The sequence below is a fragment of the Micropterus salmoides genome, unplaced genomic scaffold (assembly GCF_014851395.1).
Source record: "Micropterus salmoides isolate LMB-PRFRI ecotype aquatic unplaced genomic scaffold, ASM1485139v1 Ms_hic_scaffold_10, whole genome shotgun sequence".
NCBI lineage: Eukaryota > Metazoa > Chordata > Actinopteri > Centrarchiformes > Centrarchidae > Micropterus > Micropterus salmoides.
In genome coordinates this window covers 16812998-16955461 of record NW_024040041.1, presented here as the reverse complement: position 1 = coordinate 16955461, position 142464 = coordinate 16812998, and the positions used below count along the sequence as shown (strand labels likewise).

The 142464-nt window shown below is 41.3% G+C and overlaps 9 protein-coding genes across 11 annotated transcripts in view; 7 read left to right on the top strand and 2 right to left on the bottom strand.

Moving 5' to 3' along the window:
* Nucleotides 1–8475: 8475 nt before the first annotated feature.
* Nucleotides 8476–19887, top strand: nptx2a (neuronal pentraxin 2a). Of its 2 annotated transcripts, none has more exons than XM_038699799.1 (5): nucleotides 8476–9397; nucleotides 11132–11375; nucleotides 13114–13358; nucleotides 16776–16955; nucleotides 17551–19887. In XM_038699799.1, the coding sequence occupies exons 1-5, from the start codon at nucleotides 8948–8950 to the stop codon at nucleotides 17776–17778; spliced, it is 1347 nt and encodes a 448-aa protein (XP_038555727.1). In that variant the 5' UTR covers nucleotides 8476–8947; the 3' UTR covers nucleotides 17779–19887. The 2 variants fall into 2 exon arrangements, with proteins under 2 accessions (XP_038555727.1, XP_038555719.1); XM_038699791.1 differs by having other exon boundaries at nucleotides 8477–9397; nucleotides 11129–11375.
* An 11165-nt stretch (nucleotides 19888–31052) lies between these two features.
* baiap2l1b (BAR/IMD domain containing adaptor protein 2 like 1b) lies at nucleotides 31053–64779 on the top strand. The gene is made up of 14 exons (XM_038699536.1): nucleotides 31053–31384; nucleotides 34087–34162; nucleotides 34490–34576; nucleotides 42282–42343; nucleotides 43760–43831; nucleotides 44645–44779; nucleotides 52492–52644; nucleotides 52944–53099; nucleotides 53633–53747; nucleotides 54275–54491; nucleotides 56888–56950; nucleotides 58035–58251; nucleotides 63731–63777; nucleotides 63866–64779. The coding sequence occupies exons 1-14, from the start codon at nucleotides 31334–31336 to the stop codon at nucleotides 63936–63938; spliced, it is 1524 nt and encodes a 507-aa protein (XP_038555464.1). The 5' UTR covers nucleotides 31053–31333; the 3' UTR covers nucleotides 63939–64779.
* Nucleotides 64780–64923: 144 nt separating this feature from the next.
* On the bottom strand, nucleotides 64924–70131 carry bri3 (brain protein I3). The gene is made up of 3 exons (XM_038699546.1): nucleotides 69551–70131; nucleotides 68198–68306; nucleotides 64924–66306 (listed from the first exon to the last, which is right to left on the bottom strand). Exons 1-3 carry the CDS (start codon nucleotides 69699–69701, stop codon nucleotides 66174–66176), a joined length of 393 nt encoding a protein of 130 aa, XP_038555474.1. The 5' UTR covers nucleotides 69702–70131; the 3' UTR covers nucleotides 64924–66173.
* Nucleotides 70132–72249: 2118 nt separating this feature from the next.
* Nucleotides 72250–84985, top strand: tecpr1b (tectonin beta-propeller repeat containing 1b). 2 transcript variants are annotated; one of them, XM_038699525.1, is made up of 26 exons: nucleotides 72250–72402; nucleotides 72600–72699; nucleotides 74002–74234; nucleotides 74322–74504; nucleotides 74647–74769; nucleotides 74865–74987; nucleotides 75542–75716; nucleotides 75987–76087; nucleotides 76190–76291; nucleotides 77461–77585; nucleotides 77688–78301; nucleotides 78541–78653; nucleotides 78767–78922; nucleotides 79089–79238; nucleotides 79366–79523; nucleotides 79750–79877; nucleotides 80373–80466; nucleotides 80589–80685; nucleotides 80776–80855; nucleotides 80945–81001; nucleotides 81090–81264; nucleotides 82156–82291; nucleotides 82427–82519; nucleotides 82622–82728; nucleotides 82947–83066; nucleotides 83941–84985. In XM_038699525.1, the coding sequence occupies exons 3-26, from the start codon at nucleotides 74010–74012 to the stop codon at nucleotides 84079–84081; spliced, it is 3576 nt and encodes a 1191-aa protein (XP_038555453.1). In that variant the 5' UTR covers nucleotides 72250–72402; nucleotides 72600–72699; nucleotides 74002–74009; the 3' UTR covers nucleotides 84082–84985. The 2 variants fall into 2 exon arrangements, with proteins under 2 accessions (XP_038555453.1, XP_038555445.1); XM_038699517.1 differs by having other exon boundaries at nucleotides 72264–72402; nucleotides 72597–72699; nucleotides 83941–84081.
* Nucleotides 84986–85958: 973 nt separating this feature from the next.
* On the bottom strand, nucleotides 85959–121660 carry lmtk2 (lemur tyrosine kinase 2). The gene is made up of 14 exons (XM_038699507.1): nucleotides 121130–121660; nucleotides 110131–110261; nucleotides 109780–109933; nucleotides 108986–109062; nucleotides 106804–106922; nucleotides 106378–106465; nucleotides 100656–100786; nucleotides 97351–97435; nucleotides 96061–96182; nucleotides 93322–93471; nucleotides 90136–93208; nucleotides 89070–89202; nucleotides 88732–88986; nucleotides 85959–88143 (listed from the first exon to the last, which is right to left on the bottom strand). The coding sequence occupies exons 1-14, from the start codon at nucleotides 121230–121232 to the stop codon at nucleotides 88115–88117; spliced, it is 4650 nt and encodes a 1549-aa protein (XP_038555435.1). The 5' UTR covers nucleotides 121233–121660; the 3' UTR covers nucleotides 85959–88114.
* A 200-nt stretch (nucleotides 121661–121860) lies between these two features.
* On the top strand, nucleotides 121861–126642 carry LOC119888771 (parvalbumin beta-like). The gene is made up of 5 exons (XM_038699496.1): nucleotides 121861–123155; nucleotides 123715–123791; nucleotides 124744–124876; nucleotides 125159–125268; nucleotides 125512–126642. Exons 2-5 carry the CDS (start codon nucleotides 123731–123733, stop codon nucleotides 125532–125534), a joined length of 327 nt encoding a protein of 108 aa, XP_038555424.1. The 5' UTR covers nucleotides 121861–123155; nucleotides 123715–123730; the 3' UTR covers nucleotides 125535–126642.
* Nucleotides 126643–128429: 1787 nt separating this feature from the next.
* LOC119888766 (parvalbumin beta-like) lies at nucleotides 128430–130775 on the top strand. The gene is made up of 5 exons (XM_038699482.1): nucleotides 128430–128509; nucleotides 129307–129377; nucleotides 129633–129765; nucleotides 130156–130265; nucleotides 130481–130775. Exons 2-5 carry the CDS (start codon nucleotides 129317–129319, stop codon nucleotides 130504–130506), a joined length of 330 nt encoding a protein of 109 aa, XP_038555410.1. The 5' UTR covers nucleotides 128430–128509; nucleotides 129307–129316; the 3' UTR covers nucleotides 130507–130775.
* A 1602-nt stretch (nucleotides 130776–132377) lies between these two features.
* On the top strand, nucleotides 132378–134304 carry LOC119888760 (parvalbumin beta-like). The gene is made up of 5 exons (XM_038699469.1): nucleotides 132378–132534; nucleotides 133037–133103; nucleotides 133236–133368; nucleotides 133806–133915; nucleotides 134002–134304. Exons 2-5 carry the CDS (start codon nucleotides 133043–133045, stop codon nucleotides 134025–134027), a joined length of 330 nt encoding a protein of 109 aa, XP_038555397.1. The 5' UTR covers nucleotides 132378–132534; nucleotides 133037–133042; the 3' UTR covers nucleotides 134028–134304.
* A 5877-nt stretch (nucleotides 134305–140181) lies between these two features.
* pvalb8 (parvalbumin 8) overlaps nucleotides 140182–142464 on the top strand; it is a 2731-nt gene continuing 448 nt past the window's right edge. Inside the window, exons 1-4 of the mRNA XM_038737509.1 lie at nucleotides 140182–140437; nucleotides 140748–140815; nucleotides 141366–141498; nucleotides 142069–142178. Of these exons, the coding sequence (XP_038593437.1) occupies nucleotides 140755–140815; nucleotides 141366–141498; nucleotides 142069–142178 (304 nt within the window). The 5' untranslated portion in view covers nucleotides 140182–140437; nucleotides 140748–140754. The remainder of the gene's footprint in view (nucleotides 140438–140747; nucleotides 140816–141365; nucleotides 141499–142068; nucleotides 142179–142464) is intronic.

The window sequence follows — 142464 nt, the reverse complement described above, 5'->3', positions numbered from 1 at the left end:
CTTTAAAGGTGAGCGCTTCAAGAGTGTGACAGACAGAGATTAAGTTCTTTTCAATTTGAACCGGATGATTCTTTTGACTGCCTCTGTTCAATGCCACACTCAACATCAAAGGAATTGGCGGGCTTTTGAACAAAGTCAATCAGACCTTCTTTTTTTTTTATGGAAGGCAGCTGTCCTACATGCAGCGTGATAGCTGCATAAAAGGCCAATAATGATCCTCATGTTGAAATAATTCGAATCTAATTTCACTTGCGTGTCACGCAATTGGAGGGGGCAAAGATTACTGTTTGTTTTCTATGCCGTATCCTCCTACACTAATTCATTTCAAAGGCTAATCATGAGTTGGGCACATGTCTGTGTTACAAAACCTTACTTCAATAAGAGCAAAAGCACTACAGAGTTTTTACGATGCCTGAAATAATGTGGAGTCTACAATGTGTGGGCACAAGCCACCATGTGGCCATTCAAGGTGCAAGGTAGTTTTAATTTATCATTTTACATAACAAGATTAAGTTGTAGTTCCCTTTATGGTACTCACAAAGAACAAATGTTATATACATTTGTACAACATGAATTTGAGGAGTCTCACAGCCTGGGGAGAAGCTGCTCTGTAATCTGGTGATATGACAGCAGTTCTTCTGCATTCTCTTGCCAGATGGCAGTTGGGTGAACAGACTGTGGCTGGGGTGGTACTGTCTTTTGGTATCCTTTGGTTTCTGCTCAGATAACTCTCAAATATCACTGATGCTCAGTAGATGAGTACCAGTGATCTGCTTCGCAGTTTTAATTGCCCGCTGCTCCGGTCCTGGGTCGTGCACATGTAATGCCAGTTAGTGGTGTTTCCAGTCAGGATGCTTTCTATCTATCTTTCAGCTCAGACTATAAGGTGAATATACTATTTAGTAAGCACTTTTTTAATACGTGCATCTCACAACTCCAACTTGAGTCAGCCACATAACTAAAAACACCTGTGTGGGTATGCAGGCCCTTAATCTATAAATGCATCACACTTTGAACAAATTGGAAATTCTAAAAAAGTACAAGTACAAAAGTACAAGTACCTCAAAATTGTACTTAAGTACAGTTCTTGAGTAAATGTACAAGGGCCATTCCAGAATTGGCGGACAATTTAGGTATCAACACTTTTGAAAAATCAACCCTTTATTTTGTCATTTACTGTTATGTATATAAGAAAAACAGGTAATACACCATAAAATAAATTGATTTGTCCAGCTCAGGCATCAAAGGTCCACTATTTATTAGATGTTTTATTTGTTGTGTGCTATGCTTGGCGCAACCCTGTTACAAATACTATATGAGACTTTACTTATCTTACTAAATCTATCTTGCCCAACTTTTAAATAGGTACAAGTTTTGTTTTATTAATTTCATTATTTATTTTCAAATATTTACTGCAATACATTATGCATTTAATTATTCAAACAATTCAAAAGACAACAGGTTAAACTCTTGTGAGCAGAGAAAAATAATTAAAGATTATTATAATAAAAATTATATGGTAAGAGGGTTGAAATTAGAGGGTTGTGCAAAGTAACAGGGTTGAATGGATTCATTACTTTTGATTGTAGAACACCGTATAAATGTGACAGATAAATACTCAGAATCACAGGAATGTTGTTTAAGTAAGGTTTTATTTAGCTTTCCAGTAAAGAATCAACAGGATGAATAGGACTGCAAACTGGATCTGATCAAATATTCAATGAACAAACATAGAAGAGTCATATTAAAGTAGGCAGACAACCTGGCATTAAAATTAATGAGTTATCAAAAAAAGTCATGAACTGATCAATATTTAAGAAAGTTGATTTGTTCAGATGTTGTTCACGTGGCTGGACAGACTATCACTTCTCTGATGGCCATGTGACTCAATAATCCCATCCAGGTAGTTGATGCAACCTTAACCTGCTATGGTCACCTGGTGGCAATAAAACAACAACAAAATATGGTAATATAATAAAACTTGTAGATGTTACTCTAATTACAGTAACAGGGTTGCAAAACAATGCTAATTTTAGCTTTTTCTCAGGAATAGATGCTTGATATGGAATGAAGTGTTACACTCAAGGTCAAGGACAGACTTAGTTATATAAATAAAAAGACAACTTTAAAATAAATGTTTGTTATTCTGATAGTATGAGTAAAAGGGTTGCGTTGGTTAGAGTGACACACTCAATCATGGCTGAAAAGATTGGAAAAATAGAATAGAGGACTTACCTTTGGGTTACCCATGGTGGTAAGCAAATGACTTGTCAATTCCACTGTATCATGTGATTCACTGTTTTTTCTCTTCCTCTGACAGGCTAAATGGGTTTCGGTAACAAGGTTGCACACATGTTGTGGGACACAACTTCTGTGCATAAATACCATTATTTAAAATATATTGATGATTTCAAAAAATGTTTGAACAATTATAAGGGACATATATCTAAAAAAGTAGATTTAAAACTTATTTTAACTGTTAAAGAAGGTGGGACAAGAGAAAAATGCCATTTTAGGTGGTGCTGGAAAGCTATTTTGTATTATAAATTATATTTTGAGCCACTTTTTCTACAACTATATTTACATTTCATCTCAGGACAAGTATGATTCACACAACAAGTGCATGTTTTAGTATTTTGCACATGCATTATTTGAAATTTAATGGGTGGGACAGAAAATGTCCTCCAATTCTGGAATGACCCACAGTTGATTTCTACCACTGAATAGAGAAAATGCTTACAGGGAGACAATATACAATATCACGCAAAGGGTGCTTTGGATATACTGTATATCATAGCAAGTAAACTATGCTGCAAGTGTAGCAAAACAGTTGTCTTTAATGTCAGTTTTTCCTCCTTCTATGACCATACTTACACTATGATTTACGCCTCTTAATACTGTATGTATTCCACGTTAACTTTATATATTATGTACACTGTATTATCATGTAATTGTATATATTGTATTGTACAACTGTATTTAATGTAATGTGGCAATACTGAGCCATGAGCATTCTTTCCATTTGCAATGTTGAATTTCTGAGCACTTCAGAAAAGTTTCTTGAAAGCATATTTATGGAAATACAAAATATTTAAATGGTGCAGTGACTGCAGATAACACATTCTGAGAGAATTTTCAAGAACCGTAATCTATTATTATTCAAAGCTTTTGTATATGAGAATGTTCCATTTTGCTTTTTTTGCTTCCTATTCATAATAATTCATTAGAATGAAGCCACATCATTACACATGGATATGATGGAGCTTTTGGTTGAGTTTTAGGACTTTGAATGAGAGTAAGTCTGACACTTTTTACACATTCTGTGGATGTGTTGATAGTGATTGCAAGTTTAGGATAGTGTGTGTGTGTGTGTGTGTATTTCTTTCTTTCATGCTTTTATTTGATATTGTTGCTCTTGTTGCTGTGTGTGTGTGTGTGTGTGTGTGTGTGTTTGCGTGTGTGTGTGCATACACATTGTCCAGAAACGTGACTGAAGTGTAATAAGATATTACCGTATTAATAAATCTGACTCACAGATTTCACATTTATTATGTGCTTCTATGACTTTTGTCTTGCTTGCATTCAAACGCATATGTTCATGAGTACTGCATGTGGCCATGTATAAAAGTGGGTGTGTGCTGTCCTTGCTTGTGGGGAGTTGTTCGGACCACTGGCAGCTCTGACGGACTCTGATTCACAGGACCGTTGGCCACATAATGCTGCTGAGCAGGTAGCCAGCAGCAGGTGGTGGCACGCATGGAGGGAAGAGAAACGGAGGGATGGTGAGGACACAGGAAGAGATGCTCACCATTGGATACTGTGACTAGCTGAGTGATCAAACGGCCGTGGGACTGTGTCATGTGAGGTGAGTGTGGCTCCAGTCAGAGGCGCTGAGTGTTCAGCATCCACTGCACTCCCATCACACTTAAGAGGTGGAACTCTAAAGTAGTGAAATACCACAATAGTGAGTAAGAACATGTACACAGGATGATCTCTAAGTCATAACATGCTTGTTAGTAAGATGTCAGACACGTGAAGTATTGACCCTGACCCTTAAAATTGTTAATTTATCCAAAAGCATTGATTAATCACTGTTAGTAACTGGTGTTGAGAGCTGCTAAGGCCCAGATAGTGCCATTACATCACCTTGTATGGTATGTAGGTTAATTTCAATGTAAATTTGTGCTCTGATATGCATTTACATACTATATCCAGCAGTTGCATATTCATCTAATCTCATATTCATCAAATAATTCGCTGCGATGTCTAATGAGGAAGGCACACACCTATCACATCACCTGTTCTACAGTAGGAGTACAGTACAAATTTAAAATAAATGTTTTCACACAATGGCTGTGTAATAGATATTCCTGAAATTAAACATAATTTTTAAAACAGTTTTTTTTTTGGATTGTATCATATTGAGATGAGTTTCTAACAATTACACTCACAATACAATGCAAAACCCAGGAAAGAGTAGTAAGGAAAGGTAGTACACACATTTAGTATTTATTTCAGTGTTACTGTATTGCATTTCATTACAGCAGAGAGCAATGTTTCTGTTATTATTTTTCTGGACACTGGACAATCAGTGCCCATGTTTTTATTTCCCTGTGTAAAGTCCCAAGAAAAGCAACCTACGTCTGAAATATATTACTTTAGATGGGAAATTCAACTTAGGATAAGAGTTCAATCCCTGCTGACTTCTTAACCCTCGCTGAAGGCGATTAAAAAAGCAAAGTTACTTCACCCCAGCGCTCACCAGTTGCAACATGAAAGGGAAATAACTTTATCCCATCAACTTTGAAGTGGAAGTTGTCATCTCTGCTCAGTCTTCAGTACTCCCTCTTCACCTCTGCCAGCTCTTCTCTTGCTGAGGTGGTGGGAGGGATCAGGAAGGAGATAAGGTTGCCATGGTGATTGCAGGTGCCTTCTCCCAGGGGACCTGTCATATTAGAAACTGCCTTCCATAGCAGTGACTTCACCGGCCGTTCTCCGCCAGTCACTGCGTGTGCATTGTATGCTGAGTGTGCATTAATGGCAACTGACATTTAGCTCTCAGGCCCTGCCAACAGATAGAGGATGGCGGCTGTGGCGGGGGGCACGGTAATACCGCACAACATGTTAAGAGAGCGTCCTGCATGAGCTATCACTATCCCATGGCTTCAGATTTTTAGGGAAACAACTTGAGGAAATAAAGATTGATGAGGCAGTTTTGGAGGGAAAAAAGATGTCTCAGTGCTTGACAACAGTGTTGTCAAGCACTAATAATCTGAACTGAGCCAATGTCACGGCTTTGAAGTTATTCACATTCTACAATTCTTAGCAGGTGTCTGACAAACGCCTGCTACCTTGCCTTAGTTTGACAAAACATGAAGGGAGCCCAAAACAAATCCTGGTGTGATACTGTCTGTCATTGGGAAAGAGGCTTCATCTACCAGTGACAAGCGTTTGCCTGCAGATTTCTAAATATATAGAAACGATAACGTCAAAATAACCTTGCACACGAAAAAGCACAGCAATACTGTGTACTTGGCAGCTGAAAGAACCCCCCCCCACCCCACCCAAATATTGTTCTTTCTCTCTTTGGGTTATTTTGAGAAGAGATCCCATCCTGAGAAGGCTTTGAGATCATAGTTTTCTTCGAAGGTTTGACATGTTTCCACATTAAATAGGATATTGGGGTGAGATTTGTGTCAGGGGGGATTGGATTTGAATACTGGAAAATGTTTGTCTCATAGAACAGTTTTTAGATACTCTGCCTCTCTTTTTGGGTGGATACATTTGTCCCACTTGGACTGAAACTGACACTGAGAAATTGAAACAAACATAACTCATTAAGTGGGCCTGCCATTTTTTTCACTTGTTCATCTGAAACTGTTATCTAATCATTATAGAATAACCTCCTACCAGCCAGATTAAAGCACACACCAAGGATTATACTTAGTATTATTTGGCCAAGGTCACAAGTATTACTTGCCACAAACTGAACCACAATTAAACAAGAATTTACAGCAACTTTTCCTGGCTTCATAATCAGCAATGAACAAAGTGGCCATTTAAAAAAAGAATAATTACAGCAGCACTATGCCCTGTCAGCCTGACAGAAGGAATGTATGTTACTCACTGGGTCTGCAAGTTTCAAAAAAAGTAGAAAATTAATAGAAAAGTAAAATAACAAAGAAAAAGAAAGGGATATCCTTAAATGAGATCAACCTAGGCCACAGAGAGACCTCCATAATGCAGAGTGTACTGACTATAGAATTAACACTTAAGAGAAAGACATTCTTTTATGCTTTATATTATTTATTAGCAGGAAATTCAAATAGCAAAGTCAGAGCCAATGATTTTATTCAGCATGACCTCAGTGCCATTCAGCATTAACCATCATATTTTCGCAGCAAAAAGTGGGTTTAGATATAGTGGCAAGAAAAAGTATGTGAACCTTTTGTATTTTCATGGTTTTCTGAATAAATTTGTCATAAATGTGATGTGATCTTCATCTAAGTCAAGGGCACTGACCAATAAAATGAATAAAATAAATTCTGATCCCTCTTGTCTTTATTGAGAACAACCAAAAACACCTCATAGTGCTTGTGGAAGAAGTATGTGAACCCTTGAGTTAAAGACCTCAAAAAAGCTAATTGGAGTCAGGTTTTAACACACCTGGAGTCTTGTTAAGAAAATGAGTGTGGAGGTGTGGACTACAGCTACTTGGACTTGTAAAAACCCCTCAAACTTTTGGAGTTTGCTCTGCACAAGAAGCACACGCTTATGTGAGTCATTCCTCACCAAAAAGCGCTTACAGAGGCGCCACTATCAAGAACTGTTGATTTACATGAAACTGGCAAAGGTTACAAAGTGATTTCAAAGACTTTAGATATTCACCAGTGGAGACACTTTGGGACTGTTGCTACTCTAACCAGAAGTGGGCGCCCAGTCAAAATGACACCAAGAGCACAACAAAGACTCATCAGTGAGGTAAAGAACAACCCCGAATGACAATGCCAAAGATTTGAAGGCATCATTGGAACTGGCTAACATCTCTGTTCGTGAGTCTTCAATACGTAAAACATTGAGCAAGCAGGGTATCTACGGCAGGATACCATGAAGGACGCCACTGCTTACTAAAAAGAACATTGCTGCATGCCTTGCAAAAGAGCACATTGACACTCCACAGTGGTATTGGCAAAATGTTTTGGGCCTGCTTTGCTGCATCAGGGCCTGGCCAGCTTGCAATCATTGAGGGGAAGATGAACTCAGACAATTATTCAGGATAATGGGAGAATGTTTGCAAGTCAGCTGAAACTGTGTAGAAGTTGGGTGATGCAACAGGACAACGACCCAAAACAGACAACAGATTGGCTTCAGAAAAACAAAATCCGCTTTTTGGAGTGGGCAAGTCAGAGCCCGACCTCAACCCAATAGATACTATGGAATGACTTGAGAGAGCAATACACGAGACGTCCAAAGAATATGACAGAGCTAAAGCAGTTCTTCCAGGAAGAATGGGATAAAATTCCTCCCGAATGATGTGCAGGTCTGATCCAGTTACAGGAAGCACCTGGTTGAGGTTAGTGCTGCTGGGGGGTCAACCAATTATTAATAAGGGTTCACTTACTTTTTCAACTGCCATGTTGAATGATAAATAAAGACATGAGCGATCACAATTTATTTTGTTTATTTTAGACAAGTTTTTATTTGTCAATACCCTTGATGACTTAGATGAAGATCAAATCACATTTTAGGACAAAATTATGCAGAAAACCATAAAATTCCAAAAGGTTCACATACTTTTTCTTGCCACTGTATCAATCTGCTCAGCAACATGTCTGAAAGTCAAAGACTAGGTGCAAATGAAAGTCTTTTTATGCACAGATCAGTGTGTGTGAATGAGAGATGGCAATGTGGTGGCTGGTTTTTAATTCAAGTCACACCATGAAATTTCCCATTTGAACTGCGGATGTACAAATCATTAAAGTTTGACCTTAGACCAAGTGTGCCTTGTTGGAAGGGGGGGGGGGACCTTTAGTTCAAACAGAATCAGACTCCCCGGGGCTTGGAGAGTGCAACATTTCCCCAATGCAGGATCCAGACAGCTGTTGAGTTATCAATCGGTACTCAAAACACCACATTGTGAAATCACGGGTTGTTTGGTGCTTACATTCACAAGGGCCACATTATTTGCAGCAGCTACACGGAGCTGAAACAGTCCTTAGATGGCTCCTACCATACATCTAAAATAGGCAACAGCTGAAACCCCTTATGGGTTTCTTAATGTGTTTCTGTTTGACATCTTTAAGCTTCAGCGCATTTAAGTAGGTTGTCAAAAGTCAATGAGACGAACACATAGCATGACTTGGATCCACTGGGATTCAGTGATGACGTGGGCTGAAGCTGAATAACCGGAGCGCACAGATGATGAGCGGAAGCGTCAGTGCACATCCCCGTAATAATCTGGCTGAGCAGCGTCGCTGTCTTTTCAGCACCACTCACTGACAATCCAACCAACCGGAGAGGCGAGACAGGCAAAACTGACTTCTCTGCAACCTTCTGTGGATATTCTTTCTTTCTCTACATCCACAAATCCTTACAACTTTTTTTTTTCCAGTAAAGGAGCTTCTGGTTTTTATTCTACCGAGTTTCCACCCGCTGAAAGTAAGAATTTAGTTTCATTTTTCAAATAGGACCATGTGGTTGTTGGATGTATGATTTTGATATATTTTTTTCATTGCGGATTTTCGTATGTTTTTTTTCCCACGGTTACACTCTAAGTTTGGTCTTTTCATTACGCTTTGGAAGTCTAGAAAAATGCCCGCAACCACTTGAATGAATGAGTTATTGAAATAAGTTCGATTATTTTACGGTAGTTTTCACACGTTCAGTCAGTAATTTAAGAGCCTTTGTTTTCTTTTAATACGTGGAATTATATGTGTATCTAGTCGCGATGTTCACTTTAGTGGTGGGACTTTTGTACCTGGTCAGTGGATGCACGGTGCGAAGCCAGGATGCTACAGGTAGCCGCTTCGTTTGTAACGCAATTCCCCCGGGCGCAGAGCCGGGCTGCGCGTACGGTCCTACTGGGAACCGTGTCCAGAGCAGCAGCCCCGTGGAGGACGAGCTACGGAACACGATAATCCAGCTCCGGGAGACCATCCTGCAGCAGAAGGAGACCATCGTGAGCCAGCAGGGGACCATCAAGGAGCTCAACTCCAAGCTGGCGCGCTGCGAGGCGGCAGCCGACGAGTCGTCACAGAGCAAGCCCCGGGGTCAGGGCTCCAGGCGGAAGGAGTACGGCAAAAACACCATGGGGGACCTGCCCCGGGACCCCAGCGAGACCATAGATCAACTGGGCAAGACCATGCAGAGTCTCAAGGGTCGGCTGGAGAACTTGGAGGTAAGATGGCACAAACGTGCAGCTCCTGCGTAAACTTGCCAGAAATATGACTTTTGTTTAGTTTCCTCGCCAAATAAACATTATTAATTAGCCCACTTACATTAATGAGCATCAACATAGCCAACTGCAGTATTGTGTTTTGTTATCAGAGCTGCTTGCACCTTAGCAATGTCTTTCAGCATAGCCCATCACCAGCAATATGCCTGACTAATACGCGTCTGATTATAGGCTACTCCGCGCTGCAGGAGACCTCTCAGTAGAATCGTCAGAGATCAGAGAGTCACGTAATCGGCATGTCAAGTCAACACGTTTGTGATCATTAAGAGATATCTCTAATGGCGAAACAAGCTGCATGAGAGTCATCAATAAGACATGAGCAACAAAAAAATCGTCATAAGGGGTAACCATGCATGCATGTGGTGCAGGGATTTGAAATGCAACCGTAAATAATTCATCAGTGTGCGCGCGCGCGCGCGCGTTTATTGACACATTGTCATGTGACTAACTAATCATGGCAGCTGATGAAATTAATTTCCGCAGAGTTTACGTGCATCGGAACACTGAAATTTTAATTTTCATCAAACGCTCAATGTTCAGTCGTTCTTATTCCTGTTGACCTGCGAGCTTTGCATCTCAAGCAGCCCTCTGTTCAGTTCCAGGAGAGCTCCCCCCCCCTGCTGTGTGCATTTATTCCACAAGGCTCAGAGATCACAGCTGATATTGAGGTCACCTGCAGTGCTTTATATACAGTGGAAGGTTGATGTAAGTCAGGGCTTTATCTCTTATGTCATATCAACAGTGTAGTACATTTATTTCACTATCTGACACAGCCCTGATAAACAATGTTGTGATTGTTTATTTAAATTTTAAAAAAGTTATTTTTATAAACAGTGTACTGCATTGCTGATCCATCCATCTCTCTATTCCCTTCTCACCTCTCCCCCTCTCCTCAATTGGAAACATCAATCTCCAAAGAGAGATGTGAGGATACATATTATTTTCCATTTTAATCACATATCTTTTGATCTGCATCTGCTTAACAAAATGATTATTGCAAGACTGGTATGGCTGATGGCATATGGCTCCCTGGAGCAGGACCTCTCTCACTAAGCAAAGCCATCAGCATACCTCTACAGCTGCATTCAGGACCTTGCAATTGCTTCAGTGCCAGATTACCAGGGAATCTCTTGCATGAGCTTTTTCACATGGTTGGATTTTGTCAGGAAAGATTATTCAAACTCTGTGTCACAAAGTCAAACAACATCAACACGGCTTTAGAAATGAACATCTGCGGGCATTTTTGCTGCAATGTGATAGCACCAACTACAAGCGTGGGCCTGTGTAATTGTGCGAGCACGCCCGGTGTGAACTCTGGGTAGCGTCACACATAAGGCCTATTTTTAATACCCGGAGCAGCCATGGGTGTTGGCAGGTCACCAATCAAAGTCCGCCACAGGGACACGCTGTCTTCATTTTGATATCGCTGTATCAAAAACAATGGAGATAAAAGGATATCAGACCTAAAATGCAGATAAGATCAGTCATCTACTGCAAATCTAGGTCTTTATGGGGAATGAATGCCTGTTTGAGTGCACAGGATTAACTGGATTAATGTCTTTGTCATTGTTTGTATGTTTCACTTCTATCTGCCCCAACACTATCTATCTATCTATCTATCTATCTATCCTGGTTTCTGCTGTTCCCTGCAATCTTTCCCACTCTGCCTCCCAGCAGCAGAGTTTGCGGCTCCCCAGCACAAATGTGTCAGCTGGAGGTGTCTCGGCACTGACTCCCCTGCCACCAGAGCTGCGGGAGCTGCTGCGACAGCGTCTGGGGGCGCTGGAGACCCAGCTCCTCCGGAAGGTGGCTGAGCTGGAGGAGGAGAAGAGCCAGCTCTACAATGAAACAGCGGCCCACCGCCAACGTACCGAGAGCACTCTCAATTCCCTCCTGGAGAGGATCACCGAGCTTGAGAAAAGTAAGTGTTTAAACAAAGGGTGCTGTGGAATGTCGGCTTTTTGTTGTTTTGTTTTTTTTGCCAGATTTAACACTAATTAGTCAATCCCTGTGCAAATTTCTGATGATGCAAGTAAAAACCTCACAACATAGTTTGTTCTCAGAGCCATTCTCGGAGCAGCTCCTGGTCTTGGAAATAAGGCTTGGAAAGCAACACTGAATGCTTAATTAGTTTAAGAAATATTGGAGGGATGTCCACACTCCGGGGTATCACTTTGATGGTAGACGTCAAACATACACACAAATATATCTCTGCCAAAAGGAAAAATATTTTAGAAGATTATCTCACTTCTCACTGGACACTTCCTGTAGGCACATGTCTCCCAAGGCACCGTCGATTCAGTCAGTGGGTGTTTGAGGATACAAAGTTTAATCAAAGTTAATTGCTCAGATTTACAGTAGGCATACACACATGTTCAAAATAATTAGTCAACACAATAGAGCCATAATAAATACTACCTTTGTGAGCATTATTAAGTTTCATTTACATCATGGTGGTGCCAGAGAGGAGTTGATTCAATTCTACAGTCACTTTTGAGGCTGGAGTTGATGGTGTTGTTTTGTCAGCTGGAAATGTGAGGCTTTTTCTACCAATGATAGCCCTACAATGAATTTATAACATGTCCTAGTTATCTCCTTGCTCTGGGCATACAATAAAGAATACTGGGATAAAGTCCAGCACCCCATGATCCTCAGAAGCTTGAGCTTTTGGAGGAGCAGTATGAATGAGGAGCTCAGAGGTAGTGGCATGACATGATGCTCTTCCTTTCTCTTCCTTTGTGTGGAGTTCTGCGAAAAGTGGTTTGACTGTGCATGGACAAACCCTGCTTCCAACATGAGCCTCTAATGTAAATCTTTCATTCAGTGTTGCAGCTGCAACGCATAGCCAGAGAAATTGAAGTTTTGAACAGTAGCTCAGCCTCAAATGCTCTGCTCAGCACAGATGAAAGTGTGGTTCACTCCCTTTAAAATATGCAATATATTTCCTTGGTGCAAACCCACTGCAAAGACATACAGTATGCGTATGTGTGTCAGTTTCTCTCTGTGTCTGTCATTCTGTCATGATCATTCATGATCTTCATAGCATCCATGTTTACTCCATTTATGGAGTATGGACTTGCGCCTCATCCAATTTCATCCACCTGTGCCTCTCTAATCCAATCACATGCTCATACGTATGTAAGCCAGTCTAACCACTTTCTCTCCCGTTTCTCAGTTCTCACATCCTCACATCATTTAGGAGCTGTGATGAGTCTAGACTGAAATATTTCAACAACTATTGAATGGATTGCCGTGCCGTTTGCCATATAGTTCCCCAGAAGATCAATTCTTCTGACTTTTGTGATTCTCAGGCTTTTCCTCAAACAAAACCAATGATAAATTAGCCAGCTAAAAGGCACCTGTTTTTTCACTGATGTGATATTAGAAGCAGCTGGCCAGCCTTTACCATCACTCTAGTCAAATTTTGCTTTGCTTTATGTTTACTTTGCTGGCCAACAAGCTTCTTACTTCCCGGTATTCTTTATTGTAAGCCCTGAGCAGGGAGATAGTTATGTTAAATGTAACTGCCCATCCATGTATCTGTTTGTGTCACCACGAGTCAAACACTTCCTACTACAAGCTTCAACATCATCATCAGAAGATGAAGACGATACACAAGAAGAACATTTTAACCCTATGTCCTCATTATCTGTCAACAGGTAATAATGCCTTCAAGTCACCCGAGGATTTCAAGGTGTCCCTCCCTCTTCGTACGAACTACCTGTATGGACGCATCAAAAAGAGTCTCCCAGAAATGTACGCCTTCACTGTGTGCATGTGGCTCAAGTCCAGCGCCAGTCCCGGCATAGGAACCCCGTTCTCTTACGGTGTGCCCGGCCAGGCCAACGAGATAGTCCTCATCGAATGGGGGAACAATCCCATTGAACTACTAGTTAATGATAAGGTAAGTCCTTAATGAGAAGCTGGAGCCTTGCTTAATTATTTATTGATAGAAAGAAGAGCAACTCTGATTCTCTCGCTCTGCCTTGAGTTGATGAAGAAGGAAGATGCACTTGAGTAAAAGCTCAGGATCATTTATTATTTGCCTGGCAACAATGATGGTGGTAAACGTAGCTCAGCAATGACGCTAGTTAAATGCAAAGAACGCATGAATATGTTCGTGTTGGTCTGTTTTGTGGTGTGAAACAAGCAGATAGCTGCTGTATGTACATGTGAGCGCTATACTGATACAGCTGAGATTCACTGACCATCAGCTCTGAATATTTAATTCAGCACCTTATAAACATTTAATATCATTGACCCACATTCCAGAGTACACAGACCCGAGAATAACAGTAATTCATTAGAGAAATTAAGCTGCCATGTGTGCTCATTTGAAGGCCTACGCTTCTTTGCTTTCCATAGACACTGTTTTGTTGCTGCACAGTCACATGCTGTGAACATTCAGTCAACTTACAGGATGTCACTTAACTCAACAGAAAAAAAGAGTGGTAGAAACATATGTGAATGTTTTATAGCAATAGTCTTACAAGGAAAATAATTGTAACTGTTACGTCAATGTAAGCTGTAGAATTTTCATTTCCTGATGGCACAGTTGCTTCTGCAGCACTGTAATGTTGGATTTGGTGGATGTTTTTTGGCAAAATGTTGTCGCACTGGAGAGGATCACACAACCACCCCACCCCGAATGTTAGAATCAGAATCAGAATGAGGTTTATTGCCAGGTACATTTTCACATACGAGGTATGAATTGGTTCTTACATTGGTACACATGAACACAAATATAGAAATGTAAATATAAAAAAGTAAAGAGATCAAAAATGTACAATGATACAAAATAATACAATAATACTAATAAAAGAAATGCTTTTAAAAATGAACAGGAAATTTAACAAGGACTGTGCAAAAATTCCAAGGATGAGTAATATGAACAATGTCTTGTTTACATTGGACGTTATTGGCACAGACAGGTCTCCTCCCAGCTTTCCCTTCACCATGCATTATACATGTGTTCAAGTCAGACAGATGAGAGAAAGATGGTGGGAGAAAGGGGTGAGTATGAGAGAGAAAAAGAGCAAGAGTTAGGAAATAGAAAAGCTGCAGAGCTTTGGCTGTGACAGAGTGCGGAGAAGAGAGAGGGGGAAAGAACGAAAGATCAGAAGATGCCAGGAAAAAAGGAAGCTAGAAACGGAGTAAGAAAGCAACAGAGAAAAAGTGAGCAAGATGGAGGAGAGTGAGACAAGACTTGTGACTATGATTACCATATGTGCTGCAGCACATCCATGTGTTGAACTTATTCCCAGTGATAACAGGGTCCAGTGGGTCACATTGTTTATGCTGTTAATTTGGCTGCATACTGAAAGGGAAGCAGAAAGCTGCCTCGACAGTTTTAAAAAGTGCAACGTTGTCTGCGTTTTGCATTTGTGGTTGGCTGTGCTGAGATTGCTAGTGTTAGAAAGTCTTCATCAGGATAGTCAGTCTGTTTGCTCAGGAAAATCATTGATATCGCATGATTTTTTTTCTCCATCGTTCAAATCAAGTAAAACATGCTCACGGCATCTCCGTGGCTGCCAGGACTTTAATCTGTAATGGATTCAACTGGTCTTGTACAACATTAAAAAATGAGTTATTTTGGCATGTCCATCCATCCATCGTCAACCGCTTATCCTGCGTACAGGGTCACGGGGGGCTGGAGCCAATCCCAGCTGACATCGGGCGAAAGGCGGGGTACACACTGGACAGGTCGCCAGTCCATCGCAGTATTTTCGCATGTGTGCTTGTGTAATCCAATGCTCACAAGTTTGGTGTTAGCTCACATGTATGATGTCAATTTGGCGTTGACATCATGCATGTGAGCTAATTCTTTACAACTTTTATCATTCTTGCTTGGAAGCAGATGCTACACTGACTTTGTTTCTTCTTATGTGACCTTCCAAAAACATTTTTCACTTATCTCGAGAGTCTGCAGCATTTTGAAGCTGAAGAACAATATGTCCTTTGTAGTGTTGTAGTACTCGAGACCGGTCTTGGTCTCGAGACCAGTCTTAAGACCACTTTGTGGTGGTCGTGGTCTCGTCTCGGACTCGACCGCATTTGTACTCATTCTTGAGGACTCTGAATTTTATGTCAAGACCATAACTTTGGGAATGTCAGTAAATTGCTTTTGCATTGTCTGATTTATCCTATCCTTAACATCCTAACTTTGATTGGATGTAAAACGGATTGCTTCAAATGCAACCAAGAACCCTAATTAAAAATGTGTTGTTACCTTTAACAGCTGTCACCCATCCCTGCGATGGTAAGCGTGGAAAAGGAGTGTTGACTAAAGGTGCTTACGTTGATTTCAGCGTTTTAATGGGAATGTGGATCTTTCAGATCAATTTGAGAAGTACCTGTGATCTCGTTCCACATTTTATTGTGTGTCATGTAATGTGGGGAACTGGTCTTGTCTCGGTCTCAGCCCCTAAAAGTCCTGGTCTTGTCTCAGTCTCGATAAACTCTGGTTTTGGTCTTGACTTGGTCTCGATTTGGGAGGTTTTGATTATAACACCAGTACTTTGTGATAAGTAAAATAGAGATGAGTCATGTATTAATTGTAGTGTATGCCCTGTGGACATGGTGTTTTGTGGACATGAAACTGTGTGCAAATCATCATGGCTGTCATGTATTAAGTGCTGCAGAACGTGTGACAAGAATTTATTTTTCCTTTCAACATCCTAAATCTTTAAACAGTTGGTGAAGCTCAGACTAACCCAAATCAGTTATTCTACTGGTATTCCCTGTAGTCCCAGTGGCATTAAGATGCCAACTGGCATCCTCAACCAGGTCAATTGCCTCTGTAATTGCTTGTATTTTATTTTCAGTGGCTCTTCTATCTTTTCAGGTTTACATGTATCTGAAGTTGTATCTGCAACAAGATATGAGTGTGAAGTCATTCTGTAGGCTCATGAGATGAAGGCTAATGAGTTACACACTCATAATCTTATGTATCTATCTAGTATTCTCAGGGGACTATGATGTCATTGTTTTTCTTTGATGTATGAACAAAGCACAAATGCGTAAGAGGACACTGTTTTGCTGTTAGCTAGCCGACTGCTTTGAAGGATGTTCTATCCCTTGATGCCACCTGGGTAATCTAAATTTTATATGTCGCACTGGCTCATCTGGAGAATTCTCTGTAGAGGGCTGTCTCTTTGAAGCCCTAACCCTTCTAATTGCTCTCCTTGTTTCTAACGTGCCGCAATTAATCTCAATCCTCTCCTGAGTCATCTCACCCCCTTTGTACTCCGTCCTATCCTTGCTTCTTGCTTTTTGGCCTGCCCCTCGTGACACTCACCCTTTGCCCTCAACTTCTGACCAGGTGGCCCAGCTCCCTCTGTCAGTGAGTGACGGGCGCTGGCACCACATCTGCATCACCTGGACAACTAGAGACGGTTTCTGGGAGGCTTACCAGGATGGCGAGCGTCTAGGCACAGGGGACAACCTGGCCCCCTGGCACCCAATTAAACCTGGAGGGGTTATCATCCTGGGCCAGGAGCAGGTGAGAAGCTTAGGTGGTGGTGTTTGCGTGCATGTGTGTGTGCATGTGTGTGTTTTTCCTTGCATGGCAGAAAGATCCTTGTGTATTCTCCCCTGAGCTAAGTGCCGGAGGCACAGAGCAGGGAGCAGGGGAGAGGAGGCAGAGAGGCTCCTCTCACGCCATCGTGGCCCTTTCAGTATTACCTCATTCGTCTATCTCTAAACTGCACCTTTACGCCCTTGGGAGTTCCATTAGCAGGTTATTCTAGCATTTAGCTCCATGACAGCACCATGCATATACTTATGAAATGTACTGTGATGTGTAAATAGTGTCCACAGAGAGCCATTAACTCATACTGCATTAGTTTGGAGCCAAAGGAGGGCTGTGCTGTTTTATGTTTCAGTCATTCACACAAGGTGAGATTGCTGCTTGTTGCATGGTATTGGAGATTTCACAACTCAAAAGATATTTTAAAGAGGCAGCACACTGAAAAATATTCAGTCGTTTGGCAGTTTGATGAAAATCAAACAGAATTGATTCATTTTAAATAGAGTATGTTTACATCTCCTTCACAAGTTAACTCCAACAAACTTTCCTCTTCTGTTTCTCCATGAAGGACATAGTCGGAGGCCGCTTTGACGCCACGCAGGCTTTTGTGGGCGAGCTGAGCCAGTTCAACATGTGGGACCGAGTACTGCGGCCTGTGGACATCATGGGTCTGGCCAACTGCTCGGCTTACATGCCGGGCAACGTGGTCCCTTGGATTGACGCTAATGTGGAAGTGTTTGGTGGTGCGAGTAAAACTGCTCTGGAGATCTGTGAAGATCGCGCTTTTGATTCCTAAAGGATCTGATGTGAGGAAATCCAGTATACTAGCCACCAGGATTGAGCAGCTATGTATTTGGACTGTTTGATGCCTCAGTCAAATCCCGAAGGAAAGGGTATCAGTGCAACATTTTTACATATTTATATGCTCTGACTGCGCAAAGACTCAGTGTTTATTGCACTCAGATTCACATGTTGATGTGTCCACTCAATTTAAACCCTGAGGAGATTACAGGAGACTTCAAATAAGTCTGCTCATGTGAAGAAGATATGCTGTTGCATCAGTCTACTGTAATGATATGACCTACTGTCATTCTGTGTTTTCTCTTCAGTAGATCAGCTTTCACTTGACTCCTCTTGATAAAAGCTCTTTTTGGTTGCATTCCTTATACTGACAATGCTGTACTGTATTCGTGGTGAATGTGAGCTCAAACAGGCTTTGATGTGCTATGGAACACTATTCCTGAGTTACATGGTAGAGTACTACATGCTGCGAGCCTCCTCGCTGTTTGAAGAGCAATGAGGCGCCGAGCGAGGAGCACAGTGAAATGAAGTGGATGCTCATGAGCACACAATAAAGGAAAAACCCTCGCTGTTGATAATTTTAATACGTCCCATTGTGGCAGAAGGTCTAAATATTATGCATGAGTCTGAGCAGTGAGTGGAAGTCAGTTCAGAAGTGACAGTGCATGCTTTCTGTCAATACGCAGAGTGTATGTGGTGCGTCCAAACAAGCCAATGCAGCGTGCTGACAACATTACATAAGACTGTGTGTGTGTGTGTGTGTGTGTTCATGCGCGTATGGTTTGTCTTGCGTGTAAAAAGACCAGAGATTATGAGGGAGGGAGGACATTTTCATTCTTGTAAATCTATGCTTAATACCTCTCTGCCCCTTGAGCAGCTGCCATATCCCAAACAGCTTTATGGATGGACTGGCTCTGCTCAGGTTAATAGAGATGTTGGACAGCTGCTCAAGACTGGCGTCTCAACAGAGCTGCGCGTGCCCAGTGATGGGCAGGGGCTGGGCTTGACCTTCAAGGACGATCCTTAATTCCTTATCTGGGTAGTAATTATCTGTGTTCATTAATGAGTGTGGCGGCGAGAAGCCACTGGTCCGCTGGTGTTTTTCAAAGCTAAGTGTGTCATAATCGATAAAATTTTCAGAAGTAGAGGGGATGTCAAATGAGAGCAGCACTCTCTGGACACTGTGAATGCCGCTGTCAGATAGACTTTGGTTTTAATTGCCTCTCACTAAACAAGAAAAATAGTTTTGCTCCATGGACATAATATATATATTTTTTAATTTAGGGGATCAATGGATTTTGGCACCGCTTAGTGAATGCAACTGACGCTTTTTGCAGCTTAATTTATGTTAGTCCTTAATGTTGTGGTGGAAATTTATTTCATTGCTGTTTGTTTTTGATAAACAGTAAAATACTGGTATCTAACCTGGTGCTGGAGCCTTACAAGGAAACAATGTCAAAGAGGCAACAAAGACATTAACTTTGGCATCAACCTCCAGAGTTTCTTTTTTTCCTCCTTGTGGAATTTCCTTACTGAGTAGACACTAGTACAAAAGCCATTAAAAAGCTTCTGTCCATGTTAGGAAAACAATGCAGTTGAATATAGAATAGAAAAAAATAGATGCAGATATAATGCAGTAGGTTACTGGACAGCGCAGAATGTTATAAAAGTTAACATTGTAAGGACTTGTTGGATATGTCACCAACATATAATCCTCTTTTTCAGTGTCTTTGTTAACAATGTTTCAATGTAAAATCAAAAGACGTCTATCCTGTAGAAAGTGTTTTTTTTCTTGTGTTTTCTGCTCATGATTTTTGTCCATTAGCAGCACATTATGTAAAAAAAAAGGAAGTACTTTGAAATGCTTTGTTTATATGGTGAATGGCCTTTTGTGAGAACCATATGTGCTTTTGCCTGTGGACAATTCAAACTTTTCTTCAGCTTTTAAAGCACTAGCAGCACAGACGATGAGAGACACAGAAAAAGAAAAAAAATGTGTTTGCTATCATTGTTTCAAAGTCACTTTGGTGTGCAGTGCCCATTGAAGTTTCTGCCATGTGGTTGAATGTCCTTTTGCACCCAATAAAAGAGTGAACAAGTTCCAGAGGTGTGGCAATAAAAGCGGCAACTCAATAATGTGACAGAATATCTAAACAGCTGTTTGAACAGTTGAAGCATGTTTGATTAAAATATAATTACACTGCATTAGTGATGATGTCAGGGTGGAGTGTAACCCTGCTAAGGTCATGCACTGTTCTTCATTTATGTTTCTTAATAAGAAAACCATACTTTGATGGAGTTTAACAAAGCTTACTATTTTGACATTTCTGGTCATGTATGTGTATGTTTGTCCAGGTGGTATAGCCATATCATTTGTAGGACTAGCCACAATGCACATGGAAGGATACATCCTCTCATCTGGGCAATGTGATGTTGTCAACAGTGGAGAAATCCTCTAGACTGGCAGACGTCCAGGTGGGAATGACAAAATCTGCCCATACGGATTATGGGAGCTGCTACAATGTAGGACACTGTGAGCTTTCTTCCTTAACGCTTTGTGTTGATGCTACTGCCAGTGTGTTGGTGGTGATGCACCAGGGGGCTCCTGTTTTTTAATAGAACAACAATCTGAGGCCTCCACCAGACAATGTGAAATGTGTGTGTGTGTGTCATGTTTTTTTTTTAGCATATTCTGTACTTCTAATGTTCACTGAATTGCATTCACTGCACATCCCAATGCACTCAAATGTGAAGAACAAATTCATTATTAAAGAAAACATTTCAACTTGCATTTAAATAAATGATAAATAGTTTGTGTAAAAGGCATTGTAGATTCTTTCAAGAGCTCTGACTAACAAACGGCTACTGCAGATTTAATGACAACAGGTAATACATGGTTTCTCATCAAAGCTTGTCTGCACTCAGGTGCAAGAAGAAAAAGACAGATTATACATCTGAAAAAATCACATTTTTCATTTTTGTCACAGCTAGACAGCTCTTAAGGACATTAGTTCCATGATTGCTGCTACTAAGTTGGTGCAAGGTGTGGTACTACACAAAAGGCCTAAGTCCCAAACATATTTAACCATCATATCATCAAAATGCAAAAGAAGAAGAAGAACAACGCTGTGTGTTGGAAGAAGAGGTGCATAAGACTAATTATCTTTCACAAGGTGCTTCATCTATCTACTGAAACCTAACTGAGAGGGGAATTGAACTGAAAAGCATCATCTTTGGGTGTTACAGACATCATCTGTCTCTCTGACAGTGGTATGATTCAACAGGATAAACAAGGAATGTGTGTGTGTGTGTGTGTGTGGGTGTGTGACAAAAACAACACTTAGTTGGTGTGTTGGGTCTGAAGAGTAGATCTGTTCCAGTTATTGAGTTTTATCCTGCTGCGGTGGAGTTTGAAAGGGAGATTTCCGGCCAGTGAAATCCTGGAGGCTTCGAGGAGAAATGATCTCAGCAGCTGCTGCAGATGTAATGATAGCGGTAAGAACAAATTACCAATTCAGTGGTGTTGCCAATTTCTCCATTTCTCCATTACACATGACTCGATAGAGTGACAGCAAGTAATCATCTGGCTTTTCCAACATTGCCCAAGGTTGTGTTAAAGTGTGTGGAAAGCCCATATTTAAAATCAAATCACAGTGAGTGTGTTTGATTGTCACTGGATACATGCGCAGATCCTGCAGAGTGTGGAGGAGATGGATGTGGGAAAGAGGGTAGAGCCAGGTTCCATTCTGCTCCTAGCACCCTCTCCCGCACATGGGATCCCCATGGAGCCCTGAAGAACAAGCACTGTAAAGACTGTGAGAAAAACAAGTTTCAGAATTGAGACTACAGAGGAGTCCTTTGGCGTAGTAATTAAAGCCTGATGGAAGAAAAGCCAGTGGAAGATGGTAAGGCTCTCTGAGGCATTTGAAAACTAGTGATTTCTTGGACGTCACAGACTATTAGTGAGACACGCAAACCCCCTTCAGCTTGTATCACTGCCTTTATAAAAGTATGCATCAAAAATGTTATATTCTGTTCCCATCTCTGGTTCTGTCTGGCAGCCATTTTTGAATTCTTTAAGTCCTCTCACGTTTTGTCTCTGTTTGGTTATTCAAGACAATATGTTGCCTTCTCTAAAATTGTTTATTATTATTGTTTGATCCATATTAATACAGTAATATTCACTCATTTTAGAGGGATAGGCAACACACGTTTTATATTCTTTTGGGGAGGTGGTTAAATATGTCTGCTCATGTCTTGCTTTTTCACACCATTTTACTTATTTATGCTCAGTTAGCCAAGGAGAGCATCTTAAATGTTGTTTTGGGGGAATGAGAAAAAAAGAGCAAAGACAGAGATGACGTGAGGGAGGGATGAACAAATTAATCAGCATTAATCCGCACAGGAGAGGAAACAGCTGCTGTATGTCAGTTTGTAATGCCACCTCTCTGAAGATCAAAGAGCTTGTGGATGCTAGATGAAGATATTCATTCATCTTTATTCTGTAGCATTGTAGTCTTTTCATGCTCAGATTACACAGCTCCATAGACTCACTGCCACACTCTTCTTCTAAATTTCCGACAGTGATATAATGTGTTCCTACTCAGACCATTTACATTTATAACAATATCTTGGATTTCTGCAGAAGAAACTATATGATGACAATAGGCTGTAATATATCACTTTCTGCCTGCAAAACGAAGAGATCTTAAATCTCTCCCACAATCTCTTTAAATAAGGCTTTCTAGCACCAGTGTGGACTGTAAATGTAACACAGCCCTGTCTATCTGTCTTGCAACAAGCAGTAAAGCTCTGTAGCTACAAATATGTCATTGTGCCACTGAAGGTATTGTTTTTTCCAGAGCATAGTTCCACTGCAACAAATAAAGATGTTCACTGAAAAATGGCTTTTGTCTGTCTCTCTTTTCTTGTCTGCAACAAAACGTACAGGGAAATGTGTGACCCTGGTGGGTCACCGCACAGTTTCATGGTTATAAAAAATCCTTGAATAGTGTGTCTTGTAAAAGATGGAGCTGTAAACCAGCATATTTTATATTTATCTTTTATATTTGGATGTCTGTGGATGAAATCCATTTAACAATGGATAGTAATGGTTCTACATTTTGGTAAATATAATTCTTTGCGTTCTTGCCAAGAGTTAGCTATGACGATCAATACCACTTTCATGATTGTATGCTAAACATGAAGCAACTGCCGGCAGCAGGTTAGAATAACTTAGCACAAAAACTGGAAACAGCGGGAAACAGCTAGCCTGGCTCTGTCCATATGTAACTTAAAGGTAAGGCCAAAGAAAACAAATGTTCATATGGCTTACATCTTACACATTGTGGTTTTACGGGGGATAATGTGCCACTGAGCTTCATTTTTACAGTACATACTCAATCTTGTCAAATAACTCTTGGAAAGAAACTTATTAAGCCTGTTTTTTTAAAAATGTCCTTTAAACTATACACAAATACATTAAGTTGTAAGTAATAATTATCGTTGGTAATTGTTATTTATGTATTATTAATTCACATGGCAATTTATTGGAATGGAAATTTTAGGTCTCTCCCAAATTCACATTGCCACATGCCTTGATGCTCCTACCATAAACAGATAAAAAAAAAAATATTAACACCAGTGAGAATCAGTTATTTCCTAGTTGTTGGTGGAAAAATGAAGAACAAGAAGTGATCTGAGATGAGCACATGACGAAAATAAAACTCACCTTATTTCCAGCCCAGTTACTCAAGATAAAAATGCGTGCGTTAAACAAATCAGTTCTTCTTGACTGGAGATTAAACACAGAAAGTCATCACTTTATTATCTGATGTTGATTCATGGGACAGACTCCCAATGTCACCCCATAATAAACTAGACATGTGACTCGTCATGATCCTTTTATCTTGGTGGAATCTAATCAGATGGCGGAGGCTCGCCTTCCCCCAGAGGAGCCGTGGATAAGTATATTATCTAGATCATTCCACCGCTGCTAACGAAATCACCACCAGCCAACATTTCCTACCCAGGAGATGAACCCACCCTCTCTTCAGCTAACTCACACAGCATGTGCGCACACATATGCACACTCTTGCAGGTGTGATTAAGCCCTGCACTGAACTGGCATTAGCAGATCATGTGACTTTTGTCATGAAAGGGATCTGGGGACATAAAACCATTTATTTGTGGACATAAATCCATGCAGGCCCTATTTATAGAGGCTGCTTACTATTTATGAGTATGAACTTCCTGTTCCCACTGGCTGAAAGTAAACCCAACCTGCTTTGGATCAAGCAACAACCTCTGGTTTATTACTTTACTCTGAAAAAAAGACAGACAAGAGGCTTTGAAACAGATGGGGTAGCATGTTTCAGTGAATGGTCTGAAAACAAACAATAGTTTTTTTCTTGATGTCTGAGCTTTTGACACTGAGGGAGCACACAGGATCAATAGAGTAACTGAAAGCATGAAAAATAAGCATCTGTCTGTCTGAGAGTAGTGTGAGAGGAATCGTTATCATGCGATAAGAGTGAGGCAGCCGAGATCAACAGCCTTACCGCCAAGGTCAGTATCAACACATTACACATATGCTGCTCCTGCAGACTCCACGTGGCTGAGAGGATGCTGGGTAAAGTTGAAGCAGATGTGTCTTAATGTATGCTCGACAGAGGAAAAGTAGACAGTTTATCATGTCAAATGTGTTTCTGTTCATGCTGTTTAAACACTGGGCGGGTGGATGGATTGGATTAGTCAGTGATTTGTGTCACTCTGAGATTTTCAGAAAGCTGGAACTCTGTATTTGCTGAAACTAAACTTTGAGCCATGCACAGACATCCAGCTAATGAGAGTTTTCTGCAGACAAGCATGCCGCACAAAATAGGGCGCATACACTGAATCAAATGAGAAGAATTATTGCAAAATTTGATCATGTCATAGACTTGTTGTATTTTACTCAATTCAATTCTTGGTAAGGATGCATCATGAATAGCAGATGACACCATTAGATAATCAAGTAGTGCATATATTCTGTAAGGAAGACAGTGAAATGCTATTGATATGCACAGTCGGAAGAGATTTAGAGGCAGGCGGGCGCCTGGCTCCGGCTTGGTTTGTGCCAAGATGCCCATCGCTCAGCTGAGTTACAGTGGCCATGATTGATCACAACTAGAGTTAAGACTGACTCATTGTGCCAAAGCCCCGCAAGAGTTTCAAGGTTGTTCACATTAACAGCAGTAAATTTTGCATAATTGATATCAGGCTTGTACCAGACAAGCCATCCCTCACAAGGCTGTAGACAACGAAAGCCATCCTTTTCCTCACTAATAGCATTTTCAGCTCCGGATGTAATCCAGCTGGATATAAATATGGACATGTGGTTTATGTACTTTAGAAGTTTGGACCAAAACTTGTTATGGATGTCTTTTTAAGGCTCTGAGACAGCTTGTTAAAGTCGGTAATTCTGCTTTTTAATTGTGCATCTCTTCCTTGAAAGATCTGTTTCAGTCTGTGGTTTTAAAAAATAAAGTTTGTGTTACAAACCCTTGAATTTCTCATATGCTCTTATTGGATTTACGGACTACAGCCACATGATACGATGCTCAAAGGACATTGAATTATTTCCACTACCTTCCACAGCACTGACCAGCACCCTTTAAGAAGAGTTCAAAGCCTGTGTAAATATGTACCCCTTCAAGGGTGACTTACACATCCATGTTTAATCAGCTACAGACACGCACACACAAACACGCACCATTAAACATCCTTTATCTTCCCTGTGCCAAATCTTTATTCTGTCTATAGGATGATGCTGCTGAACAATGAATTAGACATGGTGGCTACTTCTCGACTTGAGATTATGTGGGAGCAGCACAGGTTACACCTCGCCAAGACACATGGTTAATTCATCTCTACTTGACAGATGTCCTTAGGGACATTGATACAAGCAGAATGTGCTACTCACATCATAAATAAAGTAAATTCAACATATCAGGTTCACGTATAAATGCACAAGAATATGTTTTTCATTTAGCTGCCCATGCCCTATGTGCTGTATTTGGAGAGGAAAAGTGCCACGCATTTAATAATATTACATAAACAGTGCAAAGCTTCTCTTGCCTGACACAAGGCACAGTCAGATGGCAAGGCATAGATACATTGGGATTAGGAAAGTGTAATTAACCCAGATACAAACCTTGAGTATTTAGGGAAGACGAAGTGATGACAGTGACAGCAATTAGTGCATGTGTGCGTGTTTCTGCGTGCGTATTTGCGTGCAAAGAGCCTTCAAACACACTGAATCAAGGTCCCCAAGCACAGAGAAAATGACAGCTCTTGTCTCATTCAGACAACAGTTGTGGGCGAGATGTCTCAGTGCCGCATTACGAGCGTTTGCAGCTTTGAGATGTTTGGTGTGATCAAAAAATGTCTGGATTCTGAGGAGAGTTTTGCTTAAACACAATGATTATGGGATCAGTGTTCATGTTAATGCCTGCTGCCACCAGGCATGGCAGTGAGTTTTCAAAACAGCAACTGTCTGTGAATCCAAACCCCGCATGAGGCTCCAGGCAGCTGTGTGGAGCATTCCATTCAGGCTCATTCTCCGATTGTTTCTTCTGACGACAGAAGTTCAAATCCGCCCCTGATTCACGGCCCGTTTGATGTTTAATATTATTCATTACTATTTAGTGCATTTCCTTCATGACTTTGCTGATTACAGCCATATATTTAAGCAAACTGCCTCCAGATTTCCATTTCCAGCTCAGAACAGAATGAACCTCAGATTTGTCCAGATTCCAGTCGTAAAAAATCAACAGTAAAACGTTCAGTGGCTTCTAACAAAGGCATATAAAACCAGCTCTCTGATGGATAAAAAGACCCGTTATTGTAGATAGAGGGATCATGGCTGCTCTGTTTGCTGTTTCTTAATGTTTTGTGGGGTCACTGAAGCATGGAGAGCTCATACGTAGGCTACATGGCAGGAGGACTTCAGCTTTAACCAACACGGTTGATCCAGGGGGATGCGACGCCTGACATCTACAGTGTTATTAAATTTTCACACACTGCTGACCGCAATATCATCAAGAGCAAACACTCACTGCTGTGTACCCTTGGGTGTCTGTTTACTTGTGTGTGTGTGTGTGTGTGTGTGTGTGTGTGTGTGTGTGTGCACGGTTCTGTGTTGTGAGATACAGTCATAGTCCAGAGAAACTATTTCCCACTCCAATACTGGATGTGCTTTCCTGATTTATTGAACCCATTTACAAGGTTAACACAAAACCGACTCTTGGTCCTGGGAATGTTTAGTTTTTAAATTGTCTAAGCTCACCTTTAAAAGAGTATGTTATTGTACTTGAGTGAAAAATAAAATGCCAAAAAGGGGTGTACCTTACACAAGAACCTTCCTGTTACTTGAATACTTTGTAACTTTGTACTCTGTGAGCAAGCCACACATCAACCTGCCTTTCTCAGTATAATGTTGAGAATACCTGAACAAATGACTCAGCGGTTTTGGGAAGCAGCACTTGCTCCTCATAAGAATAAAAAAATCAGACCTTTGTTCTTATGACTTTAGAATAAGAATGAGTTTAGAAATATTCTTCTACCGCGGTGGAATGATGAAATGGACATTTGGTCTGTCTGCAGAAGCTTTAAATCCAAGTGAAACTAATTTCACCCTATTTTCACATGTGAAGTTTTTCTCTTACTCAAGTACTTCCAGCCTCCTCCAGGCACCGGCACATCATCTATTTAAGTTTTATTTTAGACTGAGATTTGTGTCTGCCTCAACTTGGCAAAATGTTGCAGGGAATAATTTGGGTGCAATGCAGACCAAAAGCTGCTAAAATCACAGTTTCTGTATCTATCATGATGAGAAGCTCAAAGCTCAGAGCCTGGTGTTTTCTGATGATGCGTACCATGAACACTGTGATGCTGAAGAAGACCGCTTGTGTAATGGATATTTTGTAGCTCCTGTGTCACTTAAGCTCTCGATATATGTCATTAAATGTGCCATTGTGTGCAGTCTCTCTTACTCCTGATCCAGTTGTTCTGTTGAAGCACAGCTTTGCATTACAAGGGGGAAAATAAACTTTTATGGTGAAGCTATGAGAATTAGTTGTTTGGCATTTGGTCTTTAGTTTGCCAATAGATATAAGCTAGATTTATGATCTAGCTTGGTGAAAGTAATGAGCTCGAGCATCGCAGCTCAGTCAGAAAATAATAGTCTTCCTGCACACTGCGCCCTGGTGTTGGTCAAAATGGATGAGGAGTTTTGTATCTTCTCTGTCCTTGGTTTTTTTCTGCATCCTACTGCACTATTTTAGGAACAGTATGAATGACGTCAATTAAAAAAAATGAAATCAAGAGTTTCAGAGATGGAGGGCTAAAATAAACGCATTTGCAGATTACTTTTTCACACGGCAACTGCTGATTAGACTTACGAGGTTGTAAACTGCGTAATCAGGTACCATCTTCAAGGTCGAAAAGCAAATTCTTGAGCCGTCTCCATTGTCCAACCACCGTTTCTATGAAAAAATATGGCATGTCTGAAAAGGAGATGGCCTTGCTAGCCCAGCAAAGGCAGGCTGTATTTTGAATGTCTTGGTGGACTTAGCTGTTCCATCACAACGATCAGAGGCTGTCCTTGAGAGGATGTGCACAACAGAGACAATGAATGAGAGGTCACAAATAGCTTGCAGAACTTCAGCAGATGTTATGCAGACACAATGTTTCATATACTTTAGTTTTACCACTCCTCTGTAGACTGTAGACTGCAGGTATAGGAACATACTGTACAATGCTTTTATTTTGTGCTCCAACGTGTTTAAGCTGCTGTAAATAACATCCATTTCTTCATAGCAGTTGACAGTTTGAAAGGCTTTATTAGTGGTTAACTGGTCTACGCAATCAATGGTTGAGTCAAATGGGGGATGATGGGAGACTGGGTTATTAACTCTATTTCATAGCAGCACACTCTGATGTCTGAGTTCAACATTGCTGTATGTTTAAAAACAGATTTTTCTGATTTGACAGGTCGACTTTGGATAAAGTAGAAGTACAATGTCGAAAATTCTCTGACTATGTGAAGAAAAGTATGAGCACTGAAGACTGGATGTATAATCACTGCTCAAAACAAGACTATTGTCTCATAATTCTAACTATAATCTTTAAGTAGCTGTTCAACTTCATCCAGTTGTTTTCACTTAAAAGTTGTTTAATTTTTTCTCACTCTGCAATGTAATGGAAAATATGTTGAATATTTTCTTTGAAATATAGTGAGCTTTCACGCATGAAGCTCATTCAATAGAAAGTAGAAACGTATTATTACCTCACACATGTCCTTGAGCACAGAGAAGTTAGTGAAAGCTTGAAGTTACTTTTCAGCCCTGCAGATACGTGAAGGCCTGATTATAATTGACCCTCATGTTGCTTTATTTAGCATGATATTCCTTTAGTATTGATTCCTGCCTACAGAAACATAACTCAGTGGGAGGCTGACAAGACGGCTGTGATGCCACCGTAGATACCACCAAGTGAGCGATAAACAGAGTATCATTCACATAGTGGCTTTGGAGACTAATTACGTTGTATGTGTCACCTTACAGCCCTTTGAGGGCCGTAAGCAGTGGTATGTGTTCAGAGCCTGAGGGCACAATCTCATTTTACATTCAGCTCCTTTTGTAACTCCCCATGGCGCTGGGAGCTTTCCATGGTTTTAACATCAAATGACATTTACAAAGCAACGGCACGGCTTATTTGTCCTCAGAATTGATACTCTAATATTTGCCATTGCTTTGTTTGATTTGTTGGCAAGATGTCCAAATACTGCAGGAGGTGTAGAGCCTTCTAGGTTGGGGTGATCTTTCAGTGATTGTGTCAGCCTGACAGAAAATATAAAATTCAAAATACTACTGAATACTGAGACATGGAAAAAAACAAAAACAAAGCTCATGATAGTAATCATTAATAAATACATGCCTGTAGTTTATGTAAATTGTGTTGTCTCAAAGGTTATGAAACTTCTCTCAGCTTGAAAGATAATCAGCTGACCATGAGGGACATCTAGTGGTAAATCATGAAACTTTCTGTCATTTCAAAGATGTAGATCCCACTTGTCACTTCTAATGTCAGAAATACATAAACTGTTTTGCACTGTGTATAATAATAGAAATGGAAATTAATCCTGTAAACCAAAGCATATTACTGCCTGGTTTACCTTGTTTAAGGCATTAAGTGGGACTAGAGCTACTTCTGCACGTCAATGATTCTTTCATTTTTTCAATCACTGCATGGCTAGCCTATACAGTTTCTTAGTTCTGTGAGATCGTGTAGGTACGTGCTGCTCGGTAGGAAAAGGCTGACTGTCCAAAGGAACTTTTCCTATTAGATATTTTACAGTCACCACTAGAAGTAGCTCTGGTAGTTACTAAAGAAGGTTATAACTTACAGGCTATCTTTCATGTAGTTTATCCCCTACACTTCACCTTAGTTAGTTCCATAAACACACGAGAGTGTGCGCAGTGGATGGTGTGATGTGCTGTGTGTGTTATCATTGTATTATGAGTAAGTTGCCTCCAGGGAGCGCCCGTCTCCAGTGTTCAGTCTATTGGTCTATTGTCCACCTTTTCTACCTGCCGGCAGCAAGCGTCAAGCCAGGCTGAAATTTCTAGGACAATACTTGAACAAGGCCTTCAAAATAAACGCATAAAAGAGAAACAAAGACTTCGAGAGTAAAAAATATTACATTAAATCTTCTGTTGAGTCATACGAAGTGAAACCGACAACCACGAATACATACAACGTTGTATTAAAGTAACTGAAATTATTGAAGGATGAAAGAAAATTCATTTTAAGGATGTCATTTAGCCTAAAACTACGGCTAACAGTAGTTTAGTGGTGGTAAAAGATTCACAGCAGTTGTAGATTGATTTCTTTTGGGCCAAAACACATTTAAAAAACTTAATCAAAACAGGTAGGCTACCAGTCAAGGCTTTAATGACACCTGAAGACGTTAAAAGGTCCACGTGTTCAGGTGTCACACTGGTAGGAATACTTTGTGTTTGGGTTTCCTCAAAAGGTTGCCACACATTGTAATGACACAAGACTTTTTAAATTTCGTTAATTAATCGTTAGGTTTACTTTGAAAGCAGCCAACCGGAAAAAAACGCTTTATTCTTTGACTCCGGCCAGCTTGACAGCTGTCCACCTTTCCCTACCTCCGCAGGCCTCCTCCCCCTCTCTGAACTAACCACCTACAACAAGTTTGACAGCTCAGCTTTTTTTGTGTTCACACGCAGAGCAGCGGCAGCAGCAGGCAGCTGGACTCCCCTCTTCTGGGCTTACTTTTATCTCTTCCCCTCAGTTTTATCGTTTTTTGTTGGCATGTGTGTGTCTCGCGTCTCCTGCTGGTTATGAGGAATTTCATGTTTCCGTAGATTTGGTCACTTTCCCCCTCTCTTGGACCTTTTTTTTGTTGTTGGCGTTGTTGTAGTTTATCGTTTTTAAATTATTTTGTCTTTGTCGGCGGTTGCGAGGGATCTAAGTTAAACATGTCGAGGAACACGGAGGAGGTGTACAAGCTAACTGAAACTACATACAAGGTGGGTGTGCAAACAACAGGTGAAACAGTTACAGCCACTGTAGCTCAACTATCCAGCGACTGTTTACCTGAAGAACATGCAACAGGTGTTTTTAATTAGCCTCAGTGTATATGAGGAGCCAAGCTAGCTGAATAAGGTTCACTAATTTTACAGGCAAACATGGAGTGAAGGGTAAACTCAACCTGGAATCAGTTTGTCTTCTTCTTTGGCTGATAATATAGCAGAATATTATGATAATATAGTAGGCTATGTATTAAAAATAAGTGTCAATATTGTAAAACAAGTTACTTTTAACATTTAAGTAGGATCTTAGGGTGCTCTTTGGGGATCCCTGGGCTGGGTTATTAGTATAACCTCTTCTTCATTTACCTCTTGATCAGTAAAATGCCCAGAGTACAGACAGACTGCAGTTTAATGCTGCAGTTTTACTTGGGATTCAGACTTCCTGTGAGCCAGTAACTGACTATTAATGAGTTTGGATCAGTGGTTTTGAAGAAAATTGCCCCACCCTAGGAGTGCCATTTCCTCATTAAAGAGCTGCCTTGGTTGATCAGCATCATTTGAATTGCTCTTTAGTGTAATCTGGCATCTGTGCCATCCAGTAATTAACTTGAATTTATCTTCTAAAGAAAAGAAAGCTCTCTGGGTGCTTTGAAAGTGAATTGCTGTTGGACAGTGGGGAAAGTGTCCTTCAGAACAACTTTAATAAATATTCACTTGCTCCATATTAAGAATTAAGGGCTTGTGTGTGAATGTGTCTTCATCGGCGTTAAAAGAGAAATTGAATCAATGAAAAATACAAAATATACCTAGTAAGAGTGAGCCACACTCCGATTCACCAAATAAATTACCACGCTGTATCGCCAGGTCTGCATGCTGCACTCCACAGGTGGCAAAGTGAAGGGGAGTATGTATGAAGAGGCTGGAGGGGAAGAGAGGAAACACATTTAGCTTTCTTGAACAACTTTTATCCACTGGCTTCCTCCTGGGACAGCCCCCACAGCTCCTTGATGTGATGAAATGCAGGAAAAAGACTCCAGGTTTAATAATTTAGCTGGCTGCATGTGTTGTGTGGTAAGATTATACAGCAAGGTAGCCATTACCTCTGGCTCCTGGGGGAGGATGGTGGTGACCCCAAACAACCGTTATTATATTGGCCTTTAAAAATTGGGAGAGGATCTCATGACACTTCCTGGCTTATGGTTGCTTAGACTCGGAGCTACTGACATCACTGTGGAATTTGTTTGTCTCACCTTATTATCGACGATTTAGAGGCCCGAATTAGAAGGAACAACCTGTGACTTTGAGGTTTCCCCGAAGGTTGCGAAGACAGGGACGCTCTTGAATTTCTGGAGAAATGCCGAAACTGACTGTCCAAAAGGGCTCGTCATTGAATGGGCACATCGATACTCTGGCTGTGCATCAAGTTGGCAGGCCAGCGAGGGATATCATTGCCATCAAGTTCCTGTGTTTTTGAGATGTCTGAGAGCCAACGCTCAGTGAGAGAGAAGCAGGATATCAGCAGAAGGAGCCATAAAATTGGGATTATTCCTGACTATACCAGAGCGGTGGAGATGCAGAGGCAAAAGTTTAGGTAATGCAAAACAAAGCTCCACAAGCGACGTGTGAAATTCACTCTGGTGTACCAGGCTACTCAAAAAAATCAAAGGATCAGATCAGTTTGACAAGGCTCTGCACAGTATCAGCAAGCTGTGACCACAAGTACTGCACCGCTTTCTGATAGACAGGCACTTCAACTAAGGATGGAGTCCAGGGACTTCCATCCCTGCATTTTTATCCACTGTCAACTCCTTTTCTAGATTCTCGGGACACAAAATGAATTGGTCTGAGTATGAAATTCTTGCCCTAACAACCAAAACCTTATTCCAACCAGGCAACTTTAGGTGGTCGGATCAGGATTTTGAGTATATCGGAGCAAAAATAGAGAAATTTAAACTAGACAAAGGGAGAGAAACCAATGGCTTAGCCCCATTCCATGTACACACAAGCGCCTACACACACACATGCATTTTCTCATTTAGTCCCATTGCAACAGAGCCTCTTTTCTACCCTTATGTTATGTTTGTGTGTATTCCTATACAATTCAAAATTTTTTCTAAATCGGTCAGCCTCCTATCTGTAGCTTATGTGTCATTTATTGACCTAAGATCTGAGTCAGAGGTGGGTGATGACCGCTGAGCTAGAAGTGCTAAGGCAAAGACATGATATGGATGTTCGTTCCAATCTGTGCCATTGATCAAGGAATGTTAAGAATGAGGACCGGCAGACTGGCTATGTAAAAAAACAAATTAGGGTGTTGGGAAAATCTTTTCTTCTAATGTCTTCATTGTTTAATTGGTTTTGTTTCCTCTCCTTCTTGTACTTGCATTCTTTCTTTTCGTGTGGCAGTAAATATTTTTCATTCTTCAGTCTTGTGCTGTTTTCCACGTAACATGTAAGACTGCTTGCAGGGCATGCAGGTGAATTTGTGCCTTAAGGTCACAAGTCGTAGTTAATAAATTGTCAATAGGGTTTTACATGACTGTGTGCATTTCATTCTTCCCCACCTTATTCACATCTGTTTTTACTCAGTTTACTGGACAATCACTCACCTGATAACCCTGAAGTGTTTCAACAGCATAACAATTTAAAACCTTGAATGAAATAACTAAATGTCTCTCCTTTTGTCTCCACCCACCCAGAGTGTTATGGATCACTTCAACCCAGGACTGAGGAATCTGGTCAACCTGGGCAAGAACTATGAGAAATCAGTGGCTGGTGAGCAATTTTACTAAACGAATTAACATTTACAGTAAATTAGAATTTAGAAAAACAGATGCTTGTGATGAGGAGGTTAAAGGATGGCTGGGAGAGTAAAAGCTTTTACTGCTGAGCTGGTGTCCTTTATTTGTTCACTCCATTGTAAGTCTTAGAACCAAGGCTCATTAAACATATTTGGTGTTTTGCCTTACAGGTTTTGTTTGAATAGAATTGAACTTTTTTTGTTTTGCAAAGGTATACAGGCCAAATTATAGTACCTTTTAGATATTATTTAAGGTGTTGTTCAGTGGACAAATATTAATGATCATTTCATCATTTTCCCAGCAATGACCCTGGCGGGAAAGTTGTATTTTGATGCAATGTCTAAGATTGGGGAGAGTGCTGCAGTGTCTCCCGTCTCCAGAGAATTAGGTAAGTTTCCGTGTTGCCCTGTCCTCTGGCTCTCTACTGGGATAAACTGGGGGGAATTTGCATAGTGCAGAGAAGGTTCCTGCTTTCCTGAAGTAGTTGTTTATCTCACTTTGGTCTCCAAAACATTTATTGTTGGTTTTCAGGGCTGCATATAAACAGTATATATCTGTAATCAATATAAGTAGAGGAAATTTAGGGAAGACATTTTCTGGATAATTTCTTCTACATCCTGGCCATCAGACATCAACAGTTTCTCATTGTACTATTTATAATAAATTATGTTATATAATTTTTTAATTGTAGTGGTTTATTGCAGTTTTATAGAAAATTTATTCAAGGAAAATATCAATACAGTAAACGGTAATAAATGCAAGATAAAGCAAGGTAACATAAATACCTCCAGTCACTGGCTTAATATTCTGCCAGCCTGAGCTCATGATGCAAATAAGTCCATCTACAAAAAGTCCTGATGGCCAAACCAGTTCACCTTCAACCTGGACAGAGAAATGTGTAGTGAGTCTCATAAAGAATATAATTTGATAAACAGTGCTGAATCCATGTGAATCCTTAAATGTAGCCTACAACATATGAAAACCAACTCCAGTTATTTTATTAGAAGTGCTTGTGGCGTGGCTCTTCAGTTAAAGGCATTGCTGCTGAATTTTGAGCTAATTGGTGTCCTGTTTTGAAGAAAGAAGGTAAACGAAAACAATAAGTACAAGCATGTACTGTCGGATGTTCTCATTATCATTGAGATGCACAAGCCAGGGAGCACTGCAGCCTGGCAGCAGTTACACTTTGATTAATGCCAGCATGATGCTTGTGATGCATGTACTACTGTGCGCCTGCTAAGCTTAGACATATACCGTGGCTGGGTTTGTTTGGTTCACTGTTTGTTTCTAGCCATCTCCCCAGGCGTCCGTTCCCACAAGCTCATTTGCAGTCCAAAGATGTCTAGCGTCCTAACTCTTTGTCACTAGTGGCATACTTTGATTTAACCGCTGTATGTCTCTCAGCTCCCCTGCTGATTAGCAGCAAAACTGCTAATTAAATTCAGCAGCACAATGGGAAGTGCCACCTGGTGTCAATTTCCTGGCACACTTAAAGTAATACTGTGCCCAAAAAATGAAACATTCAGTGTAGACTTGAAGGTTGGCTGGAAAAGTTTGTAATTTTCTCATAAATGAAGCGCTCAAATGAATTCATGTCCATAACAGTGTGATTATAAATCCACATCTCAGCTTTCCATCTGTTCAGCATGTCGGAAACAGTCATTGTTTTTGTTGCAAAGAATGGAGTGTTTGGACAACTGTGAAGGGACAATGCTGCAGGAGAAATTTCAGTGGATTTGTGGTACTTTTTCAACCACGGTCAAAACTTCTCAGCCAACAGCCAGCTTTGTCGAAGACTTTATATGTGTCTACTGTATTTTAGTCTGTAATCTTCCCTCATTTAGACTGACATATATTATTATAGACGTTTACTAACTGGTTTGTCATCTGTTATAAAATATACTCAGTGTGCCGGTGATGCACTTTCAGTATCTAAAAGGCAAACTGGCCTGTCATCTATTTAAGGGATGACAAGGGCTTAAGACTGCTGGATGTTCACCTAAAAATGTGTTGTTGGTTCCTGCTGTAAAAGGGCCTTAATTAGAGCATTTTACAGTAAACCAGGTCCTCTTACGGTGAGCACAGCTTGGAATATGCTTCCTGTAATAGGAAGTGAAGAGGAAATGAGGGGAGGGACACAAACAAACTGCTGATTATTATCATTGTCCATTTAAGTAATTAAAAAAGTCCCCCTTTTTTTTTTTTACCCAATAATCATCTGATAGTCACCATAAGATAAGATGACAGATGAATTCCCCTTTTTTGAAAAATGATAAATCCTACACATGATGTAGACACTCCATTAGCATTACAAAACAGTTTTTAAATGGTAAAGTCATAATGTCCCAGCTGAGTCGCACTCACCCCTGACCTGTGGACTCCAGCACCCATTAATCTCTGTATGAGACAGATGGACAGAAACAGGGAGAGGCACTCTGGTCTTATGACATATCAGTTAGTCTGAGTCATTATGGGAGATTATGTAGTGCAGGGGTGATTAAATACACACTACAAACAGTCATCTAAACTAATGAACCGGGCCCGTAAACCCAAATGCATTGTAACTGGAATCTGCACCACACAACCCCATAACCAGCCAGGATGTCCAGCCGCTTAAAGAATAATAAGGACACAGAAATTCTCCTTAGAATCGTGAGGTGTTTCACAAAGAATAAGGAAGTCTCCGCATCTTGTTTCTCAGCCTGCTAGTGGACGTAGTGAAGCTGCCCCGTCAGAAACCTGAGCTTCAGTGACTCATTGCCAGCCAGAAACCAGATACTCTCGAGAGGCAGTGGAGGACTGGAGCACCTCGTCCTCCTACCTTCTCCCTTTTAATTCCTTTGGTCCCTCTCCCTCCTCCTCCTCTTCCCCTGCCAGAGTTCAGATGTCAACAGTTGTTTCATTCATGCACTCTGGTATCTGACCTGTTTCCTTTTTTGGTCAGATCGGGATATATAGACACCATACGTTTGAGCCTTCCTGTGTTCAGCCTGTATATCTTATAATTGTATTTGAAGTCTTACTGATGCTGGAAACTAAAACATGTTGTTGGTTACCTCTGAGAATTTTGACAAGGACCCTGCAACTGCTGCCACAAAATCTGAAGAGTACTTAAAGATATAATACGTAACTTTTCTGGATTAAATGTTTAAAAACGAGTAGTTGTGTGCTTTATACAAAATGTTTCTATTTTATTCAAGGTAACGTTATGTTTCATGTGGTTGCCTGACAATGGCGTCATATACCTTTTGCCCATATGTCAGCGTTGTGGTTGTCTGGCAGAAGCTGTCATAAAATGACTGTTTATCTAGTGTTAAGCCACATTTATTAGATGCACTTTTTAGATCTTGGCCTTTTTTAACTATATATTCTAACCGGATGAAGGGTTTTAGGTGTCTGCCGAACACTGATTTTTAGCATGCAGCTGACTGCAGTAAAGGCAATTGTGGTGAAGACAACTCCCATTGTACCATGCTACTTCAGTGTCATCAAACTAGGTCTTTTGTTACTGTCTTGATGTGAGAAAATGACATACTGTGCATTTAACACACTGTGAAACACTATGACAGTGCAGCATTGTGTTATCCGCAGGCAACTTAAACTCATCCAATCTTGTCCTTTTACCGCGCGCGCACACGCGCGCACACGCACACACACACACACGCACACACACGTGTCCTTTTGATGGTCCTGGCCTGTTCAAATGGCATCAGGCCCACTTTACATAATCCAAACATGTTTGCATGGTGTGTCAGGTGGCTCTCTCCGATGCCAGGATTATTTTGCCCACAGTCAAAAACTGTGGAAGAACTGTGGGCCGCTTTGCATGCTACCAGCAAAATGTTGTTTTCAAAATCAGCTCAAAGTAGGGAGGAGTTATATATTTTTTTTCTCCCTTTTCTATTTTTTGCACACATTCAGTTCTGTTTATTTCACTCTCAGACTATATTTTACTTTGTGTTCTACTTTATCTCTGTTCCAAGGTAGCCACAGAGCTCACTGCACAAGAATGGAGCTTGATAACATTTTTGTAATGTTAATATCTGTTGCAATCAAATGATCATTGTTCATAGTATGCATTTTTATGATGACACAGCTTATTTTCTGCCTTTCTGCAAACACACACACTTGCGTGATTGGCAGTTCACCAGAGGCAAGGTAGAACTGATTTAGAGTTGGGTGTGCGATTCTAATCCAATACACGCCCTTTTTGTCAAATTCAGTGAATATCTTCTCATGGTCTGCTGTCTGTCTGCTCAGTGTGTGCTCTGAAAAATAATCTGGTGTTTGTACTCAGCCCTGGCTCTGTAAATGGGAAACAAACAAAAAGTGGCTCAGGCCGAGCCACACAACGTTATTCCAGCTGTGTGAAAGGTAACGTTAAATGACTTGCCCACACATTCAGCTTACTTTCTAGTTTGCCAAGACATGCTGCTGTTTTGATGTTAGCCAGCAGAGATGGGAGTATCGCTGTCCGGAGCAGGTGTGCCGGCTCCAGGACGGTCTCATCCTCTCTGCATGTTAGCTTTGCAGCAGTAACTTTAGCGATAGTTTGCTAACCCACAACACAGATAATGTTGGTTACGTTTCTTGCTGTGTCGTTGTTCGCTCAATATCATGGTGTTGGTTATGGTGTTGGATTTCTCTAAAATTGCATTTTCCAATTCTTTTAAATCAGTGGTGGTGTTCAAACAGCAGATACTGTCAGGTAAACTAGAGTGTACTAAGGACAAGCATGCATTTTCTGTAGGTGCTGTCTTCCATGTAACATGGCAGTGTAGAAACAAAGATAGCGACTGTTTGGCACTATGTCTGAGTGAAACTACATTATTGATGATCTTCTCTAATCTAAAACCTTCTTGCAGTTTCACATTTACCTACTGTATGACTGATTTAAGTCTAAAGCTACTGCATTGTCAGATGCTACTTTTTGTATTTGAGTAACAGCTGTCACCCCTATAATAGTAAATGTAAAAGTGCTCCACAAAGCATGGTGTGTCCAGACATGACTTCAGACCCATTTACAGGCTGGGTAAACATGACTGTAGGCAGCCCATCTGTTTTGTGTAGGTTTATCTCGGTTTAGTGTTGTTAGCTAATGGCGGTGGTTTGCTTCTGCTGTTCCACATCATGACACACTTTTGCCCTCATACCTTGCTTGACTGAGAACACTTGTTGCCCAGCAATGTTTGGTACAGACTGTGACAACAGTAAATAAATGAGTGTGAATTGCTGGGAAAAGGCTGCTGATTCCCGTGACTGTTACTGTAGCTAAGACTGGTGTGTGCAATCGGTAACATGACACATTTGCATTGATTTGAGATGTAGTCACATGTTTATGACTCACAACTTTTATGTCCTTCAAATAAACCAGTTTGTCAGGTATTTGAGTCTATACCACACCCGCTGACGTTTTTAAGATTACGCAGTCCTTATTGGAAGATAAAGGAGACTTTAAGATCAGATGTATCAGATATTCAGTTTTGGCCATTTCAGTGCCTAGGTCACTTTTACCTCAGGGTCCCTCTGAGAAATTCTTATTCTTTGCCATGATGAGCCTCTGCCCTCCTTTTTTTTTTTTTTTTTTTTTTTCCTCCTAATCCAGCACTCTAACACACTCTTTATCCTTTTATAGTTTTATTTATTTATTTATTTTTTCAATACTTACTGTACCTTTTCTACTATGCACATCCTCCATAATTTCTCCCCTCTCCTCCCATCCTATCCCAGCTGGTGCTCCCCCCTCAGTCCCGTTTCTCCCACTATGTCAAAGGGCACTTTAACTGGGATGATCCATTGGTCTTTATCTGTCGAGCTGAGTGAAAGAGCAAGTCTTTCCCTAAGGCAAGGTGGGGCAGTCAAGGTGTAAAAAGACAAAGTGGGGAAGGGCAGTGTTTACATACTGACGAACGTACAGGTCATAGTGATGTGTCAGACTGGCAGCCTGTTGAAAGCGTCGAAAGGGTTTTTGCGTGGTAAATTTGTACACGTCTGAATGCTGTGGAGAAATCTGAGAGAATTCCTGTCAAAGCACAAGGGCACCTTTTATTCATCTTTAAAAACTCACTTCCTTTGAGGTTTGCATAGACGGCATCCTTTTCACATTTGTTGTAATATTGTTCAACAGCATCTACAAACCTTAACAGATAGGGAAATATTGAATGAAAGTATTATTCACCGAGCCAACATGGTGCCCTCTGTGATGGCCCAAGTCATACATTTGTTATGGACAAATTAGCTGTTAGTGTGCGCTGCTGTCCAGAAAATCTTGTTTTTAAAACATATCTCAAGGTTACATCACTATTAACACCCCAGTGTTCAGTACAGCTGTACTTGCTGGCTACTGAAGAATGTTTTTTGTTGTGACATCTACTCACTGTACACGGAAAATGAATGCCTAAGGGAAAAGCTCCGTGTGGGAAAAAGTCATAACATGCAGTGTCCAAGTTTCCATACTGATGATTTGCATCCTGCTATTATGCCCAACACAACAAATGAATCTGTGGTAGACAGATAGTCTGCAACCTATCACGCATCCTACATCTATGCTGCAAACAGAGACAACGTACCCAACATAATCCGTACACTTTCTATGATTTTAATTATAGTTGGAATAGAAATTTATATTAAGCGTGTCTCTTGGAGGACTGTGTCCAAAAATTATTTTCTGTTTTTATAAGATTTAAATTTTTTTTAAAACAGCCTGAAGTTGTAGTTCAGCTGCTGTAGGTCTGCTGATTCTCCATCTGTATTTCTCTTTTTGCTTCTTGAGAAAAGTGACCCTCCGTCTGTCTTTAGACAATTTTTCAGAATCGTTGGCCCACACACATCTTTGCAAGCACACACATTGTTCTTTATGTCTACCAGTAATCTGAGGGGTGTTAAAATAGTTTTTTTTGATCAATGAACCTCACCAACAAAACACACATGGGAGTGTAAATACACAAAGCAGAGGCCTTTTCAGTCTGTGAGCAACGCTATCGGAGAGGGAGGAGGCAGTAGCTCACTCCGGGGGGACTTGGGAACCGGAAGGTGGCCGGTCCAGCATTGTTCATAGTACGGCGTGTGCACTGGTAGCTCGAGAGGTGCTAATTCACTTCCTGGGCACTGCCGACCTGCCCTTAAGCAAGGCACTGAAGGCCTAACTGCCCAAAGCACCTGACTATGTGGTCTGTCTGACATCACTCCATACTTTAATGCATATGTATAGGTTCTGTTTGTGCATATATGTTGGGTGTGTGTGTGGTGTGGGGTGTGTGTGTGTGTGTGTGTGTGTAAAAATTGAATTGAAGTTTGTATTACCCCAAAAGGGAAAAAAATATATAATAATATCTTCTTCTTCTGCAGGCCACAGACAATATGTTAGAAAAAGACACAAGGCCATCTGGCTGCTGTGTCACTGCTCTTAGTGCTACATAATGCTGCAAAAGTCTGAGAAAAGTGTTTGGCAACTATAATGAAATTTTTAGCTTTTCTTAGAACAAGCTTTATAGTGAGCTATATTCATGGGGCTGCGAAATGGTCTGTTATTTTAATGATCACTTTTAAATCACTGATTGCGTGCTGTGTAATGTAGCGGGGAGGTCAATAGGAAATTTAATTACACTTTTCCACATAATTTTGCTCTGTAATCCTAATTTGATTGCATTTGTGAGCAACGTGCAAAGACAGAAGGTTATAATTTGTGGCTGCCTGCCATCTGAGCTCTTTTTGATTAGCCAAGCAGTAGGTGGCCTGGTTTTTCTGGTCCAAGCAAATGGGTTTATTTTCCTTTCAACTCAGTGAAGGGAATTGTTTGTAACATAATCTGTAGCTGGGGACATTTCATGGGTTTTGATGTTCCAAATGATGCGCATCACTTCTCAGACATGCGTTCATTCATATACAGTGTAGCGTTTATATTGTCGTCATTATCATTGTTCGCTATTGTCAAGTGTTGCGCAATAGCTTTAGATAAAATCATATTTTCTGTTTTAAAAAAAAGGACTAAACAATTAGATTTAGAATCTAACCTACTAGAATTAGTCTTCTGACATTAATCTGTACACTTTTCTTTCTCCCCCTCTCTCTCTTCTCCTCTGTCTGTGTGGCAGGTGTAGTGCTGATGGAAATTTCAGAGGTCCACAGGAAGGTTCATCTTGAGCTGGAAGAAAATGTGAGTGCTAGATATGTTTTTGCACTTGCATACATGCTTCCCCGAAGATTCTTGTGTAAATTGCGTTGCCTCACCCAGATTCACTTTGTCCAGAACTGTCACACACTCAACCTGTTGCTCAGAATATTTCCATTCAACTGCAAGTGAAGACACAGTTCGCTAAACGACATTTAATTGTTGCCGGCACATTTCTCTCTCCTCCTCCTACTTTTTGATAGACAGACACTATCAGAGGGAGGATAGGAGAATCTTCCCTCCGAGACAAGCAAAATAAAAAAGTGGGTAGATGAGGAAGGGAAACAACAGGTTTGGGTTGTAGGAGCACCTGTTGGTTTATTTCCCTGCTGAGAGCAGGGCAGGTCTCAACATGCCCTGGGATAACACCAGCTGGAGTACAGCCTCATTTAGGCTGTTAGCATGCTAACACCAAAGTGGATCTTGAATTAATTATTCTTTTCATTATTAAATAATCTTTTAATTATCTTTTCAATTTATTTAATAATTGTTTAGTATGTAAAATTATAGAAATTAAGGAAAGATGTACCTTAGAAGAGCCCAAAGTGTCATCGTTTATTTGACAAAAGAAGAGAAAAAACTCCCAACGGATTCAGTTTGTGATGACCTCAGGTAGAATCAGCAAAATCTCACTTTGCAGAAGCTGGAACATACAAATGTTTGGTATTTTCATTTGATAAATAACTAATTGTTGTTTAATTTTCTGTCCATCCACTAATCAAATTGACTACAATCATTGGAAACATTTATGTTGTCACATAGAACTTTTAGATCTTTACAGGGTATCACTATTTATTTATTTTTTTCTTAATGTTGCATAAGCTTTGTGCTTGGGAAAATAAAGTTGAACTTTGGGGCCTCTGACACATTGTTGCTAACATCATTAGTGGGTGGGTTGACTTATTAATGGACTTCAGTTGGTGAGTCACAGCTTCAAGTCAGGTCAGAGAAAATGATGGAAGAAAACCTTTCGCGGACTTGGATGAGGTTGTGTGTGTGCGATAAGGTCATCTGTGTGTCTTCAATAATGAGGTCTTCCAATTCATTGGTCCGCCAATGTGGGCGCCGCCGCTGCATCGCAACAATGATGCGGTGATGAGCACACTTCGACACCCTCACACTAATGAGAGGGAGCTGGAGAGAAAGAGAGAAATTGAGAGAAGTCAGTGGTTATTCCCACGCTTTGTTTCTGACTCATTCATAAGCGCAACCTTGGCTCTCACCCCCGCACACATGTACCGATGATCACTCTAAATGATCACTTTCAATTTCTCTCTTTGAGACTTACAGCATGTCCCTGTTTTCCGCTGACAAACTGTAGCACTCTATCCTCCCAAGTTTGTAATCATCAGTGTGTCTTCTTCCCATCTCCTGCCTCTGGTCCCTCCTCCTCCCCCAAAGTTCAAGAGGTTCCACAGGGAGATAATAGCCGAGCTGGAGAGAAAGACTGACATGGATGTCAAATACATGACAGTGAGTAGTTTCTGTGTGTGCACTTGCACAACACTGTGCATGCACATTGCCATATGAAAGTATGTTTTTGTTCTCATCATCGGTTTGTTGCCTGGTACATGTTTATTAGTCGCTTACAGGGAATTATTGGAAACCGCACACAGACATGTCTGTAAGCTAAAGACTATTTGATAATCGACAGTTGTGATCATGAACAAAACGAGCAAGTAGATGGATGGAAACTGATCACTCAATGACAGGAGGATTTCATTTACACTCAAACACTTGAAGTGTAATCTAATTCTTTGCAGCAATTCAGTGCTATAATTTTCTATCATTATGACTGCAGTCATGGCAAATAAATGTATGTCCTAATGGGAGTTCCTGCTGCAACAAAACACAGAAGGAAAACTTATTTTTTCCAGCAATCAAAGCGGTTGTTGTTGTGTGTTGTGTTTTTTTTTTTGTTTGTTTGTTTGTTAACTAATTTCACATTGGAATCAGTGATGGTTAATGCTTTTAACTTAATCATAATAAAGTTTTTACTGCTGAATGGCAAATTTAGCCAGGACATCATTACATCAAATCAGTGTATTGATAAAATGTCAGTTACGGCAAGTGAAATAAAAGTAATAATATGTGTTTCAGAAATAGTCCAAACACTAAAATAAATGCATGGGTTAGACAACTGTGGGGAAAAAAATTTTCATCACTGAGCCGGTTATTCTAAAAGAGCAAACTCACTCTTGATTTCAGCTGCCTTGGTAGCTACATGGTTCTGGCAAACATCAGATTTCTGTTCCAGCATTCACAGGGATCTTTCCTCTGCTCCAGGCCACATTTAAGAGGTACCAGATGGAGCACAAGATGAAGCAGGACTCACTGGAGAGATCCCAGTCAGACTTGAAGAAGCTGAGGAGAAAGAGCCAAGGCAAGAACGCCGGCAAGTACGAGAACAAGGAGAGCGAGGTGAGATGGACACAACTAAAGACACGTGACACATCATACATGGATGCTCTGTCTTTTATACACACAGACGGAGAGAGAGAGAGAGAGAGAAATGCATTGACATAATTACACAGACACAATCGTTCACAAAACTTGATGCCTGAGACACACCATGTGAAAGCCGGTGTAACAGTCGTTTGATTTGATCGAGCCCCATTGATTTGCCAAAAGGGTTCCCTGATCTCTGAACAGTGACTGGCCCTGGCTCTACAGATAAACAAATCAGTTTTGCTCCACATTTCACTGAAATATGTGTATATATGTGAGTGTGTAGCACTTGTCATTTGTGATCCATAAAACAGCATTTGAGACTCATAGCGGCGGATTCAAGCAGCTATCGACTTGTAAGTGTATCGAAAAAAAGTGTACCTCTATTGCATGAATTTATATACTGATTTGCACATGTGCAAATTTTGTCCGTAACGTCACGTTTTTGATACAAATGTGTGAATGTGTTTTGCACATGGGAAAGAAAACAAAGACTACAAGTTTGAAACTCCAAAAGTATTTTTAAGATTTACTTCAAATTTACACATTTGTAACTATTTTGTACAGCTACAAATTCCACTGTCACAGGGGCTCAGTTGTTTTGTTCCAATAATACCATCATAGCTTGGGACAGTGTGTGAAGTGTCTGGTCTGTGCAGTCATACGTCTCTGTTTGGTGTTGTCTGCTCTACAAATATACCAGCAATGCAATCCTCTCTTGCTCCACCTGTATGCTCACTGATACAAGGGTCCACACCCATGCAAAATCAATCAACTATACAAGGACGAATGTTCACATTTGACCAGAGTTGCTAGTTATAAAATACTGTATTAATCCATGTGGACTATTGAGACGTATGTTTGTTTCAAGGTACTGCAAGCAACATTCACTGCCACTAAATGTCGCACAACAGAACCAACATCTCGGAACAAAACAAATGGGCCCTACAGCCTGCCAGACTCCATTGAGGAAAAAGTAATTTTACCTTGCAGATCATCAAACTTTCATTCAAACTGGACAGAAACAAAAATAAAATTCATCAAAACAATCTTTCTCAGTATTTTTACAGTTCCAACAAACATCAACTCTGGTTTGGTCACTTAAACCCTTAATTCACCAAAATATTCTGGCTTATACGCCTCAGCCACGCAACACGTGATGTGATCTTCAACGCAATACACACCACGTGCCACACACCTCTCCACACATAGGCCATAATAATACAAAAATACAGAGAGTATTGTTACAATCAAAGTTTGTTTAGGACACCCCATCTGGCACGTGCAATGGTCATGCAGTGAATAGTGACTATTCTTTCTGACCAATCAGTAGTCTGCAGTGTTGACACATCACCTTTTGGTATCATCACAGCTCGCTTTGAACCTTGACGAGAAAAAACCTACTTGGTACCAGATTTGCCCAATGGAAAACAAAGGTGAGTTGAGTTGAGCTGGTACCACTTGGATGGAAAGGGGACATAAGAGTCTGACAACATTATGGTAATGATCCCTACATAGACCTTTTTGTTAAACAGTGAGATATTTTGGTTATTATGTAACTGCTATTGCTCACCACCAGACTCCGGTGGAAAAAAAACAATTTAACCTTGCAGATTATTGTTTAATATATTTAATTTTATTGCTCCTACAATCACCAAATTCAGTTTGGTCGAAATCAATCCTTAATTCACTGCACTGAGATGAGAAAAGAAACAGCTGTTGTCTTGCTCTCCTCACAGAAGGTTTTCACACACAGCCAGACCGGCTGTATAAACAGAACAGTGAAGCTTGGAGTACAACACAGGCGTGTGTGACGTTATTCTCTAAGGACGTTGTTACTCCACTATGTCTTTACACAGCTAATAGTTGTCGGCTGCTATATTAATGTAATGTTTAGAATCTCATATACAGAACCTTTAACGCAGAGTTAGCCAGTTCAACATCACTCTTTACTTTCTTTTCATACCCTGTTTATAGCAAATATCATTCATGGTCCAGTGCTGGAAAATGAGTTACTGATTTCATCACGGTTACCTGAGGTGGTTTACCCAAGTGCATACAATTAATCAGTGTTCTTACACGGTGCCACCGCACTCTAAAGCAGATGATACACGGGGCAACTTTTTGAGCAATGTTGCTGGGCAATGTTGCTGTTGGCAAGACCGACTATGTTTTGAATGGACAGCGGCGGGGTGGGCAGGTGGCGGAGTGGTGGGGGAAGGGGATTATTAATCTTTACTCATTACCACTGATGGCAACATTGCCCAGCACCATTGCTCTAAAAGTTGCTGTGTGTATCATCAGCTTAACAGTGACTCTACAGAAGGAAAATTTAGAGTTTAATCTCAAAGCTGCAACCCTGAGAGCACAGCAGTCTCAGATCTTACATAATCTTCCTGCCGTCAATCCAGTCAGGCTGCCTGTTTGCTTGGGTGTGTGTGTGTGTGTGTGTGTGTGTGTGTGTGAATGTTTAAGGGTTTGTGTATTCTGTCTACAACCTGCCTGGCAAAGTCAAAGAGAGAGCAGTTATATCACGAATATGTAGGTTTGTTGCAGCTTTAACTTTCTATGAGGACTTTGATTTTTCAATTCAGCTTTCAATTCGGTTTTGTTTATTTATCATAACGCAAAGAAAACTACTTGATAGAAACAAAAAGTAGTGGCCAGAAATTCACTTTCTCCAGTTATGTAAACTTGAATTCCAGCATGTTAACATGCTGTAAACCAGAGCTGAAGAAAATAATTAGGGCCCGAGCATAAAACATGCGAAATACCTATTGGAACTGAAGGATTTTTTTTTCTTCTGCAAAGTAATCTAATTTTAAACATAATTCAAAAACACATTTCAATCATCATTTCAATTCAGGCGGGGTGAAAAATTTCGTATTTTATGGGTCTCGCACATGGCTGTGGCAAAATGGCTTGGTAGCGCCCCCTACAGAGCAACTCCCGGCCGAAGTTTCACCTACATGTACGAAATTTCTGTGGTACGTGTATCATATTCAGACGTACAAAAAAGTGTCTTCGAGCGATTCCCCACACCCAACAGGAAGTTGGCCATTTTGGATTTAATGTAATTTTTGGTGATTTACACACTTCACACTTTAACAAACTCCTCCTAGGGAATTAATTAGATCGACTTAAAATTTTCGCTGTGTACTCTAAACCCACTGACAAAAGTTGAGAGAGAGAAACTGAAAGCATTCTTATTCCTTTCTCCATTGTATCTCTGCCACTCCTTCACCTTCTTCTGTTTCCTCTTTCCTTTTGTTTTCACTCGCCACTGTACTCCTATATCTGATTTAATGTCAGGTATGAGGATTTAGACACCCGACAGACACAGAGACGGGCGGGCAAACAGACAGGGTGTCAGGGTTTAGACGCAGGAGTTTACAGCAGCGGATGATTCACCATACATCCTAGACACTTCGAAAACTAGAGAAAGATCAGTCAGTGAGCAGAGCTGGGATTTAATAAAAAAATAAAAAAATAAATAAAAACCTGATCTGACTGTCAAACAACTTTTAAAAGTTTAGTGTCTGTACACAAGATTAACAAAGATTGAGATATGTATCAAGGCTCTTGCGTGTCAAAGAGGGAAAAGTGTGATTTATTTTTGGAAGAAATGTGTAGTGTGTTTTGTTTGTTTATTTTTCTCCTTTGTCTTATCTCTCTGTTGCCAACCCTTGCTCTTACTTACCTATAGTTCTCAGAATAAACAGAGGTTGTCCATAGCAACAAGCTTGCTGCAGTGTAGACAGATGTAAAATGATTAAGGGGGGGTGTGTGTGTGTGTGTGTGTGTGTGTGTGTGTGTGTGTGTGTGTGTGTGTGTGTGTGTGTGTGTGTGTGTGTGTGTGTGTGTGTGTGTGTCAAAATAGGATTTCACACTCCCCCTTTTTCCCCTCTCATCCACTTGTTAGAAGAAATTATGCCACCCACTTCTACAGTTCTGGAAAAGGTGTTGACACTCTCTCTTTCTCGGTCTCTCCTTTTTAATTATTTTCCATTCAAATGATCTTTACTGGCCTGAAATGCTACAGTATTTCTTACTAAAACAAAACACAAGAAAGGATAAATAGAATTAAAAGTACTTTAAATGCATGTGATACATCATAAATAATTCCAAGGGTAGTAATGAAATTATAATTACCCTGTAGAACATCTCAGTTAGCTAAATGAATGCAAATGATGAATACGTGTTTGGAGATCTGGAGCCCGATCCATAAAACTCTGTAGTGTCACAACTAAAACTGTGAGTTATAAATCTGCACATATGCATAGTTCTGTTGTTGTTATTGTGGAACTGGGCACAGTTCACCATAAGTGGATCATGTAGAAATGCCCTTAAACACATGCTTGCATATCGATACTTGTGCCCGCTCCATCTCTCATTAGACCTGCCAATGAGAAGAACGGCAAAGAAGTGATATCTCAACTAGAGCTCAACTGATATGGGATTTTTAAGACTGATACAGATTCTAATAATTGAGAATTTAAATTTGCATTTATCTGCTGTTAATAAACAGCAATACCGATTTAGCTCATATCTGGCGATAATATCGACGCACCAATTTATCGGTCAGGTTCTAAATTTAGCCATTATTATTAAATGTCAGAAAGATGATCAGTGATTGATTTAGAGAGCTCAATTTGCAACATACTTTACAAACTGCTTCATAATTCAGGATGCAATTAAAAGAGCATTAACAGAAAAACGCTGGCTCCAATGTACGTAAAAACAATGATAAAATTGTTCACTCATTAGCAATTTAAATTAAGTTTATGAATGTGCCTCTGACATTTTACAGAACGCAGTGTAGGCTACAAAAATGATAACACAATTGGCAAACAACCTAAACAATGTTTTACTGTAAGGGTAACGCCTCTCACCATATCCACCTTATCATATCATGTGTGGGAAATGGTGTATACTTGCTTGTGTATCTAGCGCATCTAACACTTATTTTCATTGTTGATTAATCTGTTGATTATTTTACTCAATTAATCAATTAGTTGTTTGGACTACAAAATGTCCCATGAGTTTACCCAAAGCACAAAGTGACTTCCTCAAATGTTTTAAAAAATCACATTTAAGAAGCTGGAATCAGAGAATTTTGCTTTTTTTTCCCCCCTCTAAAGAATTACTCACAGATTAATTGAGTATCATTAGCTGGCGACCAAACCTTTCCCCACCCCCACGTCCTTGTGAAAACAAATTCTGCAAATGTTTATTGCACATTGACGATTGATATAAAGTTAGTTTGTATCAGAAATACCACTGTTTTTTCATACACACAATAGAGTCAAATGCTTTCTGCAAGTCATCGAAGCAAGAGTATACTTTAGATTCGTTTTTAAATAACATTAGTTTCAGTTAAAGTTTGCAGTATGTGACTGGTCTATTGTACGAATTTCACCCCGGTCTAACTTTGGTGTTATACATTTTGTTTTTATAGATACTTAGTATTCGTGAGTTGATTTTACTACAGTCAAACTTGCTCTTGTATAGCAGGTTGAGATTATGGGATGTCAAGGTGAATGCAAACACCTGGGACAGCGAGGTCACTGGAAAAAACAGATGCAGGAAAAGAGATATAAAGGGAGAGCAACTGGGCAGTAATGTGGAGAGTGCTGTTTCTGCTGTAATGTGTGTAGGTGTGTATGTCTGCATCATACATTTGCATCTGCTTGTTTGCTGACATGTAGCCACAAAGGTAAGCCTGTTATCATAATGTTTGGTGTTGAGCAAGAGATCATCAACCATAAATTGATGTGTTCATGTAAGGACATCCTAGCATTGGAGAGACACAGATTCTCATTCGGGCAAGCAGACAGACAGCACTGTTTGGACGGTTTGCGCTTGAGGGGAAAAATGAATTAACCAGTGGTGGATTAGACTTGGACTGGAAAATCAAATAAATAGATATATATGATTGTAGATATTAAAGAGATCACTACCTTGGTAGATTAGCAAAGTCTTTATCATCCCATGGTATATACCATTACTGCACTTATTTTGTGTTGTTTGTTATCCTCTCTGACTGTTTTTATAGAAATAAAACACCCAGAGGAACAGTTACACAAACATTTTGATTAAGTAATTAACTCTGAAGTTAATGATCTTATTTATTTTTACACCCTTATGTGACACTAAAATTAATTTGGTTGAACTTCAGAACATTCTCCTTCTAAATGTCTACCGCATATCATACACAATATGTTTCTGGGTATAGGTTAACAGAGTAGATCTGAACTTTCCACACACAAAAAAGCACTTAACCCACCACAGCTTCCTGGTAAATAAAGCCCTCAGAAAAGGACCGTTGTAAGAGCTGAATAGAGAGGGTGTGTGCCATTGTATAAACAACCGTTACAGGCGTGTCAAATCCAGCTAGTGGGATAAGAATTACTCTTTGGATCTCAAGTGTAGCTCTGACAAGGTGTCGGGGATAAAAGACAACGTTAAAGAAGCCTTACGTGAACGATTGGTTTCACCATACAAACACGCCTCTAGGGGCCTGGCAACAATCCTAAGTTAATACTACATTTAAAGATCAATGTGTAAGAATTTTAGAGAGTGTGAAGAAGTACAAGCATACACCTTCTGAATTTAAGTTTCTCTCTTTCACCAAACTAAGACCAGCTTAATTGCCTTTTTAATTCATCATAAAAGACACTTCATTCAAACTTTACAGAAACTAAATAAAACTGACCAAAACCTTTTTGTGGTTAGTTTTCCACAGTTTTTTAACAATTGCCAGCTCTGGTTTGGTTGAAATAAACCCTTAATTCACAGAGTAGATATTTTGGCTCAACACGCTGTCACTGCCTCTCTGATGGCCGACCTTACTCTCGCTCTTCCTCTTGATGCCACCGTGTCTTCATAGTCCTGGTCTAACTAATGGCAGTTAGCAGTAGTTATGGCCTGATATGTGAAATGCTGCCCACTTTTTTCTGGAATATGAATTCAACAGGTGGAGAGTAGTCTCAATTCTTACACATTGTACCCGTTTTTATTTTTTTATACAATACATTATGGTTACTACTTTTTTCTGAAACCGTTATCTGTTTAGTTCACTCATATTTACATTTTATCATCTGAAATGTGTCTGTATGAAGCTTACATTCATTCATGTAAACAACATAATTTCAAATAAACAAAGATAATAAAAATGATCAAATAAGTTTAAAAAAAAGTTCATAGTCATAGATTAAGTGACTTCAGAAAGACACTTTCATATACATGCACAAGGGCACACACTAGTGTAAGATTCTTTCAGTAGCCTTTTGACATTTTTATAATCCCAGGTTTTCAGTGTAGATAAGATCCCCCTCCCTACAACTGCTGCGCCCTGACCCCCCTTTTCCTCCTGTTGCACTATCCTTTCACTAAACACTAAATGCAATCTGTCAAAACAGTAACCCCTGGTCTGGCCCCTGCAAGAGAGAGATTAGGATATTGAGAAAGGAGCCCTACTCCTTAATATCATTTGTTCTTGTTGGGGTTTGGGTACTGATTGGCAGTGAGAGCGACTAGATGGCTGCAACCCATGTGGCCGGGAAGATAAGACAAGATGATCTATTTTAGTTTGTTGGACAGTGGATAACAAAAGGCAAACCAATCCATTTAAATAGGATTCTTTTGTTATTATAATGTATAATGTTGTTATGTTTTTTTGTCAGTGCCTGGAAACGTTGACAAGCCGTCAGATGGACATGCAGTTGTTCATTGCAGACGGCTGTAAGGAGGCGCTGCTGGAGGAGAAGAGACGCTTTTGTTTCCTGGTGGACAAACACTGCTTGTTCTCCTACCAGATCGCCTCCTTCCATGACAAGGTACAAGACACTCCTTCTACTCGTTATGTTAGAATTTAAGTTGCAACGGTGGTGAAAAGCTATGTCACCAAGATTTTTAACTGTTCGGATCTTGAAGTACATCAGATTATACCTTACGGAGAAAACCTTCAACAAATATACTCAAATCAAAACACCAGCCAGAATAACTTATTCTAAAACCCACAATCTCAGGAATCTCAATGCATAGTGTTACCATAGTGATGAACATTCTTCTGCACTGTTTCTACTGATTACTCATGTGTTCTTTAAATATCTTTTCTTATGTGCCTGCTGAACAGGCCAGGGACATACTGACGGAAAAGCTGAGCAGCTGGCAGGACCAGTGCAACGATGCCACCGACATGCCCGAGAGCGTCTTGACGATGATCGAGCAACTGCGCACGGCCGTCCCCGTCACACCTCTGCCCTCTCCCTCCCCGTCACGGCACAGTGTGGTATGAGCAGAGGGATAAAGGGACTATTAAAGACGTGTTCACGAACTAGATATGTTGCTGCCTTGTATCAAAGTGCATTTTTTCTTTTGTGTGGTAGAACACGGTATCTGATCTGAAAGATGATGTGATTAGATTTAAGAGTACCTGACTGTACAGGTTTGCATATTAATGAAGCGTGAATATTAGTATGCTGAAGTACAATTATTATTTTATTTTTTTTTAACAAGATTATGTATGCATTAATTACATTTATTAAGCAAAATGTAGTTTAATATTCACATAAATGTTACCCCTTATCTTCTCTCATGACTACTGCAACAATAATAAGTGGAAATGGCTTTTTTTTAGATCTTACACTATGTTGGATCATGCACTATATTCATGCATCTTGCTAAATATGCTTTATAGATTTATGTTTAGATTTTGATGAGGCCAAAATACTATCCCCAGCTGTATTGGTGACTCAGTCTAATAATATACTTATAATAATCAACAGTGCTGGCCTAACATTATCATTAATGTTCTTGTGGCAGAACATCTCTGCTCCTCCGGCCCCACCTCTGAAGGCTCAGACCAGTCCTCTGGTTAGCATGTTCACCCAGGAGAACAGCACCCCCAGTGTAACCACCACTACCAACAACATCCCAGGTATTATTGCATGGAATATGGCATTGTTTTTTTTTATTTGGCACCTCCCTCTGTGACTTTGCGGCTTCCTCTGGCCTGAAAAAGTAGTATCTACTTAACTTGGGTTTGGTTGTGTCACTTTTTTCTTTGCAGTTTCACTGCCCATTCATTGCTATAAAAATCAGGAATTTCAGGAAGAAATGGTTGTATCAAATGTTTATTATAAATGATTGTTAGTTTGTAGCCATGCTAGTGGCAATGTAAGTCTGTCGTTTGGTCTGGTTATCAACAATCATTAAATGGGTTGCCATGAAATATGCTATTCAAGGTCCCTACAGGATACAATAAATTCTGATGACTGACTTTTCCTTTGGCACCACCATGAGGCTGACATTTTGGTTTATATTGAGTTGGATTGCCATTCTATCGACTATGATCCGCTAAACTTTCATCTAGCGGCTAGATAGCTAGACTTTATTTAAGTACAGAGAGAGCCGTTAGAATGGTTTCACTCTTCATCTTTACCTTTCTTCCTTCCTCCCTTCTAGACCACGGGAACAGCGAGGAGAACAATCTTGCCAGGTCTGTGTCTGTCGCCACAGGCCTCAACAATATAGTGAATAGGCCACGTGTGCGCACCGTTTTCCCCCACGCCGCCGGCAACAACAGCACACTGCTTAGCTTTGACGAGGGAGACATCATCATCCTCCTCATCCCCGACGAGAGAGACGGGTGGATGTACGGCGAACTGGAGAAGAATGGAAAGTGAGTGGAATCGCACATGTTCCTTTTGTCTAGAACAAATATGTGTTACTAAAGACTAAAATTCCACAAATTTGTGAAGGCATGGGCACTCGCTGTGCTGTACATAAGGACACACATGTGCATACGCTCACAATTAATGTATACCTCATTAACCTTATATTTCAATGACTATTAACAATATATTATTCTGTTTTATGTGTGAATTTATTATAATCACCACCAACCTAATCAAGGCCTTATTACCATGTTTGTCATGCATCCTTCTACCGTTCAGATGATTGATATGAGTTGGACTGCACTGTCCTAACTGGCCAGATGGTCTCTTGCCTGATTGTTATGCTAACCACGTACACGCAAGCACACAGCTCTAGGCTTGCAGAGTGCTGCCTGAGCTGGAACACTCGCTGATAAGGAAATCAAAGTAAAGTATGGCCTGAGGGTGGGATGTACGATAGCGGACTGGAGCGAGGCAGAGAGTGAAGTTTAGAGTACCACCTGCTCTCACACAGACAGGCACCAGGTCCGCTCTCCCCAGGTCTCTGATGTGTAGGGATTTGATCTGAAGCCCTTGGAAGTGTGTTTTTGAATTTGAAATTACCTGACAAATATATCCAAAGAACTGATCAAGGGCAGAAAGGAATCATTTCTGAGTGGCTTTCAAAATTGAAGCTGCCGCAAAGTAAAACTTTGGTCTTGCTGCCTCACCGCTGTGAGCGAGGCGAGCTAGAGTGCCTAAAGGCTAAAGTGTATATCATCATGTTTATCAGAGCATAGCACCTGACAAGATAGACTGTGTGTCCTGCAGGTTTGGCTTTGATGCATTTGAGTCTCTGGCTGAGTTTCTCCCTTTGTCTGATATCATCTTTGAAAGAGTATCCCGGCAACGCATGCCTGGCAACACCTAGGCTGATTCAGATACCCACACACACTATTGATGAGGAATAAATGTCAGCAAGACAGAGATACATTGAATCACAATGAGCTGCTAATAAATACTAACCCATCGCAACATTTGACCAATAATCTGACTTGGAGACTTTATTATTATCATGGTCACTTTCCCTAAACAGATTTAATCCCACGTCTTATTATTGAAACAGGCTTGTTACAGTTTTGCTTGCCTCTCCGGGGAAAGTCGGTGAGGTAGCGTGAACACCCCTGGCTAGCATTACAAGTGAGCTCTCCTTGAACAAGGTTTTTATTAATGCCAAGTTGTAGGAGTGAACCTGTTCAATGGCCATCAGAAACATTAGTGAAAGAATCCTTCCCCAAATAAATAAAAGCTCTTATTAATATGAGTGTGACTGAGTGAGGAGTACTTTTTTATCGCAGGTACACGAAGGAAACGCCTGTTCTCCAGGCCAAATGTGTAAATATTAACATTTATCCACATGGAGAAGCTGACCAGCTACACGCTGATTACATACATTCTTGTACCATAAGAGCACACAGTCCTTGGTCTGAGCTAGCTCTTTCTCACTTTTTCTAAACCTTTTCATTCTATCCTTTTTAAATGCTTTTTTCAAGCAGAAATAAAAAAAATATTTAATCAAATAAAGGTGAGAAATCATTGGAGCAAAGTCCCCTTAATTTAATTTAATCATTCGACTAGCTTCATCACGTCGTTCTTGCTATGTTTTTCAACTCCATAATGAAGTCAAGTTTATTTTGATATGTGTGTGGGCAAGAAGAAATGGCTATTTGAATTCCCTTGCTGAGGTCACTAGAAACCTTGTTTGTGAAATCTGACTGAGACACTGACTTTTTTTTTTAAACCGATGGCAAAGATTCATTCAAGATCCAAGCAAACACTCTAGTTGTGTGTCAGCAGGTCTGAGATAAGACCTTGAACACAAGACCTTAGAAAAGATGGAAAAGAATCACTCTCCAACCAATAGGGAAGAATTGTTTAAGATTTAATCCATCAAAATAAAGGGAAAGGGCATTTGAAATGAATCAGAAGGAGCTTTATTGCCAAGTGTTTTACACATACAAGGAATTTGCTTTGGTGATAAGGTGCTACACGCAGACAAACATACAGATGACATAAATAGATGTAGAAATATATCTACATGGCATCCGTTCATCAGCATGTGTTTTCTGTAATGAATTCCAGCATTTTGCTACCATAGTTACTGTAAGCATACATCCACACAGCATATACAATAGAGAAAACTGTAATATCTCTTTGGTATCTCAATAATGCGGGGACAAAAAAGAAGCCCATCTGTCTTTCTGTGTCTTCTGGTTAAGAGACGGAGGAAGCAACTGAGTTGAGGACCGACCCACTTATTTCGAGAAACTTTCAGATTCCCGTTCAATGAGAGCTGATGCGGAGGCCTCTGATGTAATCATCTCTAACCTGGCTTCTCTCTCTTTTGTCGCTGTTTTTGCAGGAGGGGCTGGTTCCCTTCATCTTACTGCCGTGCATTCTCCGAACCTCTCGTGAATAACAACGGGTAAGGAGACTCCACGTTCCAGCCAACACACACACACACACACAGCAGGTTTCATGTTGCAGCCAGCTGTATTGTTGGCAGTGTTTGCTCTAGTTACGCCTGTTAATAGTGATAACCTTTCTAATCCTATGAGGGACTCTCCCAGCCTTTGATTCCTGTTGTGCTGGAGTCACATTCTGCTTTCAATCTTTCTCAATAATTTAGCCAAATTAAACCTTTTCTGTATGTGTTGTTACGTGACATAACTCATGATTCATTTAATTATCTTTTGCTCATATAAATATTATGAAATGAATCTAAAATTGGATATTTCAGACAAGCTCAGCAAAATATCAGGAAACAGGATGTTGTGTGCTGATGAATAGATTTTGCTGCTGACGAGAGAGAGAGAGAGAGAGGGAAGGTTCAGAGAGTTTTCTTCAAAGAGACTAATCCCTGTTGGATTCATTTATTAGCTCTTAATGTGCTCCACCTCCCACAGAGAGGCTGCCAGCCAACTGCTGCAAGTCATGGAAACAGGAAGCTTAAGCTATAACCAGTGCCAGGGGACACAACAAGACACATGTACATCCTTGTCCTTTTGTCCTGATGAGGACCCTCCACTGACCATATTTAATCTGTACCACATCAGGCCTATAAACCTAACATCTACTTTAAGATTAACTTTAATCAAATTCAGTAAACCTAAACCCAAGATAAGGCCCTCAAACAGCCCTCCAAGATAGAAATACAGGAGCACACACACATGCCAAGACACTCAAGTCCTGTAATTAGTTTGATTAAGTGACCTTTTCTCTTCCCCTCTTTTACCGTCTCCCTTCTTCACTCCGCTCCTCCAGGCTGCATGTCGAAGTGTCCTTGGGCAAAATACTGAACCCCGAATTGCCCCTGGTGGCTGTTCCACTACTGTATGAATGTGTGTGAATGGTGAATGCGATGTAGTGTAAAAGCGCTTTGAGAGGTCGAAAAGATTAGAAAGGCGCTATACAAATACAGAACATTTACAATTTATATCTTTTCTTTCATATATCTGCGTCCCCTCATCTCTCACATCTTCCCTCCTCTTCCTCCTGCTGCTCTACAGTGTGTCTGCTGCCCCCGCCCGCAGTAAAAGTGTGGTCAACCTCCACCACCAGGACTCAGAGACGGACGAGGCGACCATGGTGCTCCCCCCTGCGGACTACTGTGACACCCCGCAACGCAACGCCATCAACAACAAAATCTTGTCCACCAGCACCGTCACCACACATAACAACCACCAGCACTCCCCCACACCCTCTGCAGCCTCTGATCTCCACACGGTCAGTCAGTGGGCTGGCGATTTGGTTAATGTACATGCATCTCACATTTTCTCAGTTTTGGCAAGAGTTTAAGCCAAGTGTTAAATGCTTCAGTAAGCCTAGTACAGTTAATCCCTGCCTTTAAATATGATTGTTCTGAGAAATGTAATTGTAATCGGCCCAGTTGACCTTCCGTCAAGCCCTGCCGTAATGTTGTGATAGGACACTCACCTGATACCTGCTATAGCATGGCTACTGTACCCTGCAGCCTTATCCTGACTGCTGATGACTGTGTGTGTTTGTGTGCGTGCAGGTGGTGTCAGATGAGCTTTGTATGTCTTGGAAACCTGACCACACTGATACACTCTGTGTCAGCTGACATACAGTGGGGGGAAAAAAGTATTTGACCCATTGCTGATTTTGCAAGTTTGCCCACTTACAAAGAATGCAACAATCTACAATTTTAATCATATGTACATTCTAACAGTGAAAGACAGAATCCCAAAGAAAATTCCAGAAAATCACATCATATGAATTTATAAAAATTGATAACCATCTGATGAGGAAAAACAAGTATATGATCCCCTGGACAAACAGCATGTTAATATTTTGTAGAAAAGCCATTATTGGCCAGCACAGATGTCAAACGGTTTTTACAGTTGGTGACAAGGTTTTTGCACATTTCGGCAGGGATGTTGGCCCACTCCTCCCTGCAGACAGCCTCCAAATCATTCAGGTTCCGAGGTTGTCGCCTGGCAACTCGAATTTTAAGCTCCCTCCAAAGATTTTCAATTGGATTCAGGTCTGGAGACTGGCTAGGCCACTCCAGAACCTTGATGTGCTTCTTCTTCAGCCACTCTTTTGTTGCTTTGGCGGTGTGCTTAGGGTCGTTGTCGTGCTGAAACACCCATCCTCGACCCATCTTCAGCTCTCTCACTGAGGGAAGGAGATGTTGGTCCAGAATTCCACGATACATGGCCCCGTCCATCCTCCCCTCAATACGATGGAGTTGTCCCGTCCCCTTGGCTGAAAAGCACCCCCAAAGCATGATGTTGCCACCACCATGCTTGACGGTGGAGATGGTGTTCTTTGGGTTGTACTCGGTGTTCTTTGCCCTCCAAACACGACGAGTTGCGTTGAGGCCAAAAAGTTCTATTTTGGTCTCATCTGACCACATCACCTTCTTCCAGGCCTCTTCTGAGTCGTCCAGGTGGTGAATGGCGAACTTCATGCGGGCCTGTACATGTTTCTTCTTGAGCAGGGTGACCTTGCGTGCGCTGCAGGATTTCAATCATGATGGCGTAGTGTGTTACCAACCGTTTCTTTTGTAACTGTGGTCCCAGCTGCCTTCAGTTGATTCATCAGTTCCCCCCTTGTGGTTTTAGGATGATTCCTCACCGTTCGCATGATCAGGGACACCCCACGAGGCGAGATCTTGTGTGGAGGCCCAGACCGAGGGAGGTTGGCGGTGGTGTGGTGCTTCTTCCATTTCCTGATAACTGCACCGACAGTTGATCTTTTCTCTCCAAGTTGCTTTCCATTCTCTTGTAGCCCATCCCAGCCTTGTGCAGATCAACAATCTTGTCCCTGATGTCCGTAGAAAGCTCTTTGGTCTTTCCCATGGTGGTGATGTTGGATGCTGGTTGTTTGGGTGTTGACAGGTGTCTTTTATACAGGTAACGAGGTGAGGCAGGTGTATTTGATGTAGATAATTGGTTGGGATTGGGGCTGTGTCTTAAAGAAAGACTAACTGGCTTGTAGGAGCCAGAATACTTGCTGTTTGGTAGGGGGTCATATACTTGTTTTTCCTCATCAGATGTTTATCAATTTTTATAAATTCATATGATGTGATTTTCTGGAATTTTCTTTGGGATTCTGTCTTTCACTGTTAGAATGTACATATGATTAAAATTGTAGATTGTTGCATTCTTTGTAAGCGGGCAAACCTGCAAAATCAGCAAGGGGTCAAATACTTTTTTCCCCCACTGTACATAATAAAAAAAAATCTATTATAGGGACTCAGGGGCAGTTTAAAACTGAGTGTGAGTAGGTAAAACTTCTAAGGCATGTGTGATATCTCAGACATTCTTGGTATTTTCATTCTCTGCATGTACAAACAATACTGATTTAAGCCTATTTTCTTGATACTTGGCTTTAGTCTAATATTTATTTGCAAGATCAGCACACTGTCTTGTAGACAAAAACTGTAATACTACAAATCAAATATTTTGAGAAGCAGAGATTGTCCTGCTCAGCATGAGGCAGAGGTGGTACAAAATGTTGGAGTATGGCTCATTAACTAAGATATTGCTGACTTTCGTTATGTGAGGTTTAGGTTGCTCAAACTGCAGAAGACACATTGATTAAGCACTTTACCTGTTTAAAAACCTCCATCAGGTGCATTGGGAACTTTAAATTGTTAAACTTTCAGCTCTATGTAGGGTATCCAAAAATCACCATAAAAGCCACCTTAGATGATGATGGACAGAGAAACTCTGTTTTTGTGGGAAAAAATGTTTTAGATTAGCGCCAGCTTTACTCCAAGTTTTTCTCTCCCAAATTGCTGTCAGAGGACTCTGTTCATCCTCACATGTTTGTAGGAGATGAATACAGAAGCTGAGCCAGGGTACAGCTGTAAAGAAGATCACCTTTGATACAATAATCCCCAGTGTACTGATAACAAGTCTCTGGGAGTCTCTTCTCCAGTAAGCGGCAGTAACATTGGGATAGAGCAGAGTCAGCCTGAAGTCTCCTCACATAAAGATGAATCAAGCGTTCTGTATTTCAGCAGATGGTTTTGAATATGTTGATCATTCCCCAACATAGAATTATTATCATTATATAGCATTATTGTTTCAGCCAACTCCCATACCAACATGGCTATAGCCATTACTCTTTGAATGTTCTGCCTTTTGCATACGATGCAAAGCATCAGCCAAAGTTGCGGTTTTCCTCTACGAAGGCATTTGTACAACATCAACATCACACAGACGCTGCTATTCTGGTCTATATGGATACACCTACAAGTGGAGTCCATTGACCCCTGAATGTTCCCTGAAAGATCAAAGGTTTAAGTGATGCACTGTACGTGCCATTGATTTACTAAAGTTTGCTAGAACCTTCACTTAACATATGGACTTAAGTGTCAAACTGGAAATGGTCAATATACAGTATGTCATTCTAGGTCTCATGTTTTAAACTTTGTTGTAACGCTTTTATTTATATATAATACTATTATTGCACCTGTCAAACTGTATTATGTACATGGACAGCCTAGGCAGACACAATTACAACAGAATACAAAAACAGTGACGTTACACACACGCACGCACACACGCACAGCCAATGTGGCTATTCTGGTCAGGTAGGTTGTGATGTTTGACCCAGATAGAGGTTTAGAGGTCAGATGGCAAATAGAGATATGTTTCTCTTTCCTGCTTCTACAGTATCCATTATTTACCACTCATTTGGTCCACAGCCACATTGCAGACATGCAGCTGTAGGGCCAGGGATTACCATACGCTCGTGTGTGCATCTCCACTGCCATGCCTGTCAGTCCACATCCAGCCTGCATCTCTCTACTACTAACATTATAGAGCATTTCCACTCTGGTCGAACCTGATGCCCACCTTTCCTCCCTGTCTTCATTCTTTGTTTCACTCATTGCCGTTTGTTTATCTCCACATCTCTACATTTGTCTCTCCATCTTCAATGCATTCCTCTTTCTCTTTGTCCCTTCCTCCGTTTCCTGGGTAAATACAGGTCACTAACAGGGACGTTTATCCTTTGTTCAATCCTAGAAACATACACAACCCCTTGCTTTAACTTTATTGAAAGATCCCACACAGATCCCAGAAGAAACATGCATGCAGCGAAATGTCTTCCACTCTTACAGTAGACTATAATACTATAAAATGTATGTTTAGCTCAGTGTATGTGGGTGGCTGAGGTTGTGTGTTGGTGTGTGCGCATGCGTGTTGGATTAGTAAACAACTTGTGGCTGCAACATTCACGAACATTATTGTATAATATATCGTATGATGTGTGTGCTGCATCAGTTTATTGCGCTGATCAGGAAATAAACTGAATGAATACGGGCAAGTGGAAAAGCCTGGAACCCTCACTGGTTTGGTGCTTTGTGTTAAGGAAACAATAATGACTCTCGGGAATGAATATGTTTAGAAGATGGAGAGAGGGAGTGAGAGTTATCTGAGAGCCTGAGATCTTCGGTGCCAAGACTGAAACACTCCCGGGGGGGGGGGGGGGGTCTCATCAGTCACTCTATACACGTCTGACCTCTTGTGGACTCTGTGCAGTACTGCAGGTTGAAAACAGGAGGACAGTGGGGCTGCCAGGAAGATCAACAATTTATCTTCAGCACTTAAGCGGGTAGACAGTTCACAAAACAGTGGCTGTGTCAGCAAACACACCCTATCTAGTCATTCACTACTCCCTATATAATAGACACTATCATAGAAGTAAATTGAGATTTCTGACATGTACCTTTTGTGTGAGTATTCACATGCGTGTTTTCATTCAACTGTGGAATATTTTGATGTCAAATAGAGCTGGACAGTAAATGTCATTAATGACACTAAATGGTAAATAGGGAGTGATGTAGGATAGCTCCACACTTGTTGACTTCAGTTTGTGTGTGGGTGTGGGTGTGTGTGTCTTTTGCAGGTAGACTTCCTCCTTCCATTTCTCACTTCAGTCACATATTTGTTATCTGTACATGGTCTCCAAGGTGTAACCAGGACCCAGAAAGTACTTTCCCTCGACTGTCCATTCGGCAGTGTGTCCAATCCTTCAGCAAAATGTGTGTGTGTGTGTGTGTGTGTGTGTGTGTACTGTACATCAAGGTTATTCAATTACAAATTAAATTGTGCCAGATTAAAAAAACAGGAAATATAGAGATTTTCAGCAGCCTATTTAAAAACTTTTTTAACCTTTTGATAATGACCAATTTTAAACAAATGCAAATGAATGTAGTACAAAACAGATAATAAACAAGTGCTTGCCACTCCAGGCAGGATTAAACTAAACTGACAGTTTTACCTTTCAGGGTTGACAGATATATGTTCAGTAGAGTATGTCCCTACTTGTGACTGTCTGACTTTTTGAAAGATAAGAATGTGTTGCTACGTAAACATGCTTCCTGATCGGTACTGTGTATGTGCAACTCTCTGCTGAGATGAGTATGAAACAAAATGGCTCACTCGTTAGCTACTTCCATACACTATATTTGTAGTTTACTTATTTTTTCATATCAGATTTATGTATGCTGGGGTTGCTTCTGGGCTGGATGTGGCCCACAGACCACTAATTCAATAGACCGGCTGTACATCTATCATGTAAATGCACAAAACGCAGTAGAAAAGGGGATGATTTGAGTTATTCATTCAGCAAATGTGTCATGGTTATGTATGTAACGACAAATTGTGTTACAGTGAGTGTGGGCCTTGTCACTCAGGTGATCGTGAATCTGTTTTCTCCTCAGGCTGTCCAGGCTAATGGCATCTCAAGACCTGCGCCCGCTTACCTCGCGTAAGTCACATTAGAACATGAATGAGATGATCTGCCTTTCTCTTACCCAAACATGCACTCATCACTCATCTCTGCTGCGTTTTCACAGGGGAGGGAACCCATTTGCCACAGTCAAGCTACGCCCAACTGTCACCAACGACCGCTCCGCACCGGTCATCTGATCTGCCCACATTTTTGCACATCCTCCATTCCCAGGACCTCCAGCAACACATTCTCCTGGTTTGGATAAAACAAAACTTGGCCAGTACTGAGGGAGGGGGGGGAAGCCTTTTGAATCCAGGATCCTCTCACTGTTGCAAACTCTCCTATGGAAGTATTTTGGAACAGTTTTATCCACAGAACAGATGATCATGTATTTAAGATAGATATATTTTCCATGTGTATATTTTTGTCCTGTTTGTGGTGGTGATATTTAAATGACCACATTCTTACCTGCACTCGAGAATTGGATGAATAAAAATGACAATACTGCAATGTATTTATACTGTTGATGTTGCTTATTAATCATCACAATGACTGTTGCCATTTCTTTTCTGTTGCCATAGGACAGTAGAATGTACTGTAGAGGACATATGCATTTCACCTTCAGGTCCTTATTAAAATGTTGCATCTCACTGTTGATATTTAAAAATGACTGTCAAATGCTGTCACGAGTTTTAAAAGAGATGCATCCAAAAAGGCACACAAGTGATCTTGAACCTGAAGTCCCTCTTGTATATGCAGTTGTACAACAGATGTTATAAATATTGTCCTTTGCCATCTAACTTAACTTTTTGTAGAGCTAGACAATCTTGAAGACAGGACTTATGCCTTAATGACACATACATACCTACTGTAAAAATATCATGCAGCTGTTGCATTCTTATGGACATGAGTGGTGACAATCTCATCTTAACATTGACGGTTATTTCTGCTTTAATCTTTACACATGCCCCCCCCCCCCTCTCTCATTGCACCCGTAATAGAATTTGCTCTATAAAAAATAAAAATGTATTTCTTCAACTTGTTTAGTTTGTTATCATGCACAGGTTATCTACACAGTCAGTTTGAATGTTCGGAATGCAAACTGTATATTTTAGTGCATCTACAAGAGTAATGTTCACCTATTTGAAAAAGATCGAAAAATAAATAAAGCAGTCAACAACATAATTAGCATTCACTTTTAATTACAGTAACTCATATAAAAAGTAAGAACCTCAATCATAAGAGCGTGCGTAGTGTGTTTTCTAAAGCAAGAAGATTTTTTTTTTTTAATCCTGTCCACCAAGTTATCTTTCTTCTGCCTTGGACAGTTAGAAAACATGTTTCTGCGATGGAAGACGTTGACATGGAGATACTGCAGACACAGGGACATGGACGTTCTCATTGATTGTCTGGTTGGGAGTAATGGGGCAGGGTGACTTGTCACAGAGTAGAGTACTAAGATAAAAATCCAAGAGATTATACACATTGAGAGATTTCTTCAGCTTTTACTCTCAGGAGGCTTTCTTGAAGTGAAACTCCACATATCAAAGGAGCAGTGTTCACTTTCCTATTAAAGTTTTCCTCTTAGAAGTAGGTACAAGTCCGAAGTCAAACAGTGATTGAGGTTGTAAAGTCGAGGGCATTTCAGATTGTATGTACCTGAGGTCTGCATTGGCCCTGGAAAAGCACAACCCAGCAGAAGAATCAAACAAACGGTGAGTGCAAATATGGCCCCAAGAAATAATAATCAAAAACAAACAAAGTGGTGCAGGCTTCCTGTCCAAAGCAAGTCCATCGCTTCAGCCAGCACAGTTCATGTCCAAGGATCATTACATGTCGTATTTTAAACATGTACGTGTTTTTCCATGTGTTTCACACTGAGCCCCCCACCCTCCCAAGAAAAGGGGTTTCTGGAAAAAAAAAAATACATCAGTGATCTATGAGGATGCTGTGGTGGGTACAATTTTGCTAAGCACAATGTTAAACACAAAAAGGTATACAGTGAGCCAGCAAAGACAAAAAAGGAAGAAAAAATCCTATAGAACTACATGTTCATTCTGGCTTGACGAAACAAGAAGGAATCTGCTCAGTTGCTTGGATGACTGAGCGAAATCTACAGGCGAAATCATGACTGATGGAATCTCTGACCACTCAGCATGTAGTGAAGGCACTGACAACAGCTGGCCACTTACATATGCTAGAATATATCTTCAACTAGCAGATAAACACACTGAGACTACGAATTCCTCTAATAAAAACTCATCATAATTTATGGTAATATCACTTGATCATTTGATGTACATTATGTAATGGCAACAGCAATGTGCAATATTAAGAAAAGATAACAAAATAAAAAGACAAAAATGCTGGATTATGTGTATGTGTGTATGCACAAGATCACGAGCAGGTGCACTAGTCGTGGTTTGGTCCCTCTAGCCAAAGGTGGCGCCGCAGTTGGGACATCTTCTCTGACGCAGTGCGAAGCAGAAAAGGAGACCCAGGGGGAAGAAGAAGATGGCACATAGGATCCCCAGGCAGGTGAAGTCATCCTCTAGGACACCAACTCTGCAACACAGAGAAACCAGAAATCAGAAACCATTAGAAAGGAACACATACCGAGAAAAACTTTTGATAACTAAACAGGCCTACCAGGTACAGTTTTTTTTTTTTTAAACAAGTGTTAAAGTTCCATGTTGGAAACATCCACAAGAGATGCAAAATGAACACAGAGCTGCAAAACATCCCCAAGAGACGCAATATGACCACAAAGAGACACAAAAAAGAGATGCAAAGAAGAAACCATGAGACACACCATTATGGGTCCAGCAAGTCCCTGGCTGTAGGCCATTTGGCATTACAAATAGAAGCTATTCAATGATATAGTTTCATATCAGAATAACTTGTTTATTCATTTATTACACTGAATAAACAATATAACTATTACTAATGTACAGTTAACTATTGCCAAGAACACATTTTACAAGTGCGCCCCACCTCTTTAAGACTACCAGACCTCTAACTTTACAATATCTTAAATGTACATAGTGTGCAAGATGTAAGGGTTGCTGAGCTTATGGTGATTGCAAAAAAAGTACGATCTAGACAGGGTTTTTGCCTCGTGTGGAAAAAATAAAATAATAATAATAATAATCTGTCAAATAAAAGAACCAAATAATTGTCAGAACATGAACCAACTCGTCTTGAAGGCATCTCAGGTGTCTCAGAGCAGCTTTAATCCAGAGTCCCGTAAACAAAGTGCTAACCATGGTCTTGTGACTGCACCACACCGACCAGCAGCATGGCCAGCAAATCTGCTGCAGGCCTAGCTCCTAAAGAGACAGGAAATGAAACGCCACTTTGGGAAGCACTTACTGGTACTGCTTTTAAAGAGTGTCCCATGGCTATGGATTTTTGGAGTGTAAATTAAATAGAAATAATCTTAATTACAGTGAAAATATTAGACACTGCTGTGATGAACTGGGTTTCATATTATTCTAGTTAGCTATTCTACCTAAAATATAATTTGCTTAACTGGCATTGTAAACAAACAGTGATTGGTCTGCTGATGTTGGAAGTATTTGTATTTACACAACTTATTTGTACACTGGTGCCAGGAACTGTGGCTTTCATTGAGCAAGTAACCATGGTCATGATGCAAATGCTAAGTGTACGAGCCTCTCTCAACACTTCTGTTTCACATGCTGTAGACAAACACAATATATACTGGTGCGGGTGTGTAAGTCTATAGGGTACTTTTAGAAATACAGCTTTGTAGAGCAAAACATTTAAATTAAATACATGAATTCATCACTGCAGTCTCAGCTAATTAGTCAAGTCAGTCAACAGTCATCCTTATTTAAAACTGATTTCATATTACAGTTTGAGAGACTGAGAATCATGAAATGAATTGCATGAATTACAAAGCAAGCACATAAATAACCAAAACCCAACAGTTCATTCACAGGTGAGAAGAAACAATCCTGCGGCACTGCTGTGAAATGAAAGCTACATAACCCGGTTCTTCAAGTTCCTGGAATGGAGATACAGTATATCGGGAGTAAATCTGATTTCCAGTTGGTGCGCTTGTGAATTGCATCCTGCAGCTACCTTGGGCCCCATGTGGCATGACCTGCTCCGTCACATGTTTGAGGCTGAAATCATCTGACTGACAGGATGTTGACTCATGCACAGTGAAACCTAAAACTAACCTAAAGCCATGACCGCTTAACAACAGGTCACACTGTAGGCCTGACTAGGAACAATGAAAACACATACAGATAGCAAACGTGTTTAAACACAAAGACACACAGACAGAAGGGGATGGTTTCAGCCTCAAAAAAGGAACTGTGCACAGATTCAGAGAAGCAGCTTAGTCACAGTGAACATGGGACACTCCTCTTTAAGCATGTGCTAATCTAGAGACCGGAGAAATCAAAGTGTTCTGATGTGTCCTCACCTGCAGGCAGGGCAGCCTCCCACCACCACTACAGAGGGTTGGATGATGGTGTAAGTCCCAGCATAGGGCTGCTGGGCAATGGCAGGGCCCATTTGGGCTGACGGGTATCCTGTGGTTGACAGAAGGTGATGGCATACTTGTTATATAAATAATATTTAATAATTAGAAAGTTACATACCACATTTTGAGTTTTATTCAGGGGATTTTAGCATGAATGTGACCATGCACACTCAGCAGTGACACATACTCACAGCCAAAGGCCGCACTTATCAGTGTGAACAGGTTCAGATAGTACTTCAATAGATAGTTAACAGAACACAAGCTAATGAACTTCTATAAGCACTGACACAATGAAAGAACCTATTGTGCCATTTCAAATTCAAGTTAATAGAGCTTTAGTCCAGCAGTGCTGAGGATGGATATATATTCAGGATAGCTTGATATGGGCAATGAGAGGGATCAGCGTCATGCCTTTCAATAATAAAGCTCAGATCTACCAAAAAGCAAATCTTATAATGAGGTTGCCATAAATAAAAGCCTGGAGAAAGTCAAAGAACAGGTTATGACCGAGTCAAAGCTGATTAGAGTGTGAACGTGTTGCGAGTGTTTTTGGAGGGACACACTGTCAGGCCACATTGATTTTATTTTTTTTTATTTTTTTTTCTCACCACTGCAGTGATTTTTAAGTCACCTGGTGAACTTTGATACCATAATCCACACCTGCCTTCTCAGAAATGTTTACCAACACGTTTCTGTCTCCTTGTGAGAGAGACTAAAACTCGAACAGAACACAGTAGTTTTATAAGAGTTGCAACAGGCTAGTTTCCAGAATGAAAATGACACGCAAACTTCCTGCCCACGGTCAGATGACATCACATTTACAGCAGACCTGTACTGTACAAGGCCAGGGGCTAAAGCACAACAAAGCAGCGTGCGCAATGCCAAAATTTCAACATTAATATTTCCCAGTCTGTTGCTTCGTACAAAAACACCGACTGGGTGATTTGCTGATACTAAATAATCTGACTATAAACTTTACTTGTAATCTGTGGTAACTGGTGGTCAATATGAATAACAGACAATGCTACTGACATACCGCGCATGCGCAACACTGTAGCACCTGATAAACGAAACTAATGACTCCGTCAAGGTATTTCAACTTCAAAAAATCTCAGGCACGCTGTTCCAAAATTTACCCTCTGACTTCCTGACGCTCCCAGAAACAAAGCGAACTAGAATATTATATTTCTTTTAAACGAAGACGGAAGTGGGCAGAGACCTCACTTCCCGTCTGGCTACTTTCTGGTGGACGGGAGGACCGTGTAAGTGTGCGACATGAACGGGGCTACTTGCCTTGGACATCAGGGTACGGGTACGGCGGCGGGGCCGGCTGGGGGATGGCCCCATAGCCGTGCGGCTGCTGCTGCGGGCCGCACTCATAAGCCCCGGGGACGGCGTTGTAGGCGGGAGGTCTGTCCTGAAGAAGGGGTTTGCTGTCCACCATCTCACCCGTCGTAATGTGTCCTCAAGTTGTCTCGCTCTCTGCCCTTAACTTAACGCTACCCCAGCCACAGAAAGGGTCAAAAACTGAACTTCAGCTATTTTGTTTCCGCTGCCCGGAAAGCCGTGCGACGTTGGTTGGCACGTAGTGCTGACAAAAACAAAGAAAAGACGCTGCGCAAAAATGAAACTTCGTCCCTCTCCATGCGCCAACTTTGACTCCGTCGGCGCAACAACCCCAAATATTTACCAAATGTCCAGTTTGAAAACAGGAATGGATTGAGTAAGTCTGGTAATGGTTAACTTAACTCCATTTCCCCACTTGCAGTTGGCCCATTGGTACCAAAACAACAGTAATCTGTCATCGCAGCACCTTGTAACTCAGCTGGAAGTCAGAGAGGCTTTTCCTTTCTGTCCGGATTGTCACAAGAGAAAAATCATGTGATGAGCTGCTGTAGCGCCTCTGCGCAGTGAAAGGCTTCTTAAAGCGACAGCTCGTGAAAATAAAAGGCTGTGGTGCAGCTGCTGCATGCAGCTAGTGCACTGCAGAGTCTTTATCTCAAAAGCGTGTGATCGCTACGCCTACACACGATGCATACATTGACAATATTTACATACAGTTTGTTAGGTAATTGGTTTACAGCGCCAGGGTTTGAGTGGACCCCACGTGGGGAGGTCAACCTGTTCACACTGTGACTTACATAATTGCTGTCCTCATTATGAGTGGGCTATCCTTAATGTTGCATAATTGCTCAGATTTAATCAGAGGATAGTTTGGGGGAGGACAAAAGTGAGTTAAAAATAAAAAATATTGTGATTTTCACTCTAGTAATGGGATCCAGTTATAATGAGTATCAAAACTTTAAAGACAAACTACTGAAATAATATCACAGCCTAACGTTTTATTTATTTATGAGGGGATGTTTGTGCATTTTAAGGGTGATGTGTAGTCGCTTTTTTTCTCTTGTGTTACAGCGACTTTATCTACAGGACCTGGAGTAAAAATATTAATGCAGATTTCTTTCCTGTCCCATTAATCATCTCGTGACTCCTCTGACTTATATGTGACCCTTTGCAGGGGGCCTGACCCCAAGTTTGGACAACCACTGGACTACGGTGCCTAACTTTACATACAGTAGTTAAGCATAACATAAAATTATACTTACACGGTGACGCCTCACTATTAACATTATCTGACGATGTCATATATAATAATATATCACAGTGAGTACTATTGATACTTTAAGTATGTTTTATTGATAAAACTACTTTTTGTAACATTTTGAATGCAGGACTCCACCTGCTGGTCAGCTGGTCTACAGCGTCCCCCTGCAGCTCAGGTGGGTCATAATAACATTGTGTACTAAAGTGTGTCACCACCAGTGGTGGAACAAGTACTAAGGGTTTTTATTTTATTTTATTTAGCATCAAATTATACTTAAACTACCAAAAGTAAAAACTCATTATGCAGAATGGCCATTGTAGAATACTGTATGTTATAATTGGTGCTTTAATGTGTTTATTTATTTAATGTTAAAATAGGGATAATTTTAAATAGAATATATACTGCTAGGTAGCTTGTGAATTTACCCCCAGGGATCAATAAACTTTTAACGTAATATTTTGTACTATCTATTAGAGCTGATGTCAACTATTAAATAAATCGCCAACTATTTTGATAATCAATTAATCGCTATGAGTCCTTTTTTAAAGAAAAAACGTCCATATTCTCTGATTTCAGCTTCTCAAATGTGAATATTTTTATATTTTCTTCACACCCCTCTCGATACTTGGGTTGTGGACAAAAGAAGACATTTGGTGATATGGGCGTTGGGAAACACGATCAACATTTTTCACAGTTTTCTGGACATAACCAGATTAATCGATAATGAAAATCGTAGCTAGTTGCTGCCCTACTATCCATCTTATTCTGCAAAGTTACTCCTTACAAAAGTTATCAAATACATGTAGTGGAGTAAAAAGTACAGTATTTCTTGCTGAATTGTAGCGGAGTCGAGTATCAGAATATAAAAATGCTAAGTACAAGTACCTCAAAATTGTACAGTGTGCAGTGTATGAGTAAATGTACTCAGTTACTGTCCACCAGGCACCACTGTGTCCAAGGTGCTGAACCTGGGACTCCCCGGGTGAGGATATCTGACCGAGGTGCTGCGCATGCAAGGCAGCATCGTGGCGTTTGCTTTATCAAATATCATATGTTAGTAAGCATTAGGAAGTTAGATTTAAACTTTCTGCGCACCACTCTGACATTAATTTATCCCTGTTGTCAGGCTGTACGTTCTTGCTCTTGTCCGTGCAGGACACAGATCAATCACATCGGCTTAGACTTTTTCCCCCCTCTGTATTAAATATACTGTAGCCAAACCAGTAAAACCACCCTTGCGTTTCAATAATTAATTTGGCGCTGAATAAATTATTGAAATATGCGCATCAATCAGCAGCGGTCGTCAGAAATAAACACCTGGGGCTCCTGTGTGTCCACCAATAGGAGGGAGAGATCCCACACTCCTGCAGCGTTTCAACCAATCAGAGCGACACTTCCGCCATTTCCTGTTGTGGACTCCTGAGTTGGACAGAGCTTCCCTCTGGTCTTGAATGTGAATTAAAAAACACTCCCGGGATGTGCACGAATGCCTTTACTTCTTTTCCGCTGTGAAGGTGTTGCCCATGACAGAGCCTCATATGTAAGTAACTGCAGTGTGTGTGCCTCTGAGGGTTGGCTGGCCGCTGCCTGCATCCTGGACATGTAAACAGCTTATAACCGACTTTGCGGCATAACGTTACGACTCGATATCAGCTCTCTGTGTTATTAGCGCTGCGCGGCACGCTGTCACTCCAACTGTGCTGATATTTAACGTGGGCTTTGAATGTCTCCTAGCAGCATGGGCCTCGCAGACGGCAGGTATCGGCTGTTGCACTTGATGCCATGACACGTCTGTTGCTACTCCCTTGACAACCGCGGATCGGATACCAATATTCAGGTAGGCTGCTGTTTGAGCCCTCACAGTTTTTCATCCTTGATTTACTTTCACACCAGTAGGTTTAATGTCGGATACATTAACTTTATTGTATGAAATTGCACTCTTAAAAAACATTGTAATTTGATAGGCTAAATGCCTCCAGTTTCTTTTCTCTGTCTTTCCGTCTATTTGAATTTGAGACTAAAGTTCAAGCAGCTGCGTTTTTTTTATCACATAACTGTACATTGGTTTTAAATAAACCGAATAAATGCCTGTTTGAATGTACAGCTGTAGCCGAAGCACAGTGACTGTCAATACTGTAGCGGATTAGTATCAGTCGATAAGGCAAACGTCAAGCTAAGCACCTGGAATAAAAAAGACTTCCGGTCGGAAATTTCAAATTAAAACCAAAATGTCACGTTTCACTGGTCACTTTGAGGAAGAAAAAACATCTAAAATGAATCTTGTCATTTTGAGGAAAAAGTAAGAATCTCAGAGGGGGGGAAAGCACAGTGTATAGTTTAAGAATAATCTTAGAAACCTTAGAATAAAGCCAGAGTTCAAGACTGACGTCAAAACTTTGAGAGTCAAGTTGTACTAAAAAACTGAAATCTGCTCTGAGAATAAAATAAAAATCAGAAATGCAGATTTTAAGCTATGAATTCTGATGACATGATACAACCCATCACATTTATTTCTCTTATGGCCCTATTCCTCTTTCCCATTAAGATAAGATAAAACAAGCCTTAATTGATCCGCATCAGGTGATACAGCAGCAAAAAACAGAAAGTTTAAATAAATGGAGTAAGTAAAACCTAAATAATAATAAGTATTTAAAATAAGAATAGAAATAAAAAAATGTAAACTATATAAGAGCGTTGAAACTCAAAATTACAAGGCGACATAGTGTTGTGATTAGTAGCAGCAAAGTCAGCAAAGTAGAGTGTATGTAAGAGTAATATGATACCATCTACTGTAACAGCATACACCAGAAAAATACAATGTATGATTAAGTAATGATACTTAGTGTTTGTCTGTATTGATATAGAAATATAATAAAACTGAATAACATATTACCAGAATATAGAATAATATATATGGGATATAAAATAATAGGTGAAATGTAGTAATATAGTTAAACATGTTATAAAGTATGGTACAGAAATATAACAGAATATAAAATATAGTATATTATGAGTGCATAGGTCATGGATGAATCTAAACGCAAATGTAGCTTTTACTCATTGCTGTATCTCTTCAGTATATCGATAATAAAGCTGAAGTACACCGAGTCATAAAGATCATCTTGCATTCTCCGCTCAGGGGCCATCATGCCCATCACGTTGCTGTGGGCCGTGGATGTGTATGGCAGGGTGTACAGCCTTTCCACAGCTGGCCAGCGCTGGGAGCGCGCAGACGACCTGCTGCTCGAGCTGAAGCGCGTCAGTGCCGGGAAGGGCCACTGCTGGGGCATCGGCTGCGACCACCATGTTTACCTCAACATAATACCGAGCGAGACCCCCATCCGCTACCGAGAGGAGACCTATGAAAACCAGGTCAGCCCAAGCTGTTTGTTTGTTGTCAACAACAATGTAGATGCCGTAATGCTGAAGTGCGGTTGCTCTGTTTGTGTATGTTTCCAGAGGTGGAACCCAGTGGACAACTTCACTGACACACTGCTGCCCACTGACCGCTGGCCGTGGAGCGACGTGACCGGGATGAATCCTCAACCGCTGCACAGCTTTGAGCTGCCCTCCCGCAGCTGGGAGTGGGAGGGAGACTGGTATGTGGATCAGAGCTGTGGAGGAGTACCCAGCCAGACTGGGGTAAGAAACAACACATGAAGACACAGTACTTTTTATTTATTTCTATGCTTTTTTTCTTGCTAGATATCTCTCTAGATTTGACTAATGGGATATAAAATATCTTATCATACTCTAGTGAGACTGTGTTTGTGTCTCTCCTCAGGGTTGGGAGTACGCAGTCGATTTCCCAGCCAACTTCTCTCCGGACAAGAAGTGGAACTCTTGTGTTCGTCGCAGGCGGTGGATCCGCTACAGGAGATACATAGCACAAGGCTCCTGGGCGAAGGTTTGGACTCTGTCTGGTTATACCATATATCTGTGTAGACAAGTTGAGGACTGGTCTGACTTAAGATTCAAGTCAATGTTGCTGTGCCTCTGCAGATCCCCCTGGACAATCCCAGGAAGCCGCCCCTGCCGCTCTGCGACATAAGCTGTGGTGGTTGGGAGATGAGTGACCAGTCTGGAAGGTATCCCTACCTCTGGGGGGTGTCCCAACAAGGACAGGTCAGTCTGCTAGATCAACGCTCTCAGGTTTTAGAGCATGTGAAGTACACCTAGCTTTCTCCATATTTAATTTTTTTAGACTTGAATGATTACATGCAACCCTGAGGTTTATTAAAAATCTATACTGGAAGTCAAAAAAAGTTATGATTGTAAAAGTTCCTTGACTGATACAGCACTAGACCCTGTTCTTGTTCACTGGAGTATGTATTTTCCCCCTTGACAACCTCTACACACTTTTTATACAGTCTAATATGTGTAAATCAAACACACTGTTTAATCTATGGGTTTAATATGAGAAAATGCATGGATCACAGTCAGATACAGTCACTTTAAATTTTTGGCCACAAGAGGGCAGCATGACCACATATAATTTACATATGTACAGTCAAACTTTAAGGTCAGCTAAATTTCTACTTAAAATAATATGGTTTGATGCTCCATTAATGATCTATATACAGTATATCAACATAATATATCTTATCATTTTGAGCAAATGAGCATGTTACACCATGTTCCACTCAGTCCAATTTTAGGTTTTTATCATGACCCTGCAGGTGTGGTTCAGAGAGGGCATTCACCCTCGGGTTCCAGAGGGCACCAGCTGGGAGGAAGTAGAAGTGCCCAAGGAGGTGGCTCAGCTATCGGCGGGCCCGGGAGACCTGCTGTGGGCTTTACTCTGGGATGGGAACCTGCTGGTCCGTACTGGCCTCAGCCTGGACAGCCCGACTGGTCAGCATTCATTGTAGTCCACATTTACCTCCTCCAAAAGCATCACAGAAAGGACCACCGGTAGCATCGGCATGTGAAGTCGCCCAAGTAGTATCAGCAAGCAACACTTCTTTACAGTTTTCAAAATCAAATATGAAGGTTATTATATGAAGTCATTTGAGCAAAAGGTGCTATTAAAGCTAGCTGTAGCTTTGTAGGACGGTATATTTAAAAAAAAAAAAAAAAAAAAAACTTGCGATAGGGTCACACAACATTTTCTTCTTCTGTCAGGCACATCATGGGTAGAGGTGGAATCACCGGGAAAGGAGGTTGAAGCGCTTCACGTGGCTGTAGGAGTTAGTGTGGTCTGGGTGGTCACCAAAGACTATAAGGTGAATGAATACTCTTCACACGCATAAAAATCATGCATATTTAATAGCAGCTGTTCATTATGGTGGTAACGTATCTGTATGTTTATGTGCATGTGTTTCAAGGTGTGGTTCAGGCGTGGCGTGAACTCCCACAACCCCTGTGGCTCTGGCTGGATCAGCATCGGAGGGGAGATGATGATGGTGGATGTAGGACTCAATGACCAGGTTACAAACCTTTTTGATGAGAACCTGGGCCTTATCACATTGTATTGCTCTCCTCCCTTAAAAATAAAATTCAGAAGACAATAACAAAGTCAACTGCATAATGTAATTGTGTTTATTTAACAAATGCACTTTTGCGTATAAAATGTAGGTTCGACATTATAGCTACTACTGCTGAAGGGTTTTTAGAAGAAAAAAAAACTCAATGACACAAGTAGAAGTCTGTAGAAGTCTTCAGTTCTTATTCATTCTTACCTTTTGTAGAGTGAGTAAAGTAAAACTAGATTGGATGAAAATGTATTACAACATAACCTTTAAATGCATTAGACACATAAAACAACATATACTTGATTTTTGTCAATTATATATTTAGTAGTATCATTTTTTCATTCCTTTGAACCTTATTATAGGCTGTTTCCACCTCAGCCAGCCTCTGTACTCTAGCTGCTTCCCCTCTGAACGATTCATTTTACCCTCAACTGTGGATCTGGTTTCAGGACAAGCCAGGTCAGGGCTGGGATTGGGGGCAGAAAGTCTTTGCTCTGTATCACTGCTAAGGACTTTGCTAGCACTGCAAACCCACATCTCACACCTCCTCCCCTCCTGTCTCTCACCCCTGCCTCCCCCCACCCCCACCCCCCACCCCTCAGCCCTTCTACCTTCTAGCCTCTAGTCCTGCCCCGCTGCTGCACTGTAACACGAGTACAGCCAGCCGTTCCAGCCAATGTCCCAGCAGTAGCACCTCAGGCCCAGCCTTATATATCCCAAGACTACTTCCCTACTGGCCTGACACATGGGAGACTCCCTAATTAGAAGCTGGCCAAGGCGTCGTCATCATATCCCATATTTCATATTTCAGGGCTGTAATTATGGGTATGGCTTGTGTGAGGTGGCAGGCACCAGTATATGGCCTTATAAAGTAACAGTCGCCTGTGACCTAGTAGTGCCTCTCATACAACTGAAGTGATAATAAAAGTTTTATTTTATTCTACCATGTGTATCCTATCAGTTTTATGCTGTTGCTGAAATTTCGTTTTTGTCATTACTGAGTGTGTTTTTTTTAATTGCTCAATCAAGTATGACATGTTACATGTTACATGTTGTGTGCCCGTGATCACTGCGTTTCACCTTTTTGTTGTTCTACATTGTACTCCTCTCCCTTTTTCTGTCAGGTGTGGGCGGTAGGTGAGGACCGCGGCCTGTATTTCAGAATGGGCGTGACCCCGTCTGAACCGAGCGGGAGCGGCTGGATCCCTGTTTCTGCCCAATGGGGCAATAAAGAGGTTATTCCGCCCAGGTCTGTATGAATAATTGAGTCGAATCTTCTTGAATTTTGTGAACTTGTTTATAACCTTTTTTTCCCCCCTGCTCTGTCTGTATGTGTTTTTTTGTGTATTAGGGGTGAATGTAAGTTTAGTGGCCATCTCACGGAGGCCTCACAAGGCTCAGTTCTGAGCTGCGCTGACTCGGACTCAGAGTTAGGTCCTACTGAACCACAGGACAGCACTAATGACACCCCAGTCCTAGAGGCAGCAGCCTCCTCTGTAGTCCCTTTAGGGGGAGCTGACACACCTACACCTCCCCTGAAAACAGAGGACACTCTCTTAGTCTCCCAGCAGGACACCCCCAAACCATTCATCCCCGCCAGCGATAGCTTCATTAACAGCCTGGTCTCGGACCGCGACAAAACTTCCACGCCCCAACCGTCCCTCACTGAGGTACCGCAGGAAGAGAGCGAGGTGGCCTCCCGAGCCCCGATACTCCCGACCCCTGAGGCTGCAGGACATGACGTCCCCTGGATGAACGTGGATCTGGAGGGGGCAGAAGCGGCTAGAAGCGCACAGGCGGCAGGGTCCTCACAGGGAGATGGCAGTGCTGCTGCCACCTATGCCCTGGGGACTCTGGAGACCCCTGAGGGCGTTGGAGAAGGGGACGGCCCAGTGTGGACCTGGATCTCTGGCGGAGGCTGCGATGTGGACGCGAGTTCACAGATCACCTGGCTTAGTCCTACAGGTATATGGACAACCAGTATTCAGTGAGAATTTAAGATTCATGTATTTACTCAGTTAACAATTTACAAATGTCAAAAAACACATTGTCACACATTTATTTGATTGTCAGTTTATATCTGTGTTGTTTTAATGTTGTACACTGTGTCTGTGTGGTGTGTTTTTACATGTATAGAGATCTGCTATACGTGTCATCTCTATGGTTGTCTGTCTAAACGTCTGACTTGTGCGTCTCTCTGTCAGGTCCTCTCACCAGCTCTCTGTCCCTGACTCCAGTCCAGTCAGCAGCCTGGAGCGAACAGCAGCAGCAGGAACACAGAGAGGAGATCAGCAAGAAACCGCTGGAGAGAAGCCACGTAAGGCTGGTTTTCCATCTCTTTAACTCCTTCTTTTTTTTGTCGTGGCTTGATTATATCCTCCTCTCTTGTCATATTTTCTGTGTCTACATGTTTTCTGTGTCCCTCGCCAGTCAGTGTGGGTGCGTAAAGGTGCGTTACGCTGGTGGAGAGACTGGAAGCCTCAGCGCTGGGTGGACGTGGGTGTTGCTCTCGAGCAGTCCACCAAGTCGGACGGCAGGAAAGACAGCATTTTCTTTGTTTACTACACACAGTATGATGAGAAAAAGGTTGGTTTTGCTGTTTAAGTTATGTTCAGTTAAATTCTCTTAGAAGGTGACAGATGCGTGGATAGCACCAAGAATAAGATCACCTCATGTGTTTTATTAACTAGACAAATCGCAGTTGTGTTTGGTTCACTCTCTTTATTCTCACCTTCTTGTGTCTTTGTTCCAGTACCTTCATGTGTTTATAAATGAAGTGACCGCGCTGGTTCCGGTGCTCAGGGACTGCCACTATGCCTTTGCTGTGTACACAGCCCAAAGGACCAAACAGAGGTGGCCTCTGGTACTGGCCGCACAAACTGAAAAGGACATGAATGACTGGGTAACAGTAAATACACAGAAAAACAAACTGTTTTTTGTCTTTTACTTTACGAGTATTTACATCTACTAGCTAAAGCTCATTGCTGATCACGTTCCCTGTTGTTTATGGGTCTGTCCTGTGTGTTTAGTTGAGCCTGTTGTCTGACTGTTGCTGTGAGTGTCGAGGGATCACAGGTCCCCCGTCCAGACAGGCCCTGTGGTCCACAACCTCAAAGGGCGACATCATGGTCCATGACCCGTCCTTCTCCCTGGAGGCAACTGCACACACGCTGGCCTGTGACCTTATGTGAGACTGATACCAACTAGTAGTCTGCTTTATTTTGTTTTCTCTTTCTCTTGACTTGGTTTCCCATCAGCGTTTGTGTGTGTGTGTGTACATACCGCTCTGCCTGGTGAAAGTGGGTATTATTTGTGCTGCTAATCTCTTTCCTGCAGTGTGTGGAAGCACTTTGTCTCTGTGTGCTAGCAATTATGTGGCTAACGCTGGGTGCTTGCGCTGTATGGTGCTGCAGGTTCTGGCGGCAGGTCCCGGGTCACCTGCGCTGTGTAGAGTCTAACAGTCTGGGGCTGGTGTGGGGCATCGGGTGGGACGGCACCGCCTGGGTCTACAGTGGGCGCTTTGGGCAACAGCCCACCCCGGGTAAACAAGCCCCTGTAGACATCTCCCAATATGTTTCCCACATCTTCTCCTTGATACTGATATGCACAAACCTTTGATGTGTCCTTTTAAATTACTTTTTTATATATATATATATATAAATATTATTATTATTTTTTTTTTTTTGCTGGTTCAACTTCTCAAGCTCAGATTCTCTTGAAAGTCGACATTTTAGGTGATGGGAATTTTATTTTGATTTCTATTTACAATGTTAAATGTTTATTCCATCTATACTATCCATACTATAATGTAAATAATGATTAGCTGCAGAATGTCAGATTTGTGTCAGTGTCAATAATTAACTTGCAAACACACAAGATAGTAGCAATGCATCTTCTTGCTAACAGCTTGTCATTTTGTGTGCACTTGCTTTAGCATGGTCCAAGACCCTGCCACCTGTTGCAGCTGTAGAGACACACAAATGTATAACTATTTTATATACTAGCATTTTAATTGTTGCCCATGTTTGTGTTGCAGGAGATGCAGTTCAGATGCACCAGCAGACTGATGTCAGGAGTGTTCACGTGTATGAGAATCAAAGATGGAACCCTATGACAGGATACACAGACAAGTAGGAACATTTCATGTTTCACGCTGTTTAAGTCTTTGCAGTCGATCTTGATCATAGTAGTTGTCTCCGGAAACATAAATGTTTTTTGTGGGGGGGACTTTTTTTTTTGTGGGGGGCTCCAGAGGACTTCCTACAGACCGCCCTATGTGGAGTGATGAGAGCGGCCTGAAGGAGTGCACCAAAGGCAACACACACCCGCCCTCCCCTGAGTGGTCCTGGGTCGGTAGAATCGATGCAAAATCCCTCCTGCACGCACATTTCATTTGTTGTTTCATCGCCGTCTAATTCTCCTACACAAAACTGTTTCAGGTGTCAGAGTGGGCTGTGGACTACAACGTCCCCGGAGGGACAGACAAAGAAGGCTGGCAGTACGCCGCAGACTTCCCCGCGTACGTTACTGTTATTTCTCAGGATGCTGTCTCAACATTGTAAGAAAGAGAAGCATGCTATTTGACTCTGACTTATCTCTCTCCTACAGGACATTTCATGGCCACAAAACCATGAAAGACTTTGTCAGGCGCAGAAGATGGGCGAGGTGAAACTAACACACACTCTCACACATTTCTGTGGTGTGTAACTCTCAGTTTCTTCAGCGTTAAAATAAACACGTATTCTGCGTACAGGAAGTGTAAGATCACATTGAGAGGTCCATGGCAGCAGGTCCCACCCATCCCTCTGAGTGACATCTCTCTGATGCCATGCCTGGCCCAGAGCAGGATGGAGCAGGTCCCTGTCTGGGCCCTCAGTGACAAGGGAGATGTCTTGTGTCGTCTTGGAGTCAGCCCCCAGAACCCTGCGGTGAGAAACGTGCTGATGAACAAATTCGGACAGTAAACATTTACAGTTACTTTTAGAACCAAGAGAGATTTTCAGTGAGAGCAGCAGGAACTGTTTCTAGATCTACTGAATATTCATAGATCTTAGATTTCATTGTTTATTACTGTAAAACTTTAATTAATAGCAGAGTCCCAAATAGCCGCCTACTCCGTTTACTAGCCTGGTGTGGGAACACATTTTGACAAGTAAACGTGGGTCTCCATTAAACGCCTGGTCTGGTTTTTACAGAAGTTCTTTGGATGTATAAAACCCCTTAAACCCCGCTGGGTTGCCCAGCTTTAGCTGCTTCTAAGCTGCTTAGATTGTTAATACAAATATTAATATTTAAATGTATGTCAGTATGGACATGCTACACAACATTAGATCGGTTCGATTGTCCACAATTCAATCTTTCAGTTCATTTAACAGAAACAAAAAGCCCCCAAGTCTAATTCTTGAGAGAAGAGATGAAAAGGGGGGGAAAAAGTCTCCGTTCCTTGATTATTTATATTCCTTTAGTCCCATCTCTCTTTGTCTCATCTGCCACACTTCTCACATCATGCACCGTTATGTTGTTTTCGTTACGTTGCTGCCTTCAAAATAAAAGCGCATAAGCCGTCTGTCGGAGCTAGATCAAATGAATGACGTGTATTTGATATTATTGGATCATTTTTATACAAGTAATATTCTGTTTGAAATAAATAAACTGTTTCATAGTAGTTTCAGTTTCCATATGGACGCCTGTCCCAAATAAAAGCAGGGTCAATTCAGTGATTTTAGCAAATAAAAGCCCGGCCTATTAATCAGTTTTACGGTATTTCAGTGTGTCGAAAACAACACTTCTCTCATGCTTCAGTGTGTTTGATCTCACAGGGAAGCTCCTGGCTACATGTGGGCACAGACCAGACCTTTAAGTCCATCTCCATCGGCGGAGCCAACCAAGTGTGGGCCATCGCCAAGGACGGAGCTGTGTTCTACAGAGGATCCGTTTCCCCACAAAACCCTGCAGGTCAGTTGACCTCTCTCTTATCCTGTAGCCTATGCAGCATTAAAAGTCAATGAAAGCTTTTATTGTTTGTGTACATGCACCAGGCAGTAATAGACCAAATAGAGCCCAACTTCCAGCGCTCTTGTCTCTCTACAGGAGAATGCTGGTACCACATCCCGTCTCCCCTCAGGCAGACCCTCAGACAGCTGTCTGTTGGGCGGACCTCTGTCTATGCTGTGGATGAAAACAGTGAGTAGCAGTAAACACCACATTTTTCTACTTTATTAGAAAACTTTACAAAATTGGAGATAACGAATTCTAATCAAATAAACCCTTTTCATCTTCATATAGGTAACTTGTGGTACAGACAGGGCCTCACCCCCAGCTACCCTCAGGGCTCGGCCTGGGAGCTCATCTCCAACAACGTCACCACGGTTTCTGTAGGGCCGCTGGACCAGGTCAGTATTAGCAGACAGGAAGTCACTCCAGGAAATGAAGTTGAGGTTACTTTGCGGACACTGTATTTACCAAAGCCATTTAAATTGCATCGCCTCAGAAAGCTTCAGGACAGCGGGCATGGTGATGCACCAAAGACAAGCAAGATCCGACTGCAAACTGTACCTGATAATGAGCCATGACTGGCTGGTGATTGGCTCAGGGCTGTTGTTCTCTCCAGGTGTGGACCATAGCAGATGGAGTCCCAGGCTTCCCTGCTGAGACTCCTGGAGCTGTCTGCCACAGGCTGGGGGTGGGACCCATGCAACCCAAGGGCCAGTCCTGGGACTATGGTATAGGGGTGAGTCCATGACCCCCTCTAATTCCCATTTCACGGATAATATGATAAAAGAACATACACACTTTAATTGACCATATATCTCTGTTCAAAATCATTTTAGCTTTTAATGTTGGCACTCAAGGAATTAAAATAAAGCTGGAAAGATATATTATATATACTTATTGTCAACAAGACCAAAACCAACAATGTGGTAATACTTTCTGACTTCCCATCCTTGTCTGTGTTACTCAAGCACATTGGTTCCTACTGAAGAAATGCATCTTTAAAAAGCTGACAAATTTTTTAAGTTTTTAGCACACATTACTCAAATGGGAGTAAATACTGCGAATACTTTCAGTGAAGGACTAATAAACGTTGGTAGGTGCTCTTGTGAGTATTTTCAGCAGCAGGACAGTGCGTGTGTGGGACTGACTCAAAAGACTAAAAAGTGCCCATGTTTATCATAATGAAGAATGTGTCACCCAGGTGCAACAGTGTGGCTCACTAATGTGTTTTTAGTTTCTGACATTCAATGGAGCTCTCTGGCACAGAGGACACGGGCAATATTTAAAATACAGAACATCAACAGACTTCTCCTTTAAATATGAAATAGTGCAAGTAAAGAGTTCTGGTTAACTAGATTGCAGAGCAGGACAGAATTTCAGGTAGCAGAAAGCAGCTGTTGTACCAGAACCAAAGCACAGCAATATCACACAGCCAGTTTTTTTAATTACTTCTTTAATTATTTTTATTACATTGATTGAATAGGAATATCGTGGCCTTGTTGGTGCACGTTACAGTGAGTAATGTGCAAAGGAAGTTAGCAGATAGTTATGAAGATGCTTGCAGGTGTCATTTTCAAGTACGGAGTCATTTACGTGTGTTTGACTTTCAGGGAGGATGGGAGCACATCAGTGTGAGGGGGAACTCAGCAGAGGCTCCTCGTGCCCCCCATCCCCCTCCTGTTGGACCGCCACGCAGCCCGCTCCCCCCGCGGCCTCTGACACAAGTCAACGGGAATGCTGTTGGTGTGTAGCATCCTCCCATCTCCTCCGGCCACAGCCCTGTTTGTGCCTGGTATCCACATTTGTCTCCTCAGACCATTCCCACAGGCCCTAATCCCTTCATGTAAAGGGAATGCAGAATCATACCACTGAGTTTATACAGTATAATTTGGTTGGATTTGACTCTTGATTGATGGATAAATGTTAATCCCTGGCTTGTTGATGACAAAACAGGAAAGGGAGCACAAGAGCATTTAAATAGAATGGATCTTGAAGGGAGTGCATGTGTTTGCTCTTACTAGGTTTTGGCTACTGGGTGTTTTGGGATCTAGCAATAGCTTTCTTATACACAATGTCCTGTGAAAAGCTAAGAGAGTAGGGACTTTGATAAAGGGCTATGGTTTGGCTACCAAACTAACTTGTCTTCACAAACACAATCCCACTGTAGCCTACATTGTCTTGTTTTTTTAGAGTCTTGTTTTGTTTGTTTTTGCCTGACATACATTTGCATGTGAGTTAATTTATTTATTATGCTTTTGTTGAATTTTGTTTCTCCATGTTTTGACCTAATATATGTTTGCAGTGGAGTGTTTTGTGCCCGTACTGCTACAAAAAGCATTTCTGATCTAGAAGGCTTTTTCCAAAAGCACTGGCAAAATTTGAGGTCTTCACGCCTCAGGCAAATATAATGCTCTTTAATCACGACTGCAGAGAAAAATCTGGAAAATTCCTTCTGCATTACTAGATAACCTCTCTATCCGCCTGCAATAAGGAAAGTTCTTCCTGTTAGTATTCTCTCCATCCATCCATAACTGCTATGACCACGATATGACCGTGACTGTTGAAACTGCACGGCAGGTCTGAATGTCACCATGACTTGACATTCTTCTTACAAGGGCATTGACATGTGAAATAAAGTCTAAAAATATTATTTTATGTTCTGACATCATTTTTGACATTTGTATTTGAGCGATAGTAGAGATACAGACAGGAAATACGGGGGTGACATAACATGAAACAAAGGCTTCCAGCGAGAAATGAACCATAGACGTTGCCATTATATTTGATGCATTTTAGTCACTCGCCTACTGGACCCCAAAGAAATGTTATTCACCTTTGGGGCTCCTATCTGTGGTAAATATACAACCCTTTGTTACACTTGTGCCAAGTTCCATTCGGGATTTGGTTGAAAGCTCCGAGCAAAGAAAGTTGGCCTTGCGTTTGGAGTACATGGACTGTACTTATATAACGCCTTTTCAGTCTTCCAACAAGGACACGGTGACTGGATGAGGTAGGGTTCGACCTGCCGATCCTCCGATTAGTGGGCAACCTGCGCTACCTCTAAGCCAGTTGTTCTCAAACTCTTTCACATCAAGGATCCCTAAACACTCAAATTAGACCATGGACTCCAATCTGATAGGAGTTTGGCTTGTTTAATTAGAGAAAGTGTATGAAACTCATGACCAAAATAGTCATACATTCTGTCACTGTGTTACTTATTAGAATTATAGTGAAAATAAATTATTCCCCTTTTTACTGGGGAACCCCGTCAAAGACCCCACTTTGAGAACCACTGATCTAAGCCACAGCAGCCTCTATAGTACTTAACACAATAGTCATAGTATTTGAAGACATGTACAGGTACCTAGTGAACAGCAGTTTGGTGACACATGCATGTGCTGCAGTAGTATGTGAGCCACAGCTTGATTAGGGTTTGTGCTAGTTCAATCTTCTGGCACTGTGTACTGAGTGCGCACCAAACGAGACTTGGTATGCAATGCTGGCTGGGACATCCTGGGTCTGTGCGCCTTTTATGCGTTTTTCTACCCGTGCTGCCGACTAGAGCCTGTCCCAGGATGCTCTCGGTGAAAAGGGGAACAGAAAATTTCACATAAGATACAAACCCTAATTAGAAGTTCATTTGCATTTATTTTCATATTAAACAGTGTAATTATAAACATTTCATTCAATTACACTAAGCATGATAAATATGAAGTAAAAATATTTTTTAAAATCTACAAGTTTAAAGGACAGAATGAATTCACATCTGCTTTTGTGTCTTAATTTAACTGCTTTTAGCTGACGACTGTGATATGTTCCTCTGATCAACTCAACTTTTAAGTTACAAAATGAAACCTCATACCTATCAACTCAGTTGAATCAATTCCCATTTACAGACGGAAAAAAAAATTAACATTTACATACATCAGGTACAGTTCAACATTAAGTTACATTTCTCAAATGTGCAAGATTAAGCAATGTATACTGTAGTCAAATAAAACGAGATTTCCTTAAATAAATGTTCAAGTTTAACTGAAGCACGGGCTGCTGGTTTTAACAGAGGTTAACATTGTCTAAGATACTGTACAGTGCTTTCTGTATGGGGCGAGATGGACATTATCTACTACAGGTGAAGTACAGGTGTTCATCAGGTCATCTGTGATAAAGGTGTTTGACTCATTAAAAGGAAAGAACCATACAGTAACTGTTTAACCTACAGTTTCAAAGAACAGTGTTTTTATAGCTGTACATGAAAAACGTTTGCATTATGCTTCAATACATAAACCGTTCACATCCCCACCCAACCCTGTACAGCCACAGAGACGATGTGTGGCCTGCAAATGATCAAACACACTAATGAAATGCTCAAAATTGCAACTGGAGGGGTTCTTATTGAGGAACATACCATCTGAACAGGTTAATTCAGTTTGACACAAAGTAAAAAGAAAAAAAGGCCGACAACTCTGTTCATGACACTGAAGTTGATAAAAGCAGCAGTGTTTTTTTTGTTCTAGTAGTGAGTTTCTGTGAAGTTTAAAGTCCCTGCACATTACCACCTTCCTATGAGCCCATACTCAAATTTCAACCAATTCATGAAAGTCATTGCACATTTGTTTACAAACAGCTCAAAACATCTCGTCATTCTGACATTAAAAAATAAATTTTTTCAAAATCCAACTTCTTTTACAGTTGAAACTTTGTATTTATAGCAAATGGAGGACTGCAGCTGTTTTTCTTGTTTTTTTTTTTTTACAGCATCACAGGCACTGTGATAGAAACCCAGTGGCAAGTAATTGGGACAAAACCATTTGAGCAACTTTCTGCATAAAATGAAACATTACAAAATTAATAAATTGGATCAATCCGTAAGGATTAATGCAACAATCCTCAACACCACCCACCATTCTTACTGAGATGTCTCAAAAATATGAAACGACTTTACTGTAAATGTTCCTTTCAAAACACAAAAGGAAAATACAGTGCATCACCTCTGTAAATGAGGGGTTTTTAGCTAACATAGTTATCCAATCATCCTAAGCATGGATGGCGCTTTCGCTTTCTAAAGTTCAACCCTTCCTATATTCAAATGCTGCTAGAGAAAAATAGCACACACAGTTTCTCTCCAACACCAACAAGAGGTTACGAAAAAAACAATCACTCTTCAAAAAAATAAAATAAAAAGGCAACCACTGAAATAATCGCACAACATGAAGGAAAGAAAATTAACAATATTACAAGAAAATAAACTTGGATCTTCAGTTTTAGGTCGGCTGAAATCAAAGAGCTTATTCCTATTTGGCTATAGTGGTACGTTTGCCAGACTAGTGTGTTGAATTTAGAACATAAAATGCCAAGTCTTTTCTTCTTCTTTTTTTTGGCGATGGAAAAGTCCTGGAAAACGAGTGCACTTCGACACACAACAAAAACACCTGGAATGCGCTTGATGAGTCTTTAAAGCAAACATTTAGAAACTTTGTTTTTTTCTTCCACCAAGGGGAATTGCACTGAACTGAAAACACACACTGATGTAGCTGGAGAGGAGATGTCGCGCAGACTCGGCCTCGTCCGTCTTATTTGCTGAAAGTCAGTTTACAGCCATTGTTCTCATGGCCTTCTCCGTGTACGTAAAGAACAGTTCTGCCTGAGAGAAGCATCCACGGTTTGCACCACAAACCGCGTCATCTGTCCTTATTCAGCCATTCCTCCATTCTCAAAAAGTGCGAGTATAGGTTTATTGTTTGTTTTTTTTAAGTGTGATGATAAATGGTCCCTGCATTTATCACGTTAGTCCTTTTCTCCATCTTCACTGCTTCCTGAGGTGAACAAAAGAGGATAAAGAGAGTTTAAACATGTTCAACTGACTGATGAATATTACTCAAACATGACTAATTTATATTATTATTAGGGTGACCGAGCATGGAATGAAGACTGCAATAAAAATTAACCTTATTCAAAGGAATGGTTTGACATTTTGGGAATAAGGGTATTTTTGCAGAGAGAAAATATCAATGCCTCTCTTGTGCGTATGGTAAATATGAAGCTACAGCCAGTAGCCAGTAAGCTTAGCTAAGCATAAAGAGTGGAAAAGGCTTTTCTGGCACTGTCCAAAGGTAAAATCAATCCACCACCTGCTCCTCTAAAGCTTGTGAATGAACACTTTTTAATCACATTTGTTAGATCTGTGTAAAGAGTGTAAAAACATATTGCAGTTTTACAGATGGTTATGTGCTCGACTATTTGTTGGCCAGGTGTATTAACGTCCTGGAGTTTTGTCGTTACCATCAGGTTCCTTCTCATCTAACTAAGTAAGCTAATAAGCGCAATTCCCAAAATGTCAAACTACTCCTTTAAGCCCGTGTCAAAACCCATACAGGTTTGGTGCGACTGCATGCTCAACTTACCTCCTTGTTCTATGTCAGAGTCGGTGAGATGTGTAAGGGAGAAGCTGGCGATGCTGGCTGGTGAGATGGAGAAACGGGAGTAGTTTGAGGAGCTGGTCCAGCTGGGCTCCAGCACGCGCCCTACTGCCGGCGGCGGAGAGGAAAAACGCGACGCTGCAGATGAGGACATAACATTTGATACGGGGTCTTTATCCTTCTTGGGCAGGAAGGCAGGTGCGGGGGACGAGAAGTCATCATCCCACTCAAAACCACCACCTGTAGGGATTTAATGTATGAGTTAGGCAAGTGGCAAAGGCTATTTTCAGCAGCTGCATATATTTAATGAGTATTGGCATTACCCTCTTCATCAGTGGAGCTTTCAGAGTTGGTAAACCGGTTCAGGTAGCTGGCAGTGGGCACTGGGCTGCTGAACTCTGGTGCCTGACTGTTTGAGCCGGAGGAGTGGTCACCCAGTTCCTTGGTGGGGGTCTCCTAAATCAGATTATGTTGGATTTTAATTAGAATGGCCCAACAAACAACGGTTGCACCGAAATTAATTGGCCGAAAATAGAAAAATAGAAGCATTTTCGGTGTTCGGCCTAAAATTAATTTTACCGAACAATTACGTTGACATGTCGGCAGTGTGGAAGCATTTTTAAGTGTCCTAGAAAGACGCAAAAATCGCCGTTTGCAGACACTGTTCTGCTGAATTGTCTCCTAGCACATCCACTCCATCTATGGCTGACTGCTTAGAAAAGGCAACAAACGGTCTGGACCGCTTTGAATGTTTCTGTCACTCGTTTCTGAGAAGGCGATTAAGCTAGCCGCACCTAAATTTGGAGTGCACACGTATTCAAGCCTTTATGGTAAATCCACCGAAACAGACCAGTGCGAGCTGACAGGCAGGTTAGCGACTTTATCCTGACAGTTTGTCTCTTTACAAAGACAAGTGTTGCAGTATGAGAGTTCTACCTGAAGAGAGGCTGTGAAGTCTTCATGTTACGCAATACAAGAACCACATACAACATTATTTATCATATTGAGTCGGACTTGATAAATTTAGCGCAAGGATACAAATATGACAACATCCAATTTTCAAAGCAAGTGTCTATACAGGATGGAAATAAGATTAATTGGATTATATTCACAGAAAGTATAAAACATATTACATAAAAAGTAAATGGACACATGTAATTTATAGTGGGACTATGGTGGGTGGGGCCTCGGCCAAAAAAAAAATGGAATTTTTTTTTAAAAACCTTGTTCGGTATTCGGGAAAGTTTTTCATTATATTCAGTTTCGGATTTGGCCAAGAATTTTCATTTCGGTGCATCCCTACAACAAACGTGTCTTACCCGCTACACTTACTCGCTACAATAACTCTGACAAACCTCCCCACCCCCAACAAAATAGACAATACTTTACCTGGTCAAACAGGTAGACAGTGACATCGTCAAAGAAAGACACTGCTCTTCTGGAGTTATCTGCGCTGCACCTCGCAGGAAATGGGGAAGCCGGTGCCTCGATGTTCAGCGTGGTGGGTTTCAACAAGCTCTTCAGGTTCTTTGCTCTACTGTCATCTGAGATAATAAGTGGAACTGTATGCACGGCATCGTCCTCGCTCTCTGAGCTGGAGCTGTGTAGCTGGTATCCACGGGTGTCGTCATCGGAGTCGTCGCTGTTCTCGTCCTCCTCGTCCGCATCTACGCCATCCTCCTGTCCGTGTAAACCCGAGCCATCTCGCCTGCCAAGGTAACGCCCCTCCATGTCCGGCTCTTTTATTTTGTGACCGTCACTTGCGTAGGTCCTGGTTAGTTTAGCATGACCTGTGTTCTCTGGCGACAGCTTTGATTGCATATCAGAAGGAAGCAGAATTGAGGTTTCTAGATCTTCTGATGGGACTGGTTGATCAGGAGATGTGACGTCCTTGAACACCTTTAGTTGATTTCCATGTTCAATATGATTGTTGGTAGACTCTGTTGCCTCTGTCTCACATTTCTCCGTGATATCCGAATCTGCCTCTAGTAATATACCCCCAACATGAGGATTCGGTGTTTCGCTTGCGGCCTGTGCCTCAGCAGCTACAGGGGATTCTCGCTGAGAAAACAAAGAATCTACATCTCTCTCCACGTTAACCGCCAGTACTGCTCCTCCGGCAGCCCCGCTGGCCGCGTCCATCGAGTTCCTAAGCCATGTGACTTCACCAGAACCTCCCGCTATCGTTTCTTCAGACTTCTTCTCAGGTTCTGATTCATTATCTGAGAAGTAGGCGGAGTCTCTGTAATTACTGCCCATGACTGGCTCCTCAGCAGGAGTTTCGCGATCTGGCTGCTGGCCCTCACTGGGATCCTCATTGTGAGCATCCAGCACACCTTCTACTTCAGAGATGATGATTTCCGGTGGAACCAGATTTGTCGGTGCCGCGTGCTCTTCTGTCTCCTCCTCTTCTCTGGCAACACTCGAGCCATTTTTTACAGGGGAGTGCTCTTTGACGGTGGGCTGAGAGTTCCACTCAGGAGACTCCAGGTTCTCCGTCTCATACCCACTGTCTGAAATTTTGTATGGAGGCTGGAGTTTGTGTCGGGCTATTTGAGCACTTAGCTCGTCTCCTTGTTCACCTAGCCTGTGGATGTCGAGAGAGTCTAAAGAGTCTGGTGTCTCGGCTGAATTATCCACAGTTGGTAGAGTGGTGGACATACTGTCTTCCAGTAAACTGTCCTGGCTGATCTGGTCCAAAGATGGCCCAGAGACCAACAGAGAAGATCGGACGAGAGGATGACCATTATTATCCATAAAGGATTCTTCATGGTCGGACAGAGTGGCTTCCAGTTCTATATCTGTATCCCCAATGAGTTCACTCAACAGATCGTTACTTGTTAGGTCTTCATTGTGTCCGGTGTCTGAGGACAATGCTTCGACTTGCATGTTTTCAGACAATTTACCTTCAATAGGCTGAACATTGTCCTTTGAGGTTCCATGGTCGTCTTCAAGGCTGGGAATTTTGGCATCTGTGCACAATGAGTCTGTAGTGGCACTTTCAGATAATGCAGGTGTGTGGCCATCAGTTTCACTAATGATAATCTCAAACCTCTCTGAGGTAGAATCGAACCCAGAGTCTACACCTCTGTCTGAGGATTGCAGCAGACTAAGGTCTTCAGTGGAAGAACTATTTCTAACTGGCAGCTGGCTGCTTGTGTTATCTTCTGTGACCACTGTAATGAAAGGCACCAGTGTTTCATTTTCTACCAAAGACTGACAGAAGTCTCCCAAGCTGCCACTTGGAGAGTCTAAAAGTTCCTGTCTTGAGGATGTGCTACTTGCTGCAGGTTTTAAATAAGTGTCTGCTATGGTTAAGCTGCCTAAAGTCTCAAGGTTGTCCCAAGAACTCATTTTGAATGTTGCTTCTGGTTCGTGGGCTATGCCAGGTGAAAGAAAATTCTCCTGTGGACTGGAGAAACTACATCTGTCTTTCATCAGCCTGTGGTCTTTGAGAAACATGAAGTTCTCAGCTAGTTTTCCAGTGTTCAGAAGCCTGTTCACATCTGTGTTCTCCTGCTCCACCTCCACTTCAGTCAGGTGAGGGGCTTCTGAACAATCCCCTAAAAAAGAGTCCCCATAGCTTTTATCTGTATCCACCTCCTGGACTACAAAAGGTGCACCTTGATGGAAAGGGTTCCCATTGCGCTCTGGAAGCTCCATAAAACTCTGTCTCCAGGATGGGGAATCCTCATGCTTGGACCCCCCTTCGGTGAAAATGTTGGTGTGGTATGGACTGTCATTTTCAAGGGATGACCAGATGTGGCTGTCTGGTAAATATGAATCCTTGGAGTCAATACTTTGGTGGAAAAAATCTGCATCGGTACTAGACTCATCCAGACGAACATCTTGGAGAACAACAAAGTCTTGCCGGCCTGAACTAAAGTCCACATCTTGCCCTCTGTCCCCAATGGAGTTCTCCCCTTGTTCTTCTAGTTGTATGTAATATTCATTTCCATTAGATGGCTTTTGTGCATCAAACACTGGTACAATGCCAGGGATTCCTGAAGGAGTGTTGCCACTTTCCGTGTCCGATGCTCTGGCTACAGGATCAGGGAAATGGGCCTGGATGTCTTCACTGGAAACAGGAAAGAACATGCTGTGATAATTCAATGTTGTGTCCATGCCTGAACGTCCAAGGTTGCCATCGTAGTGGTCGTGCTTGGCTGCCTCCCAAACATACTCAAAGCTGAGACCTTTGCTCGTTTCAGTAACAGTGAGAACTTCATCGATTTCTTGTCGCAGGGCATCATCGGCAAACTGTTCTAAGATTGGGAAAGAGGAGTGGCTAACAGTGGTTTGCCGTGTGGAAGGGTTAGGCTTGAGAACATCCCAGCGTTGCTCGAAATCTTCTTCTATGTCCTTCTGGCCTTGCATGCGCAGGTAAATGAGCAAACGGTGCACTTCCTCAGCCGTGGCCCGCTTGTCTGGAGACAGCCAGCAGAACTGAAGGATCTCGTACCTGCAGTTACAGAGAAAACGTTTTAATTTTCAAACAAGATAAATTTTAAATTGCCAAATAACTTCAATTACTTAAAAACTTTGTCTTCTAATAGACATATTCCAAAGACTCACCATCTGTCAGAATAAGGAAGCTCCAACTGTGGCTTAAAGAGTTTGACTTGCTGATCCTTGATCACATGATTAAGAACCTCCCGATCAGACAGATGTGGGTACGGCTGAGCAGCGTTCTCAAAGAGCTCCCACAATGTGACCCCCAATGCCCTACAAACAATTGAGGATAAAAAAATAGCTATTGGAATTTACTGCAGGACATGATTTATCTTGCGCACTCCCCATTCAGCATATGACCTTAACCCTTTTGACCCAAAATCTGGCAGTTGTAACTACAACGACCGAAAGGAATTTGGGCAATGACTTGTGGAGGACTAGTTTGCATCCCTAATTTGGTTTAACGTTAATAACCTCAGCTCCTCCGTGGTCAACACTGTCCTTTATTTTTTTTTTAATTTAACTATCAAGAGATCTTCATCAAGTAGAGGCAGAGCTGTAACCTGACAACTTAATGCTGATCTTATCCTCCGCTAACTTTCACCGTCACTTTCTGCCGCTCTCTCCCCCACATTCGCTCGTCCTTTGAAGAATGAGGAGCAGGAGACAGCCATGCGTTGCGTGTGTGAAATTTTAGTAGCAGCGCTCATTCATTAAGCAGCAACAGTAGGTTTCAAATACGTTGCAAGCACCTGGTTTTAACCAAGCCCTGAATTATGTTTCTTTTAGGCAAGAGTCGCAAAGTTTGCACTTTCGCACAGTTGAAGAATAAATCCGTTTTATATCTGTGGTACAATCCGAAAGAGACTCGCGGCAATAACACGACAGCTGCTTGTTGGTCTTTGTAGTTGTATTACAGCGAATTGTATTTGGACTAGTGAAAGAAAAAACTACAACACCACAGAAGGAAAAAAAACATTCTAAAGCCTGCAGGAGCATTCAATGAGCACTAGAGGTAGTGTTAACATGGACATTTGAAAATGAAGACCTGTTTAAAATTATTTCAGATGTACAACACAAACTTCAGTGAATTTAAGACTTCTTAAGGCCTTAAATTTTGATTTGGAAATTTTAAGAGGTGGTATTATGCTCATTTTCAGGTTCAAAATCTTATTTAGGGGTTGTACCAGAACAGATTTTTCAAAAAACACCATATTTTTCTCATACTGCACATTGCTGCAGCTCCTCTTTTCACCCTATGTGTTGTACGCTCCACTCTTGAGCTACAGAGTGATGCATCTTGCTTGTACAAAATCTTTGTTGGGAGTTGCACATGCGCAGTTCCCAGGTAAGGACTACTAGCCAATCAGAAGCAGAGAAGGGCGGGTCGTAAGAAACAAGGTAGTATGATCCAAACCAAATAATGTAAACATTTTCTCAGTAGCTTTCACATCATGTGTAACATTAGTATTATAGCTATAACTTTAGCTGTGTTAGCCAATGTTTACAACAACTCCGCACTTGAACAGTGTGAAGTTACATTGCCGTGTTTATTTTAAATATAATTCACAACCAATAAAGCATACTTACAGGTTGTGATTGTGAATTTTCATGCCCAAACAGAGTCGCATCGTCTTTAAGGACTAATCGTTGAACTGTTGCCGGTGTTGTGACGATCTATGCTGCCTTGCCGAAAAATGCTACCACATAGCGCAAAACGATAGACTCGACTCTACTCGGCCCTGCTCCGTTTTCCATTGCAGATAGTACCCAGAGATAGTATGTAACTTGTCGTCATAGCGACGCCACACACAACTACCACAACGTAATGTTCAATGTGACACACACACCAGCGATCCACACAGCTTTCTCTTTTTTAAGTTAAATCGTTTCAACATTACTCAGAATGTAAAGACAGATAAGCGGTATGAAAACCTTCCAGCTGTGTTTTCCTCTGCCGTTGTTGCCGCAGCGGTCTGTGTGACGGCAGGAGCAGAGGGCTCTGTGTGCGGGCGGCTGGCCGTCCTCACACGCTCCTCCCGAGAGTTGGCACAGGCTCCGTCTGGCGCACGCAATGATGATGCAGTGAATAGTGAATATTCTCTCTGACCAATCAGCAGTCTGTTGTGTTTTCACATTACATTTTAGTATCCCTCAGCTCGCTTGGAACCTCGACGGAGGTGAGGTGATACGAAAAAAAGTACCTGGAAGCAGGTACAAGTACAACTTTTCTACAATGGAAACCCAAACAAAGGCGAGTCGAGCCAAAGGGCCTCCGCTCAGACTAGCTTGGTTGGAGGGCGTGCCTGACCGCGCTAGCCGCTTGGCAAGCTTTTGCCGCGCGTTTTCATTGTGGCGTCACAAGGAAGTGAAGGGCTGGACTACAAATGAGCTGTTTTCAAGCGGTTCAGAGCAGAGCTTTCTGTCGGAGATGGGAACTCCCTTTGGGCTGGACTTTAGGCTTTTTTACTTTGCAAACCTGTTATATGCACAAAAAAGATATATAACGCAATAAAAGGAGAGGGAAGAAGCCAAAAAGCATAATACCACCTCTTCAAGACTTAAGATCCTGCGGACACCCTGCTTTTTAGAAACAATCCAGATTGTTCAGGATTTACAAGCTCTAGAATTAGCAGAAAGGGCTTGTTTGTACTGCAGAGCAATTTACAGTCCTACTTTATTTATCTCATTCTAAATATATTTCACGTGTATATTTTGATCACAGGACCTGACTCTAGCTCGCTCTCTCTGGAGTGTCATTTTAAAATATTTTTGGATTAGATTCAGGTTCTCTCAAAGTAATTATGAGTTATGGGTTTTGGATCCTCTACTCTCAGTGAAGAGGTGCAATCTGGTACCTACCACACATTGCTAGGCTTGGTCTGCTCCATAGTAATCACACCCCCATGGCGCTCGCCCACCAGCTCAGGAGCCAACCAGCGAAGGGGTGCAAACACATCATCCTCTGTGATGATGTAATCCTCCTATAGTAACGTTAAAAAAAAAATGTCACTCATGCACAGTATTTGCTATTTGTACAAGTCGTAGATTTCTAGGAAACACTGCAAATTGCTGTGCAAACACCGGCTCATAAATAACCCTCTACAACAGGAGAAAATGTGTTGTTTATTAGCCCTCATTGAGGCAGCGCAGTCACTTTGCCTCTGCCTTTCTTACAGAAATAGATTCAGTGGGTGACCTTGTGTTATGAGTTTTAAATTCAGACAGCCAAACTGACTGATCAGCAGTATTTAAGGAATGCAGCAGACAGAAGTGCCTTCAGACATAAGCAGTGTGTCAAGTTACAAGAGAAGACGATGTTAAGTCTTCAGTGAAATATGTAGGCAAAGCAAGGCACAGCCTACGATGAAAAACTTTGTTTTCCAACAGGTCATCTGGAGCCGGCTGAACTAAGACAGACTTTGTGACTTAATAAATAGCCAGACTTATACTTAGAGAGTAGGCGTTAACCATCTTAAGAAGGAATAGTTTGTTGAATTTGGTAATTGAATAGTTTGTTGAATTTGGCTCTTTTCAAACTAAAAAAAAAAAAAAACATTGCCAACCTGCTTCAAACTACTAAACTCTAATTCACATGGGCCCTGCTGAGTTGGCAACAGCCGAAAAGGTATATTACACAAGGTGTTATTGTGATCTGTAAAAAATTTTTTTTTAATTGTTTGATTCTTTTCTTTGACCCATGTTTTCCTTCCTCTTTCCGTTTCCTCATCCATTTTTGGCTAATAGGTCTCACTATTACAACAGTGCCTTATTCCAAGACAGTCTAGAGTGGGTTGGCTACCGTTTTTAAGCCTATAATTCACCCAAGACTAGAGATGCACAAATTAATTATGCTCCTCTGTGTATTGGACAATATTTATTATAAATGCATTGATCAGTGGTTTACCATTACACCCACTGTTGCGTAGTGAAGGTTTGTTTCTAGCTCCACAAAGACTCTAGATGGCGTTGGTAACCTCATTGGGCCACTTTAGCTGCATATCATTGGGCTGCTAGTGCACTGTTAACACGCCCATTCCAGTGTCTTTGTGTAATCAGCCCCTGGTGTTGACAAGAATATGCAGTTCCACGCAACAACAACAATGAAATAAAAGAACTGGAAATATCTGAAATTGAGGTGTTCCTGCTTACTTTGTATCTGTAGGGTCCAATTCCATAGTCTCCCACTTTGACTGTAAGATCTGCAGTCAGGTAGCAGTTCCTCAGAGCCAAATCACTATGAGAGCATAGAGAAAAACATCAGCGCATCACATACGGTTGCATTACATACAAATTCACAATTCCCAAATCATTCACTGATAATGAAGCTCGCAAGCAACTTTTTGATCATCCCTGGAATGAAAATAATCAGCTGATAATTGTTCTTGCCAGTTAGTCATTTTTTGTGTCTATAAAAGCAAGGTTGAAACTAATCTTACACAGATGATACAAGGAATCCACCATCTGCACTTAACCTTAAAGGCTAAGATTACCTCGCACAAATCAAGGGCAAGGGAGTCTGGCAAAAATCACAAATGACCTTGGCAAATATAGGAAATTCTTCCTCTGTCATTTGCCTCTGGTCTTCACCTTGCAACAAGACTCATACAGGGCCTATTCCTGACTCGTGCATAAAGTGTCAGGATATAGTTTCTAGAGGCTGACACCAGTGTTCTTGTGTGTACATGGCCCAGCTACTGTCAGAGCCACTGACTGAAGATAAATGGAGAGTTATTTTAAACCCTCCTGTCCCTTGTTGTTGGCTGTGGGCCCCAAAATACATTAACACGGCAGTATAGACATGGGTCCAAAATCTTAAACCTACCAGAGTAATACGTGGCGTGGAAATGATTGCTCTTATACCCACAGACACCAGCAGTCATTTTCACAAGCGGTTTCTTAATTTGATCTTTAATCAAGTGGAAAAGCACATAGCTCCTCACTGAAAAGAAACGTCCACTACTAAGAAATGTCGATAATCATACTTTCACTAAGCCCCCAAATATAGTGATCAGATTTAGTATTTGAGCAAATATTTCCTAGTGGCAAATGGATATAATTAATAGGAATATGATTCCATTGCAGATAATTTATCTTTAAATTATAGAGGAGAAAAAAGTAATCATTTTATTTGTATTTCACCCTTAGCACCACGTCTTATCCTCTCAGCATTAAGATGCTTTGTTAATGCAGACAAAGTAGAAATTGGTTTACAACTAGGACACATATTTGAGGAGAATAAGAAGCTAATGCAACATTGACTAAAACTGTCTATCAAACACAGTGATGGAAATAGTAGTGAGTGGGGTGTTGGTTGTTGGATCTGAATGAGTGCTAGAATAATGTGGACTTTTTTTGGACATTTCTGCTGTAAAGTTGAGCAATTTAACATGGGGGTCTAAGAGGATTGACTCGCTTTTGGAACCAGCCTTCAATCCGCATTAAACAGTTTTCCAGTCATACCCAATTTATGCAATTGCAATCCCAATACTGTTTAGGAATTCCAGTATACAGAAATATTCAAATAAACCACATTTTTAAAATTGGCAAAAATAACATTTATACTGCATGCAAAAACGGCATGGTTTTTACCTCAAGTTACATGGGCTTAACATAAAGAAGGCATGTCTGTAAAGGGGAAACTCGTAGGTACCCATAGAACCCATTTTCTTTCAGATATCTCGGAGGCGAGAGGGGAGGCGGCCCCTTTGAAAATGGCCGTGTCAGTTTTTCCCTCACCAAAATTTGGCCTAAATGTAGAGCATTAAAATTAACAGTAATGACAGTATTGTCGACTGAGGACCTAGGGGTCAAACTGGAGTTTAAGAGGTTAAAAGACACTTCCTTCCACAGTTTCTGAAAGAGAATATATTGATGTAAACACAGTGCAGTATGTGTTTTTAGCAGCACCATTCTCACCCTTGCATTGCAGTGCTGAGGTTTCAGCTTTGGATATCAGCCCACACAGCACTTGCCCTGGGGGTTTTGTGTCTGTGGCGCTGCACTATCAGCCACCTCTCATTAAATTTTTGAGGCCTTTGAACGAAAGCTCCACAGAAATATTTTAACAATTGTAAATGAAGTTAGTCCACATGGAGGGAAGCATTGAGTTGTAACAAGGATTAAGACAACGCTCAATATGAGGCTATCCTTTTACATGCAAAGAGCAGAATCATCATATCCTTCTGGCAACAGACAGCTGACGCTGTGGCAATGCATGGGAGCTGTGTAATTGGAACCCTCTGAGCTTATTCTGAGCATGCAAAATAGAGCTGATGAGCTGCGCATCGTATGTTACCCCCAAGCCACATGTTCCCAACATCCCCAGTAGCTTCCTGGCTGCTAGCAGCCAGACATCCAGTACTCGCAGGGGTGAAAATGAAAATGAAATGCAGCCTCTCTGCTGGACACACCTTTTTTGGAGAACACTGGTGCTTGGGAGAGTGGTTGAACAGTAAGCACTAAAGTAAAACAGTTGACCTAAATCTTTGCAATCACATTTTAAAACGTTGTGTTTACCAAGAGACATTACACACCCAGTAAAATTACTATGTAATAATCATATCCAATGAAAACTGTATTAGTATGCCTTGATCCAAACATTTAGGAAAAGATTTATGTCTATGTGTTAACAAGATGCAATATGACATGTGTTTATTATTAATATTTGAAATTTCAGTCGAATCATTGCGCAAATTCAAATTTAACACCAAATTTACATAATAAAAACTACTACTTATTTAAGTAACACCAAAATAATAACTAATAAAAACATAACTAAAAATCTAATACACAAAAACTTTAAATGTGGCTTCAGTGAAAATATAAATGCATCTATTAGTAGAGGTTGAAATTAAATGATGTAATCACAATGTTTTGCTGTCACTGACAGAGTAAGCATTACCAAAGTCCTTATAGGCAAGTCATGCCACTCGGCAGCCATCTTGGCAACACCTCTGGGCAGCTATTTCGGACTAACAAGACCAAGCTCCTTTCTGAATAAATGGGGAGAGAGCCAGAACTGCACTTTCACTGGTCACCGGGACATAAAAACTACATGAATAGAATCAGCAGTATACTCTAATAAAAACTGCTGAAAAAGACGACTTTGCCCCAAATAAGGTTTAAAAAGCGTTATTCCCGACCGATTATACTTCTACTGCACACGCGTCTCTACTGCCACACGCAGTCGCAGTAAAACAGACCCTTACGTCAGTGGAACCAGACGATTGGCTGAAATATGTTTCCCGCTTTTCCTGTTACAAGCAGACGATTGGCTTTCTAGCGGGAGGAGCGGGATAACTGCCATCTTGGCCGTTACAGGCTTTCTCCATAGAGTTGTATAGACGATGTGATTGAGTGGCGTCTCTCCTCTCATGCATTACCCTAAAACAGCAGCTGCTTAGTGGGTCTAAAACCTACGAGTTTGCTTAAGTGTTTCAATTCTGAAGTGCTACCTGTGCAGAAAGTTGTGTTTGTGAAGGTGAGTGACACCGGCAGCGATTTCACAGGCCATCCTCTGCAGCTGCAGCAACTCAGCATTTCTGAACATCCAATCCTGCTGAGACAGATAGCCCCGCAAATCCCCCTGCAAACACACACACACAGAGAAACAGCTGTTTTAACGCACAAATATCAAACACAAACATTCAATAAATCTGGAAGAATCTTATTTGTATTATAGCAACAGGATGAGTTTAACCAGTGGTACTAGTTAGATGCATTGTGCAGAGACCACCACACAGGGGCAGTAGACTCTCCTTACTGTCTCCTCAGCACTTCTCACTGCTGATGTGTGACAGGACCAAATAAGGGTAACGCTGTTTATTGGGCCACTATGCCGTGTCACAGAGATTTATAAATAAAAGCTCCAGCTCAGGTCACTGAAATGAACTGTGTCCGGTTGCGTTTCACAGCTCATGAGTGGAGGGGAGAAAAGAACAAGCTGTCCCGTAAGGGAAGCAAGACAAGGAAATTTTGATTTAATGAATTACACCTCAGCATAATAAGCATACACAATGTTAGAGAGTGATATTAAGTCTTGTGTTTCCAGTGTGACTGATCACAGCACTTTGAGAAGTCAAGATAAGGAAGCTAATCTAGAACACGGTGTTCAGATCACAGACCCACAGGGCTCTTTGTGGTTGTCCCGAGGGACTCTAAATATGAATTACAACAAGGGTCTCAGCTGTGTGGTTCACACCCCAGGGCTGGTAGGGAATTTCAATGGAGACCTGTAGTTATAATTAAGAAACTGTCATTACAATATTGTATGTTGGGCCTTTCTGATATTCCACTACAATGTGTGCAAACTAAGTCAGGGCACTCTGAACACACTTTGCTACAACTTGGGATAGTGGACAATTTAGTGAACTTCCTCATCGTGAACGCAAAGGGCTAGTGTGTGTTTAAGATTATGTTCATTACAGAGTCCGAGCGAGGGAAATTCCCTATTAGCCAGCAGAACTGAGTTGCTCTGAGGAATGAGCTAAGAACATACTGTACACGCAACAGAGTCACATAAAATATGAGTTTTTTTTCAAAATGTCAAGTCACATGCAGTTACTGAGAATGCAAGTTTGTGTTTGTGTGTTTACCTTTCCCTGAGCTATATCACCATAATCAGCTTAGGTCTGTTGTTGTATGTAAGAACATGGGTTGCTTCAACCACATTTACTCTGCATGTGCACACACACACACACACACACACACACACAAAAGACGTAAACACGTGCAGCTCTGAGAAGCAGTCTTCACAGAAGAGCTATATTCAATGTATGGTAAGTGATACCCTCTGCCTGTCTTTATTGGTGAAGGCTCCGCAGCAGGTGATCTGGCCTGGGTTTCAAGGGGAGGATCCAGTGCTGCTAATGAAACAACATTAACTGTGAAAGGCCAAAACAATAAAGCCTTGTGTCTGACCCTTGAATAAACAACAATGTGGCAGGTTCCCAGTGCACAGATTCATGTCTGCCTCAGCCACCACTCATCGTGAGTTATATAAAAAAAATGATTAAGCTATTTAAGTGCTAGTTACAGTTAGCTCATTTACTTGTAAATAGGGGTGTGATGAGGCACTTAACCCACGAGACAAGACAAGAGATTGAGACGAGATTTTAACACTATTTTTAAGAAATCTTTTATGCTAAATTATATGAAAATTTTGAGTATTAAACACTTTATTTCCTATTAACGGTGAATTTTTCTGCACCAGTTTATGGTGATTTTTTATGTAAAGAGAAACAAAATTCAGGTGGCAGGTGACAATTCAAACTGTAACTGAATATAATGCAGAGTAGCTCTCAGGCATTCTGTGCTGCTCTCAGATTGGTTTCTCCTGTAGCTCGTGTTTCAGCAGCTTTTCTGCTCATGTTCAAAACTTTCTGCACATTCAGAATCTCTCCCACAAATCTGTGTTCTCTGACATGTCCAGAAAAGTCACAATTTAATGAGAATGTCATCATTTGATGAGAAGTCTACCTCCCCTTCTCTCAGTTATACATTTGTATTTCACTGCGTGATGAAATTAATGTGGCTTAACATCATGTGAAAAATGTCAATTGCGTGAGTCTCGCGAGACAGCTTTTTACCTGACGAGATATCGTGGCACGAGATTTCGTCCCACCCCTATTTGTAAGTAATGTTAAATCCAGGATAAAGCACTCAACAAGTTTATTTCATGGCCACTAAGGCACCAACAGTCTTTGTAAAATAAACTAATTTAAAAAAAATTAGGTCCACCAATAGAGCCAATTAGCCAACAGAAGTCAAAAAGGACACCACCACCACATAGAGAACTTTATTCATGAGGCGATTATAACGCTCACTATGCCTATGGGCAGAGCATGGTCAGTAGTGTATAACTCAATTAATGGCATGATAGTAACATAAAGAACACTTCCATAGAAATGCATTGAGGATTGTTGCTTTAACAGCCGTAATAAGTGAAGGAGATCAACAACTTTCGAAAGCCAAAAGTCAGCTGGGTGATGTCTGAGACCCTGAACCAGAGAAGTCCTGGTTAAGCACCAGGCAGTAGCTCCATGCATAAGAAGCTGTCACTCACACTATGGTATGTCGCATTCTGCGCCCCTGTAACAGTTGCTTGATGTATTTTGATGTCTAAAATGCTTTGAGTCAGGGTTACCCTGCACTGGTGATATGGGACGGAAAAATCACCATCAATCACCAGGCTGTCAGAGGGAACGTCACAGGATATTGGCTTTTTGGGATGTGTCTCATCCACTGCGCAGCTGTAGTGTCACATTTCATGTTTCGGCATCTAGGGGATGATTGACATGAGCTCAAGTAGTGGGAAGCCACACACAAGTCATTTTTTTCTACATGAAGCAAGTGTGATTTTTAAGTTTCATGTGCAAGTAGTGCAAATGGAAGTTATACACACACACACACACACACACACACACACACACACACAGATATATCTAATATCTCTATTGAGAGAGAGGGTGTTATTTACTTTTACTAATTATACTAACTTTTTTGTTTTGTTTGTTTTTTTTAAAACAGACACACACAGTTTTATTTATTTATTTTAATAAAATATTTTCATTTTCTAACATACTAACACATACACGCTTATTGTTTTACTTATTTTCATTTTTTAAATATTTATTCTTACGGAATTGTTATATTTTATATATTATTTATTTTGTATTAACACACACACACACAAACAACTTTTGCTGTTTTATTTCCTTATCTAATGAAATTAATTGTCCGTATGTCCTTTATATATAGCTTTTGGCAATATTGTTGCTATACATTTATGCCAATAAAGCTAATTTGAATATGAGGGGGGGTGGGGGCAGGAAATGCGTATTGTGTAAGACAAGATCCTACTTGGCTCAAGTCCTCAAAACTCTTTATCGGACAAGGGATAACGAGCATAGACATCACTCAGTTGTGCTGCCCTCACACATTATCGCCTTCAACAAACAGGAATTCATCATCACACTATCTTCCCTAATGACTCACATACATTTGTAGTACGTAATTCACCGTGAGTCATCTTCATCTCCTGTCAGAGACAGGAGCGGGCTGGCTGAGAAAGACCACAAAGCCAGGACACCGGCCAGGCCCGGGCAGCTGACAATACCCCGGCACAACAAGGTTATGCAATGTCTGGCAAGATGAGCCCAACTGGACCGCGCTTGACACATGGTCACGGTCAGACAAATGGGAAGGCAAAGATGGGGTTGGAGTAACTCAAACCGTTTTGTCAAGCAAATAAAATGTGGCTTAATATCCAAGGAGACGTTATTACAATGTTCTGCCACGCTGCAGTCTGCACATTTGCACACAAGCAACTAATACATTACATAAAATGCAGATTTAAATCCAACAGATAAGTGTGATTTTCCCCCTTAAAAAACTCTAAAGTCGATTTAGCCAGCTTATTCATGGTGGTTACCACAATAAATGCAGCCTGTATCAAGCAGTAAGTGCTGACACACCTGGGTGTGATGTGCACAGACACACACCCAAACACAAGATAATTTATTTCTGTCTGAGTAGGACATGGGTGATGAGTGTTTTAATCCACCTCTTTGGTTATTTTTGAGGCTGCAGTTGCATTGAGTCCGGCTGTGTGGCGTTATGGCTGCGCCACTTTTCTGTTCTGTCCTCTGCCCGGCGTCAACGTCCACTGTAAGTGTCTCAGCAGAGTGTTAGGCCTGCCCCACGTTATTGACTTGTTGTTAATTTTGTTTTTGTGCTTCTACTACACAGCCGTAACGCGGCTGAGGCGGACTCAGTGGACTTTGAGGGTGAGCCCAGTGTTACGACCCCTCCCTTTCTGCCTGCTGTAGCTTCACTGGCTGCTTCCAGCAGGAGCTGGCTGTTTGGGAGGGCTCGTTAAGTAATGGGCCGACACCTGTGTAGGCCTTAGCCTAGGCTCCATATATCACTCTGTCTTTTAGCCTGTCTCTCTCTCCTAGGCTCCACATCTCCTGGCTTGGGTTTCTTTGCTGTCCTGAGTTGCCGTCGACGTTCATTCATACATTTCTCATCATCACTCATCCAGTATCCACTCTCTTTAAGCTCTGTTTTCAGTCTTCAGCTGCTCACTAAAAAACGCTAGAGCAGTGAGAATGAACCAAAACACAAAAGTTACCCAAGACAGCTAAAGAAAATAGCTGAAACTCGCTATAAATCTCTGAAAAGCCCAGCGAAGGTTGAATCAGCTCTGTGAGTCAGTGTTAGTATTTATTACATTACTTCTTGGTTACTCAATATAACAATTAAAGCCCATGGTACAAAAAGCTACTGCACTTCTTATCGTAAACATTTGCCCTATTAAGATAAACTAAACACACAGCAAGGTGGTGTTTATTTTTAGGTAACAATTTTGTCACTTCTTGCATTCGTAGCTGGCCAACCCATAGGTTCCTTTAACTTAGCTTACTCTAGACTGAACTTAACAGTCTCCAATATACACAAGGTGCCACCCATAAAAAAAAGCACAAACAGCAACTGGTGGAGCTGACACCAAGGAGCGCGTAAATGGAGCCTGCTACTTTACTGGGTGAGGTGGGAATGTGAGAAGTCCCTGACTAAGACTAGCTATGCGATCGGCAGGACTAGGGGAGGGGAGGTGGAGGGAGCTCCCAGTAGTCAGGGCCCGGCCCACTCAGAATACATAAAGAGAAACAGTGAATAAATCAGCTGACGTGATGGAGTCTGAGTCACTTCAATATGCTAATTAACAAAAGGGCTAATTTGACCCAGTAGCCTTTCAGTCCAGGTGGTCAACAGAGCGGGTCAGCTATGTATGCTTGCTGGACAGTATTTAAATGGGTCTTGCCCTATGAATTTGGAAGCTTAACAGACTGACAAAAGCTATTTCTCAGATTTCTCAATTAATGAAGCCTTTGAAGAGTAGAAGTGCTGAAACAGAAAGTAGTAAATAAACCATCTCTCAATTCCTCGACACTAGTATACAAAGACTGCATGCTGCATGGAGGAAAGCCTTCACAATGCTGCAAAATAAGATTACACATGATTTATAGCAGATCAATTCCACTCCAACAAACGTAATATTATTAATTTTGGCTATAATTCAAGTTTCATATACAACCAGCTACTTTCTGTACATTAAAAGGGGGTTGGTGGTGTATTTTGAGCTCATAAATACTACAATATATAATTCTCACTCACCATTTTGCAGTACTCAAAGACAAGCAAGAAAGGGATGGCCTCAACACATTGTCCCAGGCATTGGAGGATGTTTGGGTGCTGCAGCACTCTGTACAGACAAAACAACATGAAGCCAAGTGATAACGCTGTTAATCGGGACTTTCAAATAATACCTTAAAATACTATCTTTAAGATTTGAGAGGAGATTAAGTGTAACGCACTGTGTCAGAGGAAAGGTAGAGGGTGCTGCTAACATTACAGTGATGTCATACAGCTATTTTTTTCCACATGTGATGTATGGTTGTCCTTCCACACATTTAAAAAGCATTTTATTGAAATAAATAAATATCATTAATCAATCAAATATTTGAATTGGGGTCCACCTTTAATTAAAAGTGTCTGAAAAGTAACAGTCCTAATTAAAGGGTGTTGGGTGGGGGTGTTTACCTGTATGGATCGCCCTGCTGCAGGAAATCATTCTGCTCCTTAGCACTTGCATTAGCTTTTAACTCCTTTACCACTACTCTGGCTCCACCTGGATCTGTGTAGATTTCACTCAGAAGGACCTGTTAATACATGATGACATTTTCATTAAACATTATACAGAGGGGACAACATATAGCATTTCTGCTTAAACATGCAACATGTTAAATGGAGGGCAAGAGGTGCCAACAACTTCAGAGAAAAGTGTTAAAAACAAATGAGGGAAGGGTGATCCACTGGACAGGTTGGTTGAGGATTATTTGGACAACATGTACAGTGGGTACGGAAAGTATTCAGACCCCTTTAAATTTTTCACTCTTTGTTTCATTGCAGCCATTTTCCAAAAATCAAAAAAGTTCATTTTATTTCTCAGTAATGTACACTCAGCACGCCATCTTGACAGAAAAAAACAGAAATGTTTGCAAATTTATTAAAAAAGAAAAACTGAAATATCACATGGTCATAAGTATTCAGACCCTTTGCTCAGTATTTAGTAGAAGCACCCTTTTGATCTAATACAGCCATGAGTCGTTTTGGGAAAGATGCAACACGTTTTTCACATCTGGATTTGGGTATCCTCTGCCATTCCTCCTTGCAGATCCTCTCCAGTTCTGTCAGGTTGGATGGTAAACGTTGGTGGACAGCCATTTTCAGGTCTCTCCAGAGATGCTCAATTGGGTTTAAGTCAGGGCTCTGGCTGGGCCATTCAAGAACAGCCACGGAGTTGTTGTGAAGCCACTCCTTCGTTATTTTAGCGGTGCGCTTAGGGTCATTGTCTTGTTGGAAGGTAAACCTTCGGCCCAGTCTGAGGTCCAGAGCACTCTGGAAAAGGTTTTCGTCCAGGATATCCCTGTACTTGGCCGCATTCATCTTTCCCTCGATTGCAACCAGTCGTCCTGTCCCTGCAGCTGAAAAACACCCCCACAGCATGATGCTGCCACCACCATGCTTCACTGTTGAGACTGTATTGGACAGGTGATGAGCAGTGCCTGGTTTTCTCCACACATACCGCTTAGAATTAAGGCCAAAAAGTTCTATCTTGGTCTCATCAGACCAGAGGATCTTATTTATCACCATCTTGGAGTCCTTCAGGTGTTTTTTAGCAAACTCCATGCGGCTTTCATGTGTCTTGCACTGAGGAGAGGCTTCCGTCGGGCCACTCTGCCTTAAAGCCCCGACTGGTGGATTGCTGCGGTGATGGTTGACTTACTACAACTTTCTCCCATCTCCCGACTGCATCTCTGGAGCTCAGCCACAGTGACCTTTGGGTTCTTCTTTACCTCTCTCACCAAGGCTCTTCTCCCCCGATAGCTCAGTTTGGCCGGACGGCCAGCTCTAGGAAGGGTTCTGGTCGTCCCAAACGTCTTCCATTTGAGGATTATGGAGGCCACTGTGCTCTTAGGAACCTTAAGTGCAGCAGAAATTTTTTTGTAACCTTGGCCAGATCTGTGCCTTGCCACAATTCTGTCTCTGAGCTCTTCAGGCAGTTCCTTTGACCTCACGATTCTCATTTGCTCTGACATGCACTGTGAGCTGTAAGGTCTTATATAGACAGGTGTGTGGCTTTCCTAATCAAGTCCAATCAGTATAATCAAACACAGCTGGACTCAAATGAAGGTGTAGAACCATCTCAAGGATGATCAGAAGAAATAGACAGCACCTGAGTTAAATATGAGTGTCACGGCAAAGGGTCTGAATACTTATGACCATGTGATATTTCAGTTTTTCTTTTTTAATAAATTTGCAAAAATTTCTACATTTCTGTTTTTTTCTGTCAAGATGGGGTGCTGAGTGTACATTACTGAGAAATAAAATGAACTTTTTTGATTTTTGGAAAATGGCTGCAATGAAACAAAGAGTGAAAAATTTAAAGGGGTCTGAATACTTTCCATACCCACTGTATATTTACTTATCCACCTTAAGATGAGTCGCATAATAAGCAGTAAAAACAGGGGAAGAGAATATATGTATAAAACTTATAACAGATCAGAGCATAAATCCAGCCTGTGGTACAGATTATGTAGCTCTCTAGTTAAAGGCAGCATAGAATAAACTTATTCTACCAAGCATTACCTTTATTTAACATTTTCTGTTTTTATTTTTTGGGACAATGCAAAACTGGCACATTTAAGACAACCAATCTTACCTGGCCAAACCAGCCATTGCCAATTTCTTGGATGTAACTCAGACTGTGACGTGCTACCTGGAAGCCTGCGGATCCCTCTGTGAAACCAACCACAAAGCAATGTTAATTAAGACTGTATTAATTACAGTCAGGTCAATCATGTTGTCCTTGTTAAATGATGATGTCCCAATTGCAGCATGAACTATAAAAAGCACATTTAGGATTAAAAAAGACCTGTATATTTAGATTATAGGATTCTAAAAAAATAAATAAATAAATAAAGACACTAAAAGACAGAAGGAAATACAGCCATTATAAAACTTTACCGATGTATCATTTGTATGTGTTTGATGTATCAAACCAAATATGCATTTGTAAATATTCAAATGTATGTCCAATTATTTATGGGGACATTTCACAATGAATGCATTGTTACAATACATGTACTGTGAATTGTCCCCTATTAAATAAGTTATTACCATAGTTGACTACTGATAATTTCTTCCTATGGATCTTCTGCAGAAAAACCTCCATGTGTTGCAGAATACACTGTATTAAGTGGGTCTGACGGAGGCTACTCTAAAGTGGGCATCGCTCCTCACTGTTTACAAAGCTTGACCGGATGTGTTGTGGTGGGTGGGTGTGTGTGTGTGTGTGTGTGTGTGTGTGTGTGTGTGTGTGTGTGTGTGTGTGTGTGTGTGTGTGTGTGTGTGTGTGTGTGTGTGTGTGTGTGTAGGCACTGAGCCCCGCCCTCAGTGCAATATAAATCGCAAATAATTAGAAATGCTATATAAGTGAGTGTGCATCTGTCTGACCCGTGACGCGGGCAGGAGGTTGGAGGTGTGGGGGTCCAGGCAGGGCCACAGGGGACACAGCGAGGGTGTACACCTCGGCTGGGGACTGCATGGAAGGCGTGTCCTCTGCCGGTGGAGTGAAGTCAATCTCATCGTCAAAGTGGTCCTCAAACTCCTACATTGAGTGGATGGAAAAACAGGCTTACCATGATAATGCAACACGATGCAACAGTGTGAATTTAGGCTCCGTCTTGAAATATAAGCAGACACCGTCCATTTCAACCCATGCCCACTCTGTATTCGTTAGGTGCGGCCCTCATGGGAGCATGTGGCGCTGTTTCTGTCTGGCTACCTGCCCGCCAGGACTCTCACCTTGAAGTTGATCTCCCTTTCCTTGCAGCAGGTCACGCAGTTCACTAGCAATACCACCAAGGACACAAGCGCCGTCAGTGACACCAAAAGGGACAGGTAGAGAGGCACGGACGTGTCCCCTGTGCTTCCTCCTGAAATGAGAGAACAGATAGAAACTATGCTGATTCATTCATTATAAGCTGCGCTTCAAAATTTATTCAGCAGAGAATTAAAGAAGGCACCCGACAGCCTTCTTACAGGCATGACATAAGTGTGTCTGACAGCAACACAGCACACACTGTACTGGCTCTTCTTTTAAATCCACCCACAAAAGGTACATTTAAGCAGGACAACAAAAATAAACTGCACCGTGCTCTTACAATGCAACTTCTTGAAGTTACTGTTCTCTTTACCACTGCAGTGGGAAGAAATGCCATGCTGTTTCACTGGGAAAGACACACAATCATTTTGATCGTATTATTTAAGCTTTACCATTCCTGTAAACGTAACATGACAACAACTGTGACTCTTCAGACCCAACCACCCATCCTCTATCACTCATCAGCCATTCAGAGAGACAGTGGTGGGGGTTTCCCCTGGCTGATAAGCAGCTGATGATGTAGCATTAGTGACAGCAGGTGTGAAGTCCATGTCGGTGAGGATGCTGCTGGCCCAGCAGTTTGAGTGTCAGGGCTGACAGCAGCCCTGCAACCCACCCACTGTGCTGCTCCATTTTAGTGCAACCAACATCTATGTTCCGGAGACTGCTCCACACACGAAACACATTCAGGCCCAGTTTAAAACAGCCTCAGCAGTGTATTCCTGTAATAAACATCTGTGCAATTTGCTACAACAGGAAATAAAAGTGGGCAGTACTAGGCAGCAAAACCATTTACACCAGATTTTGATTTGAAATAAATCAGCAATATATCAAATAAATTTCAGGTAAATTATTAAAGATCCTACAAAGGCAGAAATCAGTGTGCCGATATTATCGGACAATGTGAGCAGATAAATCAGTATCGCAGATAAATTAATTAACCCTTCGCTAAGCCACGGCCCAAATAAGCATTCTGGACAATCACAGCGCAGTATACGACTGAGGTCCATCACTTTCATGGCGGTGCTTTGACTCATATGCAAAAGGAGTAGTTTTCTAGCTTCTCTGTCGATTTTTTCCAAGATATGGCCAGATCCTGGCACAAGTACAATCACTACCAGGAGAGGTTGAAAGGAGAAGTACGATTTAGTCTCTTCCTAAAACTTAACAAATCCAGAAAAATGTAGGCTGTGGATTGTTCCTAATGTAAAGATAACCTTTGTCTCAATCGTCAGGTGATGCTGCGGTTCACTTTTACTCTTATTGGTAGGCTTTAGCTTTTATCTGTATTTTTTTCACATCACTCTAAACAGCCTGAAAATAACTTTCAAATGCATAATGCAAACCTTTCTGTTTCCTTTCATAGATCGCTTTTTCGTTTGTCCAAAAATTTGACAATATTTCTCCAGGGAGTGCCGCCATGGACAGTGGCAGCCACCAGGTTCAACAGCTTGTTGGACTTAGTAACAGTAATTTAGGGGGGCGTGGCTTCACGAAGGGTCAGTTAAAAAAGAAACAGAGACAGAAGACTCATGTTATAAACGTTGTCGCTGCAAAGTTTGTCCAACAGAGGGCACTCTGCAACACTTATGTTCAGAACTCCACAAACCACAACAATAAGTTGAACTTTTGTTCAAAGTACTATTTATAACAAAAAGTTTATTTTTAAACTGCATTATGTCATGTTATCTTGGTGAGGTCTCATTACTACATATTACAAATGTTGGGGATAATCTTTATTTTGTGCTTTGTTTGTTGTTTTGCGGGGCCAATCACAATTATGTCGTGCTGCTGCGTTTGGAGAATATGATCTGTAGGCCGGTGCATTTCTGTAGCATCACAGTGCTTTATTTATAATGGTATTTTGTGACTCGTTTGACCTTTTTAATTTAATTAAACAACCGCAATCGCTGCAATTTGGATATTGGACTTGGCCATACTGCAATTTCGACAATATTTGGATGAATTGTTAAGCCCTAACTGTAATAGCTGTAAACATAATCTCCGCCGACTATGTCATATCTCAGCATGGTGTGTGTGTGTGTGTGTGTGTGTGTGTGTGTGTGTGTGTGTGTCCTGAACGAATAGTGAGAATTTGTGTGACATCCTCCTCCCCGTTCTCCCTCCTGTGTTCATTCTGTCTCCCACTGCTCGTAGCTTGTCAGGTACATCCTGTCTGCCAGGGGGCAAATCAACACCTACAGAGGCTCCTTCTGCTGAACTATAAATTCCTGACTACAGACTACTCCAGGCTACAAACCTACCTCTTGTTGTCCCATGTTTTCACAGTAGCACATGAAGGAAAAAATGAACAGATTTAAATATGACAACAAAACAAGTCCGACCCCTTTGGGATAAATGAGAAACCAGACTATGGTCAATGTGTCACTAATCGAGTGAAGAGGAAAATGTGTTTTCAGATTTAGAAAACATATTTTCCTCTCCACTTTGATTTTTTGCAATATATAAACTGTCCTAATCAAGATAGGATCAATTTGAAATGCTCTCACGTTATAGTGTGGACGGTGCAAGCAAAGCTTTCCAAACAATGACATGTTTTCTTAGATACAGTCTGGTCCTGTTAAAAAAATAAACAAATCACATTTTCTGTTGTCGTCTCTAAATCTCTTTGGAAAGCTCATCTAACAATACTGGTGTTGTCTTCAATCTGGATTTATGTTTAGGTTTTTAGAGGATTTTAAAAGCAACTGATGAATGTTCTTAGTGCAGCAGCACAAGAATTACTGTTATCCTGAGCTATACTTTTATGATGAATCTATTTCGTGCAGATCAAAGTCTGAGTGTGTTTTGCCTTACTGAAATATGAAGAGCAGCAGGCCACATAGAAGAGGTTTAAACTGCTAATACTGAGCCAAGAAGTTGGCATGCCTGTCTGTCACAATCCTTAACGTCCATAATTTTAATTGCCAACAAAAGACATTAAAGAACAACACATTCACTTATTTTTCTTCCATTCTGGCTTTTCGTTGTGGGCAGTAAGGGTGGGAATCTCTAGGCACCTCACAATTTGATTACGATTCAGAGGACTGCGATGAAATTATAAAACTCTTCTATCTTTTTTCTATACAAGATTTCTGAATAATCACCAATAAACCCTAAAGATAAATCAGTCATTAGTAAGTCCGTTTCTCACTGGCTCTGAATACACATTCAGTCAAACCATGGGTCACAGGAGGGGAGGGATGTTGATCAGCCTGCAAATCACCCACCCAAACAAGCAGCAGAGCGAGGCTTTGGCAGACTACGTTGGATGCAGCGTGTGGGAGAAGTAGATAAATAAAAGCAAGCGATCTCGGAGTAGATAGCTACACACTGCATGCTGATTAGTATTGGGGAAGATGTCCGTATCAGGAACGTTCTTAAAAATCACAACGTAGTTGCTGCGGGGTTGCTCTTTGCTCCGGTGAACAGTAGGGCTGTAACTAATGACTGAATTACTGATCTCCAGCACACAGCCTAACTAGCTAACGTTACCATTAAATTAATGTTTACTATTCAGAATGAACACCAGTATCAACGCCAGGGGGGAACCAGGGAAGAAGACAAGACAGCGTAGGCTACTCCTATAATTCACTGATTTATACAAACTTTAAAACTTTTAAACTGTTTAACAAAGATTTTTGCTTTGGAATTATATAAAATAAAAGCAAGTACTATAACCACAACTGTACACTAACAATGTAATGTCTATTTAGAACAATAAAGCAACAGCCCCCTTTCATACTACTTCATTAGTTTATTTTTCAGAAGTGCCTATAGCAATAACTCTGTGGAGAATGTTCTGTGGGCTACATCACGTGCCAGATGTTCCTTAAACCATTACTCATTACTAATAACTTTTTTAAAACTGGGTCTCCAACGTTGCCAGCGTTGTGTTGGTAAGATTTGTGCTGCTGTTTATGAGAGAGAGAGACGAGCGAGAGGATGTGCTGTGCGAATGCACTACGGCGCTGATCTGCAATCAAAAACAAAAAGCCGTTCTGCTGGTCGCCTCTTTCTCCGCTTCTTTCAGCTTCTCGCATGAATGCTTCTTCTTCGTGAGTAGTCTTATAGTCAAGCAGTCATGGCAAGCAGTGGTGGACTGAGGCTGAAGCTGAGCGGAGGAGTCACGGGGGTATGGTGTCTCATTGACTCTCAAAGCGGCAGTAGAACTGGTTCAGCTCATTTGCCAGTGAGAATTGGCGAGAATTGTTTATGGAGTGGGGGACTTACAGTTTGTGATCTGTCTGAACCCCCTCCAGACAGAAGTGGCATCGTTTGCAGAGAACTGGTTCTTTAGTCTCTCTGAGTACAGTCGTTTAGCTTCTCGCACCTCCTTGCTAAACGTGTACTTTAACGAAACACAGTGATTACGTTACAAGTCGCAACACTGTGGATATTTTACAAGAGCTGACCAGGTAAAGCGACAGTGAACACACCAGTTAGATGTTATTCGTTAGCTACCACGTTGGTTTTGTTTTGATAGGCTACGTCATCAACACGCCTCCTCAACATGCAGCTCAGCTGCTGCTGTGAATAGAATCACAGGAGGAAAAGTCCAAAAGACAAGTTCTGGGGGTTTTTTTTCAGTGTCTTTATACAGCCTAGCCTAATACTGATGGAGAAAGTCACCGAAGCGTACATACAGGGAGAGAGAGACGGTAACAGCTCTATGGACAGTAACCATGGCAACAGCTTCTGTGCGCTAAACAGCTGTACCCTATTTAACTTAAAATCATACATAAGTTTACCTGATAGGACTTCATCTAGTTTTGCGGGGATGCTCTGCCATGTGAATTCCCTCCTGTTGATGTCCTGATAACTATTTAGTAAACAGAGATAGGGATGTACCAAAATGAAAATTCTTGGCCAAATCCAAACACAATGAAAAAATTTGCCGAATACTGAACAAGTACATTCACATTTTTGCTGAGGCCTGAGAGAACCCACCCACCATTCAAGTAATTTACATGTGTCCATTTACTTTTAATGTACACATGTAATATGCTTTACACTTTCTGTGAATAAAATCCAATTAATCTTATTTCCATCCTGTATAGACACTTATATTGAAAACCGGACGTTGTCCCATGTGTATCCTCGCGCTAAATTCATCAAGCCCGACCCAATATGATAATTGTTGTATGGAAACTCAAACAGCGAGGATCAGTCTCTCTTCCAATGATTTATGCTCTGCGTCGTGTATAAAAAGTTCAAGACAATTCAACTTCGGCAGTGGGTGGGAGTGTGCATGAGGCGAGCACTTTACCTCACTCTAACCCTGGAAAAATAGCAAATGTGGCCAAACATTCGGTGCATCCCTAATTCAAGTTAACTCTGAGAAGTCTATCTATATTCTTAACACATCGCTGTCAGTGTCGGAGACTCATTTTCAAAGATGCAAGCATGTAAGGAGCCTAGCTAATAAGGATAGCTATGTTAACGTTAGAATACAGCTGGGCTGTCGAGGTTGGCACACTGTACATAACTGGTGGCCAATATCAATTGCACAATTGCTTTGTTAAGGGTGACAGAGTGGTAACTTCAGCCAAACCCTAGCCTCAGTACCAAAGGTCTCATGCAGAACTGAATTAAATAATCTGGCATCAGGTCCTGCCTCCCCCCAATTCATAAATAAAATATTGAGGTAAGAACTTGTGATGGCTGAACGCCAGTCTAACGACACGCCGAGCCGTGCTCTTGCTGCAAGTCAGGTGTGGTCAGATGGAACAGTTTTGTTGACAGCGCAGCCTGTCACAGTGCAGATGAAATGAGCAGCAATCACTTTATCTCCCTGGGGTGCATTAGATATGATCCAAAGTGTCAGCCATGATTGAGATTCATTTCATGTTTACCACAGCAAGGCAAGCTTTCACCGACAAAAATAGACAGGGTTGCTTAATCTGGTCTCTTTACTGTGGATCAAAAATAAAATTCTTCCACGCATTCTGTCTTTTTCCAAATGTCTTTCACTTTACATTTTCCTACTGCACTTTATACATACATACACCCCAAACGACTTTGTTTCCCCTACCTCTGAGATAAGTGTATTGTGATGGTGAGTCAAAGACCCCACAGGCCACTTAGCCTTTAGGAAAAGTAAAGAGATCTACTGTGATGCAAACTGCAAATGGTGGAAATGTTTCGACTGGATTCCTTTCACAAACCTCTCCTCTGTGCTTCAGATTGCAATCGAGAAACAGTGTCTGTGGTGAAATATTGATGAGAACAGGAATTAAAGATTAAATGGGTCTATAGTCAGGACGCAGGCCCAGTAGATGAAGCTCTCAATGCAGATGTGTACTTACAACTGTTAAATTAAAGTGTTTCCTACCTTGCAATGAATCACTGACATCAGGGGGGAAGTGACAGGCTTTGTTAAGTAGTAAACAGGCTACTGAAAGCAGTTGCAAGCGAAAGGAACTGACGCAGCCCAAGCTAATAGACTGAATCTGCATAACATGCATCTACAGAAACCATAGACTACACAGTATTTTTAACAATTAAGGCTTATTCTAGGTCAGACTATACAATCAACACTCATCACAGTCTCCCGACAGGACACGCTACAACAAGTGACATACATAGCATAAGAAGAAGAAAGTTTTAAGGAGAGAGCAATCCAGACAAATTAACATTGTTGGGAGGTAAACAAAAAACATCACCACAATAGGTGGAAAACAGCAAAAAAACTAAAGCAAAAGAAAACTGTGGTGTCCCAGACAGTTCAGTGAGAATCACAGGCAGTAGCTTAGGATACATCAATAAATCAAATTTAGTTGGCCTAAATCTCTATTTTGGACATCACGTTTATGTGATCCTGGCTGTTCCTCACCTCCCCCTGTCCAAGGAGTTCAAGTTACGTCCATCTGGCCCAATACAATCTGCAGAACCAATGGACTTAAGAACTCATTTGTCCCTGCTGCCCCTGGCCTTTTAAATAAGTCAGTGTGATTTATATTTAATGTTTGTCTGACAGCTATTTGGTTACTGCTGGCTGTACAACAAATTGCCCCCTAGGGATAATAAAGATATCCTTGATCATTGAGTTGTTGGTTGAAGTGGTGAGGCACAGAGCAACAGGATTCTATAATTAAGGTAAACATCAAGCCTCTATAAAGATTTACAGCAGGAAACAATATCTACTGCATGCATAACTGCACTGTTGTCATGCCATACGAAGGTTGACCACCCCACCCCCTTCAGTACTACACCAAGGTGGGCACCACCACCAGGCAGTGAAACCCTTGAGTGGGGTCTTCCACAAAGACCATCCGGATATGAAATACATGTTGCATAATTCTAGTCTGGCAAGAATTTCCGACATCTAGAAATCAAGAGCAAAGTAATGATAAACCAAAGCTCGTTCCTGTCAGATCCCTAATCATGTGTGCAATTTTTTTTTTACAAAACACTTCTGCCATCTACAATTACAGTTTACAAAATGAGTATCTGTCATTGGCTGGAGCAGTCGTTCAGAGAGAATTCCAAGCCAAACACTTAACACCAATCCTGTGAAAAACATTTGGCTCTAATTGTAGGCAGCTATATATATATATATATATATATATATTTTACACACACACACACACACACACACACACACACACACACACACACACACACACACACACACACAAACACTCCGTCTGTTATCAGCAAAGCAACAGGGTTCCAGGCAGCACAGGACTCCCTGAGAGGCTGCAGCAGCAGTCAGATAGAAAAAACAGCAGCTGGGTCACGGCAGCTCTACGTGGGATCAGTTCACCTCAGTTAGGCCTTATCTGAGTCATGGGTTCATATTATGACTTGGCAGACCCCAACAAACGACTCAACTGGTTTTTGGGACCAATACAGCAGGGAGATGCCAGGTCTCATTTCGGTTCCACTGCATATTTCACTAGGCATTCATACAGAGGGGGATCTGACCCATTTTTGCAGAGATCACCCACCAGTGTGCACAACAGTGGATGTCTGTACTTTCAGTTACATGAAGGATGGCATTGTCTGACTGACATGTTTGGGTTCGGCTAAGATTTGTCTGTCTGCTAAGATGAGAAGCACTGAGCCTCATCGATCAAGAGCCCAGCGATATGAAGCAGCCAATACGCATGGCTGCTCTTGTAAGGACCCACATTCGCAAAACTGTGTTTGTCTGTCATTCAGCAAAATTTTAACAGTTAAAACAATAAAAGAACGCAATTATATAGGCTGGTCAACATTTCCATGCAGTCTTTTTTGTAACTCTCACAACGCAAAAACAACCAATAAATTGTAATTGTATTGTCATTTCAACTGGACTGGAGCAGAGGAGCTCTGGCTAGAGCCTTATCCCTTGACTGCAACATAAAAGATGGGCTGGTTTGTAAAAACAGGATCCCCTTCAGCCTGGGGTGGTAGCCATTGAATCACTCAGCAACATAGTGGAAGGTTAAGGCCAACATCCACCTTGTCTTACAGACTAGACATGCCACTATCACCTGGCTGTCATTCAATCTAAAGCGTCTGATAAAGCTTACCTATTTACCTTTACCCATGTTTGATGTGTGTAAACACAGCTCATTTCCCTTAAAAGACCAGCTTTACAAGTGACTTTCCAGTTATTACTCTTAACTGGAAGAGTGGAATAGTGTGATAATACTTCTACGTCCCACCGACAGTGTAGTCTATGCCATAGCCTAACATGCACCTCCTCAAAAATGTAACTACACGTCGGGGCAACTCGTAAGAACTGTCATTGGTCAGCTGGGTAGCCTTGCAATGCCTCCAAGCCGACAGGAAGTGCTCAGTGCTTTGAAGTAAATATTACTAGCGGGCAATCAATATATTTGAGCGTCACAACCCAAGCGAAATGACTCGTTTCACTATCATAATGTGATCCATTTGGTCGATAATATTTGAAAAGCCTATAACAGCCGCAAGTATATAATTTTAACCCCATTCAAGTTAACGGCGGGCTAAACCTGAAGTTAGCCTGCTCAGCCGGCAAAAGTCAACACAATGGACACTGTAGAAGAAGAAGAAGATATACTTTATTAATCCCGCAAGGGGAAATTCAGTGTTTTCACTCTTATTATTATTGTTAGTATTTACACACAGGACCAAAATACACACACATGCACAAACAGGACCCATAGCAACACACGGAGAGATGTCAGAGTGAGGGGGCTGCCACTCAGTGCGGCGCCCCGAGCAGTTTAGGGGTTCAGGGGCTTGCTCAAGGCCTCCTTCGGCAGTGCCCAGGAGGCACCGCTAGGTGTGATCTAACTCACAATCCATAGCCTAAACCAAAACGTTATACAATCAAGTAGGCTATCTATCACTGTACCACATCTGGACACGCTGGTGAATGTGGGGCAAAGAACAGGTTGCTATGTCATAAAAGTATTAATAAAACATGCTGATATGGCAACCTCAGTTTTCTGTATGCTGTATTATGATTAAGCAAACAGCAGTGTTGCTAATCATTGACTTGTGCCAATAAGATTGGAATGTTTTACAGTTACACATTACTGACCCTCACTACAGCATATCCTTGTATGCATCTATTCAGTTCTCACGAGGAAGCAGGTTATACAAGAGAAGCTGCAAAAAACAGTGAAAACACTGACACCGTTACCCTTGTCTCTGAGTGGATGAATGGCCTCTACAACGTAGGGTTTGTTGATTGAATTGATTCACCTACTTAAATTGGTGTACTATTTTTTGATTCATCAAAATTGATATTTTTAAAAAATACCTCCTGTCTCTGTAAATCTGTCCTGAGCAGGAATCTCTTAATTAGTATTGTATATACTGTATATCTCATATCTACCTCTAAAGTACATATCACCTGCACATAATACTTATTTATTCCAATATCCTTGGCACTATGCTCCATCACACTGTGTACATGTGTATGTATGCATGTATGTGTATATCACATCCACCTCCGAGCAGTACATTATATTAATAATGATAATAATAATTTACTCCTGCATCCTTTGCACTCTGCTTATTGCACTATTGTCTCGATCTGTCTAAATTGTTTTGTTTGTAGTGTGTGTATGTGTTCTGTATACTGTAGTCTGCGTCTGTTGTTATTATTGTATGAGTAAGCTCGTTGTGAGCAACGTATGATCGAAAGTCAAATTCCTCGTATGTGTACACATACCGAGCAAATAAAGCTGATTGAATTAGCATATTAAGTGTTTTTTAATCACACTGGCATATGACAATATGGCACACACAAATCGTGTGATGTGGGAAAAGTGCCAGGACACTATAATCATCAGAGAGGTTATTCAAGGATCAAAACAATAAGAAACAGTGTTTCCATGCTGGCAGGCCAACATCCAGTCCACTGTCCCATAAACTTGTTTAATGCCAGCATCAACCCCACTGAAAGGTTAAACATGTCTGTACCTGCAGTTACAATAGGTTGTTCTATATTAACCAGACACATAACCGCTACCTGGAGGCAGATTTATTTGTGTTAAATATCACTAGATTTAGTTAATAAGTATTTTCGGAGTTCTAGTAGAGGACAACTGTAATGTTTGTGCTTAACTTCGCTGAGTCGTGACGATGACATGCTGCTACTTTCCATCATCATCAAGGATCATAAAAATATTTACCGGTCCATATAACGTTATACAGAAATAAGAATTGCTATCCTGTAAACACTTTGCTCAAACACTTTGCTCAAACAGTTAGTACAAGTATCCACACACTAATCACGGTCTTCACTGGTTAGCAGGAAATGCTGCCAGGTTGTTGTGTTGTTAGCCTATAGCTGCTGATTAGCAACAGCTACCCCGAAAAAACAAATCGCCCACATAAACATCTAACTTCTAAGCTAAGCAGCTGGATAGACACGACTTGTAGTGAATGGACAAACAATCGCTTAGCTATGTATCAGCTTTCGGTCAGATGTCTTACCTGATTTGTGTGGATACAGAAGAGGGGCACCTTCAGACAGCCAGAACGCCGACAGAAAAACCCCACTGGCCAGCAACAAAACATATCCATGGCGGCTCTTCATCCTCCTAGCTTAGCACACAAATGTTAGCTATTGGAATCGTCGTCCTAAATAGTAAATGGCGGATTAGATGCTACATTAAGTGTTTTAATCATTGATACTCAGTTTAACGTCCGTGTAGTCTACGTAAACAAGCATAGTTCCTGTATGTTTAACGTTAGCGACTTACTATTAGCCAGCTAACTAGCCTCAGCTAACGCTAGCATATCAGTGCTAACAGTTTCAGCTGACGACAGCAAACACCGCAAAGAAATATAGAGCCTCGTTGTCCATGGAGACAAAATGAGCGATCACCTTTCACGACCTATCATATTTGGCGTATTTGCCTAAATGTTATTTAAATGATCATAGCTAAAGCAAATTAATCAATAGCTCTGAGTATCATGAAACACCTCTCCTCCAAAGCGCCATGTTCCTGTTCAACGTCACATCACGGAATGAGGCGTGCAAACTGAAATCATTGACAAGTACTCAAGCCAATCACAACGAAGAATACCTTCGCGTTGAAGACGCAAAGCCAATCAGTTTCGAGCTTTAATATCAGTCATGCAAATCCAGTGCTTTGTATCTAAGCTGAAGAAAGCTTTTTTTTTTTTACGTGCAGTCACTTGTCAACCACGTGAGGCATGCAATACCGATTAGGAGAGAGAGGCGACCTGTCTATAGTAAATGTTAATTTACTTTAATGCCAATCATAAACTGCCAAGCAGCATTTAACAGATGGACAGGGTAATTTGACTCGTGTACTGATGCTTGCATAAGCAGTGTGATCTATTTCTTGTGGTCTTCATTTTCTTTCTTGTGATTCCATATGAATTTTGCTGGGCGTTAGATCTACAGGGAAACTCGGTACTTCCCATGATTAAATAGCCTACTCATGGCAAGTATTATATTATTTTGATCACAATAGCTAAACATAAAGGAAACATAGATTAGATAAGAACAGAGCTAATGAAATACAGTTCAGAAATGTAGTGTTTAATACAGATAAGTGCAGTTGTACTATATCTTACCATATGCACAGTGGAGCTACAATGTACAGATATTATAGAGTATATGTGAATATTAAAAAGGTATTGAAGAAGTGTACAGTCATAGGTTAATTATCCCAATTAAATACAGCCATACCTCTGTATAACTGTAAGTTTGTTCTTTACATAATACTGTTTTGATGACTTTCAAGTCTTAGCACATGATAACTGACTTTCTATTAGGTGTGATTAAACCTTAATAAAGAATATATCAAGTGATTTAATTATTGTAATGCTCTGTGTATGGGTGTTGACAAGACAAACCCACATATTTGCCTCTTTGTTAGACCTATATATAGCTACGACTTACAATATGACAACTGCATATTCATGAGTTTACACAGTGTCTTTATTTTCTTTTAATTACCAGACATAATTAATACTGAAATTAAAGACACACATAGCTGATTGATATTTATCACATTCATCTCATCTACTGAAAAGTTTTGCATCTCCTGAACACCTGCTCCTGTATGCTATATCATTATTCCTTATTAATATTATTATGAACAATAGTGAGCGCATTAGTAGTTGTGTTTGTTGTTGTTGTTGTTGTTGTTGTGTACCGGTAGCAATAAAAGCAGAAAAGGTTGCACTGGTAAAATACATTTATATTTATCATTATCATGTAATATCATGGGGTTATCATATACTTTTAAGTTTCTTAAATTTGCAGAACAATTTGCGTGAGAAAATTATCTGCTCTGATTAACTGATGAAGGAGGAGGAGACTGTGGCGTGGGGGGAAATCTCTCTGGGTTTGAGGGCAATTACGTCAGGTTGCTTCTTGCACTCTGGATTACAAAGCTACGAGAGAGTGTCGGTGGTTTATAAGCACAAAGCAAGAGAGGCAGATATCTGCACATCAAACAGTGCAAACCTCACCCAAAGCACGGTGAGTACCAAGCTTTTTGCAAATTCTTGTGCATGATGTTGTTTGTGCAATGATAGCTGACAGTTCTGTGTGTTTGTGCCTTGGAACATCTCTATAGTTTTGCTTTAAATAAAGGGGGAATGAAAAATATAGGATGTACAGCGCTCTTTGTGTTTGCTCCTTGCAACAACTTTCTCTGTGGGGAAGTAAATGATTTCATTTTGTAAAACGACACTTGAATCAACATCTCTAATTTTCATATGATTTAACCCATGTGATATGATGAAATATGTGTTTCTCTCTCTGAGAAAACAAAAAACAGTTGTATCTTCTATTAATCTGGTTGTCACTTACTGTCAAAATGATCCAACCCTACTGATAAAAGGTACAACTCAGCAACTTGTTTTTTAACAGTGCTGATGCACCTGAAGACTAACCGCCGGGGAAAGATTATGCTTAATCTATCCACAAGTTCTGACTGTTTCATCTGACAGAGACTGTTATCTGACAGCAGAAAACACCAGTTTCATTTACTGTCACTTTGCATTTCCTCCGTGTATGTTTTGTTTGTTTCCCTCAGGCAGCTACAGAGGACCATGGCATTTGCAGGGATGCTGAACGACGAGGACATCAGGGCTGCGGTCCAGGCTTGTCAAAGTGAGTCAGAGAGCACACACACACGCACATAGGGAGACACACACTTTACAACGGATCTTATCATTAACCCAAGAGCATATACTTTACAGTAAGTGAAAATACATTCACTCACATATTGGGGGGGGGGGGGGGGGGGGGGAATGTTAAACCCACTGGTGTGTGTTGTGCTCATCAGGGAGCCTATGGTAACCAGGCAGCCATGTGGCAGGAGAGCAGTTACCACCCAGATACCAAAGTGTTTATGATGGGCATTCACACAAAGAACACCAAATCACATCCTAAAGCACTAAATCATTTATTAAGCAACTATGTCTGCACGGCAAGGCAGACACAGCTCAACTGCTTTGGTGAAAATCAAATGTCAGTGCTTATATGCCCTATATTCAAGGAACCCACCCCCCTTTGGCAATGTTTTAGGCAAAATAGCATTCAGACTATTTTTTGCATCTATCTGTTTAAGGTGGTGTTTCTATGATTTGTTCTAAGATGTGATGGGAAACTAAAATATCTAATGAAAGTGAGGTTAGCAGAGTGTAAATCTGAATTTTTCTTACTGCGGCTGCAAGTCTCATTCAGCCAATCATTTTCAATGACTAACTCATCCTAGATCCGAAGTTCCACTCCAAACGGCTTGATAAATGAAGGGCTTTTAACATTTAGGTTTGCATTAGACCCACGGGCAATATTCAGTGTGCTTTGAGTGTTTCAATAGCATAATGACACAGTCTATAATGGTATATAAGACAGTGATGCGCTACAGGGTGTATATTGGTAAATGCCATCGGTTGTAGAATAAAAGTCATTTGAGCGAATAAGTAAATGCGACATCTCTATTCAGCCTCTTGCTTTTCTGCTTTCTTGTCATTCTGTGATTGACCTCTCTCTCCCACATCTGTCATCTCTTTCACTTGCTCTCTTCGTCTCTCTCTCTTTCTCTCTCTCTGCTATGTAGCTCCGGGCACATTTGACTTCAAGTCTTTCTTTGCACAAGTGGGACTGAACGGCTCATCTGATGCAGATGGGAAAAAAGTGTTCACAGTTCTGGACCAAGACAGGAGTGGATACATTGAGGAGGAGGAGCTCAAGTAAGGATTTTGTGTGTGTGTGTGTGTGTGCGTGTATTTTGTGTGTTACATCAACTCCTTTGTGATGGCCCTCAGGCAGAGGTCACAGTATGAATGGAGCAGCATTTCCACTGTGAATAATACTGCTGCAGTAATACATAAGGGGAGGACTGGTGTGAGTGATGGGGGGATTTAGGAAAGCTCAGAAAGGCCTAGATGGGAAGAAAATGCCATCAGAAAAAGATAAAGCCTATGATGATACAAGGATGAACTTATCACTGATATTTTTTGTCCACCAATCAGACTGTTCCTTCAGAATTTCTCTCCGGGGGCGAGGGAGCTGACCGTGGCAGAGACCAAGACTCTGATGGCTGCAGGAGATAAGGATGGCGATGGCAAGATCGGGATGGAAGGTGGGTGCATGTAAGACATCTGGGGAAAAAGGCAGATGAGAAAAGGAGCACAGGGGAGCTGTCCATTAGTAGTGAAATTGAAGTCCATAAAAAGCATAAACATTATGAAAGTATGCACTCAAACCAGCAAAAAAATATTTGTTGCTTGTTTAGTCATCTTTAACCATAATGATGTGTGACACTGACTTCTTGTCCGGGAAGCAGCTCTGACTGATTCCACTGTTTATTTTTCTCCCCCCACAGAGTTCTGTGATATCCTGAAATAAAAAGAATAACCGCCTTTCCCTACTTTAAGATTACGGGTTTCTGATGGGAATCCTGACTTTCCAGATTGTTTGATGCAAAGACCAGAAACCTCAGATATCCTGCACCTGCTTGCTGCAACTCTCCCCGTCAATGTGATACAATAATGCATAGGATGTTTGGTGGATAGATGACTACAGCTGGATGCTAGCTGTTAGATGGAATGGGTTAATAAATGTATTTAAGATGTGATATCCCTGTGTGCTGGTCTTTTCATCTGCCTGTGATGGCAAATGCATTAAGTGTCTCCTTTTTATTCTTTGGCAGGGTAAAGGGCTCAACATTTAATTAAGACTAGTGCCATCCAATGTATTCAGGGGTTTAGATTCCCTGCATCATGCTTACTATTAATAAGATTTGTAAGATGACTATGGTAAATCACAAGAGATTTACACAGAATTATCTTGCACAAAGACTTGGGGCATAAACAGAGCATGTTGGTTATGGCTGGGCTTCTTTATAGTGACATCAGGTTTGTTTATGAATAAAAACTGAGTATCAGGAACAAGAAATATTTAGGATAAGAAGTATGTTGAGTGCTTATTTGACTCTATTGACACCTATGCATGAAATCACTCTGTCACACTCTGCCTGTCAGCCATGCCATGTTTTGCACTTTTGAGTTGGTCAGTTTATTATCTGTTATTTTGGTCTGTTGGGTATTGGGGTTCTGTCTTGTCTGTCATCTAGTGTTCAGTAAACTGTGTCATGTCTGTCACCCCACTAATCCCTCTGCATGTCAGTCTCTCTGTTTTCCCCTGCTCTCTCTCTGCCTGCCTGTGTCTCGTTAGTCTCATTAGTATCACCTGTGTACCTCTTCCCAGCTCGTTAACCCTGTGTGTGTATATATCCTTGCTTGTTTCCCCTCAGTCTTTGTCTGGTCTTTGTCATGTGCATATGCTCTGTCTCATGTTGTTGTGTTTAGCCTGCTGTGCTTGTCTTGTCACCCTGTTTCTTTGGATTTCTGTTTGGATCACCTTGTTTTTGGACTCTGTTAATCAGCCACTCTGCCATTAAGTGTGCTCGCCTTTTGTTTGTTGGTTTAATAAATCTCTTGAACTGAACCTGCCAGCTGTGTGTCCCGCATTTGGGTCCTCCAACCTGCCTCACCACACAAACCCTGACACACTCAGCTGTACACTACTTATCTCATCCCACTGGCATTCAGGGAGATGCCCTGGTGGAGGAACAACAGCCACTGGCATCATTCTGATTGTAAGGAAAACCCCATTCTGATTCACAGTGTATCTTACATCCTAAAGCATGTTGTGGTGGAGAAATTGAAAAGCCACTTTCACCAATTTTGAGAAAGGAATGTGTTTAAAATTGGTGGAATTTTGCCTTTAAAATTATTGGGAGCTTTCTTCAAATCTCAGGACTCACAGGTTCTTCAAAAAAAAATACCCTGCCTTCTTCTGAATTCCTGCAGATCCTAGTGCAAATATCCAGCATACTTGATTAAGGTTTGATCCATGATGATTAAGGTTTAAATAACCTAAAGGTTGGAAGTCAGTGGTTTAAAATTCATAAAGAGGTCATATTGGCCATTAAATCATATCCATTTCATCTACCAGAAAAAAATATTTTGTGGCATGGGAGACCTTCACAGAAAAATGAGTTGTCAACACATTGCTAACTTGTTCACCTGTTCACACGCACAGCACACTAAAAAATAGTAAGAATGATTGGAGCGTTGCCTACTCCAGGGCAGGGATCCGTATGGGCCCCAAAGTCTTGTCCTTGTTAGGATGCCGGGTTCATGTGAAACTCGACTCACTGCATGCAGTGCGCAGATGAACCTTATGGAAATATATGAAAGCCTATAGGCTACTTTAGGTATAGATAGTTAGTGTGACACGGCAGCATATTAGCAGAGGCTGCACATCATTTAAGACCATCTCTGGGGCGGTGTTGCAACTCCCACTTCAGATGGAATGGAAAGCCTGACACCATTTATAATGAACTCATAATAAATAAATAAATAAAAAGAGTAGCCTACTAACATTAAGGGAAATACCCAAGCAATTACCAAGATTTACATCTGAGCAGCCTACGACAGACACTGTGGGCACGACTGTCACATTTATCTGGTATTATTAAAAGATTAAATATATCATAACGTCATTATTTTGTAGAGACGCACTGCAGGTTCATAATGCATATGAATGCGCTCTATGGGAACATTTTACGTAGGCCTACACAACAGATGACAGAATTAACAAACACAACAGTCTAAGGAGCAGTCTATCACAGAGGAGCTTGTCTCCATAATTATAACTTAGAGATAACACAAATGAGTTAAAAGGAATAGTGTTTTTGAGGGCAGTATCAAAACAAGACATTCCATATATAGCCTATGTAGCCTACAACGCTTGAGTGGCCTAATAGGCTGCTTTTTTTCAGAGGGATGCCTCAGCTTCAGGCCATGGTTTAAGTCTTTTCCTCTGTTAATTAAGATAGTGAACAGCAGTTAAATTGGCCGCGAGTCCTTGGTGCTCGCTCATGTGGCATTTTTCTCACAAACCAAACTGGGATATGACCCATGGCCTACAGTATATTCAAACACTCACGTTCCCATGCATTTCATTTATACTCTCAGATGAAGCTCACAACATCGAAATCAGCATCTTAAATGTTGGCTATAAATCACATGAGGGCAACATGGCCCCGTGGAGCCAGTGAGCAGAGGGCCCACTCAGATTTCCACACGTCTAGCTATAGGCCTCCTCACACATGGTAGCATCCTCATTTGTTCACCTAAAAATAGGCCCAGACTACTAGACACATTTTTTCGAAACCCATGCATCTTGGTACCTGATACTGAGACGCAAAGCGCTGTAAATGGTGTTGCTCAAGGATATATAAGAGCGAAGGAACGGGGCTTGTAGCATTCACTCGAGTCCTCCTTGGTTTTCACTCGCCTCAACGCAGCGCAAAGGTGAGTGGGAGGTGCGCCCCGCAAAGGCCACTCTGACTTCTGGCAGATTACTCTGGGAGGACAGGGATTCAGACAAGGAGATCCCCCTGGACTATAACTGTAGAGAGAAATGGAGCCAACATAGCCAAGAACTGTTCGGACCGCAGGACAATTCAATCAGTGCGAGAAGGAGACCAAAATGTGGCCATTTGATTTCAAAGGATCAGCTTTTGTGGATGATAATTGCGTTATTTTACTTGATCTCTTTTAACCGGATGAAAACAAATATCACACCCAAATCTATCGACGCGTTTTACATCACTGCGTTTCCCCCAGCTGCATTGGTTATTTGTGGCAGTGATTCGGGTTGCCGCGATTTGGCCCCTCAGCATCATCCAATTAGTGCCATAGCAGCGTAACGCACTGGGATCAACAGTTGGGCCCTAGACATCAGCAAAGAGTAGCTCTTTAGCCTTTGAAAAACAAAAAAACCACCAGGATGCTGCGTGGAAGCTTTAGTAAAGTTGATGATAGTATGATCGCGACCAAACTTAAATAAGTGGCTTTGACAGGCATTAGCCTATTTTATGTTGAAAGACGCTTTCCAGTATGGTGTTAATGATGCCTGAACTTTCATTCTCTTGAGAAGCATCAGCCTTGTTTAACACTTGAAAGTGAATATCTGGCTTAGTCAACAGGCCTAAGGCTCTGCTTAATATACCCTATTTTAGAGGAGCCCATCAAACCTTCTGAAAAGTACTGTGCTGGATTTGTGATGTTTATACTAATCCTGCGCCTTGTCTTCTTTCCTCTCTAAGATAAAAAAAAATGGCCTTGGCTGGTGTCCTCGATGGTGCTGATTTGAAAGCAGCTCTGGATGGCTGCTCAGGTGAGCTTCATTATCTTTATTTAGTATACAGTGAGTGCACTGGACTTCTTTCTTCATTCTGAATTTACACGGCAAATTTGATTTAAAAAAACACACAACTGCTACAAACGGGCTGAGACCTCAGTGTGCGCTCATTTTCACAACGTGTCATATAAACTGCCAGCCGCAGTTCTCACATTACATCAACACTGAAGTCCTGTGTTGAGCTTTTGCAGCCTGCCGGGTGCTTATGGTGTTAACATGTGTGCCTTCCAGCTGCTGACTCCTTCAACTACAAGACTTTCTTCAAGGCATGCGGCCTGGCCGGCAAGTCTGCAGATGAGGTCAAGAAGGCCTTCGCCATCATTGACCAGGACAACAGTGGCTTCATTGAGGAGGATGAGCTGAAGTAAGACACTCAAGCCACACACCAGCAATGCCTCTGTGGCACCAAAATATGCCCCAGATGTAATAATACTGTACTTTCTTTTAGTTAGTCAGTTTAGTTTTTAGAACAACAGAGGCTGGCTTTACTCTTTCCTCTCATTTGCTTGTTTTGTTTCAGCTCGGCTTTAATCTGGGGGTCAAACTACACACTTACTGCACATACAACAAAACAACACTAATGAAGCTGAGGGTTTTATGACTTCATACATTTAAATCCCTGCGGAAAGCCTTGTTGACATGTTACAGTGATTGTCATTCTGCACAGTGATTTAACAACAGACCAATCTGTACATTCTGATATGTTCATAATAGTTACTCCATCTACTCTACTACTGTTTTGTGCCCCTGTTAGGCTGTTCCTGCAGAACTTCTCTGCATCTGCCAGAGCACTCACTGACAAGGAGACCAAGGATTTCCTCAATGCTGGTGACAGTGATGGTGATGGCAAGATCGGAGTTGATGGTAAGAGTTCTTTGTGGAGATATAAAAGATTTATTCTGATATATATTAGTAGTGGATTCTAAATTAATGTGCATTAGAAGAATGTGAATGGATGTTAAAAAAAACACATTGCAATCATCTGCACAACCTCAAAGTCTTGGTCAGAGGTTGGGTCCAATTAAAATAATGAATACATTTTGTTCACTACTAATGGTCGTCTTATTCTACTTTCACAGAGTTTGCTTTGCTCGTAAAGGCATAAATTTCCATTGACCAAGAGCCACTTCTTTTCATGGAACTGCGAACTCCTTGAAGATTCAGTAATCATCAGCTGAAAGAATATTTTTTTATACCTTATTTATGAGTTGCCTGCGGATTATTTCTCAACATGGTACACATATTTTACTGTTATTGTTATTCAGATGTGTTAAATGTTCTGAAAAATGACTTGTGCAAACTGTAAAACACCATATGCACTTTTGAGGAAGAGTGAAAAACCAGGAATAAATACTCTTTTGGTGTAAAGTCATATCCTTCAGGTCAGTTGTCTTTTTTTTTCAACTTTGGTGTGTTATACAACCCACTGTATAGCTGTGGCCATGTCAGCACAGCGGGTTGAAGAAGAGGCGGTGACAAATGAGTTTCCACCTGCCAGGTATATTGAATACTCTGGAGGTGCTGAACTCGGGCCAGGTCCTGGCAAACGCAGTGGGAAAGGCCTTGCAGCTTTGCTTGCATACTTCCTGGATTCAGGGAGGTTTGCAATGGATAGCTGTCACACATAGTGTAATTAGCTGGTCTGTTCCAAGGTCTTTCTCTCCACCAACTGCTGTGTAGTCAATTAGATGATGTGCTGTGGCAACAGCAGGACTATTAACAGCCTCTGATGCATCAGCAACCTTTTAGCAGGTTGAATCTGGTGCATAGATGCAGATCTTTAATGGTCTTATGGGGTTCTTAACAACTTATTAATTTAGTTTACTTGTAGTGTTTGGAAAGTGCCATATTTCTTTAGAAGATGTTATATACACATATTGGCATATAAATACATTTAAATAGGTCAAAACTACAAGTTAAAGTCAAATTACAATTCCAGAGGAAGTTATGAATGCAAGTCAGCAATTTGTAAACCCTCGACACTATCAGATGACACCCTGAGCTTGTTACTCTCAACCAGTGGTCAAAACAGAGGGAGGCATGGTAACGGTACCCTGCTGTTTCCTCAACCTTTAACCCTACAGGACAGTGTTGCCACCTGCAGGCCAAAGCTATTCTCAGCAGGACAAGTACACAATGTCAGTTTGTTGGGAGTTTTGCCAAACAGAATGAGCATTGCATTGTGCTTTTAAATCTTTTGAGCTCTTAGAATAACACAAAGAAAAGGGGTTATGTGCAATCCACAAGAGGCGTGTTTCCTAAAATCCCTTAGTCCACTTTGACTGTATTGAATATGGACAATAGGCCTAATAAATACATTTAAATATGTAGAATAAAATTGACTTGGCAGTCCAAACAGGACTGATAGAAATTTGGAATTTGACTGGTTCTGTGCACCATAACACTGGCTGCTATGTGCTTGATTTGATTTGACTGTAAGCCCACTATTGGCTACAGACACAGGCTAAATATGACGAAAAACAAGGGATTGCACTTAGAAAAAATATATGGCTCATGCTGATTGGGCTGTGAGGCAACTAACATGTAGACACAGCAAAATCACCTGTTTCTCACAAACTGAATAATGTATTTTTGCACATCCCTATAGCCTAAGCGTTTTTCTTATTCATAAGAATGACAGAACGACTTGTTGAAACCAAACCCCCAAGAAGACTTAAAGTGAATTTATGACTGCAATAATCCATGCCTTCTAAAACAACAATGTTACACGAAAAGAGTGAAAACAACCAATTAACGCCACTTACGCCAGCTCTAACCCATGCATGCTCCATTTCCACCCTCCTGAATACGGGTGTGTTGCCAGCAGCACTTGCAATTCGTCCTCCTAAGCAGTGCACAGTCCTATTCTTAGCATTGCGGGATATTAAAGACTTCTTCAAACGCACCTTTTAAGCGACTTCATTTGTGAAACTTAAAATAGCCTAGACCGCTGTCTGGCTACAGGACGAATGAATTTTCGCCACCCCCTTCTCTGCGGTGTCAGTTAACCTTATGCCTCGGATTTCGATAGAGTGGAACTATAAAAAGGTCACCGAGCACCGGGAAGATCACTGCAGTCGACTCTTGAGTCTTGTCTGTATCATCTGTACCCTACAAAGCAAAGACACCAGAGGTGAGTGTGAATGGAAGGAGAAAAGAAGCCCGGGGTCCATGCAACATCTTTGAGAAAACATTAGCCTCATTATTTTACGTTTTAATATGGACTTCGCATCGGAATGCCGCATCTAAAGAAATAGTTTTATGCCGTTGTGCCTGCATCTATGTTTGCAGTAGCTATAGGGGGCACATGTCAACCTCATCCTCTGGGACCGGACATCAAACATGCCACTCAGGAAAAAAGTGGACTGACTAATGTTTTTATTTTTATCTAGGTATTTAATAAGAACCTCTTTAAAGTAGGCTATTAATTTTGGCAACAGACCAAACTTTTGCGCAAATGATGGAGTGGTGCTCTGATGTTTTAATGATATTGACATCGATAAGCAATGTATATTTAACGTGATTCATTATTTAATCTAAAAGATAAAATAAATATGAATATGGTCAGCTATATGTCATGCTGAAAAGATGGCCTAATTAGCCATAAAAGTAAAAGCTTTTATTTGATTCTGCAGATCAAAATGGCCTTCGCAGGTGTACTGAGTGATGCTGACGTCGCTGCAGCCCTGGAACAGTGCAAAGGTGACTCCTCAAGTTACAATTATAAAATCAAAGCCTTCCATGTGTGCCTTTTGTAGTTTGGAGCATCGATATGCTTTTTTCTCCAGCTACTCAATGTGGATTCTTTAGTGACATCCTGCATTCACATTTCAGATGCTGGCACATTCGACCACAAGAAGTTCTTCAAGTCAGTCGGGTTGTCCGGCAAGTCCGCCGAGGACGTGAAGAAGGCCTTCTCCATCATCGACCAGGACAAGAGCGGCTTCATTGAGGAGGATGAGCTGAAGTAAGACACACACGCACACCAGACACCAGGGGGCAGCCTCTTCCTTATGATAGGCCATCCACACAAGTCTGACCAGTTCATAAAGAAGACATTCTTGCAACTTCTGCTCTGAGATCAGCTGCACAATTATGTCTATAAGTGAATAACAGTGGTTATATGTGTGTTCTTACCAGACTATGGGGATTGACGCATCTCTTTAGCCACCTGTTTTGCTTAAACTTACATTCCAAATAATTTACCATATTGGAGGGCCGTTTACATTGTAATGATAATATTTTTAAATAGGTGTAAATCTTTTATTATCTTTTGATGAATGCTATTCTTAATCAAAACAATTTAATATCAGATAACATCTCCATCAGTATCGATTTGTTGTGCAGTAGGCTACTATTTAAAGTAGATGGGTACCATGAACTGACCACTGACTATGCCCGCAGGCTGTTCCTGCAGAACTTCAAGGCAGGTGCACGCGCACTGACCGACGCCGAGACAACGACTTTCCTCAAGGCCGGGGACTCCGACGGTGACGGCAAGATTGGCGCTGATGGTATGGACTCTAATCAACTGTTTGTCATGCAGAGTGCTTATGGTGGAAAACAGATGCCAACTGTGTGTTTTCTTGTCTCTCTGCAGAGTTCAGTGCCATGGTTAAGGCATAAAATGGCAACTGACCAACAACACCTGCTCTGATGGAACAACAAAGCCCACGTAGACCTCCACCCTTTTCATCTGAATATAAATAATTTTTATACATATGCTTAAGAAACGTTTCCTCCTATGCAACACACTGTCCAAAAATGATGATTGTGAATGTCGCTCGGTTGTGTTCATGTCTTAAATATGAATTTTGCTTACTGTAAAATCTATAATGCACTTTCCAGGAACGAACGGTAAAAAAAAAGAGAATAAATATTCTTTTGCTACGGTCTCCTTGAATTTGTGTCTTTTTCACTTGGTGAACAACAGCCTGACACATTCATGAGCCTATCAATCTCTCCCAAATTCAATTTCAGTGAGCTTTATTGACATGACCAATAAATACACACATACACATAAACACACCCTAAATATAGACTATAGGTTAAGTCTGGATACACATGGTGTATTTCCTGTTCTTATATCTCAGTGGGGACTTTAACCTGAATGCACACTGACCAATGGGGACTCATGTCACTGTGGGGACAAAGAGAGGTACTGTGGGGACAAAGAGAGGTCCCCATGTGTAGGGTCTGCTTTTGTGGGTTATGGTTAAAACGTGCTTTTGGAGTTCAGATTAAAATTAGGTAAAGGTTGAGGTCAAGGTTAGGGTAAGGGTTAAGGCTAGGCATGTAGTTGTGATGGTTAAGTTTAGGGTTAGGGCCTGGGGAATGCAGTTTGTCAATTAGATATATCCAAGGGGACAGTGTGTGTGTGCATGTGTGCAGCCATGCAGCTCCATCCTGCAGCCACTAGATGGAGTAACGTCCATTAACAGCAGACGTTGGGACAGACGTTACAGTAACTCACCTGGCAATAAAAAACAACAACTGTTTGGACATTTGATTCCCTTACTTCAAGTCCCATTCCAGACAGAAGAGAATAAATGATCGCCCAGTAACAGTATAGTTTGTGAGGTATCAAGATGGTGCATGACACCGGGTGTGTGTAAAGTCGCACCGCTGCTCTCGATCAGGTGTCTTCTGTTTCTTTTTCACACACTGCCTGAGGAGATGATTGAGTTTCTCTTCACCTGCTCAGAAGTACAGCTTCACAAGAACTTCACAGCAGACTATCAGGCATCACTTGTTGAGGGGCCCCATTAACAAGTTGGCACTGATATCAGGTTTAGGATAGGCTGACAATGACAAACCACAGGAGATACATGCTTTTGTTCAATAATGAACAGAAGCGGAGGCAGACGTAAACATTCGGGGCTTAGCCCAAACCTAAGCAGGGTCCAGTGGCATGCTGCCCTAGGGAGATATTTTCCCATTTACAGTAGCTACACTTAACAAAATAATAATCGCAACACTTTTGTTTTTGCATCCATTCATCATGAGCTGAACTCAAAGATCTAAGACTTTCTCTATGTACACAAAAGGCCTATTTGTCTCAAATATTGTTCACAAATCTGTCAAAATCTGTGTTAGTGAGCACTTCTCCTTTGCCAAGATAATCCATCCCCATCACTGGTGTGGCATGTCGGGATGCTGATCAGACAGCCTGGGTATTGCACAGGTGTGCCTTAGGCTGGCAGTTGCCCTGGGAAAAATTATCCTGTTTCACTTTGTTTAACTTCAATTGTTCTGTCTTCATCATTGTGAAACCATAACACAACAAATGTTGAGGATCACTAACATAACATAGATAGGGTAGGAATTTGGCTTAAACAGCCTTACTAATCTTGAAACCTATTTGTTATACTATGCTGGAGTAGAGTTCAGAGAAGTCTGGATCATGCCATAATAACCTGGGCTGCTCTAATAGCAAATCAAGGATACTCAACAATGCCAAGTAAATTCGGTCAGTACTCTGACTTGGGACTCTGGGTGCACCTGCTTATAGCAACCACTCACCTTGTTGTCCCGAAAATTAGACTAAACCTGAGTTTTGATTAGTTATAACCTAATAAAACGTTAAAATAGCATATTGACTGTTAAACATTTTTTTGCCATTACCTAAAGACAGGCACTATTACTGCTCTCCACCAGGGACTGCAATGTATCATGGACACTGTGGCAACTGGAATCATATAGCCCTAAAGTAACACAGGTGCTCTTTCCCCCTTTTTGTTGTCTAGTGTTGATGAAGATAATGGAAGTTACAGTTGCAAGAACAGGGGAAGTGTAGCAGAGAAGGAGAGATCTGACACATCTGTGTTGCACAGAAACAGGCACCACTGTGATGAAATTAATTAAATGAGACTAAATAAATTGTTGCACTCTAATACATGTCGCAGTCTTTCTATTTTGCAGGCAAAGTAGTGACTTAAAGAAAATATGTTCTAATGACAATTTCACTCAATTATTTGGAGTCCATATAAAATTCAGAGGTCTGCTAATAATAAAACTTGTCAGTGGAAAATTCATACCTGAGGATTGTTTTGTTACAAATAAAGCACATGGAAGAAAAGAAATGTCTCTCTTTTTTTCCCAATAAATTTTAGTCCAAACTGGGGTATTCAATGTATTCAATTCCACCAATTGAGAAAGGGTTATAAAAGAGCTGGGTGATGGCTGCAGCACTGTTGGAGGATTTTGCCAGTGGCCGGCTTTGGATGAAGAGGGTGTTTTAATTGGAATGACCCAGCGATACATATGGTTTCCCTACACTGCAGGTGAACAGGGCAACATAAAAGCGCAATTTGCAGCAATGTCCGCTTTCCCAAATGTAATCGGTGTAGTTGACTGCACTCATATTGCAATAAGGGCACCTAACCAGGAATTTGTGAAATGAAGACATTTTCATTCAATCAACGTCCATGTTATCTGTGAAGCAAAAGTGATTCCAATGGAAGTAGTTGCTCGATGGCCTGATTCAATTACAGTGAGACTCAGCAGTGTATGAAGCAGGCTTGAAGCTGGAGCTATGCATGATGGTTGGCTACTGTGTAAGATAAGACTCAGTGAGCTATGTACCTCCACTTACTTTTAATGCAAATGTTTAAGTTTTACTGACTGACTTAAAATTCCTGAAGGTGACAGCGGCTTTTCCCTGAAGCGCTTACTCCTCACTCCATTCCCCAAACCAAAGAGAGAAGAAGAGGGCCACTACAATAACATTGACATTGGATGCGTGTACCATTTCATCGGGATGCCTGCATGCAATAAGCTATAAGTTATCTGAGGAGAAAGTTTTTTTTATTGTTTTTTTTAAACCTGTCCTGCCCAGCAGCCTGGTATAGAGTATAATGACCTGGATACCATATTGTGCCAGACAGATTTTACTTTAACAAGAGAGTATTAAAATACTCCTTTGTCTGTTTTATTATTTATTTAATTATGTATTGATTTGTCACCGGGCCGGACAGGGGGGCAGACACGGGATGGGGGGGCACAAACAGACAGCACAGAGAAAGGACAACACCTGCAAGAGAAGGGGGAAAGGGGGATGGAGGGTGGGGACAACAGGGAAAAGCTGTGGGAAACACCAATTGCAGAAAGCAACGAAACCTGCAAGAGAACAGAGAGGGGGACTTGGGGAGGAGAAAAACAACAACAAACAAACACAAACAAAAAAAACAATAAAAATAATAATAATAGTAAAAGACAACCAGCCGAACAGCAGCAATAAACAGCTGACATATTAATGACATATTAAGACAACTAAGAGAACAATGAAAACAAGAAACAGTCACACACACTAAATAAGCAACACAACACAGCCACGAGAGCTGGAATAATAATTAATTTAAATAAGTAACTGAAAGAAAGGCATCAGGAATAATTCTACCAGGGACAACCTAAGTTTGTTTGTGTCTGTGTGTGTCTGTGTGTGTCTGTGTGCGTGTGGGTGAATGTGTCTGTATGTGTGTGTGAGAGGGGAGAAAGTTTGAGACAGTAATGTTCTTATTTATCGCAATTCCACAGTGACATTGCCGTAACTGTATCTATTTGTGTTTGTAACTCAGCATTTGTTGTCATCTTCTACCACCTCCTTGACTGAAGTGAAAATGAACAACTATGCATGTGTTAAAAAAATCTTGTAAAGTCTTCAGAGTGTTTTAGTGTAAAAAAAAAAAAAGTAAAATGTTGATTAGATTTTGGGCACATAAAGACACACAAAGCCTTGGGTTGAACCTGGTTCACCTGCGATCTCATCATTAGACACGTCTGTGTCTCTCTTACCACAATAGCAACTGATGCTTCCCCGAAAATTTATGCCATACTCTCATCAAAGGGAGAGAGGTCAGGTGCTTTTTGGCATTAACTTTGAGGTCGAACCACTTCTTCACCTCCGACATGGTTTGGCACTCAGAGCTTACAGTATTGACAGCTGCAACTACATGTTGCCACTAAAAAATTTTCCTCGTTTGTAATGCCAGGGCTTTTATTATTTTAATATTATTTCTGCAGAGACATACATAGAGATTCTCATGGGCATTTATGTACGTATCAGTATCAATTAAGGGGTTTCTTTTAACCATTTATGGATAATTGTGGTAGTGGTAGCGGTAGGTGATGTGTTGGGCTCAAGCTGGTACAGGCAATTTCAAGTTGATTTGGGATTTATAAAAGGAAATAGCACATTGGCAGACGTTTGCAAGATTTTATAAATCATAATTTTCCCTCCCTGATTTGGATGCTAGCAAACATTTACTGTGGATTCTCTGCAGAGTTTTATAAATGAGGCCCTAGGCCTTTAAATAATGTTTAAGCGGATCTTTAGCACATGTCATGACACCGCACCAGGGCCAACATTACCTGCAGTTCATGGTCGCCAGCTGACGCATGGAAGAGAGCAGCCTGCCAAGAGTTGCTGATGCCCCACGCACATGAAGTGGCTGAATTCTAATGTGAGGAAAGTGTCCGGGGAGCTGCTGTGAAACCCCTGTGTGTCAGGTTCCAGATACACTTTGGGAGGTGACACTTTCAGTCGAGGTTCCATGGTGCATCTACTTGAGCATCTAATGTTTCAGTTGCTGGTTTAATATTGTGTAGCCTATATTGATTAGAAATTTGAAAATGTTTACACATAAACCATTTCTATCAGTGCATGTCTCTTTCTACTCAACACACATACACACTGCTCCATATGGATACCTTCAACTAACCTTATATCATGGAGAGAAATAACCTTCTTTTTTGGTGTGCTGCTGCATTGACCACTCTCCCAGGAATGTGCTTAATGACCCCTGAATTTGTTTGTGTGTCAGACCTGCTGGGGGCCACAAATGCCCTCAGAAAAGACATTAATTGGTCATTTTGAAACTGGACAAATTGGACAAAAAAAGTCCAGTGTGCAGCTCTGACTTCCAGAAAACTGGAAGAAACAAAGTGACCAAAAGGGACAAATGATCAAACTCCAGTAGAAATGAAGCCGGTCCTCAGCCCTGTTTGACCTCTGACTGTTATACCTTTAATGGTGCATGTGAATACCTGGGACACTGTACATTATGCATCATCATCACCATCAAGATGGGACAGGACACTGACAGCAGAGGGTGACCTCAGGCCCCTTAATCAGCACAGTTGACAAAGCAATTTTGCCAGACTGCACCTCTCAGTATGAAAGAGTTAGAAAACACCGGCGTCCCTGACATTCAGCAAAGAGCAGCTATGTGTGTTTGGGGTTATATTACATGTGGTTGGAAATAATTTGAACCACATCTGTTGTGAATCAGAGCAACTAGGGCAGGTAGATGTTGCATGTCCAAAACAGATCTGGGCAAGTGAAGCACCACAGAATGCCTGTCCACCAGACACATAGAGGTTGTGTAGGTGAGTCGATAACCTCGCACTAATGCTACTGTATTGACATGGCACACATGGTCCTTCTGCAAGACTACAACACATATGACACGAAAGGTCCAGTGTCAGCTTACATTTAATTTCCCATAACTGAACCTCTATTGTAATAATAGGGAATATTAGCAGTGGTGTATGTGGCTCAGATGTGCTCGTTTTGGGACGGCTGCCTGTAAAAGGATATCTGCACGAAAGGGTGGGTGGTGGGGGGGACAGAAAGAGCAAGAGAGGGAGAAAAGGAGAGAGAGATTTCACATTACAGTCTCCCTTCATGTACTGTGCTGTATAATTCTAGAGGTGAGAGGAGGAGGGGTTGACAGGAGGGAGTGGTGCAGGAGGAGAAGAATGCACTTTTTAACTTAATTTGCTATTTGCAAGGGCGTTACAGATGTCCACGGTCCAGTCTTTGTGTCCCTGGGCGTTATAAATAGTAAAGATTAATTAGTTAGCTGAGAACTTGGATCAGGGGCGGGCAGATAGAATTTGATCCATGGACAGGTAACTCAAGCAATCCCTATTGTCACTGCAACCAGACCTATATAAATCCGCCTTGACAGACAGCATTCACCACATAGCCTTACCTCTGCTGGATCACCGACCGGGCAAGAACCCCCCATCACACGGTAAGTTGTTGTGTGGATTCAAGGAGGTTGCTTTTGGTGTGAAGTGGCTGCTTTTTATTTGTTTTAAATGCTTTTGCAGAGACAGATTCTCTGGCTTCTGCAGGATATATTTTACATTTTGACTTTCATAGAAACCTATTAAGATTTAAGGATTATATGCCTCTTGTTCTCTCCTGGTGAGTTACTGCACTTCTCAGTGTCATCATTGTCACCTGGACACCTTCTGCTCTTTGTCAGTGTCAAGTTAGAAGATTTGCTACTGTACCTGGCTAAATGCGTTAATAATTCACTACGGTCGTTCCTCCTACAGGAATAAAATGTCACTCTCATCCATCCTTTCCGCTGATGCCATCGACAGTGCTATCAAGGACTGCCAAGGTATCGTCTTCCACTAATATCATTATTGCTCCCTTCACTGCTTTTGTTTTTTATTCTTTACACTACTGGACCATATGCACTCACCAGACAATAGGGTTGTCTCCATGTTAGCCTGCTGGAAGACTGCAAAAAGTTGAAATGAAAGGATACATAAATGCACACGGGGCAAAGTAAAGTACAGTATGACTTTTTAAAGTTATTTTATGAGCATCAGCTGTGCACAAGCCATAAGCCAAAGAGAGTCCAGATTTGATCGTGTTTGTATTATCACTGGAGGTAAAAATAAAATTTGCCATTCAAACCTCTAAAATATAAAAAATTGCATATTCAAGATCAATTTTTTTCTCCATGCTCTGTGCCTCTGGGTAAGAACGTAACTTACATTACACTTAATAATACCTTGTTAATCACGTGTCATCTTGTCTCCATAATTTAAACTGACCTTACAGCGACTTTGTCCTGATTCTAGTTTAGAGAAAAAAATAGACTGATACAAAATATGGAAATTTATGTCATGCTTTCACTGACTCTGCTCTCTGTTCCCATCCAGCGCCGGACTCTTTCTGCCCCAAGAAGTTTTTCCAGATTTGTGGCCTCACCAAGAAGAGCCCCCAGGATGTGAAGAAGGTTTTTGGGATCCTGGATAATGATGCCAGTGGTTTTATTGAGGAAGAAGAGCTCAAGTGAGTGAGCAGCCAGTTCAATAACTACAGAATTTTTTGGGGGGCCTTGAGGATCTTATGAGTCAGTGGCTGCATTTGCTGGTCCCTCAAACAGGAGAATTCATAATGTTGTTGTTAATAATTGATAAAATAATAATAAAATTGTTATTGTTGATGAAGATGATATCCAACCATGATTTATTAGTTTATCCACCTATTCAGGGCTGACATGAAATTTACAACACAAACTCACATTGTTTTCCACACTGTACCTCAAACGTATCGAAGCAATAGCAGCGCAGTCATCATCCACCTTTATATTTACAACCCTCAGAACATAGCAGATGCAAAAAGACTGTCCACTGTCCATAGCTGTACAAAGACTGTCCATAAGATGTGTTTTATGGCTGTACAGTAATACAGATGGTGGCACCAAAATCTGATTGTAGGAAATTACAAGAGACTCAATAGACCTACAGTTGAGTTGTCTTCTCATTTATTTCCCGTGTGCATTTTGAGATTTGCATTAGGATAGATTGCTATCTATCCAGTTGTTACTCTAACTTTTGCCTGTGGCTCTATGCATACCAGGTTTTTCCTCCAGAGGTTTAATCCTGGGGCTCGTGTTCTGACCGAAAAGGAGACCAAGAACTTCCTGTGTGCTGCTGATGACGATGGCGATGGCCAGATTGGAGCAGAGGGTGAGAGGAGCTGTACCTGCTGTATTTGATATACCCATTATGCGGCGACCTGCGTGTGTGTATGTGTGACTGGAAAACCACGATGTTTAGGGAACAATTTCCCACATTTTCAATTAGAATGCAGACTGACTAAATTAGTGGTATTCCTAGAGTAGTCTGATTGTTCAGGAGGCAATTGAAACTGCACAATGTTTTATTTAGACCATTTGTGATTTTAGTTTAATCGATTAGACAAACATTAATGACAAGCCATTAACTTGAGAGCAGTGGCACTGAAATTTAGCTT

What these genes read in the sequence shown, in the direction of transcription:
- baiap2l1b (XM_038699536.1), top strand. Translation starts at nt 31,334, where the DNA reads ATGTCGAGGAACACGGAGGAGGTGTACAAGCTAACTGAAACTACATAC. An exon ending in CCCCGTCACGGCACAGTGTG is followed by an intron (nt 53,100 to 53,632) that starts GTATGAGCAGAG and finishes TTCTTGTGGCAG; the next exon opens with AACATCTCTGCTCCTCCGGC. An exon ending in CAGCCTCTGATCTCCACACG is followed by an intron (nt 58,252 to 63,730) that starts GTCAGTCAGTGG and finishes TTTTCTCCTCAG; the next exon opens with GCTGTCCAGGCTAATGGCAT.
- nptx2a (XM_038699791.1), top strand. Translation starts at nt 8,948, where the DNA reads ATGTTCACTTTAGTGGTGGGACTTTTGTACCTGGTCAGTGGATGCACG. An exon ending in GTCGGCTGGAGAACTTGGAG is followed by an intron (nt 9,398 to 11,128) that starts GTAAGATGGCAC and finishes TCTGCCTCCCAG; the next exon opens with CAGCAGAGTTTGCGGCTCCC. An exon ending in AACTACTAGTTAATGATAAG is followed by an intron (nt 13,359 to 16,775) that starts GTAAGTCCTTAA and finishes ACTTCTGACCAG; the next exon opens with GTGGCCCAGCTCCCTCTGTC.
- lmtk2 (XM_038699507.1), bottom strand. Translation starts at nt 121,232, where the DNA reads ATGAAGAGCCGCCATGGATATGTTTTGTTGCTGGCCAGTGGGGTTTTT. An exon ending in GCAATGGCTGGTTTGGCCAG is followed by an intron (nt 106,923 to 108,985) that starts GTAAGATTGGTT and finishes ATGTATTAACAG; the next exon opens with GTCCTTCTGAGTGAAATCTA. An exon ending in ACCAAGCCTAGCAATGTGTG is followed by an intron (nt 93,472 to 96,060) that starts GTAGGTACCAGA and finishes AATTGTTTGTAG; the next exon opens with GGCATTGGGGGTCACATTGT.
- LOC119888760 (XM_038699469.1), top strand. Translation starts at nt 133,043, where the DNA reads ATGGCCTTCGCAGGTGTACTGAGTGATGCTGACGTCGCTGCAGCCCTG. An exon ending in ATTGAGGAGGATGAGCTGAA is followed by an intron (nt 133,369 to 133,805) that starts GTAAGACACACA and finishes CTATGCCCGCAG; the next exon opens with GCTGTTCCTGCAGAACTTCA. An exon ending in CGGCAAGATTGGCGCTGATG is followed by an intron (nt 133,916 to 134,001) that starts GTATGGACTCTA and finishes GTCTCTCTGCAG; the next exon opens with AGTTCAGTGCCATGGTTAAG.
- LOC119888766 (XM_038699482.1), top strand. Translation starts at nt 129,317, where the DNA reads ATGGCCTTGGCTGGTGTCCTCGATGGTGCTGATTTGAAAGCAGCTCTG. An exon ending in ATTGAGGAGGATGAGCTGAA is followed by an intron (nt 129,766 to 130,155) that starts GTAAGACACTCA and finishes TGCCCCTGTTAG; the next exon opens with GCTGTTCCTGCAGAACTTCT. An exon ending in TGGCAAGATCGGAGTTGATG is followed by an intron (nt 130,266 to 130,480) that starts GTAAGAGTTCTT and finishes CTACTTTCACAG; the next exon opens with AGTTTGCTTTGCTCGTAAAG.
- LOC119888771 (XM_038699496.1), top strand. Translation starts at nt 123,731, where the DNA reads ATGGCATTTGCAGGGATGCTGAACGACGAGGACATCAGGGCTGCGGTC. An exon ending in TGCGGTCCAGGCTTGTCAAA is followed by an intron (nt 123,792 to 124,743) that starts GTGAGTCAGAGA and finishes TCTGCTATGTAG; the next exon opens with CTCCGGGCACATTTGACTTC. An exon ending in ATTGAGGAGGAGGAGCTCAA is followed by an intron (nt 124,877 to 125,158) that starts GTAAGGATTTTG and finishes TCCACCAATCAG; the next exon opens with ACTGTTCCTTCAGAATTTCT.
- tecpr1b (XM_038699525.1), top strand. Translation starts at nt 74,010, where the DNA reads ATGCCCATCACGTTGCTGTGGGCCGTGGATGTGTATGGCAGGGTGTAC. An exon ending in CACCTGGCTTAGTCCTACAG is followed by an intron (nt 78,302 to 78,540) that starts GTATATGGACAA and finishes TCTCTCTGTCAG; the next exon opens with GTCCTCTCACCAGCTCTCTG. An exon ending in TGGGCAACAGCCCACCCCGG is followed by an intron (nt 79,878 to 80,372) that starts GTAAACAAGCCC and finishes TTTGTGTTGCAG; the next exon opens with GAGATGCAGTTCAGATGCAC.
- bri3 (XM_038699546.1), bottom strand. Translation starts at nt 69,701, where the DNA reads ATGGTGGACAGCAAACCCCTTCTTCAGGACAGACCTCCCGCCTACAAC. An exon ending in CCCGTACCCTGATGTCCAAG is followed by an intron (nt 68,307 to 69,550) that starts GCAAGTAGCCCC and finishes TGTCAACCACAG; the next exon opens with GATACCCGTCAGCCCAAATG. An exon ending in GGAGGCTGCCCTGCCTGCAG is followed by an intron (nt 66,307 to 68,197) that starts GTGAGGACACAT and finishes TCTGTGTTGCAG; the next exon opens with AGTTGGTGTCCTAGAGGATG.